This window comes from Vanellus vanellus (genome assembly GCF_965231255.1).
Source record: "Vanellus vanellus genome assembly, chromosome: 7".
Classification (NCBI taxonomy): Eukaryota; Metazoa; Chordata; class Aves; order Charadriiformes; family Charadriidae; genus Vanellus; species Vanellus vanellus.
Window position 1 is genome coordinate 8467754 of NC_138912.1, and position 144179 is coordinate 8611932.

The 144179-nt window shown below is 40.0% G+C and overlaps 2 protein-coding genes across 2 annotated transcripts; one reads left to right on the forward strand and one right to left on the reverse strand.

The window, feature by feature from the left end:
- Window positions 1-18079: 18079 nt before the first annotated feature.
- SHTN1 (shootin 1) lies at window positions 18080-84445 on the forward strand (the record flags this gene model as incomplete). Its single annotated transcript, XM_082486505.1, has 17 exons — window positions 18080-18137; window positions 28040-28092; window positions 35522-35582; window positions 40089-40183; window positions 42311-42479; window positions 45797-45894; window positions 46868-46949; window positions 49609-49703; window positions 61974-62120; window positions 63437-63590; window positions 65709-65814; window positions 67582-67664; window positions 70988-71097; window positions 71756-71809; window positions 74716-74836; window positions 75748-75931; window positions 84235-84445. The coding sequence occupies 17 exons, from the start codon at window positions 18080-18082 to the stop codon at window positions 84443-84445; spliced, it is 1881 nt and encodes a 626-aa protein (XP_082342631.1).
- Window positions 84446-86768: 2323 nt separating this feature from the next.
- On the reverse strand, window positions 86769-109834 carry ENO4 (enolase 4; the record flags this gene model as incomplete). Its single annotated transcript, XM_082486739.1, has 14 exons — window positions 86769-86935; window positions 89371-89488; window positions 90051-90118; window positions 91092-91287; window positions 93628-93753; window positions 95572-95739; window positions 97850-97912; window positions 98587-98652; window positions 100102-100233; window positions 100463-100632; window positions 102736-102875; window positions 104426-104616; window positions 105784-105912; window positions 109667-109834. 14 exons carry the CDS (start codon window positions 109832-109834, stop codon window positions 86769-86771), a joined length of 1902 nt encoding a protein of 633 aa, XP_082342865.1.
- Window positions 109835-144179: the final 34345 nt, after the last annotated feature.

A 144179-nucleotide genomic window follows, 5' to 3' on the forward strand; every position in this document is an offset into this window, starting at 1 on the left:
AAAGGCAGTCTAATGACAGCACTGGTAGCACTTCCTTTCTACCGGTCTCTGTTTGCGTTATCTATTGAAGCTGATTCTCCTTTTTTGGGAGGGTAGGGCTGGAGAGGTTTATCTGGTATACTGTCTCCAGGGGCTTTTATGGCAGCTAGGGTGATGAGCATGGGGTTCAGCTAGAGCTGGTTGGGTGCCATTGCAATGCAAACTGAATACAGCCCTGCGCAGGTGGGGAATCCCTGTCCCAGCCCCAACGGGTGGGTGGTGGGCGTCATTGCCAGAGTGAACCTGGAACCTGAAGGAACCTGGAAAATACCTGTTTCCAATCTGCTGAGCAGGTGAAAGAAATGAAGAGGGCAGAAAGGCAGGGGGAGACAAAGTACACACTAGAGGGCTGATTCTTCCTTTGCTAAATATTGCCCATGTAGTTGAATTCTCATTCCTACTGTGATCTGACCTGGTCTTTTGTTTGTTTGATATTCCACACCCCTTCCCTTCTTCATACACTTCTGTCCAAATACTTCACCATTTGTAGACCTTGAACTTGATGTAGTCCCGCTGAGGCAGTTGGCTTCATCCTAGACACCAGAGAACTGGAAAGCACTGGGTGTTTTGAAGATATTTTCCTCCTGTGTTCTTGACTGGAGAATGATTTTCTGATGTTTGACAAAAGCCAGTTGGTTCTTAACCTGGAACTCAAGGCTAAGACACATTTCAAAAGCATTACTGAGATACTAACTGTCCAGAGCAGAGACAAAAACAGTAAAGCATTAGAAGCAGCAAAGCTAGAAAATTTCATAGAATAGAGTACCGCATTGGAAGGGACCTCGAGCATCATCTGGTCCATAAACTTAAATTTACTGAAAGTGTGGCTGGCTTTTAGTAGCTCTGGATGTGTGGAATGTGTTCTGGTGAGACAGTATAAGAGAAGAGATTGAAATTCTAGCTGTGCCAGCTCAGACTGGGTCAAGATTTATTTGCTGCTGTAAATAGCTTTGAGAAAGAGACAGAAAGGTATTAGCATCTGTCAGCACTGGTAAACTGTATAAATGAGTTGTGGGTGGAACAATTTATAGTGGGTTTTGACTGCAGTCCATTGTTCTTCAGCAAGAAAGAGTAAGAATAGGGACTAAATTGCCATTGGCGCCTGCTGCGGACTTTATCAGACCTGGATGGGCTTGAGAGTCGTTACTAACTGATGCTTACGCCAGAGCCAGAACTGGAGGAGATCTCGTAGACCTGTGGTGCCAACTCTCCCCAGACGGGCAGCGTTTCTCACCTCTGTGAGCCGCCTTCATTTCCAGATTCTTTCTGCCAATGGATTTGGTCAGAGGATCTGCCTTTACTTCCGTAAGATAAAGCTGGTTCCTCTATAAAAGACAAATGCCATTTATGACAGGGCAGAACAGGCTGTTCAGACGGGCTAGACAAGCTGGACTGTGTCCCACGCAATACACAATTGCCTGTGTTTTTTACTAACCACACCAGAATGCCTTCCTTACCCGTTTAATAAGCACATGCTAGTTAAACAGACATAATTCTTGAGGAGCTGTAGGAAGTAAAAATGTAAAAATATTTTTTTGCCAAGCATTTGTTCCAAATAAATCTGCTCTTCAATAAAGACTGCCTGTTCTTGGCTCTTCTGCTGCCTCCAGAACAGCTCAGAGGCGTGCGTATGCGTTCGGTGGTGGGGAGAGCGGTTTCTGCCAAAGCTGGTGTGGCCGTAGGGCAGTTCATTTGGTGTGGGGACCCAGAGCCAGGGTGGAAGTGTTGGTGTGACGTTTTTGCTACAAAGCCATGCCGTACCTATTTCAGCAGCCAGTCTGTAAACATCTTGGAGGTGGTGGCGTTGCACAAACCCCTGCCTCGGTGGTCTCACGTGAGCAGTGCCATAGGCATGGGTGACCTGATTTCAGTGACAGCAGAGAACGAAGTGGCTCCGTATCTTCCCTTCTCTGGAGGGGATGGAGCTGCTCAGACTTGTAGCTGTAATCCTGCCGTGAGACAGGAATGTGTCTTACAGCAGCCTGGGCTAATAGCGGCGTTAATGCCCCCTTTACGGCATTCCCTTTTCCATTCCTTCCTCCTGCACCTGCCGTGGTGAATTCCTGCTCCAGAGGAGAATTGTCAAGATTAGAGCCTTTGTTTAGAGTGCTCAGACCCAAACCTTTTCTTTGCAAAGTTGAGCGCCTAACTTACCATCCTCAAAAGGCTAGTTTTTTGTGTTTGTCTTACAATACCACCTAGAGGCCTTAGCTGACTTTGGGTTGATAAATGCTCAACTTTTTCTGAAAATCACAGTCTTTAAGGCTTTCCTTTAACTGAATGCTCCAGAAATGAAAGCCCCAGAAAGATGAGTCACACGGGAGTTTTGGTGTTTTCTTCCCGGCAGACATCAGAGCCGTATCACCTGTACTACTGTGCAAACTTCTCAGAACAGGGATTACTTTTTCTGCACGGATTGTTTTTTCTGCACTGACAACTTTGCAGATGTTCTGGTCCAGGTGTGAGTTACTTCAAGACAAAGAGGGAACATGGCCGTTGCACTGCTCTGGCTACCCTTCATGTATGGTTCAGAGTCCAAGACTTTGGGAATGCAATCTACCTGAGTATGAAGTTTGAGGGTATCTCATGTAAGTACTGGAAAACCTAAATGGAGAATGAAAATGTGCTGAAGCAGTGGATGAAGATGTACGGAAGGGTTTGGAGCACTCTTCTAGAGGGTGCTCTTGCAGGGTAGGCAGCAGCAGAAAGTGGGACCGTCTCCTACCGTACCCCAGGGGAGTTACCCGCTTAGCTGATGCTGTGGTTTCAGCGCTCAAATGTAGCTCTTTCCCATCAGGGTGTCGTGGTGCCACACTCAGGCTCAAGCTGCTTTTGTAGAAATAAGCTCCCTTTCGGTATTTCTTCTTAACGTGTTAGGAAGTAGGACAGGTCTTCTGTAAGCAGCGAGGAATGGGTGCTCTCTTATTCCACCTGTGGTTTCCTGAGCTGGCATGTTTATTTTTGAAAAGTGTGAGAATAACTGTAACACTTGATTTACTCAAAGGTCTTGTTTTTAATTCACACACACAACTGCTTACCACCAAGAGGAAAGAAGTTTTTACCCTGTGCTATAAACCCAGGCCTAAAATTATATCTTAACTCCCCATATTCCAGGAAAAAAAAATCTAAATTCAATATAGAAAATGGAATTAAATTCTTAACAAACAATATAAAGGCTCTTAGATAATACTTAAAAAAAAATATTACTGTCTAACAGAATGTTTCCTTAACTACCTCTAACAGGCTCTGGCATTTAGTTGTCCATCTTCCAGCTCCTGCAACAAGATGGGCAGCGCTACTATTAATAGTAGCAGTGGAAGGAATAAGATGGGTCCCACAGGGAAAACGATTATGTGATCACATAGCAAAGACCGCATCCTCGAGCATACGGATAAGGTAAGAGAAGCCAGGCTTGCTGTGGGAACAAACTTGCAAGTGCTCCACAGTTGGGTAATGCTTCACATTATATTTCTGGATGCTATTTTCTAAGTTTTAGCATATTAAAACCTAGGGGGAGGAGGGACAGGAGGCAGGTAGGAATAGTCTTGAGCTTTTCCCCAACCCAAACAACCACTGAGGATGAATTTTGCAGAGCTGCTGTCTGGAGCTGTTGGATGCCAGAGGAGGGGGCTCACTGCAGTGTGGACACCCCACTGGAGGTGACAGAGGCTCTCTGCCAGTGGGTTCCAGCATCAGCTGTGGGGTCAGGGAGGAATCTGATGCTTGGAAATAAAGGGATCCACTCCAGCTGGGCAATGGGTCCTGGTATTACAGACCCCACTGACCCTCTTTGATCCCCACGTCACCTGTTTTCCCAGCTGCTCTCCTCTCCTTTTTCCATACTCTCCCCTGTAAGTGACTCTCAATCCCACTCACTCCATCTCCTTCTTCTTATCACAGCCTCAGTGTATGCCATCTCCTCTCACCATGTCCCCCCTCATCCCTCTGAGGCAAAAAGGCTGTCGCTGCCCATCTCCAGGTCTCCCCAGCTCAGCTGGCGCAGGGACCACCCTCTCCAGGATGCCCCTGCCCCCTCTCTCCCAGCCTTCTACTTGGGCAAAACCAAACCGTGTGGCCAAGAGGTCTCCTGGCCACCACAGGGATCCCCGGCTGGGTTTTTAGAGCTGCCACAAGGTGGTGAGGTGCTGCAGCTTCCCAACCAAGTGGCAATAAGTTCTTTTGTTTTGTGGTTTTTTTTTTTTTTGGTTGGTGTTTTTTTTTTTCTTTTCCTTAAGATACCCAAAATCAGTGGGTAACCACTGAAACAATTGCAAAATTTGGCTTTAGCCAGAAACTTGCCACTGCATTCTTTAGTCCGTATCATTATAATTTTGGCAACGCTATTGCTATAAATAAAAGCAAACTGCTATAAACAAAAGCAAACTAGTCCTTATAATGACCTGCGCTTGACACTAGACCTGCTTTAGAGTTGGTCTGAAACCTTTTACAGCAGATACAGAAGTGTTTTGATTCTAATGCATTTGTATATAAATACATAGTGCTGTATCTTTGTAGGGAGTATCCAAAAATTAGTCAATTATATATATATATATATTTTTAAAATTATTCTATGGTCCTCTAATTGACAGTCTCGGAGGACAGCCTTCTTTCAAAACATGTTCACATACACTACCCACCAACCAAACCCTTTTCAGTGCCTGTAGCCTTTGGCATTACACGAGATCATTCACTGTACGGTTTAAAACTGGTTTTGACAATTTTCAGTGGCACTTAGCATCACCACGACCCATTGGTGTCAACACCTTGGGACTGAGGCCTTAAATGAAAACAACCAAGGAAATAAATATTGTCTCTTCAGTTCCTTTATTTGAAGCGTAACGTTTTTAAGATCAAAGCTAACCTATTCTGTGTGAACTCCTCTGCAGAATTTCAGCCCAGGAATGTAAAAGCAGGATAATTATTTTATTTTTTTAAGTATATCAATTGGATTTCTGCACATCTTTAAGTGGCATATACTGCAGAACAGTCTGATCTCCCGCTCTGGTACCTCTTCTCTACCGTTTTGTCGAGCGCTGCGGTACGCAGCCCAGGATGATTCAGAGTTTAATACTTGGCCCTTTGCCTGCGGAGGTGGGGGAGCGGTGGGAAAGGCAGCCTCCACGAACCACGGTGTGAGCGGTGCAGCGGGCAGCGCGGGCAGTGTGGCGTTGCGCTGCCTGCGAGGGCCAGCCGGTCCGGTGGGCTGCGTGACGCCAAATGCACAGTGACGGGCACAAGGGGCGTTGGTTGAACGTCTGATCCCCAGAGTGTGCTCACTCGCTCTTCCCAGAGCTGAAATACGGGCTCGGAAATACTGCTTGGGTCACACTTTGCATATGCATTTTCTCTAAGTGTTTTCATCAGGAGAGGCTTGGTATAGCCAATGCAAATTACATATCCGTCTTCCTCCAGGGAGAGAAGGAGAAAAAAATAATAGAATAAGGGATTGGGTGTTTGCTTTGGCTTCTAGCACAAAGTGTAAGTGGCTACCATAGCAATGGGAAGCAGATTTTGATATTTCCTCTTGTTTAGCAGATAATCAACAATGGCAAATGTTACTGTTTCACGTACAAGACAGTGTGGGGAGCTGATGAAAGTAGGAGGTGGAGACATCTTAGATGATGGCAGTGGAAAGCTCTGCCGTAAACATGGAGCTAGATGCTCAAAGTAGCTTGAGCCCAACTTAGGTAAGAGCCTTTCAGTCCCTGCAGAGCCACAGCTACAAGTCTGAATGAGACAGTGAAGTCAAAAGGATCCAGCACAAATCAGGTCACAAGCATCTCGTTTGGAGTTTCTCAGCTTTTGGGGGGGAATAATACAAGATGGCTATGCTGAAGGCTGCAGTGGCACTGCTACGTTATTCAGATGAGCAGCTTGCAGAATTTCTCGGCTCCTTTCTACCTTTAATCCTTGGGAATAGTGTTCTCGATCAACCTTTTGGTTTATTAATGCTTCTCATTATCTAAATTGCTTTTTGTCTTTCAGTTATCGCTGCCTCTTCTTGTAGGCGGTGTTCATAGGAACTTCTTCCAGGGAGCGAAAAATGATGAGTAACCCTTTGTTTGCCTTTCCATCTTCTCTTGATTTTAATAAGACATGAAAGGCAAAAATCTGAGACATCTGTTGTTTCTTTCAGCCATTTCCACAGAGACATTAGATAGCATTTCAAGCACTCAACTGACAAAACAATTCACCTTGTGAGAACACTCTGATTGATTAGATTGTTGCATTGCACTAGCTTTGTACAATGTAGGGAATATTTTTTTTGTCTGAGACTTCTTCCATTTTTTTGCATTAAAGCAGTATTTTCACATAGTTTTATGGTATTTTATTATATGTGAGTAAACATATACCTGATATTTGGAATGTGAAGGAAGTGAGTTAAAAAGAATGCAAATAATCCTCCAAATAATCTTCTGATCGGACCCAGAGATGTAGTTAACGCATGATTTGCCATCTACTTTAACTAACAAGCCTTAATGTAGAATCGGTATACAAATAAAAAGCACCGGCAGAGTCATACTATGATATATACTACTTCTGGCTATAGAAATTGTATATATTCTTATCCAAGGAATACAGCAAACTTCACTTTGTTAAAATGGGGTGAACCAAGAATAATTTTAAAGTCAAGATGGTTACTAAAACTAAGTTTGGTGTGTCAAGCAGGATTTTTACCCTTAATGTTCACTCTGAGGAGTTCTTGTATGACCAGTTCCGATAGGGGAGACACAGTGGAGTGTCCTGTTGGCCAAAACGCTCTGTGGGGGCAATCACTGGTGGGTGCACTGCCCTGCCAGGTTCTTTTCCATTTTCACTGTCCGTGATTCTCAGTTTCAGACTCCAGTGGGAACTTGCAACATTTTAAAAGGCCACGTAACACTGAGAAGCTACAGGGCAAACGCTGGCTCCAGCCAACCCATGCAGTGAGATCCTTCGGGTGGCCGAGGGCTCGCAGAAATGAGTTGCTCTGCATAGGCTCCAAGAGCAGGGAGTCCTCTGAAATGTTAACAAACACTTTGGGCCAACTTTAGTCCCAGTAAAACTCCCCTGCATGCAATTTTTTCCTCTCCTGAACAGCCCTTTATGAGCTTCTTGGTATTTCTAGTGCAAGATTCATTACACAATTTCTTTATCTCTGTTTATAGCATGGTCACTAACAGTGCTTGAGTGAGCTGTAGGAGCTGCCCCATGGTACTGCAGATCAGCAAATTGAAGAGTGTTGCAAAGGATATATTCCTTTGGTACCCGATGATGAACAGTTGGGCAAGTGGTAGAAAGTGTGTCTGATATTTTTATGGATGTAAATTTGCTTACTCCTTGGTCCCTTTACTTCTGCCTTGTTGACAGTCTTCCAGAAACACCAGTGTCATGGTGAGAATGCCTATGGCAACTTTGAGCCCTGCCTCTGTCCCTAAATTCTTACAAAGAGCCCAATTTTCTGCTAGCATGAACTGATAGAGCTCCACAGCACACAATAATGCCATGGTGATTTTTATCAGCAAAATACCTGGCATAATTATCTTAGCATAGCAAGTGTGGTCAAGTGGTGTAATGTAATCCAACACCATCTAAAGAATGCATGTGAACGCTTTGTTTTGCAAGAAGGCAGTAGAAGGGCTTGTTGGAAGGAGAGCCCAAATGCCCTTTAATTCAAGGAACTAGCATCTGACCCTAATTATGTAGTGAAAACGGAGGTAGTGCAAGCACCAGAAAATGGACAAGTCTGCAACAGGAACAAAAGCATCAACTGCTGTTGAGCTGTATGCAAAGTTCAACTGAGAGAGACAGACAGACAAAGTGGCTCCAGTTGCACATAAATACTTGATGGAAAGTGTGTTGAGGAAGCAGGGCAATGGGTTATTTCTCATAAGCCGCAAAATTGCTTAATATAAGTGAAATGAATTGCCCTTCCCGTAGAAATTAATTATGAAGGCAACTTTACAGAGCAGTGTAATAAAGATGTTGGCAAAATAAGAGTGGCATTGAATTCAAAAGCTATGCATAATGAATAGTCTATTAACATGTCTATGATCAGTACCAAGAGACCTTGACTGTTGTACAGTAACATACTTAAGTTTCTAACTAACTGATTTTATGATTCAGTTTGACATGATGTTAGTTGTTTATCAAAGAACACAGTCTAAAATAGCGCTACGAGCTCTGGCAATAACTTACCAACTTATTGTATTCAGTGACACTTCATTATATTTCAGTGTGTTATTTCACTAAGATTTCCCCCATGATAAACATCTGTCCACACCAAAATCTGATTGTGTCCGTGTTTCATAATGAAATTATGAGTGCAGAGATACTTGATCCTACATGGCTAAGATTTTTTTTTTTTTTTCACCAAATCTGATAGATCATGCCTTCTTCCTAGGAAAAGCAAAAAAAAGGCTTCTTTGCTATTGTCATTTATCATCAGGTAACACATTGTAACTGTTTAATGGTATCGGAATAGGAACTATTGGGAGTAAATACTGTTAAAGTATTTGCAGATGGGCAACATGCAGATCAGATACCTGTTAATAAGTAATTTATGAAATTTCCAGAGTGCTGATAAGACTGTGTGGAGTAACTTCTTTTGTAGTGGGGAACATCAGATTCTCTTTCAAGCAGATGCAGTCTTACCAGCTCATCTCTCCTCTTTGCAGAATACCATAGAAGAGAGAGCATTTAACCAAAGGTATCAGTGGAGGGAGAGTGTCTTTCACAGACTGGTTGAGGTTGGAAGGGGGTCATCTTGTCCAACCTCCCTGCTCAAGCAGGGCCATCTAGAGCCAGTTGACCATGACCATGTCTAGACGGCTTTTGAGTATCTCCAAGGATGGAGACACCACAACCTCTCCAGGCAACCTATGCCAGTGCTTGGTCACCCTCACAGTGAAAAAGTGTTTGCTGATGTTCAGAGGGAACCTCCTGTGTTCCAGTTTGGGTCTGTTTCCTCTTGTCCTGTTGCTGGACAAGACTGGAAGGAGCCTGGCTCCATCCCCTTTGCACCCTCACATCAGATATTCATACACATTGGTGGGATTCCCCCCTGAGCCTTCTCTTCACCAGGCGGAACAGTCCCAGCTCTCCCAGCCTTCCGTCATGCATGAGGTGCTCCAGTCCCTTAATCGCCTCAGAGGCTCTTTGCTGACGTCTCTCCTTTACGTGTAAAAAACCCCAAAATTTAACACTTAGGAATCAATAATTGATTGTTAAATTATGCAACATTTTCCATCTAAACCCAAGAGAATTAATTTGGGAACTGTAAGAGGTACTGCCAGCTCTTGGGCTGCAGAGCTATCACTGGCAGAGCTACCGCAGAGCTACCACAGAGTTTGTGGTTTTGATGACTCAAGCCACCGGTGTAACATCTGCAGAAAAAAAAAGGTGTTACAACTGCTTTAAAGGAGCGATGTGGTACCTCAGTTAGTGGCCTATTCCTTCCCTCAAACTGGACAAAACAACCCTCAGGTTTTCTGAGTGAACACAGTAATGTAGTTTCTAAGAAGAAACAGGACACACAAAAGCATTTATTGCAAGGACATTCCCGTACAAACCCTCCTCTCTGCTCTGGCAGCCCATTTTATCCAAAGAACTATGGAATAAACCAGAGCAGAACCTCAGAGGAGCACATAGGAGCCACTGCAACAACTGGTGAAACGCAGCCCCCCCAGTGTGGTACTGGTGAAATGGGGTCCCCCACCTCAGGAAAGAGGCCTGGAGAGTGACTCAGTTTCTAGCTTTCCAAGAGTGTGGTATTTGTCCCTGCCAGGCTGGAAGCAAAGGAGATCTCATATTTTGCCGGTAAGAACATAGTGAGTCACTTCTGAGCTATTTGTTATCTCTAAATATGTGTCCTTGCACGTGTTGGCAGGTGTTCACATCTCAGCGGGTGAAACCCACCACCTGTCTGTGCTTGCAGACAGAGGAAGCACCTATTTCAACCAAATTACACAAGGTGAGCATCCATAAAGTACGATGTACTGCTATGACGGGCGGGCAGATATAATTTGCCTAGTTATATTTTATAGTTGCAAATTCAATATGCAGGGTTGTTAATTACAGTATAATTAGAACATTTTAAAATGCCATGCTAAATACTTAATCTCCTCCTGATTTATCCTCCAATCAGTTGGTGCCTTTTTTTGTGCAGATAGACATGTTTGCCATCCTAGATGGGGACAACTAGCAAAGATCATGCTAGTGTCTCTAATCAAATGGTTACATTTTTCAAATGAATCTATATTATCTGAGTTTTTTATTTTTAATCATACTTATACTCCAGTTTGAATGTGCGTTGATTAGTTAGTTGTCATCTTAGGGAAACAAGAAGTGCTTATATTTACCCAGATATATTATGCTAGTCATTATGCAGCACTGATTGGTTTGATGAAAAAATATACATTACCTCAGCAGATAAGCTGCTTAGTCTTATTCATCGTGTTAATTATATTCTCAAATAGCTAATGCCATTTCATTTTTTTTTATGGAGTTTATTAACAGTTGTTTATCTGTGCAGTGATTATGTAGTTTATTCTTTCTTGTCCCCCCTTTCCTTCCCCCCCCCTCAAAATATGTCTGTTCTGAAAGTGGTAAACACCTGGCCGTAGTCATGCCTTGAGGGTAACTTCAGCCTGCAGTCACAGTTGTTTCCACAAGGCAGCTCTCCTCAACAGGAGGATGAGGAATCCTCAAGAGTTAATTTAGGCTTTGCAGGGACTGATGGACGCCACTGCTTCAGAAGCGAACACCCTTCTACCCCCAGCCTGAGGAGGTCCACTGCTCCCTTTTTTGCCACTTGTTGCTGGAGATGTTGGGGTTTTATTTACGTATGAGAGGTAAGATTATCTTCGTGTCCATTAAAAGGTCCAAGTAACTTTTAGCCCAAATGAGGAATAGGAATAGGCACACTCTAGCATGGATTACAACTCCACCAAGTTTCTGATTGTAGTATCTATTTGATAAGGTACCACATTCTTTACTTCTGCATGTACAATTATGTGTGGTGTTCAGTTAAATAGCTAATTTATGAGAAAAGGAATAATATTCTTTAAGGCTGAATAGATAAGGTTCACTATTTACAGTCTCTAGATGATTCCAGGCCAAAATCACTCATTCACAAGATAATTGTTTCCAATTCCTAGCTCTTCACTCTAAATTCTTTAAATTTAGGAGTTATGTGAATAATCACTAGCATTTGCTTCACTTTGTCGTTCTGTGATATTTTCAACTTGCAGAGTCCATCTGTGTGAATACTCATCAAAGTCCTGTCCAAGAGGGGAACAAGCATAAAGCATGTTCTTAACAGTGAAAAAAAAATTGCAAAAATTATATGCAAGCTAATTATTAGTAAGATTCTGCACAGGTGCAACAGTCTGAGTTACACATAGGTGTTGGGAGCTGTTCATTTTCATCAGCTTCAAGCATTAGTGAAAACAACAGGAGGTGCCCAACTCACTAAGATCTATCCCAAGGGAAGAAAAAGAAATTTAAACCTCAGCATTTTTCTTTATCTTCCATTTTCCATATAGTTATCCTGTTTTATATGGTTGTTGGCTACTGTGAAATTGAGACTATCAGCCAGATTCTCATCCATTGCAGCTCTGAGTTCTTGTTACTTGTTTTTCTCTTACTTTTTGATATGGCCTCAACTGCACAGTTCCCTTCATGGCGTCTGCTATGAATATCTTTTCTTACTCACCTAAGCATCTATTCCTGTAGGTATTAAAAAGGAATGTCTCCACAGCAGAGGATACAGTGAAAACAATGATTCCTTTAATTTTTGGCTATTTTAGTAGCTCTTAAAACTATGAACGTTATTCTTGTTCCACCCTGTGCAGTGGTTATTTGACTGCAGATATGTTTTGATGCAAACAGATGTGATTTTTATAAAGATCTCTCACAAGACTGAAGTCACTCTAATGCCAAGTATTGATCTTGGGCAAATTCTGAATCCTTTATGTGCTTTTTTTCCCCCTTTAGCTTTTGTTCATCTTTATTATGTTTGTTTGGGAGGATACTGGAAACCTCTGGTCATAAAAAGTGCAGGAATGCTGTACCAGTGTTAACAAGCAATATAAGTGATAGAAGTTTTAACAAGTAAACAAACATTTGTATTGTTTGTCTGCACACAGCTTAGACAGGGGGCAGCCCTGGTGAAAAGACATACATGTATATATATTAAATACTTCATGAGTAGGAACAAGTGAATAAAAAGTTGCAATCAGCAAAATGAAAATTTGGAAAAATTTCAAAAGATGTTGAGGAAATGCCTCCCGAAGTACTATCAAAAACTGATAGTAGCAGTAAGAAATTATGAGCAACGAAGGTCCCAAATGATCTCATGATTAGGAGAGTTTATGTATGGCCATAAAAGAAATTGCCCCTCCGGGAATGGTGTCATCATTTCAAAAGCACCCAGCTCCTTGGCTCTGCCCTCCTATTGCATCTGGGTATGAACGTCAGACTTGCGCTGTTCTTAAACCAGGGCTCAGGCTCAGGGACAGCCTTCTGACCCATCTGTTTGCAAGAGTTTGAGGCTACCTTGCTTAACACCTGCTCTTTCACTTGCATATTGGCACCAACTCCCCTTCTGGACATCCTACAGAAGAAATGGTCAACTGCACCATGCGGGCAACCACCGGCAGATCAGAGGTGGTGCACAGAGGCGGAAAGGCAAATGGATGGACAGCAGCCATGTCTTGTTTTGAAGATAACACCTGGAGCTGCTACTCTCGACTACTGTTGCTCAGGGATGCTGCCCCGGATGATGTCCCTGTGTTGTGACCCTTCATTTATTGGTGACTCTCTCCATTCACTCCAGGAGCTGCGGAGCCCTGGCCATACCCCTTTTCCACCAGTGAGCCTACACAGGCCTGTACATGGCTCAGGGAACAGCAGATGCACAGAATAAATCTGTCCTGCTGCAAGGAGAAGAACAAAAAAGGGGTTTGAACAAATGTATCAGAGTGTTATTTCCAATAAAGCTTATAAACATAATCATCTGTGAACAACAGGGGGGTGGGTGCAGAGATATGGGAAGACTGAATCATCCCTCAAAACACAGGCTCTGCAAACCCTTCCAACTATCTGGTTTGCGTTACTATGCTGAGAGATTCAGCAGGGAAGAGATATTGACATTGAGCTCTAGTTTTCTCTAGAAAAGTCAGAGTCCATCACCAGCTCCTGGGTATACGTGGACCTGTTTGGAGATATGAAATTGCCCGCAAAGAATTGGAAAGGTGGCAGGGGAGGCCCCTTGTGAAGTTAGCCTTGGTGTGGATGATGCAAACTGGAGGCAGAGAGGAGTGGGAGTGGTACATTTGCACTCATTCCTGTCACCTACACAGATTATCAGACGGGCAGACTCTCACAGGCCACCTTGACCTGTCAAAAACTTCTGAACATTTCACCTTCCCTCTTCTTTCTAGCCTATTCCAGTGCTTCCACTAATAAAACCTTTATTAATATCTAACCTGTCTCCCCTTTCTCAGTTTAAACCCTGCACTAATTCTCCAACCTAATGGTTACCGAGGACAGCTTAATCACAACTTTGTAATAGTCCTTAACTGACATCAAGACCTTCATTATTCTTTCCCTGTGTTTTCCCTACAGGAAATGATCCCCCAAGCACACCTTTTTTTCTTCACAGAATCACAGAATGGTCGGGGTTGGAAAGGACCTTCAGAGACCATCTAGTCCAAGCCCCCTGCCAAAGCAGGCTCACCTACAGCAGGCTGGACAGGAACGTATCCAGGTGGGTTTTGAATATCTCCAGAGAAGGAGACTCCACAGCCTCTCTGGGCAGCCTGTTCCGGTGCTCTGCCACCCTCAAAGTAAAGAAGTTTTTCCTCATGTTGAGATGGAATTTTCTGTGTTCCATTTTGTGCCTGTTGTCCCTTGTGCTGTTGCCAGGCACCACTGAAAAGTCTTCTCGTGGGCCCAGGTTACATTTAGAACTGATCTCTCTCGTTGCAGGCTCTCTGCAGACTCTCCCCAACAGGTCTGGGTCCCTGTTTAACGTGTGGTAGCAGGAGCTGGCATGCTTTTCTGTCTGATGTCTCACCAGAGCCAAGCACAGCTGGAAGAGACCACAGTGTGCCTTATGTACTTATTTAGATTCCAGATTTTGTCTTTTTTCATAGCCACATATTACCTTCATTGACTCAAAGTTCCAGAAATGATGCATTTATTGTACTGACACATTTGATTGACACTTTTTACGTGTAGCATAACAGAGCATTCTGTAGAATAACACCCAGCTGAAATCACTGCTCTGCTTGGGCAAGAGCTGAATTCCAGCCCCACTTTCCACAGTGCTTCTAGCCCTCCCCATCATGTCTTTCTTTCTTCCATTTGCCTACCAAGTATAATTTGTGATTCTCAAAACTTTGCACAGTCTGTGGAAAAGCTATTCCTGGTCTTGGAAGAACTGGCACGTATGGACGGAACCTAAAGATATGGTGAATCCATCTGAATTTCCATCTCCAAAAGGACATGGATTATCCATGACATGTCATGTCCAGTAGAAAGTGACTCAGTCCTTGATTTTTTTTTTTCCCCAAGACTAGTACTGACTGTGTACTGGACAAGTTTTCAGATACCTTTAGTCTTAGCTTTCCCATTTAATAGATAAGAAATAAAGGGTGGGTTGAAGGAGGATGGAGCCAGGCTCTTTTCAATGGTCCCAAGTGACAGGACGAGGGGCAATGGGCACAAATTAGAACACAGGAAGTTCCGTTCAAATACACGGAAACAGTTCTTTACGGTGAGGGTGACAGAGCACTGGAACAGGCTGCCCAGGGAGGTTGTGGAGTCCCCTTCCCTGGAGATTTTCAAGACCCGCCTGGATGCAGTCCTGAGTAATGTGCTCCGGGCAATCCTGCTTTAGCAGGGGAGTTGGGCTAGATGATCTCTAGAGGTCCCTTCCAACTCTGATAATTCTGTGATTCTGTGATTCTGATTCTGTGAAATAGTATTTTTGAAATGCTGTCACTAGAAACTGGTCATGTGTGCTCAAAGTACAATGTTGCTTTTCTTTGATAGAAGCGCTGCATGGTCCCTATTTAAACATTGTGAAATCCCATGTTGGATGCTTGTATCGCCTGCTCAGGCCTTCTATGATCTTAATGGTTTACGGCATCAGTTATCAAATCACAAGGTAGACATTATATTACATAGAAATAGGCATTACGGACTAACTCTCATTTAAAATAACCCTGAAACAATGAACTGAATTCATGACCCAGGGAAGCATTTCTGGGGATGTTAAATCCTTAGAGCACAGGGGGATCCATTAGCAAACTTAGTAATGGAGTTCATTTTTGTGTTGTCTGCTAACTCAGAAAAAGAAAACCAACACTTGATTAACAATTGATTAATATCTGTGAGGAATAATGTTGTAGTGGCACCAGTCCTACTATTGCAACCAAAAGGGTCTGCAACAAGGACACCCTTGTTTTAAATGCTTACTTTTCAAGGTATTCTAACTTGATGTAGGTCAAAATTAACAATAACAATAAGAACAATGATGAAGCTGCAATATAGAAATTACGGAAGGGAATTCTTTTGACAGAGCCTTAATACTTTAATTTGAATAAATAAATAAAATAATGGAAGAATCGGCTTACTGTCTCTGCAGATATCAAAGAGATTTTATGCCCTGTTCTGGCTGCGTACAACAGGCAGAACATTGTTGCAAGACGAAGATGTCCGGTGTCTTGGCACAATGCAGGGATAAGCAACCCTACAATGACTCTTTTGCAAATCCCGCTATTGCACTGCATGAAAGAAATTGGTTTGGAAGCAGAGGGGTGTGATATCAGCAATGGGAAGAGGGGCTTGGAATGAGACCTGTGGCTGAAGGGAAGCCAACAGGCAGCCCAAGAAAGGACACTGAAAAGTAAAACACTGGCAAAACCACTGTGATTTAAAGTGGGGGCTACTCGAAACCAAGGTTAGCCCAGAACTCTAAGGACCTAAATAGGACCTCTGTGTTCCTTCAAATGGAGGCATTTACTGATGTGTGACTTTATTTGTAGTTTTTAAGTTCAGACTCTGGTTACAGACACAGAGTCCGGTTGACTTTTTTCCAGTAGGCTGAAAAGCCCTCAAGTATTGAGGATTTTCTCCTGTGAAATTAACATTATCAAATAATTTGTCTCCTTTTTGCTCAGTTAAAAAGATCAAGGGTTTGAGGTCTCATTGCAAAGCACTCTCCTCAAACCTTAGGTCATTTTCTTTCTCTTGTGCTTTCTCCATAAACATCCCTGTACCATCTTTTGAAGAACATGATACAGTAACTTTATTTTAGTCTTGTCAATGTCATAGAAGATTTTTTTTTCCCTGCTGTCAGTGTACATCCCATTCTTTCACTGCAGTACCTTACTGGCAGCACGTATGTAATTACTTGCACTTTGCCTCCCACTTCCTCTACAGAGCCTTCATTTTCCAAGATAATTTCCCATTCTTTGCATATGACTCCACTTCTAGGAGCATGAATTTATAACTTTGCGTTTGATACAGTTAAATGCATTTTGTGCTGACTAGTTCAAAATAAGCTGACTAGATTATGAACTTCCCTGCGTGGCCTCCTTTGCCTTACATAAGCGTACCACACTTATGAGACACCAGTACACCTCACATGGATCTCCTGGCTTCTTTCCAGGATGCTGCACGTGTTGTTAACTACCTCTAGGACAGATCACGCAGTAAAGCATCAATATGGAGTCTTCACGTTTTAGAGGTTTACTAGGCCAAGACGAGAAGATTAGAGGATGCAGTCCAGGAGGCAGGAGGACTGAGCAAACTCTTTGTAGTGAGGTCTTCTTCCTTTCCTTCACGGATATTTCTAGATAATGTTGCCACATCTGTGGCAACGCTATGTTTTCTGACTTGCCTGCCATGGTGAACGACCGGTGCTTGCCAAAGAAAGAGCGGGGGGAGGGAGGAAGGGAGGTGTACGAATTGTACCTTTGCCCATGGAAGTCTGAAGATAGCTGCCGCTCTGCTGGCCACTACTGAAGCTCAGCAAAAAAAACAGAGGCAGAAACAAATTCTGCCACGTGCTCAGTGTCAGCCTTGGGATAAGCTGGGTAAAGTAGCCATTTTAATAGGGTGATCATCACTGGACCCCTCCTTTCTCACACAGGGATCATCAGAGAACAGCAGAGAGAACTGTGTTCTTCTGAGGTGAAGACAGCGGGGTCCCTGCCGCGGCCCCCCGCCCTCACGTTGTTCCAAAGTTGCCATTAAGCACTGGACACTGGAACTGGCACGCAGCTGTTCCTCACAACCAGTAATGCAACCCTCCGGTTCTTTTTTTTTTTTTTTTTCTTTAAAAAAGCTTTTAGCTTTCTTCGTACTGCTGTACTCAAATGGCGGTCTCGTGTCCTCCCACCACTCCCCCGGGCAGCTCAGGGATGCCAAGCGGAATCCTGCCCGAGGCAAACGGTGCCAAAAGGGCTTATGAAAAACAGCCGCAGCGACAGCCATGGGGGGGAGCGGTGTGGGAGGGCTCATGGGGGGACCCCCCTGGGGGGGCAGGGAAGGGCCTTCGCGGCCTTACCGGTGCCGGCGTGAGGGCGGCTGGCGCGCTGGCCACGCCAAGGGGGTGACGAGGACATGTCCCCTCTGCCCGGTGGGCTCTTGGTGGGTTTTTTTTTTCTCCCTCCTACCCTCTCGCTCACATCCCGAGCAGCCCTCCGAGGCCCTGCCCGGCCTGGGGAGCGGGCGGGGGTGAGCGGGGGCGGGTTGGATGGGCAGGAGCCCTGCGCCCGCCCGTGCGCGGGCTGTCCCAGCCCGCCGGCCGGTGCCTGCCCGCCGGCTGAGGTGCCGCCGTGCCCGCACCCTCGCACATGCTCACTGGGGCGCCGCGGGAGTCTGGGCATGTGCAGAGCGGGGCCGGGCCGCTCGCCGCGCCCGCCGCGCCCCGGGGCTCCAGCCGCCGCCGCCCGCCCGCTGCCAGGTGAAGCCGCGCTAGGTGAGGCGGAGCGGGGCAGCCGCGGGCCGGCGGCGGCGGCGGTGACGGTGGTGGTGGCGGGGCAGGATGAACAGCTCCGACGAGGAGAAGCAGCTGGAGCTTCTCGCCAGCCTGAAGGACCGAGGTAAGGGCGGGCGGCGCCGTCGCCGCCTCCGGCGCTGGTAGAGAGCGGCTCCCCCTCCGCCGCCGCGGGCCCGGGCTCGGCCGGCGGGAGCGCGGCCGCCGCGGGGCGGTGTGAGGCGGGAGGCCGTGAGGCGGGGGCCGTGGGGCGGGGGCCGTGGGGCGGGGGCTCCGCGCCCGGCGGCGCTGGGTGACGGGGCGGGCGCGGCCTGCGCCGGGGGAAACGGCGGGCGGCCGCGGCCTGGGCGTCCCCCGGCCCGGGGATTCGGTCCCTTCTCGTTGCCAGGCCCCTTTCTCTGCGCAGGCAGAGAAAAGCAAACAAAAAAATCCTTAAAAAAAAAAAATAAATCGGGGGGAGGGAAACGTTTTGGCTGTTCCCCTTGTTGGTGCCCGTCCTGTCCCGGCTGCCTCACATCCCCACAGGTGCCCTGGGCTGAAGCTGGGTGAGCGTCGCGGCGGGCGATGGTGGGTTGGGGCGAGGGCAGGAGGCCGAGGTGCCACAGCACATGGGTTGTGGCTGCTGTCAACCCAGAGCCTCCCCTCAGCCTAGCCCCTCTGCTGGCAACGGGCACACGGCTAACGACTGGCATTGGTCCACCGGCTGTACTGGTGAGCCCGGGTGTTTGGCTGGCTCCAGGGGGTGAAAGTCCGTCTGCCTCGCTGTCTGTTGGTGGAGCTGAGCTTCACGTGGAGCGCCTGGCTGTGCCTAACCTGCCATCGTGTCCCAGCTCCCGCTCTGCATTGCAGGATCCGATACTAACCCAGCCCGTCAAACGCCCTCTGTCCTGCTCTCCATCAGTCTGCAAACTTCCCTCTGATAGCTCAGGGCTCACCCTGATATGCCGTAAGTTTCTGTAGAGCCTTTGTAGTTCCAGTGTAAATGAAAGGAAGTGCTTGTCCTGGGCTGGTTTGGTTCCCTGTGTGAGTCACTCTCGGTGCTTTTCTATAAAAGTCCAGTGCTTCAGCTTTGTAGATATTCAGCTTTGTGAGTGCATAGTTTGTCTAGGAAATGAAAACATTGGAGTATTTCATCTTCTGCAAGAAGGGGCATGGAAAAGAGCTTGGATGCTCATTTTCTAACTTCCTTGGTCAGTCTATCCCTGAACCAGGTCGGTCAGGCAAAGTTTCTACCTTGGTTAAGCAGGTAGGCAACATTTGAAGAACCAGCATTACCAGCCGTTTGAATTGCGGACATCTGGTTGTGAGCATGCATCAAGAGATTGGTGTGCCTCATGTCTTGCAGCTTCATGCACTGTAGGTACAGAGTACCAACGCTGTAATTCGCAGCTGCATCCTCCTGGTCTCCCGGGAGCCTGCGAGGAGCTGCCTGGAAAGGACCTGTTGGACAAAGTTGTGTAAAAGAGGGAAATTATGGAGGTGTGATCAGTGCCCTTTTTTCTGTCATTTATTCTGACCATAAACGCGCTCAATCACCTTTGCTGCATAGCAGAAGCTTTTCTTAACCAAATTTCAGGTGGATATTTATGAACTATTTATGACCTGCTTTGGCACTTCTTTTTTGATTGTTCCTGTACACCCAGAATTGTAAATTCATGACTACTAGCTGCACTGGGTAGATTCTGACTTACAAGGATTTCAGTGGGTGTAAAATTCACAATAATCTTAACAGCTGTGTGTTTTGATAATACAGGACCAAAAAATAAGGCTAAAAAGCTGGTTGTTTTTTCTGACTGACTGCTTCCCTTCAGTATTGTTGGCTCTAGAGGAGTAGTCTGTGCCAAAAGGACAATTGCTAAAATGACAATAATCAGTTGCAAAAAAGGCAAGTGTGGGTTATTCTTTAGAGAAATCCTAGCCTTTGAAATTGGTGAGATTGGAGCTTCAGTTCTGGTGTCTGAAAGTCTTCTGCTCCAGTAGGCTGAGTAGTCTAATGTAGTCTTAGTAGTCTAATGAAAGTTTACAGGACTGCAGGAATTAGTTCAAGGAAAAGATACTGTAACTTGAGGACCGGCTGTCCCAGATCCACTCAAGCTATTGAAATAGAAACTGTACTTCGCACACTCTGTCCTGTAAGGCACTGTTCATGAGGGATGTTCGTCCCCAAACACAAGAGTTTTAGTATGTTGTTGTGAGGCTAACAAATGTTTTTGTTGTTGTATGGCTGGCAGGAAAGTAGTTTTTTATGGGTGAAAAGTTACCCAGTGGAAGACTTTTGAAAATACTTTTCTATATGTTGTTTTGCATCTAAAACAGTGCAAAAATTATGGTAGCACACCATAGTTAAATTATGTTAACTGACAAGACAAAGAGTCCAAGTGATGAAAAAAAGTTAATTAGATGCATAAAATTATCCTAACAGTAATGACCTAAATATTATTATTGTAGGTAAGTAAATTTGCTTCATCTTTTTAAACTGTAGGTTGGAGTGTATAGTTTGCCCTCCATTCTTATTGACAACAAAACAATACTATTTGAGATACTAACAACTTTCCTTGAGCAATTTTAGGATGCTCTGTTGAAGAGAAGCAGCATGAAAAAATAAGAAGAAAAGACAAATTTTCTCTTATTTTTCCTCTTTACTGCTTCCAGGTGTAGATAAACAGTATTACTTTGGAAGTAAATGCAGTGATGGAAGGTCTCTGAATATTTGGGGTAATGAGTGTACATATGGTTCAGGAGTCCTATCTTTACTGCATTTGAAGTGGCATGTGGCTTTAGATTACTGTAACATTATGGCCCGCAGTCAGATTTCTGAAGAACACCCTGTGATTTGAAGGGGTTTCAGAGAAAATTTGTTCAGTAGCCCTTGTTTGGTTTCTCTTTCAGCATGTGTTTCTCTAGTCTTGAGAAACTTGCCTGACACCAGGTAACCAAACTGGCCAAGAAGTGATGCGGAAGGTAGAGGGGAAGGCAAGCAACAGTGTACATGGCTGATTGCTGTCATGTTTCAACTAGTGCTTATACTTCCCCTGAACAAGGTCAGTAGATTGAACCTGAGGCAGGTGTTTCGTAGATGCCTGCTCAATTCTCAGTGGCAGCTGTGATGCTGACTGGTGTCTGCGCAAATTCACTTGGGTGTTTGGCAGAGCTTTGAACGGCGACAAGGACACTGAAGCTGTCTCTGTGCAAGATATGCTTATCTTTCACCCATACTGAATTTTCCAAGTCCTGTGTGTTATACTCAGATACCTGATACTGATCGTTCTTTGGCTTGCTCCATTACCAAGTTTAAGGTGAGCATCATGAAGAAACATGATCTATGTATTGATGATATTTAGGACTTAAAAGTATTGTTTGAGCTTTAATCCTGTGAATAGCTTTCTGAGATGGCTTGGTTAGATAAAGCAGATCCGCTATAAATATTAGTATTACCTAGCTGTTCTCTAAGTGACGTTTCCAGCACTGCACATTTCTATTCAACTTATAATTTCTATGAGTAAGACTTAAAATTGAAACAAAACAAAATCAAGAGTGAAACCCCTTGTGTTATTAATGGTTGGTTGTAGAACCTGAGGAACCATAGCAAACTGACTAACAGCTGCATCATAACAGCAGTTGGTTACCTGCCTGGAAGATTGCCGTATTTGTCTTTGGTTTTATTGGCACTGCTGGTACTTTGCTGCTAAAGATAGAGTCATCATCCGCTGTGGTACTTCTTTGTTCAGCTGAAAACAGGAGTCAGCAACTAAAACATCTGAACTTGTAAACTAGGTAAAATTACACTTCAGCTGCTGCTGTCACAGTCACATTTCTGGTCACTTTGCTGAATTACTGTGCTTAACAATTACAGTTAACTACGCATATACTAAACATGTTTATATTGCCTGGATTTTCTTCACCGGTTTTAAAGGTCTTATCTTGCTCTGTGTGTGTTGGCTGAATTTGATGAAGTGTGATGGTTTCCAGTCTGTAGTCCCAAGCGCTGTGACTCTCTATGACTTCTTTTTTTTTCTTTTAAGTTCTATTTGATCTCTTAAAAAAAAAAATTAAAAACGCCAGAAACTTTGAATAAGGGAATACCATATATCTTCTAAGGAACAGACTACCAATCTGACAGCAATATCTCAGAGGAGTACCTTTTAAGTATATGCTATTGACAAGTTCTTAATGTGGTTTGACAAATTTATTCTTCTTTGTGTCAGGGGGATAACTTTTATGGCCAGAGGAATTTCTTTGTTTAGGGTAGGATATCTTGTTGGCTGCTGCCTTCCCCTATGTAGTCATCTGCACTGTAGATTTTTTTTTTTCCCCACGTACCTGTGTATTTTGGTGTTCGTACACAGGAGTCATCATTCCCCAGCAGAACCCATCCTGCTTGAATGCTTTCTTCATTTGTTAGACTTTAAAAGTGTTTCCCACTTCACTTTCTTGTGTTGAACCATGTCTGTTTTTCAGGAACTTGTGAAGGCAAATTGTTTGGTGTGAGCTTAATGGTTAGGCTTTATCAGGCTGTGGTGTGTTTAATTTCCCTGTCCAGTTTCCAGGAGCTGTAAGACTGCAGGATGCTAATTTAGGGTCTCGTTAAAATATTTTTTTGTACACACTTTTCCAGATTTGAGTCAAATTGAACCATGTGGGAACACAGATGCCAGGATCTGACTTACATGATTTGTACTTAATGCTTACCTTTATATACTTCCATACATGATTTTTATGTGTTTAAGGTTTTTTTAAAGAACTGTTTGGTAATTGAATCTTGTAGGTATCAGCTAGTGCAATTGATATGTGACCAAAAGCTTGGTTTGGCCATATAAGCTTTAAGCCTCATAACAGGTTTTTATATTCTGACTGACTCAAGATTTGGAGTTGTAAGGTAACAAGTGTAATGCCATCACATACATTCACCTTTACACAAGCCCATAAGGGCTTATTCCTCAGCTCCACCTGACTTTCATGGAGGCCCAGGACACGTTAAAAATGCCACCCAGGCGTTGGTTTGAAGAAGTTTGCCCATGGCTGGTGCTGCTGCGTCCCATTGAAATAGAGATCGCCTGGGTTTAGCGGAAGGGATCTTTGAGCCCAAAATGGGGAAAAAGAGAACAATTAAGTCCTTTTGACTTTTGTTGATATTCTTGACAGCAATTCACAGGTCTTGTGCATGCTTTGCTTGCAGGGAGAGCCTTGCTTTTTGAGAGGTGTATAACAGACTTGGCCTGACTTCCATTCCAGGTGTGCTGGGATGAGGAGGGTGGTGGCAACAGTCCCATTAGAGCTTCTGGTGCAGTGTTGCTGTCAGGGGTAATTCTCTCTCTAATGATATATCTGAACCTGCAAAAAGCCAGGTGTTAATTTACTTCTGCGGACAAAAAATGACTTTATTAGGTTAGCTTGTTTCATCCAGAGTGAAGGACTTCTTGCTCTGTAAGCTCTTTCTCTTGCCTGTACCAGTAAAGACATGCCTGGTTCATGAATAATAAATAGTGGTATGACACTGGCTTTCCTTGACATCTCTGCTTACTTTTTGATTAAATAAGTATGGTTAAAATGCTGAAGTGGTGTTACTCGTTGATTTGGCATGGAAGGGCTCTCAATCTATTTGAAGGCCACCCTGGTTTATAGTATAAATGCTAAAGTATATGCGTGTAGCATTTTAAAGGTTGGGTTTTTTTTTTAATTTGTAGTTTTTAAATACACAGCTTTAGAAAAGAGGTTGATAAATTTTTAAATAAAAAGAGTAGGAAGATTCTTGCCCCCTCACTCTGTGTAAATGAAGGTGTCTTTTCTGTTGTTCACTATGAATTATAGTCATTACATACTTTTGCCCTTATGACCTTGTTTTACTAATAAGTGCTTTTTAGCCATAATAAGTATCTAATATATAAAACATCTAATTTAGATAATACATGACTTCTGTTAGCAAATCCAGGTTCAGGAGACACAGGTTCACAACTAAAAATCAAAAGACTAAGATATAATTAAAGGAGCTTCTGTATACAAAATTACCTGCTTAATTTAATGCAGATAAAGTGCATTGATACATGTTGACAGGACAGTCTCTTCTGTCCAACTTAGCTGAGGAGTGAGTATTTGGTGAATGAGCATGGTCATGTTATGAAGGAGCATGCTGTGTTCACTCATGTTGGCTATTTTGTGGTTTGACTGTTTTACAGTAAGAGTGGGGTGACCTGGGAATATGTTTTGGGTGCATTAAGAGCTATAGCTATATTCTGTTTTTTTCTCCTTCTTCCAACTTTTTTCTTTCCTTAGTCTTGAAATGAAGTTGTAGTGTTGCTCTCGGGCTGTATGAAGGTAGCCTGAAGCAAAGAAATGTGGTTTGGATCCTGATAAATTGTTTATATAATACTGCTGTATATCAGGTATAATTCTATTAGGATAAACTTAAGTTAGTGTCAGACAGTGACAATATCGCAGGAGGTCTCTGATACGTATTTACTACAGTTCTAAAGGATTCACTGGAGGCTGAGTGCAACATAGGCATTTTAATACCGATATATGCTACTATGTTGATTCTTTGAGAAAATAATGTATGATTCTGGAATTTTAGTAGCACCTTTAGTAAAGCATCTTCACTTGTTTGTTTCATTCACCACTAATTTATTGGAAAGAGATATCTTTATTTTAGGGTAATTTATATACAGCATAATCTGTTTGAGTCAAGGTGGGATGTAAGACGTTTTGAGATGCTCAAGTACTGTTGTTGTGTATATTGTGTAGGTTAAGGAGAAAAAATAGTCCTGTCCATCAGAGAAGGTTTAGGGAAGTCCTCATACAACAGGATTTATGACTTGTCAATCTATAAATGAGTGATAATGGTGCTTCCTAATCTACCAAAGAGGTTTTAAGGCCCAATATCTCTATGAGATTTGGAACATGTGAAGTGTTGCCTGGAGCTGCAGGTAGTAATTGTCCTAGGGTAGTTTTAGAGCAAAGAGATCATTGTTACCTTTATGCCATTTAGTGCTTCGGTGGAGGTTATGTAGACTCTTGACTTTTTTTGAGATGGCCTCAAAACTTTGTTGTACATAACACACTTGAAAAACTTTGTGTAAAAACTTCCCAATAACACCCTCCATCTAATGCTCAAAAAAAGAAAAAAATCCACCAACTTCCCAGTTACACTTCATAACTTTTAAGTCATCTTCTGCCTTTGCAGAGAATCTGATATACAGCATTAAATGTGTGTAGTCATTTTAAAGTTATCATTTCTGTTTCCAGGCTTGGTAAAAACTGCGTTTTCTTCATTAGATTTAGCGTTTAATAAATCCATACCCGAAAATCCAAATGATGGGATCGGTGTGGGAGCATAATCTAAAGGTTACCATCCATGAAGAACAATCTTGTTTTAAGATATCAGATCCTTACTATGTATTAGCTGTATTAGAGGGAGAACGAATAGTTTTGCAAGGACAGTAAGGGGGTGGGAACAGTAAAAAGGCACTGAAGAAAGTTGATGTGCGAGTTCAGCGTGGAGTGCCTGATGATTTTGAGCTTGCGTTCCATGGCAAACGTGCCATGGTTTAGCATCTGCAGTAAAAGAGGGAAGGGCTACCCTGAACAGGCAGTTTAATTTCCAGTCTCACACAGGTGGGCCCTTACTGAGGGTTGCAGGAGTATTGTATAAGTTCATATCCTTGTTTTTTGGTAACTTGTTCTTGTATTCATGCCTTAAGGGCTGATGACTCAGAGTTCTTCATTCACAGAGCATGTGAGGAGAGCAGTGAAAGGTGGGGCAAATCTGTATTTACATTTTCCAGTCATTTATAAAGTACTGAATAGAAAGTGCGAGTTTGCCTTAAAGGTGAGCAAACACTAGCAATTTTCAAGTATGAAGAAGCTTGAATTGTCTTTATTGATACAGTTTTCATTCCTTTTCTTGCATCTGGAGGCTAGACATCTCTTCCCCTGTTTTCCTAAAGGGAATGGGGAAATGGCTCAGAAGTGGAACAGTGATTAACTGCTTTTTAATTCCTGTGTAGGAAATATGTTGATTCACTTTAGGTGCCCTTTCTTAGAGCAACTGCATCAGTGCGGTTTATTTCCTGTTCATCTACCTGTTGTTTTTTTCTGCTTCTTGACTATGGGAGGTGAGTAGGGGTCTCAGGAGCAGGTAAGCAAAAGTGGGGACAAAGTAAAGGGATGGATGAGAGACCTTGGTTTTACTGGCGCAGGGATGCTGGTCACGTTTTTAAGAAACCTGCTTTTGATCGTTCCACTCTGTAGATACACCTTTTTACTTGGATGAGTGGCAGTGAGGAATTTTTCCCACCTGTTTAAATTACCCCTGTGAATTTGCATGTTGCCTGTGACTTTGTTTTCAGTTTTATTTAACTTTTTCTTTGAGAGCTTTGGAATTTTTTCAACACTTGCTGGTAACAGCAGACCTGAGATTCTAAGAGATTTGTACTGTTCCTCAGTTTCCTTTTCTATCTAATATAGTCTGCAGGATCTAGCTGTTTCCCCATTGCTGCTCTGGGCATGTGAGGAGCAGAGTCCTGTGTTTTGGTTACTAGCCCAGGAGCTAATACAGCTGTCTGTATCCCACGCTTAAAGTACCTCAGTCCTGCATCTCTAAAATGAAGTGATCTTGGAGAAAAGAGGAATTAGGATAATTTGAGGTTTTTATATCTACGGTACTTCTGTGCTGCTGCTGCGAGTTTTATTCACGCTGAAAGCAAGCAGAACAGTGGACCTAGCTTTCAGGAGTCAGTTGAAATCGTTTTATTTCAACAGATTTTGAAAACGCTGGGGAGGAGGGAGAAGAGGGACATCACAACAGTGTAAAGTAACTTTATTTGTAAGAGCTTTTTATTTGAAAATGTTTAACTATCTAAAGCTTGAAAGGGCTAGTAGGTTTTCAGGTGGCTAATCTACTAGACTCTGTGTTTATGTCTTCAGATGTACAGTAAGACAAGTTTAAGAGGAAGCTCCAATATGTCTGCTCTCATCAGCTGAAAACTTTTTATTCATACCCTTTATACAGTTTTAATTAAGTTGGCTTGAAATAGCACTTGTATGCTAGCATAGCTTCTGTTAGGTACGAGAAAAAAGTTGATGAGATACTGAGGGGCTGGAATAAGGTGTAGAATGATGTCAGCAGCCTTCTCATTTTATTCTTGTAGTATGCATCTTACAGACTGAAAAATGTTCCTTTCTAGCCAGGTTTGTTTCTCTAATGTTTGGAGGTGTATTCAGCTTCTCCCTAGTGACAATCAAATTTTTATGGTCTCAAAGGCCAAACAGCGCAACTGGGACACACTGAAAGACCAACAGAATTGGGAAGTGGGTGTAACTATGGCACATCCCTAAGGTAGTAAAATAAAAAGTTTAAGAAGGGCACACAAAAATACATGGTAAACTGGAAGCTTAATTGGTAACTGATCGACTGTTTCTGCTTGTTATTTACTGGTTTGAAACAACGGACCCCCAGCATTCTGGAGGTTGATCCCTTCCCTGCTGATCCTTACAGCTGAGTTCTTGTGTGATCTTGGGTAAATCATACAATCTTTTCATGTCTCCACTGTGCAGGTTGAAAAAAAAATCTCCATAGGACTCTTGGAAGAAAATGTTAATAAATAAATAAAGGTGCCCAGCTATGGAGGGTACATACGTGTACAGTATTGCATTAGCCAAGCTTTCTAGCATTGATCTGTAACCTGAGCCAGTGTGGGTTTAAAATGGTGACTGCAAGCCGGTACATTCACCTTGTAATTTTTGAACTCAATCAATAAGATTGTTTAACTCTCCATTGATCAAAAATTGATTGTTTTGGGAGCCACCATCTTTTTCAGACACTTCCCAATTACTTCAATTCTAAAAGGATATCCAGTTCATCCATAGGCTATTAAAGAAGTTTATGACCCATGTTATTTAAGAAGTCTGTGTAGATAACCAGAAGAGCTTTAAAATGAATGAAATGGAGAGCTAATTTGGGTAAAGGAGGTGCTGCACTATTAACTTTTCTCTTTTTTGTTTTTTCTTATGTAGCTATTGGTGAATATGAAGAGCTTAGAGCAGAAAATAAGAAAACGAAAGAAGAGGTTTGTATCTATTGATTATTTCTTTAATACTAAAATGCTAAATATCAGAATACCTTATTGGCTATGGCAGGTGGTTGTCTGCTTTTGTGACCTCAGCTGATTACTGACAAGTAATAAGTATTGATTGTACCCGTATGTGTTATGGACCAAAGAATGCAACTCCCAGCAGCTATTCTAGCTGTCCCGCTCCAGAAAAGTTGCTATAAAGATGTATTTTTTTAAATGATTGCTGCTATAGCCAGTTTGCATATGATTACAATGTGAGCATAGACCAACTCCAGTGTCTAGATATTCCTAGGAAAACTTGTTTCTCTTGGATCTAAATCTTGTTTTATTACAACTTGATTTGCACAGTGGGACTTACTGAAAAGAAAATAGAACAACTCCCCTCACCCAGCCCTTCTGAAAATTCAGAATGTAGGAATATGATTTCTGAAGGTATTTGAAGTCTTCCCCCACCCCCTGCTGAAAAAACCCAACCCAATTTTTAATAGGAGAGCAAGATCTCTTATCTCAACTTGCAGCGTGGTACTGCAGTGTAAAACAGATTTGCAGCATTGGATCACACATTATTCTGTGAAATCTGTGTGCCTGTCCAACTTGAAAAGAAGCTTTGAATGTATGGTCTGAACTTCATATGTTGCTGCAGGCTTCACTTTTTAATGTTCAGAGATACTGGAGTAAGAAATAATGACCGGTTTCTAGATTGTTCATTGTAATTATGATGAACTGTCTTTCTAGTGGTAAAATTAAGCACATTTGGTAAGGTACCTCTTCCCACCCTTGTTCATTCAACACTCTTGTTCATTCAACACTCCTGCTTTCTGTGAGGAAGCTGACAGAAACAGAGAACTCGGAGAGATTTGATGGCAGTGTTGTGTTGCATAAATCCATGTCAATGTGCAAAAGGTTTTTAGCAGATACCTGCCAAGAGAAACTGTGGCCAGTAAAAGCCTCTTATCAGTTCTAGATAGTGAAAGGCTGAGGAGTCAGTGCTACACTGTATTGTAAACAGAAAATTCTCCTTTCTCCAGTATTAGTGAGCTGAAGATGCAAGAAACGTTAGAATTCAAATCCCTGTTAGCTGCCAAGGCACACAGGTTTAATTTAGCTTTTCATGAAGTAATTTCTGAAGGATCACTTTTAGTCCATTTGTTATAAATGTTGCAATTCAAGGCTGTATTGGGAAGACCTTGTCCTTAACTGCTTTCTCATTATTAAAGAAAACTTGAATCTTATCTTCATATTATGCTTCAAGAATGTTTATTTGTATTTCCTCTGAGCTCAGCATATTGTTTCACTCTTTCCTACCCACTGACCTTTTTATCTTTTTTACTGTGCTCGTTGCTGCATTCCTGTTCTGTTGTCCTACAGTAGAGCCTCAGATATCCTGGGAAGTCTGTCCTCTATTTTTGCTGTTCAGAAGTCTGTGGCAGTTCATCTCCTAGTGCTCAGAAGAAAAGGAGAATGAAACCGAATTAGACCAAGAAGGGTCCATTAGCCCAGTATCCTGTCTCTGACAACAATAGAGAGGGAGGAGTGTAAGAGCGTGTATAACGCTTCCACAGAGTACTCTTCTGGTCTCCAAACCACTTGCAGCCTGGGGACTTCCTCAGCTGCATGTGGTTTCAGTGTGTTATGTCCTCCCCAGCTCTCTTCCTTGAATTTGTCCTGTCCCCTCCAAGTCCGTGCTGATTCTTAGCTTCTGCCATGTGTGAGGAGTTCCACACCACGACTGCCCACCGCATGAAAAACAGGCTCCCTGGCTTTGCCCTGAATCCGAGTCCTGCTAGCTTTGGTGTTTCTTCAACAAAGCTTTGTTTAGGTTGAGGGGGGGTGGGGGTGGGAATAAGGGGGCTTTTCTTGAAGTGCATTTGTATTTAGAAAATTTTTTCCTTCAAAGGCAATTCCAGTGAAAATTTTGTTGCTAAAATTGAGATGAAACGAGATGTTCTGAGGTTGTTTCTTGCATTCTGCTCCTCTTTCTTTCTTGCTCTTCTGTCTCACGAGACTTCTTTCCTGTAACTGCATATCTCTGGCCACTCCTGTGTGTTTCTTCTGAAGTTTGGTATGATGTTTTTCAGAATACTTGCATAACAACTGAAAATCCTTCAGCCCTAAGTACGTGGGGATTACATCCCCAGTCGGGCAAATTAGTTAGGCACGTGCTCAGGGTTGGAGGATTTTCAGTTGTTATGCAAGTATTCTCCATCCAAGAACCTCCATCCTGCAAATTGGTGTGCTTGTGTAAGTAGTCCTGCTTAATTGTTTAAGTGCTTGGTCTCAAGTGGTTAAGTGTGAGGCCTTAAGTGCATTTCTTCTACAATAAAACGAATCTACTGATACAGAGTTCATGGTTATGTTTGCTTACAGTGCCAATACTGGAAGAAGCTATTCCTCGTTTGATTGCAGGGCTGGGTAATCCTGAAAGCTTGTTAGTGTCTCTCTAACGTTATATCTTAGTTTATGCTTTGCAGGATCAAGCCTAATGCTGGAGGAAGCACAGGCTATCTCTGTCTGTGGGTCTGGGAAGTTGTGGGTGATTTCTGTTCCCTTTTCTGCCACTGTCTGTCAGTATGAGTGTAAGCACGTGGATTCCTCTGTATCAATTGTGGTCACATAATTGCATCGATAGGAGGAAGAGAAGAGAGAATTAATTTATTTAGAAAAAGATTTGGAGATTATTTGTGGAAAGTACCACACAGGAGTTAGATAGCAGCCTGTATGTATGTGCTTTTGATGCACTCAGTGGAAATTTTTTCTGAGTCACCAGTATGCTTGTATAGCTCTGAAAGATAGGCTGTGTCATGGATAAATGATCCTAGTTTATATTGGAACTTGGTGCATAACAGGCAGCTAACTTAAAATAGGATGTAATTGTAATTTTTGGAAATTTAGGTTCTTTGTTCCGTATTTTTTCTTAAGATTAGAAAGTAAATTGACCTTTACATAGGTTACTTTGTTCAAAGCACTGCTGCTTAAAAGGCTGCTAATAACCATGAAAATTCAGGAGCAAAATGTAAAATCTTGATCCACAGTGTCTCTTCGATCCGCAGTGTCTCTTCCTCATTGACTTGCTAAACTGCCAATTTGGAGAACTCTGGTGGGGTCTCTGACAAAATTGGTGCAGGCATATTTTTTATTCGTATTTTTAAATACTTTGAAAAACTGGAGCAAAAATACATTAGCAGATTACTTCTCTTAGGTCATCCTTTTAATTAAAATAGCCGGCTAAACATGCATGCCAGTCCCCAAAAAGTGGATAACTAACATTCAGTTGCACACAAATGTAGATAACTTAATGTGCAGTTCTAACATATTCAGAGTCAGATCATGAATAAATATTTGACTACTTGCTAATCAGACAGAAATGACTCTGAACACTGGTTTTGACAGTGTTTTGTCATGCTGCCAGTAGGGGAAAAAAAAAAGGCAAGACAGCTTTCCAAAACAGTAGGTGTAATACTGTATCTCTGATACATCATTCATGGTGTTTGCTCTGTTAAAGGACATGTATAGAGTGGATTATATGTTTTGTCACCAAATGGGAACAGAGAAGGAATTCTGTCTTGATGACATGCTCATTCTTTCTGTAAGTAGAGTATAGAAAATGTCATAGGATACTTTTGAGCACTCTACCAAACTCATAATTTTAGAACAAGCATTAAATCTGCATAAATTTCACAATCTGTGTAAATGGGAAAGAATGTATCTTGTGTTGCTTAGCAATGGCTTAATTGACTATATGGCTACTACGTGAACTCCTTGCATCTTAATAGCTGGACTGAACAATCTCCTTCTTGTTTTTGCCCTTTGAAGGCCCTTTACTGAAGTCAGTAGGAGCTTATGTGCAAAACAGTTGGCAAAAAAGAAGCCTGTTAGAAGAGAATAGACAAGAAACCCAAGCCTCCCTGGAATTAGTGGCAAAGAGTCATTAGGCTGGTGGGAGCGGCTGTGCGGAGACTGTGTATCCACAGGCTTCCAGGTGGTTGTGTGCATCGACTTCCCAACATCACGTTGTAGTGTCAGGTTCCCGTGCTGCCATGGTACTCTCCTGTATTGTGCTAGCTCCAAGTACAGGCCAAGTTAATGTACTGCTATTCACCTGACTGTACATGCGGTATTTGGTTTGAACACCAATCTTTGACACGGACGTGATTTACTTGTAAGTGGTCAGCATATCGATTCTCTGTGCTAGAAATGCAAGTATTGCCTTGTATCTTGTGTACCTAGAAGGCAAAAATCTGAAATTGAGCGGGATTGGCAAAGCTCCTGAACTTCCTCCTGCAAAGATGAAGAGTTGTAAGGAGTTATTCACAAAATGAATTTTGGAAACCGAACTGTTGATTTGCTTCTAAAAATATGGATGCAATGTCTTTTTATTGCCAAGAAATAATTGTTGATTCCTATAGTTAGTTCAGCCTGGAGTGGGAATATTGTCTGTTACCTTTGGTTTTTTACTGGGATAATGGTGCTATAATTATTAGATCAAAAATATGCTAAATAAAATGGTATAATTGCTTATTTTCCTCTGCAGAGAAGCTGGGACTCTTAACAAAATAAAGCTAAAAACAGAAAATTGACCAACAATCCAGGATTTATTGACTTTTTTTTTTTTTTTCATTCGAGGGTACTCGAGTATGGAGCTATGTATTAAAACTGACAAGGGGAGACTTAATAAATACTTGAAAGCTATTTCTTCTTGACAGTTGCATGCACTTGAATGTGAAAAATGAACAGTAGATTTTATAGTAATGTTATGCTATTTGCCTTTTAACATTTAGGATTAGTGATATTTTTGCCAATTAACAATTCTACTTTATATACTTCAGATTGCTTTTTTGAAAAGTGAGGTGGTTGTGAATGTTAAGGCTTCTCTGCAGGTTTTTGAGAGCAGTTAACATTTTAAAATTTTGATATTTTTAAACTTTCCTGTCTTAAAGGTAAGGTCAATTTATTTTAAGGGGTGACAGTGTTTTTTGTTATGAAACTTAATAGCTTTATATGAATATTTTGTTTGCGTAACTTTCCAGATTGAAACAGTACAAGTGGTTAAAGACAATCTCAACTTTTTCTAATTCTTGGCTAAATTGGAGGTAAACTAGTTGGGTTTTTTGTAGGACTTGTAGCAGCTCTGCTTGCACAGGTTTGATTGCAAGACAAAAGGCAAAGTGCTTTCCATTGATCATTTCAGCAAGGGCAACAACCTCCTGCTCTTCTTTTCTTCCTGCGCTTTCATTCTGAAGCATAGTAGCAGCGAAAGGAAAATGTTCAGAAAGCTGCAACTGGGAGCAGGAATTGCTCTGCAGAGACCCAAACCTGCAGGCCCTGATTGTGGAGAGAAACATGTGTAGCTATCAGAATAGTCAGCTTGCCGTGGTCCAAATGGAGCTCTCTCTGCAAATAGCACTCAAAGTGAAGTGGAATAGGTCATTTAACTTCCCCTTTCGCTGCACAGGCAAAGCTGTTACACCTTACAGCTGGAGGATTTCAAAAGGAGTTTTTCCTACCATTAAGATCGGGAGTGTACATCAAGGTTTCCATCAGTAGCAGAGTCTTGCTGACTGCAACAGGCAACAGATCAGATTCTTAAAATGCTAATTTTCCTGGTTTTTAAACTGAGCATTAAAAGCGCTTGCTCACTTAATGTGCAGTGGGCTGAAAGCTTGCAGCGTGCAGAAAAATCTGTGGGTGAAGTATGCCAGTGTGGTACAGTGTCTCTCTTGTAAAATACGAAGAGGCAGCAGCTCACACTGATCCCCTTTTTGCAGCGGAGCTATGCTCTGCAGGAGCAATCAGAAATACTTTCTTTCTGCATCTTGTACTGCTTTCTGTTCGTAGACTGGACTTCTACTGGTAAGGTAAGGCAATTTTTTGCTGAGGAAACTGAGAGGGAGGGCAGCAAGCAGCAAGATTCATGCACAGATTTCCCTTCCTCGCTTCTCCGGTGCAAGTTTCTCTAAACAGCTTCTTTGTTAACAGGGCCAGATGAAACGGTGCGTCCTTGTCCAGTGCCGCTTGCTCAGCACGTCTTGCTCCTTCTGCAGCTCTTCCTTGTTTCACAGACCCTTACAGCAGCTGGTGACTGATCTGTCCCCCTTCTCAGCCACTGTCCCTTGCCTTATCACCCTGGTGCCACTAGAAGGGAGATTGCGTGTTGAGTCCAGCTCCTTTTGGTCCCACAGATAGCCATCAGCAGTGGTTTCCAAAGTCTGTGTGGAGGCTGCCCCTGAGGGGATGCCAATGGCATCCTCTGCTTGCCTGAGAGCAGATCCTTTTTTGAGCCTCATCCAAGGTGCTCCGGAGCTGATAGAAGGGCTGTCTTGATTTTGTCGGCCTTTGAGTTGGGCTCTCCCCCTTCTTGTTACTTAACAACAGGCTCCTTTCCCAGCTAACTCAGAGTGGGTCCTCATGTGGAAAAACAGAAAATCAAGCAAAATCATGTCGTTTTTTTTTTTTCTTTTCCCCAGTTCTGTTCCAATGACCGGTATCCTTGTAATTGCAGTTACGCTGTAAGGAGCTCAGTCACACAAGTCTCTTCCAGAAGTTAACTCATGGTCTTACGTTGATTTATTACTGTGAACATACACAGCTGCGTGTGAGGAAGGATGTCTGGTACGCCGTGTGTGTAAGACACGTTGTGTGCCAGTCATACTTCCCCCCGGGTCATGTGTTTTTCACAGTGTGGCTAATCACTGACTGTGTCTCTTGTCTCTGTGTCTCTACTCATTTCTTTGAGTTCTTTCATTTTCTTAAGGAAGGGGTTTTCTTAGAGAAGTCTTTTTAATGTCTGTTTTATTCTTTCTCTTTGAAGAAACCTTTCCATCATAAGATCAGTGATTGCAGCCCTGTGTAGTATTAGCATTAACCCCAACATTAATAAAACCATGATGATGGGAAATCCCTAAAGTGTGAAAATGAGTGTCCTCCCCTCTTCAAGGCCAAAGCTTTGCTCATGATGTCATGAAACTGAACAGCATGTCCCTGTTTATTGGCTTTGAGGTTTTCCTTGCATGTCTTAGGTATATAAACATAGGCCTGTTTTCCAAGTCTGTTTGTGTTAAAGATAGACTTAAAGCATATTATTGATTTGCAAAGTACTGCTTTTACTGTTGTGTGGAACATGGATGACTGTTTATATCATTTTTGGGTAATGAGGTCTTCTAAAATGTTTTCAGAGTAGCTCTGAATTGGAGCCTAAAATCAAGGACAACTTGCCAGTTTGGTTAGGAAATACTCTGGGTAATGAATTTTTTATGCATAGTTTTCATCGATCTTACATGGCTGAGAGCAAAGAGAAACGATGCTTTGATAGGCTTCTGTATGTTATTGTGCCGACAGTTATCTTTGTTGATTTTGCATGTTGTGACTGACTGCTAATTAAATAACTGGGATCAGTGTTTCATTTCAATTTTCTCTTGTCCTACAGTGTGACAAAATCAAGCAAGAGCGAGATGAGGCTGTCAAAAAACTGGAGGAGTTTCAGAAGAGTAAGTTGATAATCTTAGTGAGATTTTTTTGATGTAGAGAGTTATGAACTTTGGTCAGCATACTCTGCAGAGTCAAGAATGCTGAGATTCAAGTCCACTTGCTGTTTCTCCTTCAAAGCCTTGTTTTAAGGAACTAATCCAGTGAGACTTTGACCATTGTCAGACTGACTGCTGTCGCAGTATTTATACGCTCTGACACAGGTAGCCATTCTTGAGGTGCAAAGTGGTGAAAGTACAGTGGTACAAATGTGCATCTATCTCACCTGGATTCTGCAGGTGACTTTTGGAATGATATATGCTTGGGTTGAGTGGGATTTGATCCTATTGCTGAGCTTGCTAATAATAATAATAATGATGATAACGGTAATTTTTTCATGAAGAAGGAGTAAAACTACTTTAAGCATAGACACACCAATAAAGGTTTTTAGGATGAACTGCTGTCTCTTGATAATTTTTAGAGCAAGTTTTGTCTTGTCTGGGCTGTGAGAATGTCAATATTCAGTTTTACACTTTTATGGTAATGGTTCTATTGAAACTGTACGGTGTCTGGAAGCAACAAAGCACATCTAATGGGAGTGGAAGTATCCTAGTGGAATAGCTCCTTAGAAGAGACAATTACAATAGGATTGTGGTCTGTTATGTCTGGTTTGTGCCAGTATGGTGAACTGCACGATGAAGCATCAGAAATGTGGATGAAGTTAATGCAGGAGAAGGAAATCACATGGTCTATACTTTTGTGGGACTGTGCTAATAGAGGAATTTGGTCACTTCTATTTTATAATTGTTCATATGATACAATTATGGAGAATAATCTAAAATCAACAGGAATCATCTACTGCCCTAAATGTTCTTAGGTAAGTGTTCTGTGAGGCAAGAACGTTCTCTAAGAAGTCTAATTCCTCTGGGAAAAACTGCAGCCTGTTTTGTTTCTGTTATGATACAAGGAATACCAGAGTGTGGCAGAAAATGTCAAGTAGTTAAGACTTAAAATTTGAAGTAATATTTGATGTTGTAAAATTTTATAGGTTTCTTTTATCTTCCTTTCACGTTTTTAAAGGACATACCTTGTAAACATAGTGATAAAATGCCAGGAATATTAGGATTTTAAGGCAATAATAGAGCCCATTATTTAAACGACAATATAAAAGGCAATTATATTGATGAAGAGCTACATCGGCTTTGTGTCTGTGAATAAACTTGGCCTGTACTCAGCTTCTATTTGTTCTCCTGGCATAAACACATATTGTGTGTGATTCTAGTTTAATGGGGCCCCGTTTGTATGCCAAGCAGCTGCATTTTAGGGCCTATTGCGTGATTTCATAGCTCTCTGAAAATTGGTTCTATTGAGCACAAGAGATAGAAGGTGGTGGTGGGGGGGAAAGCTTCAACACACAATCATTTCTTTTCAATTGGAGCCAGCAAGGTTGATGACAACATGACCATTGTGTTATAATGATAAGACCACTAAGGATCTGTACCTCTCATCAAGGCTTTCACACAACAGCAGATACAATTTAATTCACTGCTCTGTCAGCAGTGCTGATACCATTATGCCGTCTGTCTCCACAGTTATAATCACTGTCCTCCGAGAAATGCAGTTGAAATGATCTTGAGCAGTCAAAGAAACTCTCAATTAAGGCTGCCACTTCCAATGTGTCAGATTGTGTCTTATGCACTTGGTACAATTTTCACTTCCAATCCTGTTTATTTACAATGTCTACCAGTAATTACGCTTAACATGTCATTTAGTGAGGGTGCCCCTGCCAAGGAGATTGTTGGGTGCTGCAGTACCATTGAGTGGGAGTTTCTCGCAGTCAATGCCATCAGCGGCTTTTAGTCCCTGATGGGATGCAGTAGTAATGTTGATAATGCAAGTATCGCGCTCATCAAGTCATAATTAGATGCCACTCAAATGTGCCACTTGTAATAACAGTGTTGATTCATGTTTTCTCGGTGACTGCAACTACTAATTAGTTAAGTGGTTTTTGGTTGGCCTGCATTTGCTGCGGATTATTATTACCCCTGAAAAAAACTGTCAAGGTTAGAGATGTTTCAGGCCACTTAGTGCTGCTTTATGAATTTTAATATTGACATAATAAGAACTTTGGACAGACTTAGGAAATAATATATTTTTGTATTTAATTTGGAAAGATTTTTTTTCCCCTGAGTTAATCATAATTGCAGGTTAATTAAGTTTAAATGAACCAAGAGTAATCCCTAGTTCTACCATGTGAGCCCAATCCTTGTTTCCTAACTTTAGCTTTGCTTGAGGCCATTAGATTCCTGTCTGTAAAATGGGAGCAGCTCTGTATCTCCACTGCTCCCTCATCCTGTGCAAAGCATTTCATTGCTCAAAATTCCCAGAGCTAGGTAAAATAAAAACAGAAGAGATGTGGACATGTACTATCTGAAGCTTTTCCCCTCTCAAATTAAATACAGAAGCTGGTACGGAACACTTGGAGCAGATAATTTCTTCAAAGTCAGAGAAAATGGAAATAAAAAGACAACCAAAGAAAGAGGTGTGGTTGCTCTGCTGTTAAAAGACTTCATGTGAATATAGTTTTTGGACCAAGATTTCCCAATACTCTGCCCTGCTCTTTTTTTTTTTTTTTTGGCTGCTCATATTTTGTAGAACTTGTTTCTTGCATGCAGCTACTGATTTGACAGCGAACTCCAATGTGTTGCTGGTTTTCCATGTTTTTAAGGAAAATGTTAGTTAATATTGACTAGGTATCAATAAAGTCTGCTTTATGTTAACAGCCTGCTTTTTCCTGTCCTGAAGTCCTGTTTTGTAGTCATTGATATGACCTCTGGATATCAAAGAGGACGTAGGTATCTCTCTTCAGTATTTAGGCAAAAGAAGAAGAGGGCAAGTGGGACTTTCTACCCAGTGGTATGAAATCAGTATTTGTTAAAGCTTATCTTCATGAAAATGGAAGGAGATAATAGAAAAAGTTCTCCATATTTACACTATAGTCTTCCAGCCTTGTTCCTGCGCCCAAGTATTGTTCAGCTGCAAACAGTCCTTTCTGCACGTGGAAATCCTGACATTGGGCTGAAAAGGAATCTGTGCCATGAAATGACTTTCAGAGTTAGGGTCCAGGCTGCTGGTTAGGATGAGTAAGGGTGCCAGGAGCCAAGGAGGAGTGGTGTCAATGAGTGAGGTGCTAGCCTGAGAAATGGAAAACTATTGTTGGGTTTCCTGCTTTGCTCCAGATCCCCTGTGTGACTTGAAGCTTGTCACTTAGAAGATGATTTTCAACACTAGTTAAGTACCTGTGTACTGCTGGAAGTTGAGAGGAATTGCAAATCAAAACACATCTGTGCTTCTAAATGTCATCTAACCCACACTGGTGTTCTATGTTACAAAATGTGTTCTGTAACGTTTTGGTCACTCTATGAATATTGCATATCTCACTGCGGTAATAAGGGTCCTGTAGGTCCAAAGGACAGATGTGTCTCTTGCTCTTCCAGCTGTGAGATCAAATACAGTAGCACAGTCATGTGTTTCAGATGTAGTCGGGCAGCTCGTTCCAGCCCTGGTCTCATGGAAGATTGTGTATGTCGGAATCTGTGTAGGACTGTGAAGGCAGGGTGTGAGACCACAGTGCTTATTTTAGGACATGCTCAAGCACAGAGAGACTTCAAATAAGAAAGAGTTTGGACATCACAGCCATAGAGTAATACAGAACTTGGGTTGTTCAGCTGAGGTTGACAAAAAATCGGGCAGTGCAAGCAGTGTTGCGTTTCCATCAGGATTGCATCTATTAGGGTGTATCCCAGCTGCTGCAGCTGGCCTCAGAGCTGATGGGGCAGAACCGGAAGAAGGAACTGTGCTGTGCTAATGATTTGACTTCAGTGGAGCATGTACTGTTGGAGGCACTACAAACATGGAGGTCTTTGGTCCCACAACTCCTTTCTCCATTTCCTAGTAAACTTGCCCCGTGCCTGTGCTATATGTCTCTTCTTGTACAGTGTGTTTAGCAAGTGTGATGGTACTTAAAGTACCATATAAACCTGAAGACTGGAAGGAGAAAATAATCTTTGTAAGACATCTGAGTTAATCTTGCTATTTAAAAATACTGAGGTTCTAATCTTCTGAAAATGGTGTCTGTACCCAATTTTCAAGAGGATTATGATGGCAATCTGAAGGGACAATCCTAGTTGTCTGACTGATTCCTCAAGCGTTAATGAAATAGAGACGGTGAATGGTGATGGTCAGGGAGGCTCCTGCTGGCCTTCTACTTCCATAAGTTTATACTCAGTTCTCCAGTTCCCTCTCTAATGCTGCAGACATGGCTTGAGCGAGTTGCTTAAAGCAATGAACCAGATATTCAGTGTTCAAAACAGTTCCTATCCATGGAGAGAGATTATCTAAGTACATACTTCCCTGTATTTGAAACGCTTACATAGAAAGTTAACAGAAAAAGATGTAATATTTCTGATCATGGGATGCATGTGTCAAATGCAGGAAAATACTGACTAATTTTTAAACTCTTCCCCTAGTTTCTCACATGGTTATTGAGGAAGTAAACTGTATTCAGAACCATCTTGAAATTGAGAAGACGTGCCGTGAAAGTGCTGAGGCTTTGGCTTCTAAGGTGAGAATTGCGGTGATTCTGTTTCATCCAATTTCTTTTTTTTTTTTTTTAAACTTGAGATTGTATACATGTCCCATATATGTTTTTGTATAATCTTGTGGATCTGTGAAATTGTTTTGACGTGGCAAAAACCGTAAACCAAATGTGAGATGCAAAATACAATTCCTGCCCTTAAAGAAAAAAATACCCATTTTAATTTAGTTCTGTTTTGGAACAGTAAGTCATGGACCAGCATCTTGATATCTAGTTTTTATATGCATTTAGGTTAAATGGAAAACAAGTTTTAGAACTGTCCTGTGTGAGATATAAAACAATAATGAGCATTTCAGTGTCTAAATCAAATGGAAAAAGTCAACCACTGCATTACATTTCAGGTGATTGTTTATGAAAGCAAAGCGAGGGCAGGGGAAAGGTGACCTCCGCTGCTCTGTTGATTGCGTCTAGTCTGATGAATTTAGCAAGTGTGTAATTTTCTATATTCCATCTCATCAGAAGTGCATTATTATTAAAGAATGTTTTTATCTCTCTGTTATATATTTTTGGTTGTGTAAAATGCATCTGAGCCACTTCATCAGAAAATGGATTACAGCAATTTTGAACCAAATTTCATTAGCAATGCTGACTGCCTTTTTTTCTTCTTTCATTTTTTTTTCCCTCCGCATCCCCTGCCCAAAGTACATCCTTAGATATGGTAAAAATCACACTAGCAAGAAATCACTTTAATTTAGATGCATTAGCAATGTACTTTCTGGAGGTATTTACTTAATTGTTTGCATAATGACACTATACTAGAATTCATAAGATAGACAATCAGCATATAAGTAAGAAAATGAACATATTTATGCAACTTTTCTTCTTTGCACTTTTCCTGTAGTGCATGTACAGGGGCAGTTCAAAGTCTAGCTTTACCCCATGGGCCTGCTTCGCCAAAGCTGATTTGTTTCTATCAGCTGACTAAATAGGGTTCCTTACACCACCCTTCCCACTTCCTCAGTTTCACTCTTTAGGAATGAGATGAAGAAATCCTCAAGTAAATCTCCAGTAGTTGGGGGGCAGAGGAAAGGGGAGATCAAAAATGATTGCTTAGGTAAAACTTTAGGGTCAGCCTAACTGTTCAGTATATGTTTTACTTCAAGGTAAATATTGGACTTCCGAAGTGCATGTTGACTTCAAGACGTTGTACATCATTAGTAGAAAATTGCGCCTCATTCTTAGACCCGAATGCAGGGAATGTTTAGCTGGTGGGTGGGCAGTCACCCCAATACATGCCTGAACGTTCTCGAGACTCTGATGATCTTGCTGAGAGCTGCTGGCATGGGGTGTCCGGGTGTAGAACCATGAAAGAAATGATGAGAATGAAACATTTGCAGCAGTCTTTGTTGTTCAGTTTTTCCTGGCACCTTGGTCAAGATGAGATGCCTTACAGAACCTCTTCCGTATCATCCACCAACCAGGCATGTGTTTAAGCATCCAGCCCAGAGTGGTTTCTGACTTGTGATCTGACCCATAAAGAATTGGGTTATGCAACTTTCATCTTACATATATTGACTCTACAGTAATAATTGCTGAAAGTTGAAAATAATTCAAAGGAATTATTACATCTGCCATGATTGGGAGTATAGTAGTTGTGGTGTTTGTAGTTTATAAGCAAAATAAGGGCACAGGAGGAGGTAAGAGTTTTTATTTGACCAATTGATACAGCTGGCAAAACTAGATGAGCTTTCAGGAACACAGGCCCTTCTTCAGGTACATGCTTAAGGGTAAGGAGCTGAAGCAGCTATCACAAAGAATGTGTAGCATTAAGTAAGCTTGATAGTTGATTTGATTTGATTTGAACCTACACAGGGTATTTATTAGTCAGAATTACCAGAGAGGAAAGAAGGGCATGGATGAATCATCATGTTGAATTCAAACCTCCTCAGAGGAGAAAGAGGACAAGCTTCCCATCTTCACACCATTTTAATGTTGAATGGAGGAGCATTTAATCTAATGTCACTTTGCCTTCTTTGTTTGATAGATCTTTTAATAAGGGAGAAAAAAAGTATAGTTGACTGTTTGTTTTTTCTTGCACAGCAGCTTAAGGACAGACTAACTAGCTTCTTACTGTTTGTGCTTCTCAACTTTCAGCTGAACAAAGAAAATAAGACCTTGAAAAGAATTAGTATGCTTTATATGGCAAAACTGGGCCCAGAAATTATCACTGAAGAGATTAACATTGATGGGGACGATTCATCCACAGATACAGAAGCTAACTCTGGGTCATGCAATTCTGTGCATTGTCAGCAGCAAATAAAAGGTGAGTGTTTTTGCTGAGCCTACACCGCCATCAAAGACAAAAGTTGTCTAAAGGATGGCAGTATTTGTTTGGACCAGATATCCGTCTGGCTCTGAGTCATGCTTCTGAGAGGGGTCATCAAAGAATTTCCAGAAAAGACTGTAAGAACATGGTAGGCTTGTAGTGATACTGTGTAATGTATATGGTGGATATACAGCCTGCAAAGTAAGTTACAATGCAATAGGAAAATGAGATCTACGCAATGAGAGAGTTCAATGTTACTGAGTCAGTAAAAGAAATATTTCCTCAGATCCTTAACAAAGTAAACATTAAGCAGAAGGACAAGGTCACCTTGGTATTGCTTCAACTGTAATGTCACTATTTCAAAGCTTATAAGACAGGACTCTCCATTTCTATTTCCATTATGTACCTTTGTATGCACAAACTTCATTCATATTCCAGAGCTATTACCAAATAAGCAACTTAAAAAGCGACTGTTGTACTGGGTAAAACAGCAAAGCTTGGGAACATGGAAATACATTGATAGGAGAAAACTGTGCTTTATTAAGAAATTTCTGGTTCTTTTTTGAAAGGCGATTAGTAGTCTGTAATCCAAAATCTGCCTTCCTTTCTCATCTAACTCTGATGAAGTCATTGTGATTCTGTATGTTGTTATATCATAGTATCCAAAAAAGTGAATGCCCACATTATGCATTTGGTGACAGAGAGAGATATTAGGCAGTTCACTTTTAGAAAGAAAGAAAAAAAAAAAGAGCTTTCACTTTTTTTCTGATAGTATGTTACAATAGCAAATGATGTCGAAGTACAGCTTTCCTGAACTGTCAGCCTGACCTTGTTTTCTGTTGGAATGCAGCAGCCTCAATCAAGTGGTACAAGGTATCACTGAGAAAAAAGTATGAGCCTTGTAAAAATGCTTTAAAAAAAATCCCACCCCAGAAATAAGATGTCATAGTATCCATCTATAATGAACAGTTTTCCATCCTATAGATGTAGGAAGAGAGGCAGAGAATGGTGTCACCCACACCATGCAACCCATCTGAATCGGAAATAAGGCTCTGGAGTTCCTCCTGTCTTTTATTAGAGAAAGATGTCAAGGATACATTTAAAGAGAGCAAAGACTCTGGCTGCAGATCAGAGAACGCAGTTAGGAGGGTAGCAGGGTCAAATGAGAGAAATATTTCAAGAAGAGCTCTGATGTATATGCTTTCTGTCTTGATGAAGAATTCATTAAAGAACAAAATGCGGCATGTTGTAAAGGATTTAGAATTCCTGGCTTCTGCTCCTCTCTCTGGCCTTATTATTAAATGTTAATGACCTTACTTTTACAAGTGCTGAGTATTTTTAAAAGCATCGGCATCCCGTTTGCTGTAGGAGAAGATATTCTACGCCTGTGCTTGGAGAGATGCGTGTGTGTGTGTATGGTAGCAGAGTGATCTGACAACATGTGCCAGAAGGCAGTGTTAGAGCTGTGTCCCCAGCCTGAGCTGAGCTGCATGGCATTCGTCTTCAGGGAAAAATCTGAGGTTACATCTTGGATTACCTGCTAAGTGAAAGACCATATGCAATGAAAGATGTGTTTTCAAAATTCCCCTTAATGCTTTCTGGTGTTGTCCAAGGTGAAATCTGCCCTTCTATGCATGTTTGTGATTCCAAGCAGCTGTGGTTTGTGTTGGAAGCTTCGGAAGTCTTTCAGCTTTCTTACCATTCAGCAAAATATGGGATGTTTCTTGGAATAATTCCTTTCCTCCCACCACTTTTCTGTAAGGATGTACAAATAAGGTAGTACAGTCTGAGGCTCTTTGATTAAAGGCCTCTCATTTATTAAAGGAATAAAATTTTGTCCCTCAGATACCTCCTCTATTTTTGCAATCATCTCATACATTAGGGAAAGGTGATGGTAAATCTGTAGTTCCTAACGGAAGTGTAGAGTGGTCTCAGCAGAGTACCTGAAATTAATGTATGGATTTGGGGTTTTCTTTTTCTTTTCAGCTGACCTTTTGGATTTAACAAGAACTGAAAACTGAACTGTGTTGGTCAAGCAGTTTAGTGCATACACTGTATCTGAAAAGGAACATTTCTTGTATGCATTTATAAAGAATTAGTTATATGGATATCTCTGTATGAGATTGATATAAGTATTGTAAGACCTGATTTAATCCAGTTACCATACATTTCAATGAGACTTTTTTTTCCCATTAATTTCACTGGAAGGCACAAATCCATAAAGCAGACGATTTGGTTCAAGAATCTTCTGGGGAAGCAAGTCTTTTTGTTTACTTTAGAATGTGTGTGCCTTTAATTTGGCTGAAAATAAATCTGAGGCTCCTGAATTGGGGGGGCGGGGAAGGCAGGGGGGAGGGATTCTGAAGTAGAACCAACATTTTCAAGTTGTGAGACCAAACAGAATGACATCCATCATGTCATCATCATCTGCAATTGATTAGCAACAATTTTGTCAACTTGTGGCTGGTATTCAGTGAACAGCAGTGCTATGAAATACTGGAAGCATGTGGGGAATGAGAGCACTTACTGAAAGCTAATATATATCAATAAATTTATATTTTTGTGGTGTTTTAATGTTAACCTAAACCTTGATATATTATGTATTCAAACTGATCTCCTGTTAAGAAGTGATTATAATCAAATGTTTTATTCCATTGTGAATTTAATTTATTTCATATTTTGATAATTAAGGAACAAAAATTCTGAGGGGAAAATTACAAGCATTAGCTCTTCCATCAGTAAAGGTTATATTCTGACTCTGTTCACATAATGTTACAAAGACTATAAATTGGCAGCTGTTCAGGACAATTTCTTCAGTGAAAACCTCCCAAGTATTAACTGCCTGTTGTTTTGTTTATTTCCCTTGTGACAAGAACTCATGATCCAAAAAGAATTGAAGTGCATTAATTTGTTTTAAAGGATGCCTGTTAAAAATTGCTTTCTGCTACCTCCGTACCAGAGTCTCTGTGATGTGACAATCTCCTGAGTAGAACTGAGGATACTCTGCGGTGGCAGGATTGGCTCTGTTATAGCGGGGAATGAATCATTCAGAATGCAAATAAAGACGGCAGATACTGAACAAGGCAGCTTACCTCAATAGAGTAAATCTGAAACTGTGGCTCAGTTATAGATCTGTTACGTGACACTTAAAGCGAAGTTCCTAAATTATTGAGGATGTACCTTGAATACAACTGATGCTTTGTATGCAGTTGAGGTGTTTCGTACTTGATTGTACTTGCATTGCTATGACATTCCCTTTGTTGTTTTCTTCCAAGAATAAAATATATTTTTTCATTTCCTTCCTCAAACTGTAGAGCTGCGAGATCAAATCATATCTGTTCATGAGGAAAAGAAGACCTTAGCCATTGAACTGGAAAACCTGAGGTGCAAACTTGTAGAAGTAATTGAAGAAGTATGTATTGTGCCATGGAAGGCGAGACCACGTTAGCGTGTAGTCAGTACTTTTTGTACCTAATTTTGCTAAAAACGCTCAGTTGTGAAGTTAATTGAATACTATCTAATCGCATGTCCTGCCAGCCTGATGATGGACCATTTAGAGTGTACACCTAGAAGGGGTCTTCTGCATCAGAGTCTAGTCTGCTGCTATTGTTGGCACATGACTTCTCATGATCTGTTCTAATGCCCATATTATAACTCTCATCTCCACTTCCTGACAGCCCCTCACCCATCAGAGCCTGCAGGGTTTTGGTTTTTTTTTTATTTCCTTAAACCTGTAGATCTGCAAGAAATAGTTCTGGAGGATGTCCAGTTTAATCACTGGTGCTACTTCATTGAGCATATCCTTGAGTTTAGCCATTGGCAGTGCCCTGTCATGGTAATTAGACCAGCAAATTGGCTTTTTGAGCCAGCACAGTTTCAATGCTGCTTGAAAACTGGATAAGCCATGTACTGATGCAAATCAGGACTTAGTGGTTCTTCCTGTCTATGCAACACTTGGATTCAGAAAGACACAGCTGACAGCTCTTGGACAATAAACAGAGCCCAGGAAAAAAACTAAAACAGCAGCCTGACTATATTAAAATGCAAACAGTCAAGGGCAAGCTAGTAACTTTTCAACCAGGTGCTATGGTGCCTCATCGTGAAAGGTTCCAAAGATGTTATATTTGCAGCTGTGACTGGTACGTGCCATGAGACTGGGCCATGGGAGCCCCACGTGAAGGATAAGTTCATAACCCTTTAATGCCATCTGTTATGGAGTCTGTAAGTTGGGGTAAAAGTGCTTTCCACCCCACTGGAAACCCTAAGATCAAACCAAACCTAAGAAACAGAATTACTGAATGCAAAATACTGCTTGCATTATGTCTTGCTATATGCCTTATGCCACTAACTAAAATATTCTATTTTTGATCTCCACACTTTTCTAGGTGAATAAAGTGAAAGAAGAAAAGGCTGTTTTGACAACAGAAGTTAATAAGCAGCAAAAACTGTTGGAGAAATGTAACAGAGGTGTGTGGTCGCAGCAGGTTCTCTGTTTGCTACAACCTTTGCAGAAGTTTCAGAGCTTTTGTGTTGTAGTACAAAGAGTAGGTTACAGAACAGTGACTGTGGTCCAGATCTGATACTTGGCCTTATTGCTGCAGGCACTGCATAAACTCATGGGCTATTCTAGACTGTCTCTGCTCCAGGAAAAATGTGACAATGCAAATAGCGGGTTGAATGTGAGAATAAGAAAACTTTTTGCTCTGTGGCATAAGCGACAAGCTAGGACAGGAAGGCAGTCCGTCACAGAGATGGAATTCAAACCTTGATCTCCAGTTTTCCCAAATGATTACATTGCCTTCCTTTTATTTGGGACACAGCTAATAATTTTGAATATTTAAAGACTTGAAAGCAACTTATATATTCAGAGGATGATGAGAAAAAGCCAAGAGTGCTGGGAATGAGATAAATAGGATTTCCAAGTTATGGAAGGAAAGCAGGAACTTTCCTTTCCTGGAAAGAGATGAGAGGTAAAACCAGGGCAGGGAAAGTCTAAAAAGACACAGGGCTCAGAAGAGGAAAGGTTTTGCTTAATGAAAGTGAGTGCTTCCACATGAGATGACCCAAAAGCAGGTCAGAGGAGAGGGTAGAGGTTTCAGTGCCTTGAATTACTGTGCCCTTTTCTCTTGTTGCTGATTTAGTCTCGTAAAATTAAAAATTATTTGGTTAAAAGTCTCCTTGGCTGTTTCACATTTTCCTGAAGTGGAAGACAATGGGTCTGACCTCTAATGCCTGCCTGTCTTGATACATCATTTGTTCTACCTTCCAGAGGCATTTAGTTACTTGTTCAACAGCACCTTAACAATACATCCTGGAGGTCTTCAGCTGCATTCCCAGTTACTCTGATTTATCTTCAAGTTGTTCCTCTGCAGTTGTGTTTTACTTGCTTACCTGGGGAGAATAAATAAAAAGCTCTTAAGACATCTCCCAGGAATTCTGAAACATTTCTCAGGCAGTGGAGAGAACAGCCAGGGCTGCTGCCTTTGCACGGAATGACCTGTGGAAATACCCACAGCTAAATAGTGAAAATACAGAAGATAAGTGCAATATTTGGAGTAGTGGAGACTCCAATCATGCCATGGCTTTCTGCCAATAATATTCTCTTTTTCTTCGGAAAAAGTAATCAGCGTAGTCCATGTTTTCAAGGAAACAACCTAGTTTTCAATTACAGAGAAATGTATGAACTTTTAGTGGGAGGTTATTTTCTCTTTTTCCTTTAATGTTCAGTGGGACAGTGTCTTCCATGAATGCTGCAGCTGTCCCTCAGGATAGGGAGAGGAGGTTTGCGTAGCAGTGTATATTCTGTAAGCTTCCACAAAGTGTTCGTCTCTTACCTCTTTCATGTGTCTGCATTGCATGAGTCTGACAGGCAGTACTTGAAGACTCTTAAAACACCAAACTTTGGATATGTTGATTAGACAAACCGGCTTGAAGAAGCTTTTGATGGGATAGTGTGACAGATCAAATGTTTCTGGAATGTTTTCTTTTTTCTAAGCACAATTGAAAAAAGAGCAACCCTTTGTTTAACATTTGCATGTTTTCCAGGAGGGAGGAGTTATATCAGGTTAGGTCGTAGTGCACAGGCATGGGGTTTTTGTATGCTTGAAATGACCTACCAAAGTGTCTATTCAATACCTACTGTATCTTGTGTCTATGTGGCACTGTCTTGGAGCTCCGTAATCAACACATTTCAGTCCCGTAATCAACACATTTCAGTCACAGTTGGGGAATTTATCTTGAATCTTTGCAAGTTTGTTTGTTTGCTTGTTTTTTTATTGTGGTATGTTTTTTTAAGTTAACATCATTTTGAGAGTCAGGTGGTCTGGGATGTATATCCCGCACTCTGAAGTACCACTTACTGTACGGAGCTTTAAAAACTGTTATGCTCGTCTCCAAAGAAGCAAGGAACTTATGTAGGACAGTGTTAGAAATATAGTGTCATCATCTTGCAAACTACTCTTCAGCCAGTAAGAGCTAAAGCTTACGCAAGTAGTCACTGAGACACGTTAAGCGTAAATGATACTTGAGTACTTACAAATGGTGCTCGCTGTCCTGGATTGAGGCCTGTTCAGAATGGTTTGGGGAAGCATGCCCCGTGGTTAGCTTTAGCCACCCATACAAGCCTCGCTTTTGTGAGCACAGTTTAAATACGGGCAGCACAAATTGCACTGCTTTCTTCTTGAGGCTCTTTTAAATCTCTGTTGTAAAGGCACCCGTCAAAACTCACTCAAATGAGGCAAGCAAATACAGGTGCCTCCAAAATAACACAGACATCTTTGGTAAGTTCAGCAAGGCTCTCCTGAGGCTTTGATTTCTTACACCCAAAGAGGTGAAATATTGTCTTTGCTACATGTGCTACTGGAGTTTTGAGTCTAGGTGGAAGGAGTATTACTCTATTCAGAAGATCAGTAATTGTGCTTCTCTATACAGTGAGGTTTAGAGCAAACAGGACAAATATTGCAAAGGGGACTGTATATGGAAATGTAAAGCTAAGTTATACCTTCGTTTGAGGATTCATGGTGCTGGGGAATAACAGCTTATCTGGGTAAATCAAGAAGTACTTATTTTGATGTTATTTTGACCTATTCCACTTTTACTTCTGATATTGCTTTATTCTTATAAACAGTGTCTGTGCTGGCAGTAGAGGAATATGAAGAGCTTCATGTAAACTTTGAACTGGAAAAGAACCTGCGGAAGAAAGCAGAGTCATTTGCACAAGAGGTAAATAGTCAATAAAAAGGGATCTTGTAAAATGAAGCCATTGCAGCTGGGCAGAAACCTACCAGCTTAAATGACGATTTCAATTCCCAGCTCTCGTTCAAAAGATGTCTTTGAATGTCCACATACTACTTCACTAACATCCGTAAAATGGGTTTACTATTTCAACAGCATTTATAAAGCACTTCAGAATTATCCATGCAGTCTTACCTCTTTCTCCTTTTAAAGTGAGGCTTTAAATTTGTAATGGGCTTAGTCAGCCACATTTCATTGTGGTATATGCAGTGGCTGGGTCTGGGAAAGTTTAGCTGCCTTTCTAGTGATATAATTTGAAGCAGTGTTTTCCCTGAAAAGTATGTGAACTCGCAAAAAACGTGTTGCAAAATACAATATTGAGATTTGTGCAAGTTTAGCTGTTATTTAACATATGCCTTTTGAATAACCTAGTGCAGGGAGCATTCAAGCTGAAAAAAAAATGTTTCCACATTCTAGAAAAGGTATAAACTCCCAAAGAGGAAAATGAGTTACTGGGTAACGTTATGGAATGGCTGGTCATTGCTCCGATGGCTTGTGACTGGAAGTGATTGCCTTACAAAATACTGACAAAGTCTTTCATTTTGTTGATAGACTGAAGCCCTATAAAATCATGAGGTTTTGTTTGGGTTTTTTTTTCTTTGCTCATGTTCTTTTTCTGTTTGCGCTCTGGATTTTGAGAGCTCTGCACTTGGGTTATGTTTTCAAGCTTTTCTATCCCAAGCCATGCATCAATATTTTCTTTCATAAAACTTGGGCTTCCTAAGCAATCATTTTTCAGGGAGCTCAGGTTTAAAGAAAGCTGTTATATATCAAAATTACATGATTCATCAGTACTGAAAGATTGTAAATAAGGGAAACATCTGATATGAAGTGGATTTTATATTTTGAAACCATGGCTGCCAGCAAGCAGGTATTTAGCATTCAGGAAGTCAGCTTTGTCCAAGTAGAGAGCTCTTTTGCTTTTTGTTTTTGCTGCTGCTGTTTCTCTCTCAAAAAATTAAAAAATATATTTGATAACTCCTGCATCTAACTGCATTCAGTCAGTGATTGTAAGCAAGGGCATATATGCATTTTGAACCTGTATAGAAAACAGTGAGTAGGGTTACTGTATTCTGTTAATCTTGCAGGTTTTTGCTGGGTATTTGAGTGGTTTGGAGATTAACAGAATCATATAGCAACATTTTAAATGAAATGAATTTGGGGGTTTGAGATTCAACTGTAAACAAATCTGGAAATCTGGAAGCTAGGGGTGAGAAAGTCGACCCCGATGTTGCTTGCACTCGCTCTCTCATGCCTGAGAGCTCTTTCTGTGCCATGTACAAAGGCTGGAGAACTGCAGGGCACATGGGCCAAGGGTGCTGGTTCTCTTTCTCCTCATTCCACCTTGTGCCACTCCTTCCTGTTCTTTCCTTTGCAAGGTCACCCCATTGACCCTTTGGGAAACCCACTGAAGGAACTAACTTGGCAGAAACCTATTAACTTCTGAGTACAGATCAATTTCTCTTTCTGTTGATAGGAGAATTTGCAGGGTTGGGTGGTCAGGCTAAGGGAGAAAGGAATTTGCAGATTCCAGTGTATTAAGCTTTGACAGATTCTCTTTCATTCGTACAGGTATATGGTATAACCTAGCTTTAGATAAATTACTGCTTTATCAATTCCACTACTGAAGCTTCAATCATTCATCAAGTCAACTTATGATTGAAGTAAATTTAAATTTATGTAACTTGCATATATGCCCTTACCTGCAGTCTCCTGCCCATTGTTGTCAGTATCTCTTGCCACATGTTGAAAACGTAACTGTGCTTCAGGCAAAGCTAAAGCAGCTGACATATTTCCCCCATCAGGGGAACAAGAAATGATAGTAATGAAAATTATTTACTGATTATCAAAATGTCCTGTTAACTGCCAAATTTTGGGTAAAGAGATGGACTTTTTAGGATGTTGTTAGAGCCAAGAGATCTGGGAGAGAAATCACTCAAGAGGAGTGATTTCTGAAATCAAAAAGACTGCACATGTAGCCTCTTCCGAAGTCCACTCTTACAGAGCTTTGTGGGGTGCGGACCAGAACTGGACACCTCCCTTTGCCATGGCTTCATTGCCATTGGGCCATTTACATTTTGATCAAAGGCTCACTGTGGTTTTTCAGAAATAAAAATGAGATCTGCAAATTCCATTCATATTTATTAAAGATAGGGGGATTTATTAGTGACCAAAAGTTGTTAAATAAAATATTGCCTATGCTTATTAAGTATTTGTTTGAATTTTTTCAAGACTGTTACCAGTCTGTGCTACAAAATATTACCTTCTTGCAACTATTTTTAAATTTTAGGAAACCTGCATTTGTTTATTACCTGTGTTTTTATGATAACTATTTTTATAACGCAACTTTTTTAAACCTCCTGAGATTGTGCAGGCGTTACTGTTTTATTAGCAGTGTTTGTTGACTGTGATATCTTCAGATTTTAAGAAAACAAATTTGTGGGAATGTTAAACATGTTCATTTACGATGCGTTATTACAGTGTCTGTCTTGCATCTCCTACTGTTGCTTTGCTTTATTTTCTGAAGTACGGAACAATTATGTGCTTCTGTTCATTAACTTACAACAGAATGTTGTTTGTAAAGGTCTTACATCTCGCAGAAATGAGTAATTTATAAATGTGTAGTTAAGCTGGTTTTCAGATCATAAAAGAGTATAATCTGATACTCTGGGCCCAGAGTGTTGCTTCTGTTTAGATTCATAACTGTAATATTCAAACACATACAGTTTGAAAGATGATATTGAAGTACTTCTTGTATTTGAATAACAAGCTGACAGGCAAGCTGTTAAGTACAATGCCAAAGAAATGCTGATTATTTGCAAACAAGTGCTTCTTGGTTTTTGTCATTACTTAGTTATTGTCTTTTCCGAAAATATGGGCCCCTGTTGTTGCAGATTGACAACGTAGCTGTTCAGTTGAGGCTTTTCATTTCATGAAGTTCCCCTGTCCAAAATGGAGTGATTACAACAGTGAGCTTCAGGCCTGTGTTAAACTTCGCTTTGTGGACCTACTTCTCTTCCTTCGGTATCATGGTATTCAGAAAGATTTTAGGAAAGTTTTTTTTTTTAATACAGGAGCATGTGACAGCAAAGGCATTGCTCAATTGTGTTTGGGGAACTAGTAGCATTTCAAATTACTTAAAAATTCCATTATCTTTGGCCTGGTTTCATAGAATCATAGAATGGTTTATGTTGGAAAGGTCCTTAAAGATCACCTCATTCCAACCACCCTGCCATGGGTAGGGACACCTCCCACCAGACCAGGTTGCTCAAAGCCCCATCCAACCTGGCTTTGAACACCTCCAGGGATGGGGCAGCCACAACTTCTCTGGGCAATTTGTTCCAGTGCCTCACCACCCTCATAGTGAATTTTTTTTTCCTAATATCTATTCTAAATCTCTGCTCTTCCAGTTTGAAGCCATTATCCCTCTTCTGATCACTACTTGCCCTTTTAAAAAGTCCCTCTCCTGCCTTCTTGTAGGCCCCTTTCAGATACTGGAAGGCTGCCATAAGGTCTCCCCGGAACCTTCTCTTCTCCAGGCTAAACAGCCCCAACTCTCTCGGCCTGTCTTCATAGGAGAGGTGCTCCAGCCCTCTGATCATCTTTGTGGCCCTCCTCTGGACCCGCTCCATCAGGTCCATGTCCTTCTTATGTTGGGGGCTCCAGAGCTGGATGCAATATTTCAGGTGTGGTCTCACAAGAGTGGACTAGAGGGGTGGAATCCCCTCCCTCACCCTGCTGGCCACGCTTCTTTTGATGCAGCCTAGGATACGGTTGCCTTCTGGGCTGTGAGCACACATTGCCAGCTCATGTCCAACTTTTCTCATCAACCAACACCCCAAGTCCTTCTCAGGGCTGTTTTCAATCCATTCTCCACCCAGCCTGTATTTGTGCATGGGATTGATGGTATTCACATTGATGGTATCCCTTTAGTGACCTGAGACATTAGAGAGACAGGCTCTGGCCCACAACAGCATCCACAACAGCAAAGCTTTATGCTTGGGTGAGGTTGTATGAGTGGATCATGCCACAAGGTCACAGCTGTGTTTTGAGAGCTGAGGTTTTCAGGATGTGCTTACAGGAGCTGTTTGGATTACACGAAGGATGTACAGGAATTTTCTGCTTTCTTTCATCAGCCACACGTTTTCTCTGTCCCTAAATAATGTTTCTTGAAAAAACAAAAAGCCTTGCTGGATTTTTGCTTGAATTTTGCAGAAGCCATAAAGGTTGGTTTTGATAAGCTGTGCACTGTTGAGAGAAGGAATAGCTTTGAGTAAAGGCAACAATGCACATTCAGTGCTTTGTGCTTGACTTGTCTGGAGCACTTTGAGAAAGGAAATAGGCTCCAAGTAACACGGGAGTCCCCACAGCACCACGGCGTAGACTTCAGAACAGCACATTTTCGTATTTCGTATTACTGTTTGTGGCATCTCAAACAGCCTAGATGTGTGTTTTAGCTCACTGAAATATGAACTTAATGCCTGTGGAGGGGCTTGTTTGGTGGTGGGCCTGTTGTATTTCTAAGGGGCTGAGGTATCTGAAGCTTGCCTTGATGGAGAGGTTGGCCCATGTATTCAGATGAACTCCTTTCTCCATAGCATGGCTTCATCTTTTAGCTTTTCCCTCCTGGGGTTGTATTGTGTCTGTGATAGGAGATCAGATGAATGGCTGGTGAGAGCTGCTTTTCGAAGTGATGCCCTTTGCATCCTGCCCTTCTGACAAGCGAGGAGGATTTGCCACAGAACGTGAGCAATTGGGAGTGCAGGTGTGAGAGATAATGGGTGGGTGAGCGTGTGTGCAGAAGCGAACACAGATGGGTGGGAAAGTAAAGACAAGGAGTGAGAGAAGGAGGGAGCAAGCACATATAGGAGTGAGCGAACACTTGAAAATCAGAGCTTTTGATTAAAAAAAAAATCCAATACAGCTTTAATTATAGTCATGCTGCTGGCACCACCATAATATATATTTAATTAATCAAAAATGATCCAACTTCAAACATTAGAATTCGTGCTCTTTAGAGGTTCTAAAGAAACTGAGTAAATATTGTCAGCCGTGGTGTGGAGAGGGGGAAGGAAAAAGAAAGAGGATTTGAAATGAGTCACAATCCATTGTGAAAGGTACAGGAATCTGCATAAAAGAACTAAATAAATAGAGTGTGTAAGGGGCGGGGGCATGGAAGAATCTGTACCTACCTGAATAAAACAGGGTTGTTAACACAGGAATCTTGGCAAGCTTAACCAGAATTCTAGTGTCATGTTTTAAGAGACACTTTAAGATCTCTCAGCTCTTTGTGGAGCCGTTTATAAGAAAACAAAGGAATGCAGAGAGTATCTTGAAGGCCATCGCAAGCATATAGAGGCTAGCCCTCAAAAGCACTCTTCCACAAAGATGAGCAAAATAAAATACATACAGCCAAAGCAAGCCAAAAGAGGAGGAACACAGTGAGAGAAGTAAATTGAAAGTCTTAGCAATGTAAAAATCCCAGGAGTTTAACAAAATAACCTGGCATAAATGGTTTATTAAGCATACATCCTGCCTTGCAATAATATTTTGTAAAGTTAACAGTTTATTACTGTCATGTGTGCTGGCATGGAGACAACCCCTGCACCTAAAGTTACGCTGGAAACCTCCTGGAGGAGAGGCAGTGTGATCTCAAAGTTAGCACTGAGCTGTTGTTTTCTGTTCTCTGTACTTTGGCTAAATAGAAATGAGGTGTCAAACTGCTAAGCAGGTTTGTTGGGGTTTCTCTTCCTTTGGAAGCTAGCATAGGCTTTTTCTCAAAACACGCAACTGGAAAAAAATGAAGGGTTTCCCAAGTGCTTATGTAAGTCCCAAGTGCTTTATCTGTAAAATAGTTTTGTGGTTTGAGAGGTTGAAAGGCTGTGTTTAAAGGAACTGTGATCCGGATGGATTAAAACAATAACGTGGACCTGTAATGTATGTTGTTCATCTTTTCCTTGACTTTCCTTCCAATTTTCAATACTTACAGATGCATTAAAACAGCATATTATACCTATGTCTGTGTTTGTAAGTAACTCCTACGCAACATGTTTGCGTTTAACTTGTTAACCTCAAAATGCCTTGATCCTGTACCTGGGCCAGTGCACAGTTGGCATTACTTAATCTGGGACCGAATTTTCCCTTATTTGAAGGATACAAGGTGGCTATCATTTTATAAGACTTAGGAAAAAGTATTGTCGTTCTTAACAGATGTCTGCACTACTCATGAGGTTGCGTGCAATGGATTTGGTTATCTCGATGACACGAGCTCCCAAAGAACTCTTCCTGAGATGCATTTGTGACCTTCTGGGTTAATTTGTGAGGACTTTTGCATTAACGTGCTACATCTGTGAGTGGATTGTGCAAAACCAGCACTCATGGAGCAGCTCTATGCTTACAAGTACCATGCTCTGTGTATTACCAAGGAGCGTTCAACAGCAACTGGTATCTGAAGAGAATTAATTTGCAGTCCAGCTGACTGAACTGGAAATAATAATTAAAGAGACATGATAAGTGGTTAGTACTTGAATTCTCCTGAGCTTGAATGTTACCACTTTTGAAGCATGATGTAACACTAATATGTTTCATCAAGCTTTTTCCCAAGAACAGGCTTGTGAAACGGTAACAGATGTATGCTCTAGGAAACCATCTCTTTGGTCTCAATCTCTTCCCCCCTCCTTCTCTTTTTTGTTCAGGCAATTAATCTATTGGGGAAAAAAAAGTGAAGAGGTTTCCTCCTTTTTCATGTGGTATATGATCTATTTCTGAATATATTAGATGGTGTCTAAAGGCAATAAAACTGTGAGCATTATAGAATGTATCACTATACTTCTACCATGGCAAAAAGAAAACCGTTAACTGCAGGAAATGAAGAAGTCGGTGACAATAGAGATTGTTTTTTTGCCTTTATTTTGGGCCTTGGGCAGTTATGCCTCATAAGTGAAGAATGAGGGCTGTAATTTGACAAACGCTTTTGTACAGAAGAGACTGGTAAAATAAATACTACTGTGTTTTTAAGGAAGTCGGAATGCTGATGGGGATTCTGTTTTCTCACACTCAAAATACATGCTCCAAGCACCTCTGTGGTGAGAAGCAAATGATGGGCAAGAAATAGGGTTAACTCATCTATTCCAGTTTCCCCATTCTGAGTAAATTAGACCTCTTCATTTGAGGCACAAAACGTACTAATGCTACATCTTGTAGCTCTAGAAATAGTCCCTTCAGAAGTTGTCTGGCAGTTAGCCAAATAACTAAAGAAACTGTGTCATATCTTTATTAGTCTAAAATTGATACAAGTCTTAAAAACTATTAACCGTAAAATATTATGAATCATCTAGAGAGAGAGGAGTGACTGTTGTCTGCCCATTACTATGCATATGTCCTTTTTCGCAGTATGTTGCTCAGTTTTCTGTGGCAGTTTGAAAATCCAACTAGGGTTAGTCTTTGGCTTCTCTGAAGGAGGAAGTCGATGAATGTCACAGCACATTGCCAGATGTGCATTGCTCTGGTTTTCCATACTTCACGTTGTTTGGGTTTTTTTGTTAGAGTCTTGTCCTGTGCCCTCCATGCCCTTGATATTAGCCCTTTGGGTAATCTTCTCTTTCTGCCTAACATCATGTGATGGTTACTTTCCATAGAAGCAGTTCCCAGGTGGAGAAGAATATATGCACCGGATACAAAATTTTCAGATCAGAGTAATGCCACATGCACTTAACTTACTTCAGCACATACTTATTTTTTTCTGGATTGTGTCCTAACTGCAGAACCCATTTATTTGTTGTTGCTTTTTTCCTGAGCAGCACTTCAGACACCTGTGAACCCACTAAACCTCAAGGGATTTGTAACTCATCTGAGGGTGATATTATTGCTTGATGTGCTGCATTGAGCCTGAGTGTAGAGAGAACATTTCTAGGTCCATGTCCAAACTATGAGTGTGTTTCTTAATGTGTTTTAATAAGATACATCTGTTTCTCAACTCTTGTGTCGAAAACACCCACTAGCTATTGTTTCCTGCTGTAATATTTATATGCAGTGAAGCTCACAAGCCCAGGTGTCCTTGATAATACAGTACAGTTAAGCAGCTACAAAGTTAAGAGTATATATATATTTTTTTCTTGATTAGCCATTGAACTAAAATCCACACCTGGATTTATATTTTAAACTAAGTACCTCCTGAATTTGGAGCCACTTAGTGCCCTGTCAAGCCATAATCAGACAAAATCACTTTGTTCCCCCTTCACATAAAGTCCTTGTAACAGCCTGCTCTTTTGAGGAAATACAAGTACCTGGACCCTACCTCTATTGGAACTTATTTCAAGTCTGAACACAAGACTGTAAGGCTTCAGGGTACACATAGTGCAAAGGACATCAGCTCCTGTAAGCTGTGACAAATGTAAATGGGTGGGTTCCCACTCCATGAGGATGACTTACTGATTTCTCACTAGGATGTGCAGAGGATGGAGCAGTGCTGACAAGGATTGAAATCAGGGCCAACTGCTCATCTGACTGATCTTCTCTTTTCTGTTTGAGACTTCCAAAGTTTGACTCTGCCTTCCTATGTACCTTTTGTTATTCTATTCATAGCGGGTAGTGTTTGCCACTGATTTTTATTTACTTTATGCAACCAATTATTACCTTATTGTAACAGTGCTGCTGTATTGAGACATTCTTTTCCCTTCAAACTGTAGCTAAGACAAAAAAGTTATTCCACAGAGTGACTACCCAAATGATATGTAGATGGAAATGTAGCAACATATGGATATTAAAGCATTTCCTTTGGCCTTATTTTGCTACTGGGAGAGGAGTTAGTTGGAAAGCATCCAGTTATACCCTGAATGCTACTTGAACGAGGATCGAAATTCCCAGGGACTTGACACTAACAGAGTTGCTTTCTAACTTTTTTAATGAGGAAGAATTCCTTTTTCGGCTCTGGTGTAAACAAAAAACAGCTGCAGCGAACACTCTGTAGGGTAATGGTTAGAGCAGGGGTCTGAGAATGAGGCGTGGCCCCATTACGGTCAAGGGAGAAACTTCTGTTATTTTCAAGATTTTACTCCCTTCTCTTTCCCCCTCCCCAAATCCTGTGCAAACTCTGCTGATAGAAAGTGGCCAACTCCCAGTTTTCCTGCACTTTGGAGCTTCTGTTTGTAAAATCATGGAGGAAATGTAGGTAGCTGGTTTGCACAACACTTGGAGATTTTGTAAATGAAAATGGTAGATGTAAGCAAACTATTGTCCTTTGTGGTCTGCCTTTAGCTGCAGTCGTGGTTTCAGTAGATTCCTCCAGCGTAGACTTAAGTTTCTAGCATTGATTGGGATACTCTGCAGATAATTGTCTAGCAGGTGGCAAAGTCGGAACTAATCCATCAATTGGTTAAATTCCACCTAGTCCAAATAATCCTGTTAGTAGCTGTTTTGCCCTTTCAGCAGTCACTTTAATTAATATTCAGGCTTGTGCAGGCAGTCGGGTTTCTGCCGTGCTGAAGAAGGATTTAATTGTTTTAATTTTAAATTAGAATTAATTTCTAAGGGTCTTTTTTGTCTTGTGACAAACACACAGAGCAACCTCTCAAAAACTTGCAATCAGTTCATCACCAGCTCTCTTTCTGCTTTATCTGCCATGACCGTCTTGTCTAGTTTTGTCCCTTCCATTTAGAATATGCTGGTACTTCAAGGGCATGTGCGTAAGTAACTTCTGAAATGGATCCCATGAGAAATTGATTCCCATGTATCTGATTGCAGCATTAAGTTATGAGCAACAATTTTTTTTTGTGGCGGCAAAAATGTTCTCACATACATTGTAAGCAGGAATGTATTTGCAATGTTACGAAAGCAGTTTATGCAGTTAATTGAAAATGCAGGACTTCATGTGAAGACTTCTCAATGAAAAGTTTTTCACCCAGTTCTTCAAGAGGATTTTTTTTTTCATTTTGTTGCAGAAGAGCATCAAACAAAGTGAATATGAATTTTCTACGTTTGGTGAAGTATCTGCTCAAGTTGAAGAAATCAAGTTGCTGTACTTGATTTCTTCTTGTTTTGGCAGCTTTCTGCTCCCTCAGGCTGGAACAACTCTGTTCTGTTGGTTTTAGTGGCAGAAACTCATCGAACAATAATCTGGATTATCACCTCGAACTATTTTCCAGATTCCAAAAAAAAATGAAACCCAAGTTGTAACTTTGCTTTGAAAGTTCACAGTAGGTAAACTGTGATGTTTGCTAAAGGTGGCTTCTAGAGAGATGTTGTTTCTGTTAGGGTTAAATAACTTTTCACTGACTTAACTGGAAAGCAGGAGGTTTTGCGACAGTATTGAGTTCTTTAGCAGGGGTTTAGAGGCCTTTTTAAAGTGTGATGTTTCAAAGATGCTGTTTCTTTGAAGAAGATAAAATGTTAATCAAATAGATTAGTTGTGATACTGAGGCAATCCTTTACGGGTTGGCTTTGATTCTGAGCTTCCCTTGCATTTGAATCATTTTTGCCACAGCCCTACTAGTGTAAGGTAATGCAAGCATAATAGGGTTGACTGGCAGAATTTTGGGGCAGGGAGCTGATGTCCAGTGCGCATTTGCACCATGCCACAGTGGCCTGTGTATTGTCATAAATTTGTTTTTGTTTGTTTTATAACAAAGTATACCACTAGAGCCGGTATTCATTGTTTCCTCTTCATCGAATACTTCCAGTCCTTTATTGCCTACCCCCATGGCTCAGCTTTGCCCAATGAAGTGTTCATTGTAGGTTTTATTAGTATTAAGGCCGCATCAATTGACTCTTCTTGGCACGCAGGGTCAAGCAGGCTGCGTTGTGAGTTAAAAGTTCAGCACGGTCAGCAGGCTTCGCGCTCTGTGCGTACAGCTAGAGAGAGAGTTGCTTGCTAAGACAACTCAGTTGAAGTGTCGATGCAAAGCTCTGGACAGAATGCTTGCCACAAATCTGCATCAGCTGCTGTTTCTTTAAAATTCAATTATATTAAAAAAAAATAATAAGTCATGTAGCATTGCACTAGCACTGGATGGGAAGAATCCATATGTTGTATCTTTAATTTTGGTTTGTGACTAAGTATTATGGGAACCTGAAAAGATCTCATGGAACTTTTGTATTTCTAGTACATTGGTCTTAAAATATCTTCTTGGTTTTGCTGTGCTATACAACAGTGTTTTTACAGTCTGAAGGGAGTGTCTGCGTTCTCAGGCTGCTCTCTGTTCTCCTGCCATAAGTGGCACGCTTTGCTGACCTGTGCACACTCATCTGAAACCTCAGGGTGACCCAATCCCTATTTCTGCTGTAAGAACAGGCAGAGCCGAGTTTCTCAAGAGTGGAAACCCTTGTTGCCTGGGGAGCAACCTTCTACCTAAAAGAGATGTCAAGATGCAGAATAAATTCACTAGGATTTTTTTTTTGGCAGGAAGCAATTTTTTTTTTCCGAGTTCCTAAACAGTTTGGAAGTAGCAGATCTCTTACGGAAACTGCATGTGCTCACAGCCTCTGCACCCCTTAGGTGAAGCCTAGAGAAATGTGTATATTTTTATCAATGTCATGTCCCTAGATCATTTGATTCCCCCCTGCACCCCTCCCAATGTATCCATTCCCCACATCAAAAATATAACTGGGGAAGAAAAAAAAAAGGCAAGGATCAGGAGTGGAAGGCTAAAATTGCCCTGAAATGCCTTTTCCCGGGGCAAGTGCATACGCTGGTTACACAAACATGGACTGAAATTCATTTCCCAAAGACACTCCATCATTCTCAGATCCAGGTAACACTCAAATAAGTGGGCTTTATGTCAAGGCTTGCAGATGTGTTTGAGGAGAGAGCTTGTGAATTCATAGATGTTTTTTCCTCCACCCAGAGCTCTTTCAACCTCTCCAGAGCTCTGAGAATAGGGATCGGATTGTTCCTGTTTCCAGGGAACAAAATTCAGAGATGCATTTAAATTCTGAATGCTGCCAACATGTGGGAATTGAGGTGCAGCAGTGGGTGTTTCTCTCAGCAAACACCTGGTTCCTTTCAGTGTGGACTCACCTCTTGCAAATCTTGCTCTCAAACTTACTTTCCCCTTCCTTCTCACCTTCTTCCCCTCTAGGTCTACCATATTAACACAATGTCAATTTTTTTTTTTGTTTTCTTTCCAATTGCCATATTTCCCAGGATAGCATTAGACTGTGCTTAACTATTGTTTTTGTTGGGGGTGGGTTTTGTTTTGGCAGATGTTCATTGAACAAAACAAGATGAAAAGGCAGAGTCAGTTGCTTCTGCAGAATTCTGCTCCTGATCAACAGCTTTTGAAGGCTTTGGATGACAATGCTAAGCTAACCCACACATTAGAAGAAGAGAGACTTCAACACCAACAAAAGGTAAAACAAGTTTACTTTTCATCTCATGCAGAAGTCTTTGAAAGCCTCCTGAATTTAAGGAGTGTCATGTATTTGTTATGTTCAGAATTATTTGACATCTTGTCCCCCATAAGGGTTCACAGTCTAAAAACTGTACTTCAGAGAAGATTGTGATTCCCTTCTTCTGGGTCACTGGTAAGACAGAAGTACAAAACTTGAAGGTTTTTCAGCCTGAAGGCTCTGGTTTAGTTATGTATTTTATTCTGGATGCCATAAAGTGCAATTACAAGCATTAAGTCAAGTTACATTAAGTAAAGAAGAGATGACAGGAGAATATTTTGGATGTTGAGTAATACAAAGGGTATTTTGGGGGGATAAGCTGAGAAGACCAGGAGGTGAGAGGTAGGCAGTTCACATTAGTAGTCTGGTCGCTTGCTAAAGAAATACATGGGGAGGAGCGAGACATAGTGGAGCAGGGAAGTGTTAGGTAAATGCTGCAAAGTGGTGTGATAGGATCTAAAGTGCTAGGATTGAAACAAATACATTATTTGAAACTGTACTAGATCCATCTCTGACTGGGAGAAATCACCATTGCTTCACTCGAAAGCCTGAAAACGAGTTTTGCCTTAGCTGTGGGGCCTGTTCTTAAAACTCTGGTAATAGAGTGATGCTAGGAACAGGTAGGCAGTTCACATGCTTTCATCAGTGCAGCAATACTGAGGCTGTATGTAATCTTAAATGCTTCTGAATGAGTATTTTGGAAGAATAATTCCCAGTTCATAGGAAACCTCTGCATCTTTGGCTCCTAGAAGTCTTGAGCAAAACGTATCTAAATCTATATAGTTGGAGTTGGGAAGTCATTGCTGCTTTGCACCTGAATGCTGCCTCTAAACCTGGTATTCCATAATTCACCCACTGGCATCTGCATGAGTTGAGACAAGGGAGTTTAAATAACCAACCTGTCAGCGGAAGCAGGCAGTAAGAGAACAAAAATGTCGATGTTCTCGTGCTTCAAATAAAGAAATGTTCTGAAATTAAATTCTAATTATGTGATAAAAACTCTACAAAAAGAAAAAGGGGACGTCTTATAGCTTAAGTACTTTGTAGCTAAAGACATATTCTAAAAAAGAGATAAAACAAGTTAGGATCGTAATAGAAAATTCTGACATCTCAGAAAAATCTGTCCAGCTCGCATTCAAAAATCCTCCTCTTTCTGGGACTTGTAGTCCTATACTGTAACATCCTGTTTTCAGGAATAACTGTGCTTCATGGGTTGTCAAAAAGAAGGACAGAAAATACCTTTTATTGTAATGAATGCTACTGTTTGCCAACTGCAGATCAAAGAATTGGAAGAGCAGCTAGAGAATCAAGCACTGCATAAGGAGATTAGTCGTCTTAAACAGCAACTAGAACTTTTGGAAGAAGATAAAAAGGAACTAGAGCTTAAGTGTCAGAACTCAGAAGAAAAAGCTAGAGACCTAAAGCATTCAGGTAAAATCATGTAATAATTTTCATTTTAGAGGTACAAGTGGAGGAGGGGAGGGGGAGCGAGTGGTGCACGTCTAATAGAATTATGCATGTTACATTTGAGACCCCAAAAGCAACAACTTTTTGTGTAGCCGAGATCCAGACCTGTGCTTTACAAGATGAAGTACAGGAGCTGCCTTCAACCACAGAACAGTCATGTCCAGAATGTGTGTGAAAGAATAACCTTGTAAAACTTCTGTAAGGTATAAAAATACTGGTGTTAGCTTGCCCTGAGTCTTGAGGATGGATATATACATGCGAATGGGTTTCTATGTGAAAGACACAATCCGTCATATTCAGTCAAAATGTATCTCCTTATCTAGTTTTAAAAATAAATAAAATGGGATAATGCTTCTCTTTTTTTTTTTTGTTTGTTTGTTTTTGGAGGGGAGGTTGTTTTGTTTGTTTGTTTGTTTTCAAAGTGCACAGTGATTTATCAGACTATGGAGTCTGCATTGTATGAATTGTACAAAAACATCTCATAATTAACAAGCTACCCGGCTATTTAATAGTCTTGCGCTAGAAGACACCAGTGAAAATAAAGACATGATTTCGCCCTTCATATGGACATGGGAGAAAATAGTTTCTGCTGTTATGAGAAGGTCTGGGGGTTGTTCGTTTTTTGTTTTTTGGTTTTTGTTTTTGTTTTTTTTTTTAAACATATTGAAAAGGTAAGTACTGCCTCCGGAGCCCTATGAAGGGAGTTAGCCAAACAAATCCAGTGGACTTTTGTGATTCGTATCCATGAGAATTATGCATCTAAATCTCTGTACTTTAGTCAAATATTTTGTTTCATATCAAGTGACCGAGAGGAAGAAAACAGTCTGGCTAGCTACTGTGTCTGTCTTTCTCTTAAGATTTAAACTAACGCCTGAAGAATAGAGGTAGGAAAGATTCACAGAACACTTAGGAGGGAGCAACTGTTGCAGTGGTGTTCATACAGTTATCGCTATCAGGATGGTGCCTAGCTTGTCTGCAGCATCCTGTCTGTTGAATGAGGAAATTTCTGACCTAATGCTCTTTATTTAAAATTGCTTTCAAAAAGGGCCTCTGGTGTGTGTGGCCTTGCTATAGGGTATGTGGGGCTATTGCTGGTGAAGTATTTGCATGAGCCTTTGCTTTCAGTCCTTGTTCAGCTCGTGGCCTAAGCAGGTGCTAGTTCTAAGTATGATACCGCGTCAGGGAAGCATTTGAGCACCCATCAGAGGAGGCCAAATTTCCTATCGTTAGTTAAGACTCCATGTATAGCCATGCTTTTCTGAAGCGTGACCTGGATATGTGCTTCAGAAGGAATGTATCAGCCTAAAGATTGTACCTGGAATTTAAAGTCACTCAATTGATTTTTTTTTTTTTTTTTTTTTTTTCATTTTTAAACTTAAATGTTAAAGATTGTAATTTTAATTTGAATCCATCATTATGAGAACAAAGAACCACATCCACTTTGGAAATCATATTCTGTACTTCTGCCATAATTCCTACTGTATTCAGAACAATTGCTAAGAATTTTTGTAACTGAAAGAGATTTAAGACTTTTTTTATTCTGTTGCTGCCCTTCCACAGTTAATTGCATTTGACAACATTTCAAGTGCAGAAAAGTACTTTCTACATTTTAGATCTGACATGAAAACAGGGGAGGAAGAAGCCATTCTGCCCACTGCCCAGTTTTGACCGTTTTTATAGGGAAAACTCACACCATCAGCAAGACAGAGATTAAGTCTGGAAACTGAAACTGTTAATTTCTTTCATCTCTTGTTAGTTCATTCTCAAATGCAACCTCAAATAGACCATCACAGGAACGTGATAAACTTTTCCCTGCTCTATCATTTTAAATGAAGGAACCTGTATGAAGGAGAGTGACATTTTAATTTCAAAAGTAACTCAGGTTGGAGGTAACTGGTTTAATGAGAATCCTGTGCATCTAGGACATTGTTTTTGCTATAAAAAGTTGCCAAAAATAGGACTTCCTAGCAGTTGTGTTTTAGTTAGTTAGTAGCATTTTTGCTTAAACAATCAGGGTTGGTTTTTAGAGCAGATATGAGAAACCGAGAACTCACTGTAGTTTGTTTTATTGCTCTTGCGCAGTTGATGAACTTCAAAAACGAATACAGCAGTCTGAAAATCCTCCACCGCCTCCTCCACCGCCACCTCCTCCTCCTCTTCCTCCTCCCCCTCCTCCTAACCCTATACGGTGAGTGATTAAATCAGGGGTTGCAGCATTAATACTTTGCTCAAGCAGAATACATTACGTGAGTTTGCAGCCAAGCAGGAAGAGTGTCTTTAAAGAAAAAAAGGCTTTCTCCATCTGTCTTGGGCTTCTTACCAGCAGGACATGCTCTGTGCCCCACCTGCCAACAGACTAACACCCTGACCAATTTTGTACAGTTTCTGCCTTGCCGAACCTAATGAATTGTCTAAACTGTGACTTTGGAGGAGGAGGGATACCTGTCTCCTCTAAATTTAGGAGAGTATTTTTTTTCTATTCACCTGATAGCTGTAATTACAGACTTGTGAAGTTCTTGTCTGAATCTACTGCTAAGAAAACCCCTTTGAACCAAAGGATACGTTGGATTATTGTGTGTCCCTTCCTGTCAGATACTGATGATGAAAATGTAGGCTCCGTTGGGTTCCCACAATTGCTTTCATAAGTTAAAAAGAAAAAAAAAAAAAAGAAAAAAAAAAAAAACACAACAGAAAATCACCACCCCATCATCAAGCAGTTTGGGGTGAAATCATCAAGTTTAAGCCTGATTTTTGCAAAGGACTGTAAAAGAGGCTGACCAATATATGACATATTGGGCATTAGACCCAAATTAACTAACTAAGCCCTAAAGTGTGCTTAGTTAATTTTAGGAACTTGGCTAATCTTCATGTTGTCTGCTTGGTTTTAAAAATAAATGGACTTCGACACTTCCAAACCTTCTGTAATAGAAATTACATACAGGAGTATTGTTAACTGCTGTGTAAAATATATGAATAGAGATGATTAGTAGAGAGCGTTCATCCCTTTGTGCATCTTGCTTTCTTTTTAGAAATCTAAACTAAATGTTTTCTGAACAATTGTGTTTGGTCTTTTGCTCCTTTTACATCGTTAACTTATTTGGCTTGCTTGCTTCTTTCTCACTAACGTGTACCATGAATTAACTATGCCGGGGTGTTGTGGGTTTGTTTGTTTGTTTCTTTGTTTTATTTTGTTTAAGTGTGTGCCCTTTATTATTTGGAATATATAACACTATTCATGTTAAGCCCTGTAGTAGCTAAATCAGAGTATTTCCTTCAGGCACTGGGAAGTTCATGTGTGTAGAGGTGGTTTCAGAGCCTAGGCACTGGATGCTGCTTTTTTCTGGGACAGAGTTTTGACCCGTTATGTCAAGGAGGTCACTCCTCTCCGTAAGGACCCATGTTCAGCAGGGAGTGATAGGCCTCATGGACACATCAGGTGCACATAGGAGCTTATACTTGGGTTTTAAGATGAATCATTTCCTTGCCTGGACTTTTACGTTTTGACTGTAGTGAAGGGATAATTATTTGACAGTGTAAGAAGATTACAAACTTGGAGTTGGTGAGGAGATACTGATCACCGTATTTAAGCGTCCTCTGGAGAATAATACTTCACTTCAAGATCTACAGCTCTTCTTTCCTTTTATTATGCTGGAGCAGCTTCAATTTGTCATGTGTCACAATGAGACACTGTCTTTTAATATTCAAATGTTGGAGTGTTTTGATTTGTGCCTAATGTCTGTTAAAAAGAAATAAATTTCTCTGGTGCATTTTGATGGGAGGCATTGTGGGGGGTAATTCAGTACATACATCTGCATTCAAGAACCATTAAATGAGTCTTTTGTAAGTAGCTGTATAATCAGGTATAAGCAAGCTGTTTGTGTGTCATGTTCAAGTTCATTCTACCAGTGTGCAATACAGGACAGAATGACAATCTGCAGTTTCATTTTCTCCAAAGGTCTCTCATGTCAATGATTCGCAAGAGATCTCACTCCAACACCAACGTGAGTAAGAAGGAGAAACCTCCTCAGCAGGAGTCAGGTATGGCTCATCCTTTCTGAAGTCATGTGGATTATTCACTCGGTACTGCAGATAAAGCTGGTGAAAATGAACTGTGGGAACAGGTAGTGATGCAAACACTTGTAACAGGCAACATTAACAACTGCTATCCATATTCACCCACCTTGCAGTCCAGAAATGTGATTGCAGCCCAGTCATATGTGCTCTGAGATAGGAAGAGGTGTCTTTGGCATTGTAGCTTTGGTACAGCAAGCTTCCTTGAGATCCCAAGCAAATTTGTGTGGCCCTCATAGCCTTCTATGCCCCCACAACTGAGCTGGTGATCAGCATCCGATTTATTTTTCGCCAAATTGATTTTAATACCAACAGTCTTTGAGGCTGCAGATCACAGACCTTAAGGGAAGACCTAGCACTTGCTGTAACTGCAAAAAAGTTCTTATCTTTCTACTTCTGGCTCTCATGTTTATCAGATATGTCACTGAGCTGGAAGAAAAATTTGTCTGTCTCTTTTTTTTCCCACTGGGGAGAGGGTAGTCATGTTTATTATAGGTTAACAGAAAGACCTGACAAGATAAGGTCTTAGCTGAGTATGGTGATGCGCTGGGGGAGATGAATGGGGAGAGCAGGATAGTTTAATTTAGGCCCCGTGCTGTTACACTGACTCCGTGCAGCTTGTCGAGTTACACGCTGGCAGTTGGGAACTGCCTGTAGTAGCTGCACTATGGCAGCACTGAGAGGCTCAACCTGTGCCTCTACACTGGAAACAATAGAGCATGTGGCTGCAGCTGGGATATGTCCAGGGCTTTGCACTTCCTCAGGTTATCTGGAAGAGGCAGAAAAACAAACCCGATGATTGTTAAGCAGAGAGCAGGTTATATACAGGATAATACAGGGAAGTGTCCAACTTCCAAATGGCTTCTGGTTTGTGATTTCTTCCGTCCAGAGCCTCTCCACAGAGCTAGTTTGTTAAATGCTTTGGTTTTCATCCCTCAGTTCATATGTTATGAAATTACCGCTCAGAGTTGACTGTAATGCTAATCCTTTAATAATACTGAAAACCTAAAACAAAACAGAATCTTGTGCTAAGGTGGCTCTGCATGCAAAGTAACAGCTGAAATAGCATTTTATTGTCGTTAATGGAAGCTGGAAACTTAGTAGGTTGAGAACAGGATTTAAGTACAGATTTACAAATGATCACGAGTGCCTGAAGAGTCAGAGCTAGTTAGACAAGCATTGCCAGTTAAATAACCAAGGTTTTTCTCGCTGTTTCTCTCTTCTTTCTGAAACAGCAGGAGTTTGTTTGTAATGAATTGCTTAACTCATTTGCTGACACTTAAACAAAGAAGGAGGCTGCAGAAGGGAACCTGGCTGAAATTATAGGTGTAGGATATAACTGTTAAAGAAAAAATTGCTCTTAGCAGACGGTAATGGTATGTAAGCATAGCTGGATTGTTGGATGGGACCGACAGGCAGAAAGTCGGGGAAAGGAAGTATTACCCGTCCCATTTTTCAAGTGAGGGACTGAGGAATGGGGCGACTTGGGCAGGTCCCTGGGGGAATCTTTGGGAACTGGTTACCAGTCTGAGAGAAATAAGGTTATTGGTCTGGGTAAAATAATTAGAGAAGTGACTTTGTACCGAGATCTCTGATGAAGAGTCAGTCTTATCTTTCAGTAAAAGTTCAATTATGTTGCCTTCATTTATCAAGTTTCCTTATCTTGAAGAATCCTAGATGCTTTGATTACAGCTTTTTCTTGAGACTTACAAACAGTGATTGCAGGAAATACTATGAAATTCAGTATAAGTTCTCTGCACCCTGTTCTTTCATTACTTATTAGCAAACTTTAACAGTTCTGACCTTTCTTCAATCACATATAAACTGCTTCTTCTCTTAATAGTTGAGCTGTTCTTAAAATAAAAATAAAAAAGGGGGAAAGTTCTTTCTTCATCAAGTTATTATATCCAACTTGAGGCTTGTTTTGACCCTTTTTAAGGACTTAGAATGAGTGGTTTCTATCCCATACCACCAATTAAGCTTTTATATTTGAAAGAGCCTGTTTGTGAAATTAAAGCCTGACATTAAATCGGCTTACAATACAGAAACTGCATTTCTATGAATCATCAATAGTACCCTGACAAGTGAGAGAGCGAAAGTCTATTTAAAATTCCTATTATATAAGGTACAACGTTGCAGCTTTGAATAGCATCAACTTTATTTCTCCATGTATTTGCTTTAAGTACTCTCTTTTTTTTTTTTTTTTTTTTTTTCCCTTTTTGGTATGGCATGTTAAGTGTCTTTTGTTCCATTATCCAGAACACTGATAAGTTAGCAGGTATTGTTTAGGTTCATCACACAGCTTCCCATTTCATCTGAATATTTTGCAGTCCTGATACTGAATCTCTTGAAAAGGCAACTGTTTCCTTTCATGGTATTGAAGTTTTGCACTTCAAGTCGATGCAGCGTTCTTTAAATGTGTGGTTTTAGATGAGATGTTGGTATCTCGTTCCAGCAAGATTCCTAAACCCATGTGAAATACGAGACATGTTTAGTTGTCCTGTAATGGGCTGCATATAGGCCTCACCATGGGGCATTATCAACTAGTCCTGTGACAATGAAGCTGTGGAAATTGCTGCTGAGCCACAGTGAAGACATACAGCGGAAGCGGGGCTGTATTTTTCAGTCCTTGGTGCTTCAGCCAATAGCACTGAGGTTTTGCAATTCCTAAACGGTTATAGGAGCTTTGCGTTTTTCAGTATCTGGACCCTGCTTCTGTCCAAACTTCTGTAGACACCGTGTATTGGTATTTGCAAAGTCCACAGCTGGATCCTCAGTGTGTGTAGATTGGCATTTTATCTTTGAAGAGCTTGTTACAGTTTAGCTGATAGCAAAGATCACTAATAGTCCTGTATCCAGAAACTAGAATTCCTGTTAGCTGGAGCTGAGGTGGCTGGTTTCTGCTACCACATACATATATGCAATGTAAGGTAAAGTGCCTCTTTGTGGTGGGGAAAATTAAGGGTCAGATAGCGGTCCTGTAAGAAGACCCTGTGAACAGCCCACTTATGGGCAGAAAAATAAGCCTATATATTTTATGCTTGTCATTTATGTTTTTAATAAAACAGAAAGAGCATGGGTTTGGATAGTACACAAGCAATATGCATCACAGATACAGGCAGGAAGACTCTGCAGGGAGTATAACAGTACATCGTATATGTAAATGCTGTTTAATCATTAAAACTAATTTGTGATTATGGTAACTGGCTATATATAGGAGGCTGTTCAACATGGTTTTTTCTTTGTAGTTCATATCTGGAATGTGATATGCTCTTTGATTTTCGGAACAGGTGAAGAAGTTACGGATCTGAAGAGACAAGCTGTTGAAGAAATGATGGACAGAATTAAAAAAGGAGTTCATCTGAGACCAGTCAACCAGTCAAGCAGACCTAAAACAAAGGTTTGGAATAAGTAACAGAGCAATAATATTAGCTAAGTACAGTAATTTACTCTGAAAATAGATCAGGCTTTCCGTAAAACATCCCAAAGAATACACTTGCCTCACCTCGTTTGCTTTGCTTGATTCTGAATAAAATTAATTAGAGTAGCATATATCTGAAGAACAGAAAAAGAAGTGAAGCCAACAGTAAGTAAATAGAAGCCCAGTTTCTTTGATGCAGAAAGGAACTGAAAGCAAATATCTTGTAAACAAACAGCTAATGAGAAACTAAAAGGACAGAGGGAATAACCGAATTGGGTAAAGGGGGGTGATCAAGAAATATGCTGTTTAGCAGTATTTCTTCCTTCTATGCAACACTTAGCATGAATACATGAATGTGGCTACTATAAAATGATGGTTACCATCTTCACAAAAGCGTAAACTTTCTTTATGCGTAGGCTGTGATTCATGCTGTTACGAGCTAAGACTCTTCCATTCATCTATATAAGAAAGTAGATTGAATGTTAGCCATGTGCCCATGAGAGGAGAGAGCAGAGGAGCATAATACAACTGCACGCCTGTGCAGGAGACCCTTGTGCGATGTCTGTCTTCAAGTACAAAGTCTGCCATGGTCCATTTCACATGTTTTTTAACTTTTGTGTGTTGTGTTTGTTTACAGCCAGAAACACCAAAGCCCTCTGAAAGTGCAATGAAGGAATTAAAAGGGATTCTGGTAAGAAAACTTGTAGTTTATATTTCAGTTTTTTCTTCTCATCGACCTGACAGAGCCTTTTGTGCAAAATAGCCGAGTATTTGAAAATTCTGCATTAGTGTTTTCGTTTGAAGCTGAAGAGTAATTTTTGAGTGAATCCCCTGATTCTGCTTTTGATTTTGGTCTGACTGAAAGATTGGTTTTGGTCTTGCTAATAGAATTTATTTTGGAGAAAACTAGCCTGTTAACTCTGCTCGGGATTTGTATGTTCCTGCCACTAGAGGGGATGTTGCTGTCTGCACCTGCCATAGATCCTTGGGAGACTTTCCAAGTACTCACAGTGGGGAGGCTTAGGGAGGGAGACGCAGCTGAATAAATCTAGTCCAAAGTAAAGCCCCTGAAGTGCACGTATAGTAGATGTAGGGTTCTCCTCATCAATGGCTCTGAACTCCTGCTCTCTCCTGAGGCGCCACATCTCTTGTTAGCGTAGACGTAGCCTAAATAGAGCAAGAGTTCTCTAGTCTGTCTGCATTTATATGTAGAAAAAACTGATTCTGAATAGCTGTCCACATACCCAGTTATCACTAAATAAAAACATTAGGTGTATATTTGGTCCTGCTCAGAGCAATGTGCTATGTTTGCTCCTGTTCTGTCCGTTATCATACATTGCATTGCTGGTTCCTTCTTTTGCACAAGTGCTAAAATTGTATCAAAGAGTTAGAAGGAGCTGTGGTTCTTGCTCCCTGACTTCTGGGACCCTGAAGCTTTTAAAGCTGAAGTGCAAATTTGGCACATCAGGTGAAATTTTGCCTTTGGAAGGTGAAATACGGTGAAATTCTGCCCATTTCGAAGCAAAATGCTTCACATCCACTCCACAGCAGGTAAGGCTGTTTTTCTAATCATCCATGATAGCACCTAAACAGCCCTTATAAAAATAACTTCAGTAGGGTCTTGGGTGATGCAAGACAGTACAGCAAAGAGTGTAGCCACTGCGGAGGTAATAGACTGTGCTGTGATTTAAAATCATGAGTGTGGCACCAATGACATATTAAACTTACTGTTCTGCAGTCATATGAAAGCAGGGGAAGAAGAGAAGAAATTATTTACAGACCCACCAGACCTTAATGCTGAGCTCTAATTAGAAGGACACATAATTAAATGTGAACGTAAATAGAAAAGGAATAAAATGCAACACAGAGATTATGTTTTAAATGGAACCCTGTAAGTATAGGAACAGTTTGGTATGGTGTGCTGTTCGGACCGGTGAGGGTTGGACTGAACAATCCTGCGGAAGGTCCTTTCATTTTCTAATAGCCGTTTTATTTCTTTGACACTGTATCACTGACATCAGGGGAGGCTTGATTATGTACTTCAGAGGGAGCAGAAAGAAACCTACAGTCACTGTACTTCTATATCTAGCTTGTTGCTTTTGAGCCCTTCAGGATATTTGCAGTATAAGACAAACTATATAAAATCCAATTCCAGTCTATTCTTGAGACCAATCATTATGCACAGTCAGACAACAAACATGGGGGTGGGATGTGATGGAGTAAACATTTGTTGTTACTATGCTAATTATGCATTCCATGTAGACCTCCGTATAATTGTTCCAAACAAAGCCTATTTATGTTCTGTAAATTGCAGTTTGAGTGACTCTGTTGCGCAAGTTGCTGTCGTACGTGTGTGTTTGTACAGATCTGGAGCATACTACCCATTAATAACATACCTGCTCACTCATTTCAAATAGTTGCCAAAGAAAATATTTTAACTTTTGGGCGGGGGTGAAGAAAGTAGCTGAAAGTAGTACGGCTTTTGCAACATGCGATGCCATTTCTTTTTGTCATTTGCTATTTCTGCTCAGAAGTTATGTGCTTGTCAACAAAAGATGTTAAGAATTTTATGTTACTTACACTCTGGATGGATGCTATGTGACGCGTTTTGGGATGCTGAATAAATGGGATTCCTGGGGATTCCTAAAGATGGCAAGACTCAGAGGAAGAATGAAATAGTACGTGGGTCCCAAAATTTCAGTTGCATTATGAACATTCTGGGAAAATTTTACAGTCAAGCGGGTGCTGATCTAGTAACCGACTCTTGTCGGTTGGGAAATGCATGAACTATGCACTGTGTGCATGTTAAAATGTGGGCAATTTGGGGGGGTTTCAGGTTTTGATCAAAGCCTTTTTTTTTTTTTGTTTTATTTCCATAAGAAAAGTGCTGCTGGATTTGCAGCTTAGCTGATACAAAATACTAACCTTGGCATAAGGCAGTAATAGCATGGATTTCTATTTTGTATGATAAAAAAAAAAAAAACATTTCTACTTGAGGTCTAACCTTGTGCGTAAAAGAAACCATGAAGTATGTGGACATAGGCTCAGGCTTATGCCAGATCAGCTAGATTGTAGGATATAATAGCATGCAGCACTGGCAGGTAGTACATACTGACTTCCGCAGATACATGCCCACACCAGGATGCAGCAACACGGGACCATGCTACAATATAAAATATGCTGGAGTAGTAAAATACGGATCTTCGGCTTTTTGCTAATAGAGGTTAATTATGGGCATGATAACGCTTTAGCAGGTTTTTAAGATCCTTTAAATATTAAGATGGAGGAAGTTGGCAGTTCCCTGCAAACATCAGTTTGTTCATTAGGGATCCACAGCATCTTTCTTAAGCCTGGTATCAACCGTCTAAGGTGTAGGTAAGTATGGTTAATCCCTGCGTGGGGGAAAGCAAGTAAGGGGAGGAGTGGTGAGCCAAGACCCAGATGCTCTCTGTTGTAGTGAAGAGTGAGCTTCGCACACTGGTCTACAACTGCAGCTGCTATTCTGTAATTTAAAAGGTTCTTACGTTGTGCATATGGGGTGTTTGGCAAGGCATAATATACCCTCAGAGAGCTTTTCATGCTTGTTTCTTGCTGTAGGAAACATTGAACAAATCCACTAGTTCCCGAAGCTTGAAGTCCCTTGAAACAGACAGCAGTGAAACAGAGCTGGAACGAGTTCTGCGACGCAGGAAAGTAACCACTGACCAGGACAGTGGCAGTAAGTGGCTGGACCCTTTGTAGTCCTCTTCCTCTCCCTGCTTTAAGTGACTCTTGAAGCTCTACTTTCTCTTCCAGACCATTGCCATTTCAGCCATTATGGAGAACTCTGCTTACTTCTACGGTGGCTCACTTCCCCGTCGCACTTATCGCTTTTCATCCCCATTTTCTCCAAGAGATGCCTCTGTCAGGATTTTCTGCGCACACAGCCGTATATACACAGGTTCCTCTGTCCTGCCTGGAACTCAGACATTGTTATTGGACTTAATAGTCTGAGCCTACTGTGAAAATACTCTTGAAAGTAATGGTAATCAGACATGGGGGTTTAGGACTAACATTTTGAATTAACCTCTTCTGCGGAGCAAGGGTCTGCAGTTTTTAAGCTATGTTTTATTGTCGTGATCTGTAAGAAACTGTTGATGTTCTGGCTGGTTAGAAACATGGTCTGTGCAAGTGTAAGTCCATGCCATAGTCGATGCAGATGTGGCTGGTTTTAATGTCACTGTATGGTTTTAGCTTGGATTTTGTAGATAGTCACTTCCCAGGCTACTTACTAGTATGAGAACAGGCCTTTTTGTCGTTGGGCTGGCTCTCGCTGCGCGTCAGGCTGGGAGAGCACTGGCAAGTTGTGATTTGGTGGTGCTGGGTGGGTAGCAGGACTTGCCATCCCAGAAGGCAAAAGGATTGAGAACACAACCGTGTCAAAATAGCAAGTTCTGCTTGTGGTGCAAGAAAGGGTTAATCCTGGCAGGGAAAGCAGAAGCTGCAAATATGGTATTCTGATATTCTCCATGCACTGGATGCTGCGCGTTAAAATTTCATTTTGATTTCTGCAGTTCTGCTGTGCTTATGTGTCGTTTCTAGACCAGTTAATCCAGATAACAGAAGCATTAAACTTTCTTTGGGTTTTAGGTCCCACTGGAATCTTGGCCACATCAGAATCAAAATCTCTGCCTGTGCTAGGTTCGGGAGCCAGTGCCGCACAAACAGCGTTGGACAAGAAAGACCTGGAGGCAGAATTCAATTCCAAAGTACCTGACTCAGGTCCCATCTCTAACCAGCTTAAGGGTGTCACGGGCTCCAAGCCTACATCACAGTAAGTAGAATATGGATTTCTAGATGCATTTTAGTACCAGATCTGTTTAGCTGGTGCATTTTGAAAGTGATTTAATATCAGTTTTGGTTAACAGGGTAAATGTACAGCCTGCAGCTGTTTACCACTGACTCCTCTAATAAATGGCAGTCTGACATGGAAATAGGAATGAAATCAAATTCTCTGTAATAATGTTCTTTTCCTGTAAAATCTGTGAACATTCTTCAAAAAAAAAGTTCATCTTCTCTGCCAAAAAAAAAAAGAACTTGAGTTTTTGAGGAATAGCAAGGTTGAGGTTTTTTTCCATATCCTGAAGAGGGATGATAGTTACATAGTTAACTCTTGATTTCAAAAAAGGTAGTTCTACCACAATATTTTTAAAAATAGAACCATGTAAGTCATATTGGTCTGTATTCAGGTATGCAGGGCAGCTTCTGTTGGACCAAAACAGGTCCTGACTATTACTCTGGTAAAAATTCTGAGTTCCCTTGAAATCTCAAGATTAAGATTCTTAAAAAAAAAACCAAAAAACAAAACAACAAAAAACCAACATTTAGTGCTGCATTTGCACAGACGGACAGAAGAATCTTTTGTGACAACGGATTGAAGACCCAAGGTGCCAGTTAAGCTTCAAAGAGTTAAACCTGCGTCAGAAATACTTATTTCAGACAGATCCTGTGGAGGATCGGTTTGTTTTACAACAATACCAAGCTCCTTTTGAAATGAGGCTGTGCACTTGCTTCAGTTCCCTTGCCAGGTTGTTTGTCAGTTTGTCACTTCAAGAAAAGGAAATAGATGAGACAAATCAGATCGGCAGAATATTGTAATCATGGCTAATTAAACCTCTGATTTCCTGCTCTATCAGTTAAAAAATACCACCAGTACCAATTCTAGCAAGTCTCCATTGCTTGGTTCAAAGGAGTAAGTCACGACAAATGAGCTGGAAATTCATTTCACATCTGTTTTTCTGAATTGATATTTACTCTACTGTCCTGCAGGCGCTTTTGTCATTTATTTTTGAATGGATAAAGCGCCCAATTTCCTTTGGTGCCCTACAGTTTTATTTAATTCACACCGAGTTTTAGAAGTAGAATGCCTTTTCCAATCATATGTATTTTCCCCTTTTATTTCATTCAAGTGTCCTTAGAAGAAAGGTGATCTTCATTTTAATTTAATCAGAAAGATGAAGATTTGTTTAACAGTTAATTTGACACGAATAATGCCATTGCATTTTCTTGAACTGCTACCCTGACACAAAGGTGAGGTTGTTCCTGAAAAATAGTGTGTTTGTAGTTTGTGGATTTCTATAATTTTGAACAGCTAACCTTAATCAGAAAATACAGCAACTCCTACCACCTTTTGTCTACCTTTATTCCACCAAACTAAGTGGAAATTGCATTTACAAGAAAGGAAATGAAATAATTGCAGGCCCCAAGGTCTCGCAGAATGCGTGGTGAATTGACAGTGAAAAGGATCTTGTGTTGACAGTCACAGTTGTTATGTGTTATAAAAGCATATGTGAAGCTCAATTTATTTCTCAGCTTGCCTATTCAGTGACATCCTAAAAGACACATTTCACTTTAATTTATCTGTTTAAAGCATTAAAACAAATGCGGTGGGCCAGATTCCTTAGTGCTGCAGGGCTTCTTTGCTCCGATTTGCTGGTGTAAACGTTCTTAATTGGAAAGGCTCATAGTTGAGGAGGGTTTTCCAGCGAGAGAGAAGGTGCTGGTGCTCTCATACTCTTCTGCCGCGGGGCTGGCGGGGAGGAGCAGAAATAACCCAGATGTTTCATACCACGTTGAAGTGCAGTTACTTCTCTTTTTTTCTCCTGGGTGCTGTTTGCGGCAAAGGTTAGCAGGAGCAGACTCCAGGGTGTGTAAGCAGTGGTTTTGAAACAGGGCTCATTTGAAGCACACGTGAGAAGGAAGTTCATTTCTCTAACACGTCTGACAACTTGGCTCTAATTAGGCAGTTTTCTGGGCTTCCCTGGGTACATCTGTGTTAGCAGTTTCGTTTGGATCAGCAGAGCGCTTCGGAAGCAAATCTCCCGATTGTCCCCATTTGCGATGCTTCAGTTTGTATCCTGAAGCGGTCTTTGTGCACAAACTGGATCCCTGGATTCATTGAGTGGGTGAAACTAAACCAGAAGACGTGATGCAGCCTTTAATGGCGGCGCATGCCACACGACAGCCAGTTCAGTGAATAACATCCCCCCTCCCTCCCCAAAACGTGTGTTCTGAGGACATGGGTGTGAAGCACAGGCTCTTTCCCTCTACACATCTCTCCTGTTGCACCACACCGTTGCCTAAAGTAGACTGTGTTAACTAAACAAACAGTGTGCTGCTTTGACCACATATTCTAGGTAACAAAGGCATACAAAAGCTGTACTGTGGCTCTTCTTCTCCTTATTCAGACCTGAGGTAAAAGGAGGCAGCTGTCTCATCATTTGCAATTCCTTGAAATCTGACAAAGGTGTGACCTGCTTCGGGGGTTTGCAGCAGCCGAGCAAACCTTTTATAGCACAGTAGAGGATCGCATGTCTCATAATTGCCAGGTGTCTCTTGCGGCGCGGTGTTTATTCGTTTTTCTTCACCTAGATTTTAATGTACAGCTTCCTATAGAAAACCTTAGGAATAGTTGTGCATGAGCTGCTTCTCTTTGCCGCACCATCCATTTACTAAGGCTCGTAATTGGAAGGAGGAGGAAATACTTACAGACGGGTAAACGCGAACAGCCCTATTCATCATTCGTCAGTTGCGTTGAGTAACAGTCGAGCACACCCATTCTCGTGGAGAAAGAAGGTCGCGCCTTTGAAAAAGACCCAGTCTTGAAAATGCACCTGTGAACAAAACCTTGACGGAAGTCAGCTCATTGAGGAAAATCCGGGATGCTCCCAAAATAGTGTCAATCTAGCGTAAATGCTAACGGGGTAAGGAATTTCAGCCTTTGGTTGAAGTAGGACTCATAACGCGGTTACTCCGGTGGTTGAGTGTTGCCAAAGCACTGGCGTCCAGCTGAACGGCTGAGTTGCCGAGGGAGGGATTGTGGAAAAGGGCTGTAACATCAGCAAACACAGGTTGATTCTGAAATTTCCCTGTCACCAAACTAAGTGATGATAGCTCGGAGAAATTAATTCAGAAGAAAAATTTGAGTTTCGAACCACTAGGTGAGGTGTTATTTCAGTGCAGGAGGTTGTTAGAAGAAGGGCCTGAAGCCGTTAAGCGGCTGATTTGGAATGTGTGAAGTTTCGCTGAGGTGGTGCTGAGGGGGAAGACGCCAATAATGTGTGTCCTAGAGCGAAATTGAGGCCTTACCTCAGTATTCAGGTAACTTCCTCTGCAAATCCCTTCCCAGATGTTTAACCCAGTGTGAGTGTAATTCTGTGACAATTGCTTAGGAGAGAATAGGTGACAATTTAGTTCCCTCGGGAGGAAAGAGGGTTCCCGTGACTCCCTGCGGTGTGCAGACACAGAAGGGAAAGGTGTGTCTGGCTCTGCCCCTGCGTTTGGGGGGGGATTTGGGTTTTTTTCCTGCACTTTGTAAACATTTTGTTTCTGGGCAGCAGAGTTCTCCGCTAACAGAGCGAACCGCAGAGAGGGTTAGTCTTAATCTGATGATTTTATACAATTAAAGGATTTGTCCTCCTTCTCCTGGCTGTAATCTTGGTACCCCTGAATCATCCGCCAGCTCTGCGGGAAGCAGCTCAGCCTCAGCTAGACAGAACTGCAAAGGTTTTCCTGTGCAGCTCGAACGTGGGCAATTTCGCTTGAACAACGAATGAAGAAAACAATGGGATGTTCGGGAAGTTGGAAGTCCCCTCAATTTTAACTGTTTTAAAAGCTACTGTCACACATTTTTCTTAGACTATACTTTTTCTGCAGTCTCTCAGTGCAGGTAGAAGCTCTCCAGGATTCCACACTTAATTTGCCAATCTTTCTGAGCATTTTCAAGAAAGCACCTAAAAATGGACACAATTTCCATACTAAAGATTGTCTGAAGTTCTGATCTGCTCGCTGCCGTGTTGACCACCTTTCTGCTCAGCTCGGCTTAGCAGAGGCGTTCCTGAAATGGAGGTGGTCTCTTGCACTCTTCACAGATGTCTGGCGTTATAGGTAGTCCTGGTGCGCTCTCAGAGGAGGGAACCAACAGACTAATTCACGAACATCGCTGTTTGCGTTCCCTGTAATTTCCTTTTGACGAATACTAAAGAGTGGTGGAATTTTTTGTTCATTGAAGACTTTCAAGACTTCGAATTGGTGTATTTTTTACTATTGTTCAGTATTAGCCTTTGGTCCTGTGTGTTATATTCCCCTGCCTTGTTAAAAATTCTGAAAACACTGAAATAATTAATAACACCTGTGGCTTTTAGTCTCAATAAAAGTTTTTGACTGAGGATAAAATTGGTGTTATTTGGCAAACTCTCCTAGCATGGCAGTTTGGAAAGGACATAGTGATTGGAGCAAGAGCTTTGGTGCATGAGTGGTGTTTGTCCTCAGTTATGGGGATCTTGTAGGAAAACGGGAATGCTGGGGTGAGGGTGGGCGGTAGTCAGGCAAATAGCAAGCGAGAATTGACCTGCAGGTGTGGTTTTAAAGCATTATAAAGGAGTAACTGGTGGTGAGAAACTATCAAATTAACTGAATGCTTCAAATCTCATCTTTTGGGGAGTAAGGAACAGCACCAGTTGAGTTTTACTTGGGTTTTGAAAATAATTTTGCTTTGAAGAAAGATGACGGCTATTTCAGTGTCCTAGGTTAGGGAGCTCGCTGAAAGACAAAGTATACTAATTTGATGCCATGTTAGTGTCAGCTCTTGTAGCAGAAATTACTCCATTCATACCAGCTCTGATTCCAGGCAGAGTATCCACATGGAGTCTCCCATGCTTATACTGCGTACTTGCAAAACCAGTCTTTGGAATAGGTTTTTGCCAATCTTTTCTAAATATACTGAAAAAATGTGGTTTTTCCTACACTGTTTTCCTTGAATGCTTTCCTTTTGCTCTTACGTATTGTTAGGAAATTGGATGGGACTTCATCCAATAAAATTTTCCATGATATTTACATAAAATTCTGGTTTCTAATGGAAACATATTACAATGATTTCATGAATAGAGCACGGAGCAAAGTTAAATAATACCAAGGTTATAATGTTAACCAGAGGAAACAAAGGAAATCCAAAGCTCAGTTGAGAATCCGATCCTTAGTTTGTCCTTTTGTACTCCTACTGTAAATTATTTACAAAGGGCAAAGCAGTACTAGTTCACAGAGGGCCTGTCACGCGTAACCCTTTATTTTTACACCTTCTGTAGCTTCTGTAACTGCATAAATGGAATAGATTGCTTTTGAGACTCTTGGATCACAAGCAGTCCTCAGTACTGCATGGGACTTTGCGTATCCCTTACGATTACTCTAAAATGCATTTGTCATCTAAATCTGGATTTCACGGTACAGATTTTATGTGTTTAGTCATAAAAATATATGCAGACTTATGAACAATTATGTATGAATGAGTATAATAGAACTAGCTTCTCAGTTTCTGGCTTAAATATGTAGTTGGACAAGTAGCAAGAATACTGATAACGACATTAACAATCTTAACGAAGGAAGAGCTTTGCATAGACCTAAATGCAAATACCTTGGCTGGACAAATTTGTAATTGTTCAAAACCGTGGCTAACTATATCTGTACTAATTGCTTTTCCCAGCTTTATTTGTAGCAGCAAAACCTGTTTTATGAAAGGGAGCACCAAAATTGTGTTCATTCTGGCACTGAAACTTTATTACACCTGCATTCTGTTCGTGACAAACTATTGAAAATGAGCTATGAATACCTGATTAATAGGGTTAATAATTCTTTACAATACCTCAGCTGTAACAGCAGCACTGTCAGGCTGGTGCTGCAGCAGTGTAAAGGATTTGAAGGAGGGAATGCTAGTACAACCAAGTCTGAATAGTAATTCTTATTTTTATGCTTGAAACGCTGATTTAATCACTGGTTTTCTCCATTAAACTACTTTATATCGACATCTTTCATTTTTCTGTCCTTTGACGGTAGTAAATATGATTGCCGTTTTATCCATTTTTGTTATAAATGAAACAGACTTCAGAGCGTTTGGCTGTGCATCAGTTGTTGGAATGCTGCCATGCACTAATGCAGACTCCCCACTGTGAGCCCAGTGAAGAATTATACTTTGATTCACCAGATTGTATTAAATAGTCCAGCTGTTGGGATTTGAAAGATAGTTACCTCCAAAGTGAAATAAAAATGAACTTGGCATTTATGGCTTTGACCATTTTTATAGTGTTGGGCAATCAGCTTTTCAGAGGTAGCACTTTTTAAAATAACCGTCTTCTGGTTATGCTGCTTTAAAAAGTTTAATTTGCTGTAACATTCAAAATACCCCACCTTATATTTTCTGGAATGATTGGCAACTTTTGCATAAAATAAGCATTATTTTCCTTATGAAATCACTAGCTTCCGATGATAATCAAATGAGTCTGAAACTGTAGCTATTAGAGCCAATTTCTGCATTAATTAACTTATACCAAAGTTCTAATGTTAGAGACAATTCTTGTAATTAAAGCTTGAACATGGAATTTCATTCGCTATACCCAGTGCTTCTCTAGTGAGCTGAGTAAATTCTTTCTGAAATGGAAAGTGCAGCAACTGTTGTTCTTTCTGTGATTATTTATTTGTTTTTAACCTGTATATTTACTCTCTCCAGGTCAGGTGGGAGCCAGTACATTCCCCGCCCCGTGCTCTAATTGTTGAGTGGGGTGACCTCTTTTTTCTTTGTCATTTTCTCTAGGACAAAGACTGTCACAATAAAGGGCAGTTCATAGCAGATGGATCCGGTAGCTGAATTTCTTTCTCTGGCCTCCAGTTGATTCTACTTTTTCCTTGTAAGAGTGTTACCTTAGCAGTATGGAAGGCTGTTCCTTATGAGTAAGCATGAAAAATTTGAAGAAAATAAAAAAAAAATTAAAAAAAAGAGGAAAAAAACCCCACCACCACCAACAAAAAGGCTCTGGACTGGGAGTTGCGTTCAGCACCTCTCCAGTTAGGCTTCCTGGGAGAGCAGAGCCACACACCCACTGGTGCATGTGGGGCCATCCTGCGCTAGGAGTTTCTGCACCTGCCCCATTTGGTGGTTGCAGTGGTACTGGTGTGGACATCTGTATGGTGTTCATACCGCTGTGCGCGGCCCTGCCCAAAGCCAGGCCGAGCGCGCCTGTGTGACTGTCCTCTGTAAGCGCGCCTGGTCACAGCCCCGCGGGCGCCCGGGGCCAAGCGGCGGTGGAAAGCAGGTGGAGGAGGTAGGAGCCCATGCGTGTCAGCCGCCTGGCTGCCCCTGCGGCAGCGTTGAGACACGGGCATAGGAAATACCCCGATCTGCGATGTGTTCAGGTCGTGCTTTCCCGGGGCTTGCCTTGTCCTCTGCTGGTTCATTCTAGCTAATCTAAGGATTTGCCTGCACGTTTTCAACGCTAGTACAAAGCTTTTGAATATGGACAAGTGCTTTTAGTGTTTATAGCCTGATGCCAGCCTCGACAAATAACCCCGGTGTCTCTGACCTTGCCTTCCTCTCTCCCCGCTCAGAGGGCTTATTATCTGCAAGGATCCCTGCACTGCGAACGATCGAGACGCAACTCCGTTTCTGCAGTGCAGAATGTAGCTCTAATGCCCACTGTATTTCAGCAAATCCGGCAGGTGAATTTTCAGAGATCGTTTGCGCTTGCTTCTGGTGAGACCACGTGCAGCAGCAGAGTTGGTGCCGAGCCGCGGCGGAAAATCTGGTTGCACTGCCTCTACCTCCCTGTCACAGGGTAGAGCGCAGTACAGTGAGGGCCCTGCGCTGGAGGTGTGGAGAAGAAGCCACGTTCTCCTTTCAGGCTGCAGAGCTCAGCCTACAGACTGCAGGGCCGGTAGCATTTTCTCTGCATCCGACTGCTCTGTTGGACATGGGGGAACCTAAATCCAGCTCCAAGATGAGCAGAGAGAAATAAATTCTTAAGACAATAAACGGATTCTTTCACAGTCTAAAGATTTTTTTCAATGCTTTGCAAACTCAGTTTTCCTGTTAAATATCCACCGTGGTTCAGGAGGGGTCATGTGACTGTTGCATTTTGTGCACCACTCTCAATATAACAGCTGTTAAATCTATAAATCTATATAGTAATTTAGTAGACCTGTCTTGGTCATATGTGCTACTAATAATAGAAATGCTTTTCTGTTTCTTTATATTCTTTCTCCTAAATACGTGAACCGTTATCTGTTTTCATATATTTATTCTTTTTCCTTTAGATCAACTAGTCATACAGAATTGACAAGAAAAGCTTCTAGCAGTGAAAAAGAGACAGAATCCGTTGTAGTTTTAGATCCTGTTTCCACCAGCGGGGATCAGACATCTGAAAACACGCTGAATCAGAACAAAGTGAAAGAAGAAAAAAGCAAGCCGCTGCATAAAGAAACTAACGCCGAGAAAATGAAAGAAACAGACAGTTCTAACTGTTAGTTGTTATTCTGAAAGGCTGTAACTTTTGGGAGTCGTTATCTGGACATGTAAATTGCTTAGGTGTGTTACTAGGGGCTATGGTCTGTACTCCAAACCGTTTTCAATAACTGCTCTTTTGTATGCCATTTTATTACATGCGTTAAAGTGTTAAATAACTATGTATCACTCAAAATCCCTTTCCCATTTTAATTTCGCAAGGATGGTTAATACTTTCTTAGATATTGTCAGTTACCTTTTCTTTAAAACTGTATTCGAAAAGGCTTTTTTAATTATTCTTTTTTGAGAGGATGCCTCGTTAAAGGTCCATTCTAAAGCTTGCCAGAAGCCCCTTGCATCCCTCTTGAATGGGACAGGTTTGGGTTAGAACCCATGAAAGTGATTACACACGTATCAGCTTTAGTATGGGGGGTATTACTAGTAATTAAAAATTCAGGTTTTAGACACATTGCTTTACAAATATTTTGATACCTACTTAAACCAAGATCTTGTAGGTTTCCTTGTTGCTGTCTCCGCACAGGCTCTTTTGAGGAAATGAAAAGCACAAGCACAGCACTTCTGTTTCCAGTTCCCGAGTGGAGAGCTTGCCCAAAGGCTGAAAAGCAGAGGCAGTGCAGCGGGTCGTTTTGGTACTAAGGCTTTTGGCAATGATAGCCAAAGTCCGAAGTTTGTGGGTTGGGACTGGTGCTCTCCTTTGGATAAAAAGCTTTTCAAAGGAGGACTCATCTCCTGGTCTTTGTTTCAGTGTTACACAGCAAAGTTTGGAACTGCTGCAACTGCAGTCTGCATTTCCTGCTGCAAATAACTAACTCATCCCAGGCTGCCGTGAGCACAGCCTACAGCCGGGACCCAGTCAGGCTAGGATTGCAAGGGATGTGGAATCAGCATTTTGAGAACTCCCAGCTGAAAGCTCGCAGCACTAACAAGTAAGCCTTTGCATTGAACCTGGCACACGCTGGTGGCATTAATTTCTTTATTAGGTAACACTTTAGATGTCTGTATTTGATAACGCAAATCCCAGTTCCCCTCAGCCCTTATATCCTGTGAAGACGGTGAGATAGGTACATAATTGATTTGCTCCACTGCCAATTCACATTCCATTGTAGTTTCTTTTTAAATTCAACACAGTGTCTCATTCTTTTATAATGAACGAACAAATGTAATCAGGGATTTACCTAAAGATCGGTGTAACTGAAATTGGCTGGTCAAGTACTTGAATGCACTTGGATTATATTTTATTTAATGATTTGAAACAGTGATAGTATTGAAGGATGAATGTTCTGAGTTTGTTGGTTTGGCTCTGCATGCAACTGTCTGGTGCTTTTCCTGAAAATAAAATGATAGCAATGAGTGTGGTAGTTTCACATCTTTTTTGGCGTTTTTGCATGTTTGCTAAGAAAATCTTGGACTTGATCTAACTACTGAACTACATATAATTCCTAAACCTGGGGAAATTTGTCTCTCATCGGTATCTTCATTTCTGGGGGGGTGGTTGGTTCAGGTGGTTGATTTTTCACTTAAGTATCTGTTACACTGGCTTTAAAACACATTTTATATATGTCTTTTTCCTCAAATTATTGCTGCTGTATTATATGTTCAAACTTTCAAATTATACAAAACCCAGAAGTTTTTTAAGAAGTATTTCTTTTACTTGAACTGTTTGTTACCTGGGTCATAAATTATTTATTTATCTTTTCACTGTTGCTTTATTAAAAAGACTCCTGACAAGTTTCCCAGACCTTGTGAAATTGACTTGTTATTCCCTGCCTCCGACTGAAGCGAGCTTCCGAGCGATGCCAATTACAGCTTTGTGCCCTACATTTGGGGTTTGCACTGGTGCACTTGTATTGATAGCTACAACGGGAGCAAAATTTCCCTTGTAGGCCAGATCTAAGAGCAGCATTGAGGGTGTGTGGGGGGATGGAGCAGCATAACAGTCAAGGCCTTTGTTTTTTGTAAAATGTGGGGTTTTTTTCTTTTTACTGTTTGTCAATAGCATGCTCTTTGTATGGAGAGAGACTTCGACTTTCCCAAAACAAACATTTAGTTTTGGACTTAACACAGAGGTATTTGTTTTGTCAGTTTGTAAACACAGCACAGAATTTTGTGGCATTTTCAAACTATAGCCACTGCTCAGTTAAGTAGGTTTCAGCTGAAAGCAATGGTCTCCTGGGAAAAGAGAAGCTAGTATCTGAATGCTTTTAAAAAGGTTTAGCTAAAGGGCTTGAAAGTAAATGGATTAAGGAATAGTTAATATTTGCGTTTCTCACTAGAAATGTTTGGGTTTTTTTTTTTAGAAATGTATCCAAAAGTTAATGTTGACAACCTAGGTCAGGGTGCTGTTCTCTGGGAGCTGAAGGCTGCCAACCTGCAGGGCTGACTGAGAGAGCTGTGGAGGCAACGCATCCTGCTTTGGGGGAGGAAGTACATCAGAAGGTTTTTTTTCTGGCTGTGACTCTTCAGCAAAAGCAATAAATTCAAGACTTGCTTCACCTGAAATGAAAGAGAAAAAAGAAACTTATTCATGTGTTTGCTGTAATTTGGTTTCTTGTAATGTTCTCTGGTGCACTCAGATTTTTTTTTTAAAATGTGACATGGTCATAGAATGGTTTGGGTTGGAAGGAACCTTAAAGACCATCTAGTTCCAGCCCCCCTGCCATAGGCAGGGACACCTCCCCCCAGCCCAGGTTGCTCCAAGTCCCATCCAGCCTGGCCTTGAACACCTCCAGGGATGGGGCAGCCACAACTTCTCTGGGCAACCTGGGCCAGTGTCTCAGCACCCTCAGAGTAAAGAATTTCTTCCTAATATCTAATCTAAATCTACCCTCTTTCAGTTTAAAACCGTTACTCCTTGTCCTATCACTACACTCCCTGATAAAGAGTCGTTCTCCACCTTTCCTATGGCCCCCTTTAAGGCCCCCTTATGCTTACAAGAGCGTCTAAACACCTTTAAAAGTCTGGTCCTTAGAAACAAAGGAGCGACAGTCCTGCACTTTGATTACAGAATTTGGGCATGGTGCACAGCAGCTTGAGCTGGGATATTTATTGCGTTCCCTTCTTCCCCAATCCTCTCGCCTCGCTGCCCTTTTCTGAACGCCCATCCTCCTCTGCCCTGGTGCTCTCACAAAAGTTCCCATCAGCTGCCTGTGCCTCTCTTCCGCCCCGGCCTTTAACAACTTTACATAAGCCCAGGTTCACCAGGTTCAGCTGTTGCTTCTGTAATTAACGCTTCACCTCTCTTCTCACTGCTAGTTTTCCCAATTCTGTGACACTCCTTCCTCCCTGTCCCCACCACCTAATTCCCTGGTTTGCCCCACGCACAATGCTCACCCCATCGCTGAGTATGTCTCAGCTCTATGTTACTTTTTAGTCAAGGGATGGCCAGTCTGGGATTCAGCCTGCAAGCGCTTTGCACGCGCCTTCCATCTGGAGGCTGAAACAGCATCGGCATCAGGGCTGCGCTCAGGCCAAGCCTTCTCCACAACCCAAATGACGGCTCCGGAGAGGGGGCAAGGCAGCGGGAGAGCTGAGGGCGCCGGGTGTCACGGTGCTCCTGGGCCCAGCTGCGTGCCCCGCTCAGGGGCTCCTGGGGGGACTCCTGATGGGTCAGCGTCACCTCCCATCTATCAGCCACTGACGGAGTCCTCTGCTCCGCAGCTCTCCAGTGTATTCCGTAGCTCGCCGCCCAGCCAAATGAAGAGTTTGGTATGCAGCTCAGACGTGCTATCTCAATATTTCCCTGCTGATGATTTAGTTACTGGATTTTATTTCTGCCAAATGATTAACAGCTTCGGGAATTGTTGCTATTTCATTTCACGAGATACAGGTTTAAATATTTGTCAAACTCAAGCTCTTTTGTTTAGACTATACCATTTGAACAGGGAATATATTAATACTGCTGAGGCAGTTCAAATTCATAGTTCTATAATTATCTGTCTTGTTTTTGAAAAGTGCATTCTGTGAAACTACTTTCTCAGCAAAAAAGAATTTCTGCCTATGTTTCTATTTTTTGCGACAATTACATATGAGCAAGGGGGAGATATCGAAAACTTAGAATTTCAATAAGAAAATTTTAAATAAAAACTTTGTTCTATAGTGTGCATGTCAAGTGCTGCTATCCTGTGTATAGAACACTAAAAATGATTAGAAACAAGAGGGTAAAATGACTTAATTCCCCTTCATTTTTCTTTTTCTTAGGCATAATATATTCTTGCAAACCCTTTCCTTCCTTTCTTCCTCTCCTTGTCTCTCTGCCTCCCCTTCAGACTGTATGCCTTTATTCTGTCTTGATTGATACCTGAGCGAGTGAGAAGTGGCTCTAATGAACTGTTACGCATTTAACAGCGCAGAGCAGAGTGTAAAAAGAAGATGCAGATCCTGCAATGCAGGCAGATGCATACAAGTGGCTAAGGCTGAATGTGCATCGTCAACTTCGGGTTTTCTTGGGTTTTATTTAGTGCTTCCCCATGCAATTGTAGCTTTCCAAACACATTTTGCTGGAAACGTAACACACAAAAGCGGGTTGTGAAAAGAAGTTTTGTTAGCAATATATGTTTAGGGGCTTGAGGGAGGTGGGGTATTTGGCCTAAAATTCCATTTTGGCAGCTTTTCGGTGTGTTATATGCATGGGTTTTGTTTTGTTCCTTTTGCACTGTGGGCTTCAAGACTCCAACCAATTAATTCTGGAAAAAAGCTTAATGTAGGCTACGCCTCAAGAAGGGGTCTATTTTAACATTCAGTAAACAGATAATCCATTAGGACAACAATATACATTGTGGCAAGTGCTATCCTAGGTTTTTTTTGTCAGCGCTTATTTATAGTCTTTTGATTTCCCTTCCCTCCTGTGGTGCAGTTTCAATCATTCTCCCTCCAATCTTTGTTCTCGTATTCATTGCAAGCTGAAAACAAAGTAAGAAAGAAGCTCATACGTAGCGTTCTATTCTTGGCCAGTTCTTCCTCTATAGCAAGAAGGCGGTTGTATTTGGTCACCCTTTCTCCGCGGGAAAGACCTCCCAACTTGATAAACCTGGCACCCAGTCCAACAGCCTTAAACAAGAAAGTGCATATTTTAAAACTACACAGTTCGGGAACTGAAGACATTCCTAATTATTAAACACAATATCTTACTTCTAATTTAACACCCTCATCTTTCTACAGATAAACCCCCTCCTTTAAATAGAAATAAAATCTCTTAGTGAAAGATTTGTCGCATGCAAACAATAATTTTCACTGGCGTATGAAATGAAATTTTATTTGCAAATGTAGCTTTGATACAAAAAGGCTAAATATATTAGTGTTAAAATTTTTGCCTAAAATATTATTACTGCTCAGAAATGTTTTAAGTAACTCGCATTTTTTATAAAGTAATGCAACCACATAGATCATACACACTTTTGAATATATTCCCTGCTTTGGCAAATTTCCTGTGTGTTCTCTTTAAACTTGAAGATTAACTCTCTGTGGGGAAAAAAAGCAACTCTCTAGAAAAAGCCCATTTTGTAAAACGTTGTTTCTGTCTCGAGCAGAAACAGGCTTTCTCCCTAAAAAATAGTTCCTGTTAAAAGCACTGTTCTGGCAATTCTGCAATTGAACAGCTTTCAATACTTACCAGATCCACAAGGCTGTCATCAGAAGATTCTCCATCTGGACTTCCTAATATGGTAATATGTCTTTGACCTATATATAACGGGAGTGTAAAACCTTCATTAGTGTATATAATATATGTTCGACACGCAAATTGTTTGGCCTTTTCATTCTTTTTTAACTTTGGGATGTCTAAACTTAAATACAAACAGGATTAAAACCAGTGAAACCCATCGCATAAAGATGTAAACTACATCAGTTTGCTACAGTAATATTACATTTTATTTTCAGCACGGTTAAGGGGATATCGAACATCCTACCCGAATTTCTGTCTGTAGCTGATCTGTCTGGTAATGTATTCTCCAGGCTAGGAGGCTGTTCTATTTATTTTAAATGGGCTCCTTACTATAGTAATGATTTTTCTTCACTATAAAAAAAGGATTTACCATCATGACTGAGTGAAATCTTTAAGTTGCTATTTACTCGCTTTGATATAGTGATTCTGGGCTTTTTTAAGGAATAAGGAAGGAACTTAGATATATTAAATCTGTGAATCTGTTCCTTGGGCATAAAAATGAATAAAGAAAAATTGATACAAAGAGAAATCTTACATATGAAACTGCACAAGTACTGTTACCACAAAGGCTCAGTAATACATAGTCAATAATCTATGTAAAATGCAATTTTAAACAATTTGGACTTGTTTGGATTTCTTAATTCTTAATACTAGAAGTAGCCAAAATTCAGATTACTCAACTACATCTTTTTTTATTTTGTTTAATTCTGATACCTAACTGTATGGCACTTAGCTGCGGTGTCAAAGGGCACCCGCATCACAAAACATCCGCAGTGTATTAATTTACTACAGTTGAAGCCTTGAATGCTGTTTTAAGCTCCTGAACAGAGATCTGTGAATCAAAATGCAAATTTTAGTTTCTTCTGACAAGCACTTTCTAAATTAGAAGTGGCAATAATTAAATAAAAAGATGTAATATATACAGGTGTAGCAACACTATTTATTGACTTGTTGGGTTTGAAAATCAGTCTTTCCCCCCCCTCTACTCACCGTCTAGAAGTCCAGTAAGTTCTATGAGGTCTGATACCTTGGTTTGATTAATATATTTTAGGACAACACCGCTGCACATTGGTATGTTTATGTTTTGGTCAATTTTAAGTTTGGAAATATGTGTGGCAGCATCTTCAGCAATCAGGTAACATTTGGAACCAAGAGCACAACACATGTTATTCCATTGCTGTCTGTCCTGCATAAACAAACAAGTAAATAACCGGAGTTTAAAAAAACTAAACTGAATGAAAACCCTAATTGATAAAATAAAATAAAATAAAATAAAATAAAATAAAATAAAATAAAATAAAATAAAATAAAATAATTTTTTTTTATTTAATCCTAGAGATATCTTTCATATAAACATATTTTATACTGTATTTTAAATCTGTCTACCTAAGAAAAACATACCACTGGAATTTTGCTTGGATTTTAAGATTTTGCTAGAAAACATAAATTCTAATCTGGAATTAATCAAAGCTACTTGCATGCAAATATAGTTTAAAATATTTCAAATTAAATTAACTGTAGGAGTTTGCTATTTTGATTTCCTTCCTGAAATTTATTTAATTTTAATGGAATATAAAATAATTTTCTATTGTTTCATTCAGAGGACTCATTCCTGTGTTAACATTTTAAGTGTCATAATATTTGTTTGAATATAAAATAATGAAACAGGAGGCAGTCATAGAATCAATGACATGTAGCAAGACAGGATGATGAGAGCTGTAAGACTGACCCATAGGGAACTGCAGAATACAACGCGCTCTTTCCAGCAAAGCTCTATTTTTTTAGGGTCTTTGTTTCTTGATTTTAATGCATTGTCCACATGGTACTGAGATTTAGGGATAAAGGAAAGACAAGGATATATAAATTTGAAAGAAGAAATTTACAAATTAATTTGCTTTCTTTGTGCCACAGAATACGAAGTTGTCACTAAAAGATTACTTTTCTAGTTAATAATTCTGCCAGTAATAATTCTTGGTGTGTGGACCAGACAGAATTTTGTAACTGTATAGATGCAATCTGTATAAGGGTCCATTCCTACAAAGATTTCAAGCCCGCATGTGAGTGAAAATGAAGTTTTTGACACCTGAAGAAATGTTGAAACTTAAGCACTACAGTGGTGTGCTGTCTAGCAATGAATTGTTGAATTGGTACCAGAGCTAATCCTCAAGGACCTAATTATCTGTGGCAAAGAGGTGGCATGGGTAAACTTCGTAGATTTGTGAGGGGGGAGGAGGAGGAGAGGCATTTCCCTTAACGGTATCCTATGTCAAGCTGTACTTCACCATCTGTTGTAATTCACCTACGGATTTTCATATTGCAAATATGTTTCTTCACGAAAATTCTCAAGGAAGTTTGCAGCCGGCAAGAGTGGGGAATAATCTGGTGGATTTGAACATGGGTAATTCAGAGAGTCAGACTGCAACAGTGCAGGGAGGCAAGGCTGGCTAGAGTGAGGTAACAGTAAACACAGATACTGGAAAAATGAACTTTTAAAGTTCCAGTTAGGAACAAAATCGGATGGATTTTGCAGTTCATCTGTTTTAGAATTATTGATTCAGGCACTGGGCAGATTCATAAAGACAACATCACTTTGCTTCTCCCTTCAATCACTGACTTCATGTTTTGTTCATGAAAACAAACCCTGTATATTTATTTTAAAGAAGATAAAGTGTGCAATTCAACAGCAAGAGCAAATTTTTATTAAGTTGTGCATCTGCAGGATCTAGGTCTACAATTGTAGGTTCTGCTACAATTAAATCTTTATCTTTTTTGTAATACATTGAAACTTAATCGTGTGCATAAATGCTAATATTTAAGGTTAAACAATCTGTTTCTTTTATTTATCTATAACTTGATAAAATGCTTAACAGTATTCTACTTTAGTGTTGTAATCTATTTGCCACACTAAATTAACTCCTCTAACTTTGATCACAGTAGTAAACACATGGTATCTTACTACCACTTTAAAAATTCTGCCGAGCAATGCTGCCAGTGACAGGTTTGTTCTGGCTTTGGGTATAAATCTCCATCATAAAGTGTAGCAGCAATAATTTTTTTGAGTGATTCTAAGAAATATACAACTTTGTCCATATTTCAGCTTCACCCATATAATACGATATAGTATCTTTTATATATCACTTGAATTTTATATTTTTATTTTATCATTTGAATTGTTTACATAAGAAGGAAAATGTAATAAAAATGACAGTGGTTTAGCAAGTAGAGTCAGGAAAAAAAAAAGCATTTTCTTGTAATTCTTAAAAGCATTTGTACTGACCTTATTCTATTCATGCCAGGATTATTTTCTGTCAGGAATTATGTCAAAAGTATAGAAAAATTTAGAGTCATTGCCAATTACAGATATGCAAATAAATTGTTAGATACATTTTTATAGTGATATTTTTGTGCATAAAGACTCCAAAACCAGAAGCTTCATATTTTATGTTTTGCAAAAATGTGAAAAGTTCGGTGATATGCCACTTAACAGTATGATCCATTTTTCAAGGACTGTGCTGTGGTATCTTACCTCTTTTCTTAAGGGATCTATTAATGCAATAATAAAAGGAAATTTATTAATCAGTTCCACATACATGTCAACCATTTCATCAGGACTTTTGAACGTTCCAGTGAGTATTTCATATTTTCCTTTGACCTGGAAAGTAAGGTAAAAAGCATAAAAGATAAGGAAGGTAACACTTTAAAACCCAGAGTACTAATGCAAACATACAGAACTTGTGACACTAGTATCTGTATTAAGGCAGTGGATTGTATGTTCTTCATTACGCATACATTCACTTGTCTACGTTACGTCTAAGTGGTCAGCACATTGTTATAGAAAACTCTGCCTAAAGTAACAGTGGGTTCCCAGTGGGCTCATGCCAAAGTCTCTGAAAGATGGCACTCCCAAAAGAAGGGAGATCAATTTCAGCACTTTCTAGGCAACACTGCCGGTTTTATACTACTTTTATCATAAAGTTAGCAATATTTGACATTTTTATTAAATCTTGCATGAAAAATCTCACTTTTCACTTCCAAAAAAAGTGTGGGTTTTTGTCCTCATTTTCATAAAGAAAATATTGCTAAGGGAAAGGAGTGCACCCTCAGTGCTCAAAAACAAGATATCACCTTTCCTCGCGTCTTTCCGCTGTCAAAAAGACTAGTTTAAAACTAGTCTTATCATTATGGAAGCAGAAACAGCAGCGTACGAGGATTATTAAAGGCACACTGTCAAACTGTGCCAGAATACCCAATGCTTTAGTGACTTTAACAGTTCAGTAACAGAAAGTTACAGAATTACTGATAATACATTGGTTAAGATTTTGCTCATTCTGGTATAAGATACAGATATCACAAATTGTCAGGAAAGCAACTGCTTTCACAAAAGATACTAATAATGGAAGGTTTGTCACTATAGTACACCCAAATACACAAAGTCTCGTTAGATGTTCAATGGAACAGGAGGTTTCTTTTTCTCCTTAGAGAAACCTAATCGGTCTTGGAACAAGGGGCAAGAACTTTAAGACTTCAGCTGGAGATAAATAAACCTTGTCCAAAAAAATCTTGAAAAATAAGATTTAAAGAATGAATGTTGATATACAATGAGATGAATGTCAGTGGGTATACACACATACCATAGCAAAAATACATAGAAAGGTCAAGGTAGTTTGAAGGAAACAACAGATGTGGTGTAATAAAATGGAGAAAGAAGCATCTAGCGGTGTGAAGGAATTACAGAAGTATACTTGTGTAAATAGTTTATTCTTCTTCATCCTTGAAAGCAAGGTGGATAGAAGATAATTATTTCATTTGTACCTTGTGGTGAAATGAAAAAAAAAACACCAGGATTTGCCACTTAATACTTTAATTCAAAATTGTCTGAGATGTAATGTGAAATGAAGCTGGTTTGTTAAATAGAGCTTGTTGTAGGTGTTTGCCCATTAAAACAGTTTGCTATATTTGACACAGGCTAATCTGAAAAATCTTATTAAATAAATAAATAGAGAAAAGGAACAAACCTGGCTGATGCAGGCAAGTTTGTACCATTTGAATGATTGAAGTTAAATCATGAAATTAACAGAGGTTCCTGTAAGGCAGGACACAAGCTGTAACGGGGGCCTGCCTTGGTCCAGTAAGCCTTACTCTACGCAAGGTGCACCACCGGTATGTTGGTAGAGCTGTGGAGGAGGAATACACGCACTCTCACCGCTCCCACTGCATCAAGCTACCAGAAGAATGTCTGCATGTCTCGTCCCCTTGCACTCACAATCCAATAACATGTCTGCTCCACTTGTAGAACTGATTCAATGATAATTTATAAATACAGAGACAATTCTTTTGGTTTGCTTTATTGCTACCTTAAAAAAATGAGTTAGAAGCTTCTAGGTGAGTTTGCAATGTAATAATAAATAATGTTTACAAATAGGTACCTTCCTTTTAAAAACCAACAAAATTGATATTGAAAATAACTTACGTAATCCATTAATTCATGAGCAGCACAATTTATTGCTAAGAACATGTCTGTTCCTAGCTCCAGACCTATATTGTTGCAAGCTGTTTGCATTAGGAGTAGCGGTTGTTCTAGACTATCGCATCCCGTTATTAGGCAACCTAAGTGTGATATTCTTTTTAAGGCTTGTGGCTGAAAGTAAAACAAAAATAATCACTTTATTTGCACACATGTATATACATAATACGTATATATATATTTTCACTGTCATTTCAGTCTGCATTCAGTCATCAAAATATATATCTGTTCTCAGAAATCACATGAGCAATTTTAAGGACAATTCTCCGTGAATGATGAGTAACCAAGTGCTAATGAGTAGAGAAGTAACAGTCCTTGGAAATATGTCTAGTCATGTAGTTCTCGCTCTTATATGACCAGTACTGGTTTACAAAAGGATTTTAAGGGCACTCTTAACAACTGAGTTGTCATGGATGCTATGTAAATGTTTCTGGTGCTGTGGACCATCTATTTGTCACAAAAACACTTTTAAACAGCGTTTACTCATTTATCCTCAACTACAACTTTGATATTGCCTCCATGGAGTGTTCAAGAAACGCTAGAATCTTCCAAGACTTCTATAAGGAACAAATTTCATAGAGGGTAAATACCTCTAGCACAGCTGCATGGAGTTGTCTGCCTCAGGAACAGTGTTCCCAGACACAAGCCACAAGCAGAGTTGCACTGAGCCAATATTTCACGTGTCCTTCTGTTGTTGGTTTTTTTTTGTAGATTTTCAAACATTGATTTTAAACTTTAAAGTCTGTGAATTTTGGATTACAAAGAATGTCACTAAGTTGCCCAGAAAGCAGCATAATATAATCCTGGGTTAGATTGCAGAAGTCAATTGGAAGGTATCACTTTTGACAAGATAACTCTCTAAGGAGTACTAACTACAGCGGACAGAACAAAGGCCTAGCTACAGAGGATATATGAATGTTCCTTCACATAAAAAATTAGGAAGAAAATGCAGGACAAATTGTTATGAGATTATTTTGTAGCAATCTGCAAGGAGAGACAATCTATTTGATTTGTTGCTTTTGGAGCACTAGACAGCAGCTGCAGCAAGATAGCATGAAATGCTGCAGTCTTCCTTCATTTAACATGAGACAGAGGTTAAGTCTGCATTGTCCTGTGATTTTCAAGGCACTTATATGGTGTGCCTTGTTACATTCTACTAAAAGCATTGCTTACCTTCATAAAAACATTTTTTCTCTCTAGTCTTGACTTCTATAACCAAAACAAGTTCTTCTTCACTGCCTACTTTGTCATTTTTCCTGTTTTTTGTCCCCCCAAAAAGTTCAAACTAACATGGTGCTTTTATCAGTTTAAAATTCAGTCTCACTACTATCTCCCTTAGTTTTCTCCTACTGAAATAAATGGAATTTTTTCAGAGAATCTAATGCATTGTTTACTTGTGCATATCTTAAGGAATTATTTTAACTTGCGACTGCAGTACATACTGTGATAAGAATATGGAAATTACCCACCAGAAAAACACTGGCCAGCTGCTTAGTGATGATGAACTTCACGTTGTTTAAGCAACAAAAAAACAGGAAAACTTTCGTTCCTCCTCTCTTTTGTATACTCCACAACAGCAACAATTCTCACCTGATAATATTTTAATTGTCTCAGAATGGAGAGCAAAAAGGGCACAGCCTTTCCATCCTGCTATTTGGAAAACTCATCTATAAACTACAGGTTTTGAAGTGATAAAAAAAGATCATTTGAGTCATATAAAATAACGTCCTGTGCACTATTCTGAGTGCTGTCCTTTAGCCACTGGTTCGTATCTGCTATTATCTATAACCTCAAACAGGAACTAGGAAGTCAATGCAGTGTGAGTAAGAAGGGAGTTATACTCCCAGAATTTGGAAACAGCACAATATGCAAGTCTTACAGGTAATAGTTCTATGGACTACAAGATCAAAAGGGCGTGCTCTCTCCTGGTGCTACAGGCCTGCAAAATCCTCATTTGGACAATTTACCAAGATTTCTATATGCGAAAAATGACCAGAGCCCAGAAGAATTTCCCCTTTCTGTTATTCTTCCACAGGAAGGGAAGGTATAGTCAGAAGAATCTGAATTATTATGTAAAATATAAGCATTTGGAATATTTAAAAGTCTTGCCTTGTCCTTTCCAAAATGGTAATATAGATTAATGTTTAATTTCTGAAGAACGTTTTGGTTCCCTGCTGTTGTTAATACCTTGCTGAAGGCTCAAAATGAAAATCTCTTCTCTTACCGGAGCTTTCTTCCCTGCATTATGTGCTTTGCCTTTCTTACTGTCTGCTAGTTGAGGACCAGGTTGCTGGGAGCAAAAGAAGAAAGAAATCAATTCCATGGAAAAGTCAAAAAATGACAGAGACTTCAGAATAGAATAATAATAATAAAAAAGGACTGAATTTTGGTCTAAGGAGAGCGAATATTTAAGTTAGGAAATACCTTCTGTTTTGTCTTGAATACTGTCAGCAACTATCCAGTTTTATTTTGTGGTGGTAATGCATTTCAAATGTTTATTTCTATGAGGGCATCACCCCAACCATCATTTGTTTTTCAAAAGATTCCCACCTAGCCTACCAAAAATACAGGGGATCTCAGAAATGAGAATCTAGACTCTGTCCTTGGAGACACCCAACAACCGTATTAGTACCTTGAATAATACATGCTGTGTGTGCGTCAGACTCAGCAAGATCAGAACCATATATTGTATATTCACTGTGATACCATTCACTCCCAGTATACTTCTTCAGGCAAACAGAAAGTCTTACTATGCTTAGAACAATGCGTTATTCTATCTTCATTAATTTAATATCACCAAATGGCCAATGTTTTATTCATCTGTCAGAGAAACACCTCTTCTGTGTCATAATACTAAGCCTGATAGCAGGCTAAATGTTCCATGTTTAACATTAAAAAGACAATAGTAGTAGAAAGACCAAATGAAGTACATCACATTATTATTACACATTTTTATTGTACCGCTTTGCCTGGAGGCTCCAACAGTTTCATCATTTCTTTCTGAATATCCAGAACTCTTTCTATGCCCTGAAATTAAACAACATTAATCTTCAAAGGAAAGATAAATTATTTCATTTTAGCAGCTTAAATCAGGAGAGAACGCTTATTCTAAATGCAAATCTTATTGCAATGTCTTTTAAAAAAAACTATTACAGACTTCCATAACACAATCCCCTCACCCACAAAATGCAGTCAAGTGTCCAATGATAAAGGGTTAGTAGCAGTGGAATTAACTGGAATATTTGATTATGCTGCTGAATGGGATGGCAAGAAAAGTAGTCTCTTCTTCCTCAAAAGGAATCCTTCACAAATCTAACAAGGAAGCAATATCCAGGTTTATGATTCTGAGAGATGTCAATCACTGTTCACAGTTGTGACACTATCTAAGACTTCCTAACTGGAAACTCTGACAAAATTGAAGGTATCTACCTTGAGAACATTTTCAGGAAGCAGGGAAAAATTCGCTGTCTTCATTTTAAATATTGGGGAATGGAGGAACAATCCAATTAAATTAATCCATCGCTTTTAACTCAATGCTTTTTCATCTGAGTTAGTAAAAGTTTAATGCTAACTTTGTAAATCACATTTCAGATTTTCTTAAACTGTGCCAGTAAAGGAGTACTGAAGGGGGCAGAAGTCAGTCACAGCTGAAAACACAACACAGGATGAACGGCTACATTTTTCGCACTGCAGCAAACAGCTTGCTACTCTCCCAAGAGCAGTAGGAGGCATTGTCTTTGAAAGGTACAGAATTAGCAACCTTATTAAGGGCTTTTGGTGACAATTCTTAAAAGTTTAAAGAAAAGGAAAAAGAACGAGAATCAAGTTCAGCTATTTGTTCAGGTTACCAGCATACGAAGTAGAAATCACAGCCCTAATGTAGGCAACTTGTGCAGATACATTCTTTAATGCAACACATGGCTAAACAAAAAGAGAGGGTTGATCCAGTCTGTCTCATCCATCCTTCCTGCCCCTTGAATAGATTTTGTTCTGCTTTGTATTCCCTTCTATCTTCTAACTTCATTTTTAAAGCACTTTAATCCCAAAAATTTTATGCTTTCCAGTGAACTTGTTTCAAGCTCTGTTGTTTTGTATGCTCTATCAATCAACTGATACTATTTATAATCTACTAAAGTAAAATCACATTCTAAACAACATTAAAATCTCTTATTGTTGTGTAACACAATTCCACTACATCTTCTTCAATGCACTGATTTTTATCTCTATACTAACACATACATTTTTAACTTGAAATCTTCATGTATCTTCTTCTAAATCTTCATCTATTTAGTTCCTTTAATGTTGCTTGTGTTAGAATTCTGCACTATTTGTTAAAAGTTTGGCCTTGCAAGCAAACAAATAAATGAAAAATACAGTTTGCAAAGACTATTTTGAAAAGATCTATATACTCATGTACATATATAGTTTATATGAAGTCTATAGAATAAATTAATAAAAACAAAAATGAAACACTACCTGTTTGAGTGATAACTGAACTGGTGGTATAAGCATAACTTCTTTCACTAATTTCAGTTTTGCGGGTGAAATTTTTTCACAGTTCAACAGAGTAACCATTGGGAGTGGTAAAGTCATTTCTTTAGGTGAATCCTGTAATTGGGAGTACCATGTGAAAATAAAAATATTAAAAATCAGGGGTTATTTCTTATATATTTTATTTATGGCTCAGGGTTCAAAGATTGCTACAGGCAATGGTCTTAAGGGTGTATTCTATGAGGGACATTTAATATCCCTGTCACAAGGGACTGCTGGCTTCAGAATTCTAGAATAATTGTGACAACTCGGCTAAAATAAACAAAATTACAAAAGTCACATATACCTGATCATGTTTCAGCCATGCAATATGTAAGTACAATGGCATACGGCTAATGGTGGCACCAGCCTTAGCTATTGCAAGTGATGTTCCCCCAATGGCTAAGCTGCCACAAAGCACTGATTCAACAGGTTCTGCAGGTGGGATCGCTCTCTCTGCAACTGTCAGCTTCTTTCCTACAAGACAGAGAGTAGTAGCTAAATATCTTCTTGGTTTAAAACAGGTGCTTATGTATCAGAACTATATGACTCATTTCAGTATGCACTCAATGTATTACAAAAGATTCAGTTCTTTTTTAAAACTTAATCTTGTCAGTTGTTTTATACAAAATGACATTAAAAGTAAGCAAAGTATCTGTCTTCACTCTGGTGTCAAATGTATTTCAAATCCATTTCTTTTGGAGGTCTTTCAGCCACTGAAATCTGTATTTTTATTTATCTGTGTTTATAACCAGTAATGTTATATTACTTTTCAAGTTCCTTTTGTAAGCATGATTTCAGTATTCTTTATCATCTACCTTATATGCTCAGCTTTTGCATAAACAACTTGGAAGATTACATTATAACCTGATTTGGAGTACACATACTTGATTTCTTCTAATAATGACCGTGAAAAAAATTTAGGTCTATTACAGTTGAATTTTTCAAAGACAAAACAGGTCTTCTAAATATTCCACATGCCGGAGTCGTGTTAAATTTTCAAAAGAACTTATTTCTATTTCAGATGGAGTAACTTTTGTCAAAATGCTTGAAACCTAGTAGTTCCCACTATCATATTTATTGCCTACAGTGCTTACATGAACACATAGATTAAGTGCCTATGCGAAACCAAAATAAGCAATCTGATTCTCAAGAATCGTATGCATTGGCTACTTTTTTGTAAATCTGACCAGCTACGTTGGTTCCTAACAGCAGTGCCATACAAGTTTTGATTTCAATGAAATATAAATACTACAGGATACAACTGAAATTTTATGATAAAATGTTCTTAATAGCACCTTAATTGGATATGCAGATTAGATTATACATCATTTGCATTCTAGACACAGATTCTATACCTCTTACATTGAGGATGAAGAGCTACACACATAGACACTACTAATCAAGTACTGAGCAACTCTGACAACCTGCAGTGTTTTCCAGAGATCCTTTCCACTACACTACTCTGTAACTTGCATAAATTACAACATAGATGCTACCTCTGAAAGCACCTGCTACTGGAAGTCACGATCTGTTAGTGGTCTCCTGTAGCAACAAGTAGCTTTATAATCATTGGCTCCTAATAGTCAGGTATTGATTCTAACAATAATATTACAGTCAATATCACAATTAAATATAAAGAAAACACAAGTAGTGAAAACAAGTAATATATGTATCTGCAGAAGCTTGACTAAAAGTATAATATACAACATCATGGTATCTGGATGGACCTCACAACTGCACATTACATTTCAGGTCAAAGATGAATTTACTGTGCACACATCTAACATTAATTGGGAGGTTTTACTGATAGTATATGACGAAACTGAACTGATTAGAAATAATAATTTGCCAAAATTTTCTGACCGTCCAATAAATGATAACAAACCTTTTTTTTTTTTTTTTTCTGAGGGTAATGTGTATATGGAGGCAACATATGGTGCTTTTTTTACTTTGGGGTTTTTTTTTGGCCATGTATACCTACCCTGTTTCTCTACTATCACACCATTTTTTCGTTTAGTAGCATTGTTTGCTTACTTCTTTTTACTCTGTACTGCCCATCATTCCCATCTCATCCCCCTCCTTCTTTCTCTTCTGCTTTTCACCTTATTTTCTCCTTTTCCCAGTGTTAACAAGAAACTTCCCTTCCTCCCTCTTTCCATTCTTTTCAACTTCTATCTTAATTCTATTTCCATTTTCCTGTTCAGTTCTGTGATTCCCTTTTCTTTCCTTATCATTTTCATTTTTATTCGTCATTTGCATCCTCCTCCATTCTTATTCCTCACTCTGAAGAGTAATAACCTCCTGTCTGATCCAACTGTAAAACAAAGGCAGAAAATCTGTTCAACCAATGCATGTGAATGACGAGAAAACTCTGTATTTTCCCCTCTCTCCTTTCTGCAGTAGAAACTGCTGTGATCAGAAAGAAGATTTAGGAGAGAGTAATCAAACCCTTTGGACATGAGACACTGTGTCATATGTTTGGAAGCCTTCAGTGGCCACGAAATACTTCAGAAAGTATTTTAGCACCTTTATCAATATCTGTATTGCAGAAAATATTAAAATCAAATAAACTAAAACCTGGTTTTGCTGCTTTTTTTCCCCCAGGTAGTACTGTTGCTGATGGAGTATATGAAGTAAGGGCAAGAGTGGCTTCTGCTTCTTCTTCTTCTTGCTTTTGAATTTCTTTTATTTGTTCTGCCTGTTTTGTAAAGTATTCACTGAGGGAAGAGTCAGAGAGGCATAAAGATTACTGGCTCAAAATATTTAGACATGTGACAAGTAGACACAGGATACAGGCTAAAGAACATGCTAAGAGGTGGATTAAGGGCATCTATTTGACCTTCCACCATAGACTCATTGTGTTAAGCTGGAGAAGTCAGCAAATGACATTATTATTTTGTAGTCATGTGCAATGTTGGTTAAACGAAAAGAACCACAAGCATTATAAACTTTAACACATGATCCTCAAATCACACTGGTTTGAAAGTCATCCCTGTGCAGACAATCTTAGTGTGTAGGATGTATTTGCTTTCATGGGTAGTAATGGCTCCTGTCATAACTTCAGGACGTACAACCTTGGCTTAAGTTGCTAACCCAATAAGTCAGTTGTACGCTGGTTATCTAAGTGGCTGCAAGCTCAGAAGTGGCTGAATTTCAACTACATGCATGAATTGGAAACTGCACACATGGGTCACAGTCACCAAATTCAGACAAACTGACTATATAAGCTATATAAAGTAGTTTAAACAATGTATTAAAATCATATTTAGACTTGCTTCAGTTCATAGAATTTCTATCCAATTGAGTCCTTATTTCCTTCATCAAGGTCTCCCCAAAGCTAATCCACGTGGAAGGCAATTAAGTCTGCTTGCTACAGTTAAGTGTGGCAGTCCAACTGCTACCCTTACAGCAAAGTGTCATTTGCAGGTGATGGAGTCGAAAGAAACACTTCCAACTAGGGAAGAGGATGACAGACCATATTACTGCTTCCAGGGTATAAAAAGCGATAATGTTGCCAGGTAGCTCCTCTAATGTTACCATCAAAATACATTCAGAGACATCTGTGATGCTTTTACCTTATGCCTTTTTTTTTCTTATAAAAACCAGACATATATCTTTGAATGGAAAAATATAGCCCTTTTTTTTACTTTGGTATGCTCCCAAGAAGAAATATTTGTATGAAAAAAGAAACATGGATGTTTATTAAAGAAACTATGTTTCCAAAGAAACTAACTGCACCAAGTAAGAAGCCTTTTGGAGTAGCCTGCTCAGAAAGAAGACTCTGCCAGAACTTGAAAACTCTATGTATATAAGTTTTCTGTATATACATTCTGTATATACGTTTTCTGTATATACGTTTTCTGCTCAATGCAGAAGACACACACACAGAGGCCTTTCGTACCACTTTTGTTCTGCAGTGCAATGAACAGAAGAAGTGGAGTCGGAGTCGCTGAATTACACTGGCACTGAATGAGTTTCTTAAATGGAGCTTTCGACTCATGAATGTGTGCAGGCATTTTTTTCTTAGACACTCTTATTTTTGTATACCAGGTATGAAACCTTGTAAAAAAGAGCATGATTTTCATATCATAATTACAAAAAAAGCAGGAAATAATATAGTGCAATGTATCTGAGACAGACATCACATCCTAAAAGTATATAAAAAATAAACTAGAAAACATTGAATATTCTATATGTTTTGCATTTACAATATAAATTAACAGTATATATTTCAAATGCAATAATTTGCATTATATGTAAGACCTACCCAAGCATCTTATCAACTTTACACTGGTCAGTGGGCTTCAAGTCTCTTAACATTGTGTTCAGTGATTCATTGACCCATTCCACAGCAGTGTTAACAGAGTCATTTCTTTCTTTCTCATCATCTTCAGCTGTTTCAGGTAAAGCATTTTCAGGTATTTGAGAATGAGAAGACATTACAGTCGAACAAATCCTCTGAAAAAAACGTAAAAAGGCTTAAAACACTATCTAACTTGCAAAAGTCATTTGAAAGACTAATAAGTATATGTCCTTACCAACTCTACAAGTACCTATGTCCAAATCTACTGTTTGCTCCACTCACCTAACATTTTTCATCCAGCACCTTCTTCCTAGTCCCTTATACTTTGGTATCCACAGATGTTATTCAAGTTTCTTGACCTAAATTATAACTACTTAGGCTAAAACCTCCTGACAGATCTGCTTTACACACATATTCTGTTATCAGAATAGAACGGAGTTATTTTAAAGACCATACAATCATTCGGACATCTTTTATTTCAGCTGTTGTACCATGACTCATCAGCATTCATGCTTAACACCATCCCCCATGATCAGTTACATTTTGTCTTACTTAGGTAATTTAAACTTATCTTTCTGTATTGCTGAAGAATAAACTATACTTAATAAAATTCACTTAATGAAGACATAATTTACAAATATCACAGTTGCCTGCATTAAGAGTATTAACTTTACATACTGTGAATATCTATGAAATGATATTTAATTCAAGAATGAAGTGAAACATAGTTTAACTGAGGGAAAATATAAATAATTACTCAACAGCTAGAGTTGCAAAGACAGTATCTTGAATATTTCAAGTTGGGGGAGAGATGGCAATGTAAGATCAATTTTGCATTGCAGGTGCTAGATGGATATGTTTGACTTAACTATCCCCCACATCAGCCTATTAGCTCAGTGTAAAAAAGTGCCTTCGCCTATACTGTGTTTTCACCTGTGCTACATTGTTCTGAAATGCTGTCATAGAAATAGAAATATAAGGATCTGAAAATAAAATATAAAAAAAAATTAAAGGAAAAGCTACATGATCATTAGGACACACAAAAAATTAATATACAAAGATACATTGTCACATTCCACTCATAAAATAAAGATAAGTATTGTCTAATTGATGGAAAACAAAGTTTTTATAGTTGCTGCGACTGTTTAACTTTCCATGACAGTTTTTTTTCTAAGTTATAACACTCAGCTGTTGAGTCACAGAGATTCATATCCTTTGATTAAAGATAGAAAATTAAGTGTTCCTTAGAACACGAGTAGAATAGTACCTCTTCTTGATATTGTCTTATTAAAATAAATAAACCAAAAAGTAGCAGCTCATACCTTCTCATAGTTTTTAACTGTACAGTATATTTCTACTTCTAATGTTGGCTGACCAACTCCATCAAGAACTTTTCTTCCAACTAATTTGCATATTACTGGAGCTTTTGAGAATTTAGAAAAGTAGTTAGCCTTAAATGAAAGAGAAAGAACTTTATTAAAAATCAATTTATATGCAAAGAGGTTTTTAATTTCCATTAAATATATTTCAATCAAATCCATCATTGAGCAAATCCATTTATACATTCCAGTATTAAAAATACTTGTTACACTGCACATTTACTTCTATATTATCTGCTTAAGAATGAGATCCCAAGGAACAAATCCAACTCATATCTAAGCATGGAAGTCCAAAGCCGTATCCAAGTTAGATGAACATGTGTTTTATCTTTATTGGAAGTGGTCAACATGGATTTACCAAGGGTAAATCATGCTTGACCAATCTGATAGCTTTCTATGATGTTATAACTGGTTGGCTGGATGAGGGGAAAGTCGTGGATGTCATCTACCTTGACTTTAGCAAGGCTTTTGACACTGTCTCCCATGACATCCTCATTAGGAAGCTGAGGAAGTATGGGCTAGATGAGATGACAGTGAGGTGGCTTGAGAGTTGGCTGCGGGACAGGACTCAGAGGGTTGTGATCAGCGGCACAGAGTCTAGTTGGAGGCCTGTAACCAGTGGTGTCCCCCAGGGGTCAATACTTGGTCCAATTTTGTTCAATATATTCATTAATGATCTGGATGAGGGGACAGAGTGTATCCTCAGCAAGTTTGCTGATGATACCAAACTGGGTGGGGTGGCTGACACCCCAGAGGGCCGTGCTGCCATCCAGCGTGACCTGGACAGTCTGGAGAGCTGGGCAGAGAAGAACCTAATGAGGTTCAACAAAAGCAAGTGCAAGGTCCTGCACCTGGGGAGGAAGAATGCTAGGCACCAGTATAGGTTAGGGGCGGACCTGCTGGGAAGTAGCTTGGAGGAGAAGGATCTGGGGGTTGTGGTAGACAGTAAATTATCCATGGCCCAGCAATGTGCCCTTGTCGCCAAAAAGGCCAATGGAATCCTGGGCTGCATAGGGAAGAGTGTGGCCAGTAGGTCGAGGGAGGTCATTCTCCCTTTCTACTCTGCACTGGTGAGGCCACAACTGGAATACTGTGTCCAATTTTGGGCTCCCCAGTTCAAGAGGGACAGGGAACTGCTGGAGCGAGTCCAGCGAAGGGCAACTAAGATGATTAAGGGCTTGGAGCATCTGCCTTATGAGGAAAGGCTGAGAGAGCTGGGACACTCTAGCCTGGAGAAGAGAAGGCTGAGGGGAGACCTTATTATGGCGTACAAGTATCTAAAGGGTGGGTTGAAGGAGGATGGAGCCAGGCTCTTTTCAATGGTTCCAAGTGACAGGACGAGGGGCAATGGGCACAAGTTAGAACACAGGAAGTTCCGTTCAAATACACGGAAACACTTCTTTACGGTGAGGGTGACAGAGCACTGGCACAGGCTGCCCAGGGAGGTTGTGGAGTCCCCTTCCCTGGAGATTTTCAAGACCCGCCTGGATGCAGTCCTGAGTAATGTGCTCTGGGCAATCCTGCTTTGGCAGGGGAGTTGGGCTAGATGATCTCTAGAGGTCCCTTCCAACTCTGATAATTCTGTGATTCTGTGATCTGGCAAAGTTCGTGATGAGTATCAAAGTCTCCTTAACTTTCCTAGAAAATAGGCATTTGTCCAAAACTTCCTTAGCTTTACAGTGAATAACAAAAGTAGTCATCGTGGTACTTGTGCTACTCAGGAAACTCATTTCTATCAGAATTCACATAGTGTCCACCCACCCTGTGCAATGAGCTGCTTTAAATAATGATTTTGTCTTTTGGGTAAGATCTAGAAAAAATACATGTCTCTTCTGTCTCCTAAGAAGAGAAGAAAGATCCTGGAGAAGAAAAACTCTTAGAAATCCATACAGAATTCTATTAAATCCTAATGTTACATTAAAATTCCTGTAGCATGCTTTCATTCATTTATCTATTAATAAGTAGTTATTAAGCTTTAAAGTAATATTGTAATTTTTTTCCCTAACAAAAATAATAGAAATCTTTAAAGAATATCCTCTTACTCAGAAAAAGTTCTCATGTGAAATGCTACATATAAAATTTCCTATGTGCTGCAGACAGGGAGAAATGAGAAGTATTTTCAGAACATACTTCTTGCTTATAGAAAGTATTTAATGTCCCTGACATCTAATAATGTTTCTAGTTTGCTTCATCAAATACATATATTTGATATATAGTTATAGATATATGAGCCACTATAGTGGCTCATGTGTCTCAACACTCAGCAACCAATAAGATATTAAAGAACTTCATAGCAAAAGGTTTAATCTGGAACGAAGAGAAGCTTGTCAGCAAGCTCCTGGATAACAATGATAACCACTCCTTTTGTAGACTCCTCTCTTACAGAACATACTTAGTGTAAGGTTATTTATCACCAAACACTCCTAATTAGAAACGGGTTTTTGGTTGGACAGAACTGAGCTAACAAGGCTGGCAAAATTTTAAGGAGATACGGGTATTCCACACAGGACACAAGAAAACTGGTATAGCCAGGGGTCACTAATCCATGGGAAATCTAGGATTTTAGGTTAGCAAGTTTTAAGCCCTGCAAGAAAGGTGAAAACCTAGACTTCTGGCAGGCAGAGTTCTCTTACTTCTTCCAATATGGTCTTTAATGGGCCTGTTGAACTGCCGTCATGCAACGGAGAATATATTTGGGGCTCTGTGCATATTTAATAAACACCAATGTTGCTTTAAAAAAAGGATTAAGTTGCTACCTGAGGTTTACCACATACTTCCTTACTAGTTTCATTCTTTAGTCTGGCATCGGAAACAGTCGCCAAACCATGACTTACCAAAAGGGGAAACTAGGAAACACTTATAGCTACATAGAAGAGGAACAGGCGAAACACCAAGCAACACTAGAACAGGTGTTACCAGTTCTAGTCCCTTCCACTAGTGATGGCAAAACACTTGGAGATGGCAAACGGTATAAGATGGAATGAAATATTTCCACAGCTGCTTTCACATCAAAGAACATACTAGAATTTTTTTTTTTTTTCCACGAGTTGCTCACTATTGTAGTGTTGGCAATTCCAGTATCACCACTAACAGAGGTTTCATCAGGACCACTGTATACAGTATTTTGCCAATTGGGAACAGAGAAAATTGGTCTGATTCTTGACACTTCCACTGAGGCCCATTTGCTTTTCAGGGACAGCTGCAGTGTGAGTAGCACCCAGTCTCTTGTTGCCTCTGGCCTGAGACATCACCGTGCTGAGCAGCAGTTTTATTAGGCACATCCATCTGTGCCCTCCCAAGGCAACACTTTGGGTTTGTGTCCAGACAATAAACCAGCACAGGACGACCAGCCCCACTGCCACGGAAATATATTTGGCCCAGCGTCAAAGCGCCACTGCTCAGACACCAAACCACCGCAAGGCCTTGCCCGAGTCAGCGGGAAATAAATATTTAAGCTCAATTGTAATGACAGAGTTGTCGAGCTCCTCGCATCAATCTGTTGGTCTATCAACCCGTCGGGGCGGGCGGGCAACACCCCTCTCTTGCCTGAGGGCAAGCAGGGTGCCCGGCGCCTATGCCGGGTAGCTGGGAGGGGGCTACGGGAAGAGCCAGTACGGCGGGCACCTACGGCCGCCTCCCCCTCCACGCCGTTCCTCGACCCTCAAGCGGGGCCAGGAAGGCCCCTGCTGGCCGACGAGAGCCCCCTCCGGCCCCGCTCAGCCTCGCCCAGGTGGGTCCGGCTCCTCAGCCCCCCGCCGCGCTGTGCGGTCTCCCTCAAGAGGAGCCGGGGCGGGCGCCTGCGCGCTGCTTCCCCTCCCCGCGCTACCAGCTCCCCGTAGAGATCCGCGGGGCGCCGGGGGAAGAGGGCGTTGAGCGCTTCCTCCATCCTCTGCGGCACTCGGTGGCCTCGGTAATACTCCACCGCCTCCTGCCGCGGCCCCTGGAGCCTCTGCCGTTGCGGCTGCTGCTGCTGCCGCCGCCCGCCGGACTCCATGGCGGGGCTGTGGAGGCGGCAGGCCGGACCGGCTGCTAGGCGACGGCGGCGGCCGCGCGAGCTCTCGCGGGAACCGCCCGCCCTCCGCCGCCCGCCCCGCCGGTACCGCTGGGCGGGAGAGGCGTCGCCTCAGGGTGCCGCGGCTCCGGCCCGGCCGGCGCGCCCCTCGGTAAACGGCGCTTTGCTTCCCCCGGAGCCGCTAACGAAGGCTCTGCCCCTGCCGCGTTGCTGGGCCGGGCGTGGTTGGAGAGCCGCGGGGTGGTTTGGTTTGGTTTTGTTAATGCCCGTGTGGTGTTGGCGCTTCCCTCAGAGGCTGGTTACGGTCCTCCGAGTCAGAATGCCTCGAGCAGGTACTCGTTAGTTTTAAAAGTCTCTGAACAACAAAATTGTGTAAGATTATCGTCCTGAAAGAGAGAGAGAGATTATGGTTTGTGAAATGTCTAGTGAGGATAACGCTGCAAAATGCCCCAGTAACTCTACTTCTGTGTTTAAAAGCCCTTTACTTTCAATGAAAAGAAACGTTTCACAACCTAAATGATCATTTTTAGTCTGCAATTTCCTACAGAAACTTTCACTTTGTTACACTGTTCATTGGTAATTTTGTTGAAGTAACTGAAAATGGAGATACTTAAAAAGCTGTTAGCTGCACACTTCCTCAGCTCTAAAATCAATATGTGTAGACCTTTGCTCATTGTGTGTTCACTTCTCTAGGTTGGGTGATAATGAAGAAAAATCCCTACTGAATCATTTTCTTTTCCTTTCACATCCTTCAGAAATAATATGGTACCTCTCCAGAGAGTTAAACACTTTTTTTTTTAAGCTCTTTCCTTGGAAGAAGTTTCTAAACTGACACTACCCATTCGTTGAGGAGAGCAGGCAGCGAATACCTCGTTAGGCTGTCCTCGTTCAGAACAGGTTAGTGCTGTGGGCAGCTGCTCCTGTGGGTGCATTACGGCTCAGGAGGGGCTTGTGTGGACGGTGGGCCGGGTGGCAGTTGTGGAGTAGCACCAGATATGAGTTGAATGCACATGCTTGGTCCAGAAAGCTCTGTTTTAATTAAATATTCCTGGAAGAACAGACTTCTGGAGGTAATGGCACTGGTGTGGTGCTGCGAGAGCGTCATCACATGCTAGATAGTACAACTCGATGCAAGGGCTGTACCTTCTGATACATTTCAAGTGCCTCTAGATCAGTTTCCCACCTTCTGCCTTTTAAAGGGCTCTAACTAAGAGGCATGGTAGAGAAACAGCTTCATGTATTGCATTATGGGTATTGGTCAACCATCTGGGAGAAGAAGCTTGTCAGCTTTGCCTTTAGGAAGGCAATGAGCTGAAGCAGATTGATACTTTGTTTATTTAACAACCTTGTACTCTTTTTTTAATAAACCGTTTGAAATACTAGTAAGGATTCCCCTCAAGTATTTATTATTTTTAGTTCATGATCAACTGAACATTACATGAATTATCTGCGTGGCCATGTAATTTCCATTAACAGTAATAGGAATTGTAAGCATGTAGAAAGAGGATGGCTTATCCTATGATCCTACCTATTATGAAGTAGTTAGCTGATTAAGGTTAGGATACTGCAAGCCACTTCATACCATTGGTGAACTCTCTGCAACCCCATTATCTTCATTAGGCTTGTGTGGGTGTAATTAATTGGTGTTTAGTTAACAGTTGTGTTGAATGAAAAGAATTTAGTTCTATTTCTCTTAGTTTTATTGGCCCCATGGTGCTAACAGGCTAAAGTGTAATTAAAAACTCTCTAATCAAAGTATATGTAGCAAGCCTCAAGGAACAAACCCAGTGAGGAAAAGCCTGTGATTGGTGTGATCCAGGCCTTTGAGAAATGACACCCTATTGTAGTTCTTTTTTTTTGTTTTTAAACAATGAAGATGCTTCACTTACATCAACATGTACATTTAAAATATACAAAACCAGCTGTATAAGCTTGCAATCATCACTCTCCTAGGGGTGTCCAGTAACATAAAAAACAGTATTTTGATGTCTTCTCAACAGGTTTTCTCCCAAAATATTTTAGATAATGTAGTGTTTTTGGTGGATAGAGAAATGGGTTTTGTGTTTCTTTTGAGAGCAGTTGTACATAATTTTTTATCACCTCTTGCCTTTACTACAGCTGTTGTGCCAGGAAATAAATTATGGTCAGCTAGTCCTCATTTATGATATTGTATTGCGTGTGTTCCTTTTTTCGCAAGATGCTTTGTATCTCACTTGAGTATTTATATATGGTGCTAATCTGGGGCACTCTAAAACCAAGTATAATATGGCATGCTTAAGTGTCACATAAAGGATTTGCTTTTTGCTGTTCTAAAATGTTGCTTTAAAGAAATAAACTTGCCCCTTAAATCAATTAAGATCATGGTCTCACTGCCATCTGTGTTCTTGTAGGATTTCACAAAAGAGTAATGTGTGCTTATTCCACTGACAGGGTCTTCTCTGAAGTCAAGTTTGAGTACATAAAAACTGCATGACATTTCCAATAAAATCAGGATTGCCTTTTTAGCTTGGCAATACAAATACTCTCGTACAAGTACATTACTGTTTTTGAAGCATTTTAATGTCTTAAATAAAAAACACTTTTTAATTTTTTTCTTTTTACACCTGTAATGCTTCTGTAGTGTTTCTTTTAATTCTTAATAGCCTGTATTCTGTAAAGAATAAACTCCAGTAACACAGCTGAATATAACTTTATGTACAAGAGTAAACAAAAGCTTTGGTCCTAGGACACAGGTGAACATAACATTTAGATTGGGCTTTGAGTCTAGATAAAAAAACTTCCAAGCACTTGAGTAATATATATACTGGATATTTGGAAATTTCTAATAAGTATTTAAGACTTTTTTTTTTTCCCCTCTAGCATTATTATTTTAATTTCCAGAGTACTCGTATAAGAGTTCATTTGCTTTGAGTAATCATTCTCTGCTTCAATGGTTACTTCAAGTTGAGTGGTTTTTAGTACTAATTTATTTCTAAAGTTTGAGGATTCTTCCTGTGGGTCTGTTCAGCTCCTGCTGTGCGAGGGTGAGCCTAGCTTTCTCCAAAGAAGCCTGCTAAACCAAAATGTGAGAGCTGATAGGCTTTGATTTGTCATTCAAACTTGAAATGTGATTTGGAACACACAGTATTTAAAGGCAAGTTTTTGAGCTGATTTTTGAGTTTACAGAAGATTGTCTTCAAATTTCTGCGATGTGACTGGGTTTTGCAGTAGATTTTTTTTAATGTAATGCACAGGTTATTGATGACTGCTAGGTCTAGTCTCGGATATCAGGAGTTTACTACGTGATTTCTTTGTGTGTGCATTTTGAAGTAACTGTTATGAGCTTTAAGGCGTTAGTGAAGCCTACCTAGTTCAGGGACCCTGACATGATGGATTACAGGGATTACAGTCAATATCATACTCTGAAATGTTAATACACTTACAAATACATACAGAGTCTGAGTGTTGTCAGGCTTTGTGAAATTCATGTTAACTATTTTCTATGACATTAAAATAAAATTGTGTGCTTGTACATCAATTACTGCATATGAGGTATTGACATAATTTCAAAGATGATGTGGCAATGTGGCCATAATAGATTTGCAATTTATACAAACCTACAATCAAACTCAGAGTTGAACAGAGAGTTAGAAAAGTAGGAGCATGTACGTAAGTCTTCTAGTTCTGAGGCTGGGTAATTTCTGCTAAAGAAAAACTTACTTTTACATAAGTCAAAGGAATTTATTCTTGTTCATCATCTCTTATGATCAGAATGCTTTTCTTGATGTTCTAGTTTGAACCTGCAGTTCAAACAGCAGAAAAATTAATGTATTAGAAGGGAATTACTCTTTTCTGACCTGTTTGTTGAAATGAGGTACCCTTCTGAAAAGAATGATTTGATACATTTTTAAAGGTTCTGAGCACTAAAGCACCTTTATTTTTGGTAGATCTTTCCATTCATTGCTCTCACTATAAAGAATTTTGCAGAATATTTTTTTTTAATCTGAATTTTTTTAGCTTCACCCTTCAGGCTCTGCATCTTCCTCTTTCCATTTATGTTGGATTAGAAACCCCCTAAATTTGCTCAACTGTTTTTGAAGCAGTACTTGCAGTTCCAAATACAGAAACTTTTAGGGAGGTTGGAAGCAATCTGCGTTATCTGTTGCTGGTTAGCAGACCAAAGGCTTACATGACTGAGAAGTGAAACCTAACTAGTGCAGATGAACTGGTGATCTGTGGGATACATGAAAAATAAATTTTGAAATCAGTTGCTTACCAGTATGTGGTAGTTGAAGTGAATATCACAATGAGCAAGAAATAGCGTTAACTCGGTTCTCAAGTCCTGTAACTTGCTGACAGATTTTAAGAGAAGCCTTTCTGTTTCTTTCCAGGAAAAGCGAAGCTGGTAACAAAGGGGTTTAAGGAGTTAAAATAAAAAGGTAATTTTTGCATTACTATTGAGAATTGGGGCTTTCCTACATCCTGTGATTTTTTTGCTTAAACAGATTTTTTGGGACAAACTGAGTATGGAAGAAAAGGAAGAATGGCATTTTTTTTTTTTTTTTTTTCCCCATGGTATATCTCCTGATTTTTACAACCTTAATCACTTGGGGCATGTCTTGAACTTTTAACCTTCTTTCCCCAGCACTGATGCTGTGAATAATGGACTCTCCTGCTTGACACATAACTAGATTGCAGTTCAAAGTGGATGTCACAAACACTATTGCACCATCTGGAGCAAAAGCTTGACTATCATTTCGATATAAGCCCATAAGATCGTATGAATTTATAACTGACTTCATTTTTTCCATTGCACTAATTTAGGTTTCTTTAATTCAAAAATGTTATTTTTTCAAAAAACTTGCCTCCTGTTGCCGATATTTTTGGCACAAACCCCAAAATTTTCAGATCTTGTATGAAAGTTGTATTACTTTTATAACCATTTTGATCCTACTTTTTGCTATATACAAGATCTAAATAGTTCCCCTGAGGCTAGGGAAATGCTGTGTGAATTGTGGAAATAAAATTCTCAATTTTTCCCTACTTCCATTGTTATCTTTAATAGTTTTCTTCAGTTCAAGACTCATTTGTTTAAAAAAAAAAAAAAAAGAAAAAAAAGGAAATATTGCTTCTACATAGTAAAAAAAAATGCACATTTTTGAAGCAAGATGGGATTGTAAACTGAAAAGCTTTTCAGAGTATGACTTCTGAAGAACACATAATGTTCACAGTTCCATTTAAGATATTTGGCCATTTTGAATGTTATTTGAATAACATCCAGCTGATGCAATGAAATATACTTTATTTTGAAGGAAAAGTATCTATTGACTGGCATTACTGCTTGGGGCTGTATTCATCTACAAAATACTGTTTTTATAAATTCTGTGTACTGATAGAACTTTATTAAGAGCTAGTTGATTGTCTTGTCGGAAAGCACCAGATTTTGAGTGAGCTCTGACACCTTTGACTTCCACTGAAAGTTGATGAGACTTGTAAATCCATAGCATTTCTTACAGAGTGGCTTAAAATTAAAGAGATCTACAAAGATGAGGACAGACTGGTGGGTTTGCTGTGTTTTGGAAAAGTTGTGACTATTGGAAAAATAGTCAGGCATGGTACATTTGCATGGAGGGGATTAGTTCAGGTTTGAAATATCCCTGTTTTCTAAAATGAAGCAGTGGCTGATACAGACATAGAGATAGTGAGTGTTTCTAATACAAAACATCCTGTCATTTTCTTCTTTAAACATAGATAAACACGTTTCAAGAATGTGGAATTATTGTGCCTCTGGCTTGGTTTTGGAAAATATTTTTGGTTCTGCATAATGATTGAAAACTATACCAAACAGGTAAGGTAATTAACATGATGTTGTTTACAGAATCACAGAATTTTCAGGGTTGGAAGGGACCTCTGGAGATCATCTAGCCCAACTCCCCTGCCAAAGCAGGATTGCCCAGAGCACATTACTCAGGACTGCATCCAGGCGGGTCTTGAAAATCTCCAGGGAAGGGGACTCCCCCCCCTCCCTGGGCAGCCTGTGCCAGTGCTCTGTCACCCTCACCGTAAAGAAGTGTTTCCGTGTATTTGAACGGAACTTCCTGTGTTCTAACTTGTGCCCATTGCCCCTCGTCCTGTCACTTGGAACCATTGAAAAGAGCCTGGCTCCATCCTCCTTCAACCCACCCTTTAGATACTTGTCCGCCATAATAAGGTCTCCCCTCAGCCTTCTCTTCTCCAGGCTAAAGAGTCCCAGCTCTCTCAGCCTTTCCTCATAAGGCAGATGCTCCAAGCCCTAAATCATCTTAGTTGCTCTAACTTTTACAAGAAAATGCTGTTTAATATTAACCCAATATTTCAGATTCCAGAGCACAAGGGTAGGGCTCTCAAACAAGCTTTCACAAAACTTAATCTTTCTTTCTTGAAGCTATGCTGTGATGTAAATTAGAGAATCACGCACAATCATTTAGGTTGGAAGGGACCTCCTGAGATCATCTACTCCATCTCCCATGCTCGAGCAGGGTGAGCTCAAGCAGGTTGCCCAGGACCCATGTCCGGTCAGGTTTTGAGTATCTCCCCAGAGGGAGACTCCATAAGCTCTTTGGCCATGTGCTCCAGTGGTGGACCTCACAGCAAAAAGCATATTCTTGTCTTACATTGAATGTGCCATTTTTTAATGCATGTCCATTGCCTATTGTTTTGCCAGTGGGCACTACTGAGAGGAGTCTGGCTTCCTCCTCTTCATTCCCTCTCATTAGGTATTTATATATACTGATGAGAGCCCCTTGAGCCTTCTCCTCTCCAGGCTGAAGATTTCCAGCTGTCTCATCTTCTCCTGTTATGAAATGTCCTCCAGTCCTGTAATCATATTTGTGCCCTGTGCTGGACTCACTCTAGTAAGTCCATCTCTTTCTTGCATTAATTGCCCTAATGGACATTGCATAACTGTGTGTGGTTATGGTGTATTGATATGGTGTATTTGGTGATATTAGTATAAGAAAGGTTATGGTTTGATGGAGCATAACTGGAACTGTGCTTGAGAATAGGATTCAGTGTCAGATTTGAAATTTCTGTCCGGATTTGTATATTCATGAAAAAAAAAGCATGTTATCCACTGAAAATATTGCCTACTCACTATATATTGCACTGATAGGAATGTACCTTTAACTGTGATACAGGAGTGATGCTTTCTAGTCTCTGTTTCTTACAAATAGCTAATGAAAGCGACATGAGGGGAGGAACTGATAGAATTTTTTGACAGAAAACCCTTTAGAACTGGAGGAAGACAGTACCTCTGCAATTGTATGTTCTGTGAAATGCACCTAAATTAACAAGGATGGTGTGTAAAACTCATCAGGCTTCAACCAGAAAGCAATCAGTACACCTAATGTGTCCAAACATCCATCATAAAAATCACCACTTTCCACAGCAAAGAAGGAGGATGTATTTATTGTCAACTGCTTACGTCTAGTGATTAAGCCAAGAGTAGTACCAAATGTGCACAACTGTATTTGTCAGTGTGTAAAACCTTTATGTTTTTTGACTGTGCCAGTTTATTAATTCTCAGTTACCTGCTCCGTTCCCGAGGATGGAAGCAGTCCATCACACACAACCTAGAACATTCTGGCAGTGCAAGCTGCGTACAAGTAAATAACACAATGAAATTACTTTGAGAAGTGCTCACTATTGCTCAATTTTAAAGTTAAATGGTATCCTGGCACTTACAAGCTCAAATCCACAAAAAATTGGATCATCTGCTCTTGACCTCCTGTGTATGCCAAGCACTGCATTGTTTTTTGCATATGATCTATAAGTTGAAAGGGTTTTAGGCTTTTATTTGAGATTAATTGCTGCCTGCTTGCAGCAAAATATCTTAATAAACAGAATAGCTCTTAATTAGCAATTTTGTGTTTTAATTCTACCCATATTCTGTGAGCATTGACTATAACAAGCAAGAAAAAGAGCATAGGAACATCTTAAATTCCCTGGCTACTTGTCAGAAGATAGTAGAACTTTTCTTTTGTGTTTCCTACTTATAACCGGTCATTTCTTCAGGACTGCCATGAAGTGTTTGTGAAGCTACTGCACTAGTCTGCCCTGTAACGGGAGTTCATTCAAAGGCCATGTTGTTTCAGGACAAGCATCAGTAGCAATTACCACTCCCAGCTTTTCTCTAGAAGTGTGAGGTTTTGTCAAGGGCTCCAGAGTCAGACTGCTAGCCTAAGATTCAGACACAAAGAGAGATCAGTTATTCTCAGTTTCCTGTGTCACAGTTCTTGATGTTGAAGGTTTAGATAGAATTTCCACTGTTTTTGACAAACAAGTTGTGGGACTGTCTATTTGAAAAAAATGAGCCTATTGCAATTATTGAGTTTTCTAACTATACTTGTGGAAAGAGTATACTTGTGAAATGGTATTTCACACTTCTGCTGAATTCTTTTACTTCACTATTGTAAAACATCGTACCATCTAGCAAAAGCTTTAAAGTAGTTCTGAACACAGTATATAATGGACTTTAGAAATCACTGCTTAGTTTAAGTTTATACCTATACTATAATTCATTCAGCTTATCAGCAAGCCCTACTGCATGTAGCTCTACGTAACAAAATGTAACCATGAAATTAGTTCTAAAATGGTAGTTTAGTTTCTGAAATAAAAACAAGTTGCGTATCTGGTTCTCTACCTGATGTAGTTAAAATAGTGTTTGTCTGGTTCAATTATATTGCAAGATTGGGGCCCGAATCTCTCCAGATATCAGTCACACCGATATGGGCGCTTGTAATCTTGTAATACTGCATAAACTAGCCATGATGTTGTTGGCTATGTTGGAGTTCCTTACTAAAGAATAAGGAATTTCCCTATGGTGGTTCCTCAGCAACTCAGCATATGAATAGCCTGTCGTGATCCAGCTCTCCATCCATTTTGCAAAATTCTAAGAAGCTTCCAAAAGCTATTTGTTCTTTATGGAATTTATAGTAAAAAGATTTGACGGTTATGACTTTGTGATGATGCATTATTGGTAATGGTGCATACTTGATACAGTAAAAATGTTATTTGGAAAATGATAAAGGATGAGGTTTTGTGCAGCTCTGATTTTGCTCTGAGTAAATTTTTACAAGTGTGGAATTTTTCTTGCTTATTTCTACTGTCAGTTAAATACGTGGAGATCTTGATTTCATACAAAATCTCTAGAGCCTACATACTTTAGTGATAAAAAGCATGATGTCTTTGGGTGCACTCTTGAATTGTTCATCAGTGCATAACATCACGTGTTTGTTAGAAGTGACAGCATGTGTTTCAAATGAAGAAATGAATTAAATATTGGCCTGAACTATTTCTGTTGTTTTAATTTTACTTAGGTTCAGAGTGTGATATTTACATGAGCTTTTCATGGTATAGCATTTTTCTGTCAGCTATTACTTCATAAAGCTACAGAGCAGAGCTACACAAAACATGGTCTTGTTTGAATATTTGGCGAGTCACTGTTGCTAGCAAGTGACTAAATCAGAAGGGCGTTAAACTCACACCGCTATTCAATAACTCCACCCACTCCTTCAAGCCATTCCAGGCATTCCCTCAGCATCTTCTGCATACAGAAAATATTTTAAGATTGAAAAGTTAATGCATTAGTTTGGTTTCTAAGAAGTGGGGAGAATGCAAAAGAGGCGATTATACAATACTGTCTTCCAAAGCTGAAGTAAATGACATAGAAATCCAAAGTAAATGAGAGAAATAACTTCCTTATGTGAATTGGTGTGTATACTTATGTTGTTTAGCTTCTTTAAAAAGTCATGATAGTATAAAATATGCTGAAAGTGATGCTTATAAAGCAAGATCATCCGGGAGTGCTGTCCACTGCAAACTTATATATATACACATATACATCTATATATAGGAGCTGCTTCTTTTTTGCCTCCTTGTTCTTGAACTTCACTAAGAGCTTTCAATTGCTCTGACATTTTCAGCCAAGGAAGTAATAGTTGTTGCTGAGCAGTATTCTACAGGCAATTATCTTATCTGATCGTTGGAGCAATCCCCACTAGAAAGGAACCAATACGATCAAGTTAAATCATTACAGAAAGGCAAGAGAAACAGAGGGAGGAACAAATAGCGGAAAAAAAGGGCTCATCTCATTAACGGGTGCCTGTGCTGCAGGGTTCAGAACAGCAGACAATGAAGTTAGCCTGTAAGACAAAGCTGTGGAGTTGCCTCCTGTAGCTGTTGACAGGCCTGAATCCTCTCTTCCAGAGCCTATTGTGGCTATAGTGCGAGGCACCTGCAGAAAATGTGCCAAAACTAGGCAGGGAGCACAAGCTTTTCAAAAAGCTGTCACCTCTCTCTCCCTTCGCCCACCCCTCTAGTTCCCAGCGGGAGAGGAGAAGCCATAGTGAAGAACTAGACTGGGAAATAGTCATGTGATGGGAAAAGGGGTCAGATATAGACACCTTATGCTTACTGACTTTCTGAGCCTTGTACAATTCAGCTTTTTGGGCAATTCCTACAGAGCATTTATTCTTTTTGCTAATACTGCTTTTAAGCTAATGACCTCTAAAAAACTGTAATCATCCTATGATTATTGTCAGCAAATATGTTTTTTTTAATGTTTATCTCTTCCTATGCCTGCCCTAGAAAGAAAGATATGGATTTTGTTTTCGTTAATTCACTGCTAAACAATGACTTAATACTGCCAAAATTAGCTACTCACTTGCTTTCACAGGTGAGTCGAAAGATCAAGCCAGGCTTCCTATATAGATAGACTTGGACTTGTGCTTTAAAAAAATCTATGTTTAGACGTCCATGTTGATTTAATGTTTCTAGAGTGTCCTTGAAGGCTGCACATACTTGTTTAAAAAGAGAATGAAAGCATTTGTTTGTCTATACATACAGACAGACAAAGAGACTAAGAGCTTAGATGACATAATCTATAGATCACAAAACATTTACAAAGGAGAGGGTTTTACCCATCCTGTGAACAGGCAGTCCTTGTGTATGTGAGCATATTCATGTGTACTGTGTACGTGTATATAACATTATTTTTGTTTTCTCTGCACGTACAAATCTTGTTATTGTGTATGCATATTATTATTAGTGCAGAGGTCCTGGAGTCCCAATCAGACCTTTCTATACGAGGCATAGCACAAACACAAGATAGATGTTACCTGAAAAGAAACTAAACAAGGTAACAATGGTTGTATCTCCACTGTAGGGTGGAAATATGTCCTGTGTAGCCTTATTCTGGATTTTAGGATACAAACTTTGCTCTGTGTCGGTCACACAATGGGGGATTTGTGAGGCATCTGATGTAGTCTGAAGGTATGGTCTTCTGGTTTTCCCTGTCAGGTGAAGAAGTGCAGTGCTTCTCCCTTTGTACGGAGTTCAGGTTTGAGGGGGAACATTGGCTTATTTAACAAACTGAACAAACAGGGATAAGGTACATAACCAAGTTTTGTTTTGGTTTGGTTTGGTTTTTTGTTTTTTTTTTTTTTCCCTGATATGGCATTTACATGGCTCGGAAACATTCAGGGACCAGAACCTCTGGGTATGCCAATGTGTGAGAAAATGACAATACTGTTACTTCAGTTTCTAATACGTGGATCTGAGAAAGACGGTAACCTTCCGTTGGCTGCAGAGCAAGTCTGATGAGTTGGGTTTTGAAGCAACATCTTCAGCACCTTCATCCCAAGTATCTTATGTGGAAGATATATTTTAATCTTGTATTACTTCTGTAGTTTATTTTAGAAGGCATAAGTGATAGTGCATACAGCTACAATGTAGTGGAATGATTTCCTAACAAATGAAAAAAATCTTTGGTGAAACAAAAGTGTTACTGGTAACATATGACTGTTATAGATTGGAGGAGCAAATTCCAAAATGTAAAGTAATATAGTCTTTATCTAGCCTAAGGAAACAGCCCCAATGCAATATTTTGTAGCTTCCATTGGAGGAAGAAGGAGCTAATGGGTTCAAAGGAAATAAAAGGAGCATGGAGTGGGGCATTTTCGTGGGAAGTAGACATAAAATATCTGAGAACTGGACAGCCTTCCAAGTCCTATCTGGTTCTTTATTAAAATGTATGCTTGCAGTTACTTTGTTTTCTTGTGTCTCTTATCTTCAGAAAACTGTGCTAGGATTTTGATCAAGTATTGATAAATTACGAAAACTCTTCAGTTAAAGAACCTGCAGAAAAAATTGACTACTAATAAACTGTCTTAAGGCTGCATACTCTTCTGTATGAATAAATAACTTTTCACACATAAATTGCTGCCAGTGGAGACTTAATTAAGGTAGGGTGTTAATATGCCTCAGTGGTATTTTTTGATAATCTTCTGTGAAAGGTAATGTGCAACGATTAAAGAAATTATAAGGAAAGAGGAGGGCAGTATATTCTTAGATGTTCATCCCTTTACACTACTGTAGCATTTGATAGCTCTGGCAAAGGGTTGCAGGCTTACTGGATTAGGTACCTATTCTTGGGTGTAACAGAAAAGAACAGAAATACAATGAATACACATAGAACAATCAGATGAATATATGATTGTGTCTATCTCTCTTCCAGCGTGGGTTATGCATATTTTCCCTTTCAGATGTCCCCTTAAATGTCCTCTGCTTACCATGTTGCAGGTAAGATTGCATTTAGTTGTTTGTTCACTCACCAACACACTCCCCAAAAGGCAAGAGTTTGTGTCTGATTGTTTAAGACCTTGCTTCTGCTTTGAACATGTCTAGTTCCCTTGGAAAAACATTCTCTACATCCCCATCCCCCTTTAAAGAAAACAAGTGAACTATTCATGCAAAAAAGTGTGTGTGTGGTTGGGAGAGTGGGGGGGCGTGCAATGCCACCGACAAACCCTATTGAAATGCATTGGCTGTTCATTTACATTCACACTTTTTTTAATAAAAATGTTAACTAATGATGTTAAATGCTTTGCCAAAGGTCCTGGCGGGTCAGTTGCCGAAGTGCCATTTCTGCCTAATTAGGGCTCTTGTGGCAGCCCAGGGGCCTCCTGATGCAGTGGGTGACAAGCCGGGAGCTGACAGCTTCAATCGGCTCCAACAGGAAGGTTGGGCTGGTCATGTTTTCTAACTCAGCCAGGTGTTAGCTGAATGTAGGGGGGGTCTTGGCCAGACCTGAGCATTCGTTTGATCTTCCTTTCTTTCACTTGCTCTATTTTGAGCTCTTCCCTTTGCTTGTCCCGTCTTGTGTCAAGGTCAAGAATGAGCTTGACTAAATCAGCAATTTCATTTATCTCTGGGAGATCATTAGCAGTCCTTCTCCCTCCCCTCCCCAAATAAACTTTAGGCACTGGTGCAGAAACAGCACTGGTTCCAGAAACCAGGCACTGGGCAGTCCAGATATGAAAAGGAGAAGGAATAAATGCAGATCCTTCCATAAATAAAATCTTTTCTACTTCTCTGTTGCAAACTTGTTCCTTATTATTAATGTGTATTGAATATCTCCATCAAAACATCCTGAATAACTCTCTGAAACATGAAATGCTTCCACAATAACAAAGAAAGTGCCCAGAACATGTTTAAAATTTTATTTCATCCTACTGTAGTAAAAGTATTTTCTTAAAAACAACAAGAAGAACAGAATAAATAAAGGTTTCCTTTTATCTCACCTGTTTCTTAGTAGTACACTGACCGTATTTGTATGTGGTCACATGCTTTTGATAGTTGGCCTGGTTTAGGTGTCTTGACAGATGATGACTGTGAAATCGGATCATCAGTGTTTTGGGGAACTGTCCTTTTTGAGTGGATATCTTCACTTTGACTTCAGCTAAGTTATGCTAGTTTATGTTAACTGAGAAAACAGCACTTAAAACATAAACCTATTGCTGACCATTGTATAAATAACTTAGGATTTCAAAATGCTTTATTTTACTAAGAAATGGCACAAAGCATTAGACTGATGAAGGTTGAAGTAATTGACTAGATTTCTTTAACTAAGATGAATCTAATTTTCAGAAGATGTTCTGGTTTTCAGATCTTACAACTAGATCTCAGACTTCTCAGTTTAAGCTGATTAATTTAACTTTTCCCTGTTTACATAAAAGTCACTATGTGCAGGAATTGCTTTGGCCTCTATGGAGTGAAACCACAGCTGAAGTAAAAGGAAGCAGTTAGATAATAACAGAAAACTGGTTAATAATGCTCAATAATATTAAGGACAGGAAACAATAAAGGAAATAATATCACTTGATAGCTGTAGTCAAAATGTGATGATAGGGTGTGGTTTTGTTTTTGTGTTTTGTGTTTTTTTTTTTAAACAGGAAGACTATAATAGGAAAGACTTGCATCCTTTCTTATTAATGTTAAATACTTTTCTTTTTCTTTGCCTTTATCTCTGATCCAAAATACAACTCAAAAGAAATTCAGCTCTGGAGAAAACAAATACCCTTGTGTTGTATTTAGCAAAATTGCAGCTGTGAAACAATAGAAAATTGCAACTGACAGCTGAGAAGCAGGTATACTTTATGAGAGCAACAACAATTGAATTCCAATATTTTAATAACAATCAGTTTTCATTGAGGACAACTATTACAGCAGCAAGACATTCTGAATAGGGAGACCTAAAAGTTGTGTTACAAAGTTTATTAAGACAATATTCATATCTTTCAAAATAAATTAAAATAGGATGGTAATGGTGGGACATGAATTTCTTTCAGGAGAAAATTTAACTAGAAAATATAATGAATCACACTAGTCAATATCTTGTCTGATCTACTTTCTGGATCTGTAGGGTACATCTGATTTTCATTGCATTGTCATAAAAAGAACTTGGCGTGCAGGACAGTTGCTGGCTAGGTGGCAAGCCCACAGGGTAATTTCCAGAGGGGATGTTTTTTTCCTTTGATATGATTTTTTTGAAAACGTAGTTTTCCTTGTATTATGAACATAGAGCTATTTCGTTGATACGTGGAGTCAAAGAGGATGAAGCAGAATGCTTGCTGTTTCTGTATTACTAATTTCCTGCAGTCTAAAAGAATTTTAGCCTTCATTTAGTAATGTTGACTGTTTTTGGAAAGATGATGACAATGACAATACACAGACTTTTTGCTAGATAGTACAAATGGGAACATTATGATTGTTCAAATGTGCACTGGTAATACCAAAAATACCAATTACCAATATGATAATATCAAATCATAATTTTCTGCATTCTGTCTTGTATCTTTGTAGTTTGACTTGGTGTCTTCTGTTGCAAAATATGCAGATCCTCAGCAGGTTTCAGAAATGCATGTATATCTGAAAGAGTAGGTAATTGGTCTTTGTTGCACGCTGAAAAATTTTATTTGCTGTTCATGTGGTAGCATACAAATCAGTTATTGAAAAAGTGTACACATCAAACGTACATTTTTAACATCTTAAAATGCAGTTCCTGGAAACGTGAAGCTGAGAAGTTATTCAAATGATGAAAACAGTTATAAAATGCAGAACACCGTGAAGGTAATGCTGTTTTTTTTCAAGGCAGTTACTGAAATCTGTCTTTGTCTCCCTATTTTATTATATTCACATATTGCAGCATATCAAATAGCCTAAAATGTATAATTCACAAATCTTAAGATGGGCGTGTGAGGAGGACAAGGCTGCTCTGCAAGCACATTTCCTCTGCTCTGTACTGTTCTGGGAATATGCCCAGAAACTCCTGCTGCTGTAGCCTACTCCAAACTATGTAGGGTTATATTAACCTGCAGCATACATCAATCCAAGCATCCTGCCTTGCAGTGTATTTTCATAAAGCAGACAAAGTGAATTGAACCAAGGACAGAGAATCAGGTTTTGCTCTGAATTTCCTCTCCGTTTGTAAGACTCAGAAACGTTTCTTCACCAGTTTACTCCTTAAGCATAAAATGCATGTCTGAGCTGAATATTCCTGTTACAAATTTTAGTTGCTTCCTTTCTTTGTGACTAGTTAGTTCATGTGTGTATTGTTCTGAGAAGTTCTTTCAGTATTTCTTATTGTTTGTTGTAATTTTTCCAGGTGTGGCGTTGTTTTTTTTTTGTTTGTTTGTTTGTTTAGGTTTTTTTGTGAAGGAAGAATAAACCTCTTTACTGAAGTGTTTTGTAATATGAATCTGCAAGAAAGTTATGGTTGATTTACTCAGTCTGACCAATAACAGGAAGAAAAGATGCACAGATAGGAAGAATTCTGCTTTTCTGCAGAAATCCTCACTGCTCAGAGCAATTGCTCTTGCGCCCACAAGGTACATCTGAGTGTTGGTCAGAACTAGTACTTTATTTTAGACTATAGCTGTCTGTCAGGAGTAGTCATGACCTTGGAGATACAGTGTGTGTTAGCAGTCCTTCCTGCTCTCACTGACTTGGGCATTAGAGGAAGGTAGTGCCAGTCACCTTCTTAATAGAGTCTTTTTAATTCTTTTGCAGTTTAGGGCAGGAATAAACTGTGAGGCCTGATCAATGACCCATGAATCCAGTGAAGGTTCACCCACTGACCTGCAGTTAGCAATGATTCAAGGCTTTAATGATTCTATATTTTTCCACTCTTTTCATGTTTTCAATCTTTTATTTCTATCTTCATATCAGATCAGTAGAATCCATCTGTTAAAGCTAAATACGGTGACATGAAGTCCAAAAAGACCAGGAGCAGAACAGATTTCTTTCCTCCAGATGGAAGCTTTAAAACAACAGGGAATAATTACATATAAATGCAAGAATGCTCAGGTAACTGATCGGATTTTATCTGCCTGATCCTTGCATGATGCGAATAGAAGATCGACCTGTCCCTGAACTCTCTTGGCAGCTTCACGGAATGACTTAAACGAGATCAGCTAAAACGATTATACTAGATGGGTTTTAATGATTAGTCAAACCAATTTACCAGCTTGTTTTTCATTGGTACTTTCATTCCACCACAATACACAGGCTGACTTTACAGACTGGCTGCATCTTGTTGACAAAACAGTTCAGAATTCTGGAGGTATAGCTTTTGAGTTTCATTGATGAGTTGCTTCATAAAATACCTATGCGCGTGACATGCACGTTGTGATATATCAGCGGTAGCAGTCATTGAGTTAAGCTGCTGGAATTCTTGACTACTTAAGAATGATTTTTTGGCAATATTAGGTTAAAATGTTAGAACACTAACACTGAAAGAGGCTCAAGCTTTCCAAGCTCATGGAAACATGCATTGTAGTAAAGGTAGAGTTAAATGGGAAAAATCTGTAATAAAATCTAAATATTCCCACCCTGGTCTTGAGTATCTGGAAAGATGAGAATGAAAAACCCAGAGTGCTTTATTGTGTTCATCTAAACTTTAGGGGGTCTGTTGAAGAAAGAGGATATTCCAGCTGAACATAATAGAGCAAATTCCAGAATGATTAGAGACTGTGATGTCTAATTAATTAGCTTTTGTGGTAGTTAATTAAGTGGTCAAGAGTAGTATATGAAGCGATAAAGTCTGCTTCTAGCATTTAGCAGAGCCAAAGGTTATTTATAGGGTACTGATAGTTATGTAATTCTATTATACTGCAAAACTTGCATAGAAACACGTTCATTAATACAGTTTAAAATTTGTAACATTTTTGAACATGAGAATAACAGTTAAGCCCATGGAAGAATCTTGCAGTCAGTATTTGGGCAAAATTACTATCAGTATACCCGTGTTCTAAATTACTCTCACAGGTATCCATCCCTGGGATTTAAAATTCTACTCCCCATCAGTAAAATGAGCAGGACTTAGCCCAGGGGCAGGAAAAACTTTTGCATCATAAGGAACAAAGATGGGAATTTTCTGCTATTTTTAGTAGTTTTCATGTTTTATATAAAAATAATAATAAAAAAAGTCAAAAGGATTATCTCTAGGATTGCTTCTTACATGTCTGAATCTAAACTTTTTTTTTTTTTTTGGTGATTCCATGATGTTTACAGTTGCAAAGGCAATAAGACTTGTGAATATAAGCCAACATAGTATCTCCAGGACTTTTGTAAGATCGCTTGGGATATCCCTGTAAAATCCTTAACATGTTTTGCATTTCTTGCATGTACTGAGTAAGTTGAAAACACTGAATATTACTAACAGCAATTTAGATGCCACTGTTGACTATTCACTGTTGATTAGCTATCTTCCAGTTTTTATTTTTTTGAGATGATATCATGAAGACTGTATAACTTCCTGTGAGTGCCATCTTATTTGGCAGCAGGATTGTGTGCAAGTAAACAGTCCTGGCATCTAATTTCAGTCTCCTTATGAATGAATGGAAAGAGGAAGAGTCTGACTTAGGTGGCCTTTGTCCTTAATCTTCCTGAGGACAGCCAGGTCAGATACCTAAGGCCCCTCCTCTATCCAGAAGGGTCTCTTGCTGTAGAACAACAGATTGCACCCATGTTTAGTGTCTTCATGTTTGAACCTGTATGAAGTGTGCACCCATCATGTTGCTAGGACCCAATCGTGAGTGGGCTGAGTAAGCACGCTTTGCCAGCCCCCATATGATGCTATAATGCTAGCTTACTTAATAGGGTTGCACATCAGATGGCACACTTGGGTCCTGCAGGGACAGAAGGCAGAGATCCGCAGGTAGAAAAAACAGGAAGAAATGAAGTGGGTGGAAAGAGCAAATCAGGTGTCCGTCACCCTACAATGACTTGTATGGAATGGGTAAGTGCTAATAGGTGATACCAGTCCTGTACCTTTTCCATACAAAGACTTTCCCAAATATGTGTGGTTTTTCCATTTCTCCATCCAATACAGAAACTGCACAATGTTCCCTTTTCACTTATCTGTCTTTTTATTGAGATCTTCTGTAGCTTGTGGTAATACATTTCTGTTCTTTCTTCTTTTTCTATTATTCACAGTTAAAGACTTGTACTGTATCTCCAAACCTTTCTGATAGATTCCATAGAGAAGAAAATGATTCAGGGGAAAAATCTTTGAATGCATTTTTTGAAAAATATTAGGACTAAAGCTACCTTAAAACTCCCTGCAGGTTTAATGAGAGTGCCTGTTAAATTTTCTGGGTATAGAAGAATAATTTGCTAAACAAAATCCCTGCAATTGTACCTTGGTTGCCTATCTTTTTTTTCTTTTAAACTTCAGAATAAATGAAAAATTGATCTGTATGGTCACTGAAACATTAAATTGTCTTATCTGTCACTTTTTCAACGTTGGCTTCTTAAAAGGGAAAACAACAATCACAATCAGCAGTTTCTCAGTGCCTAGAAGAAAATAGAAGCTATAAATGGACAGATGAATTATGTGCTTCCAGTGGTTTTCAAGGGAAGCATTTACTGAGGGAGAAAATTGTTTTAATCTTATAACAACTAAGGAGTGTAGAGTTTGTAAAAACATGGAACACCTACACATAAACTTAATTTTTGTTGCATAGGAACATATACAAAGTAGCTTTCAACAAAAATGGTTGGGGAAACAAGCTCTTTCATTGTTTGGTATGCTATTTTATATCTTTAACAAATCTCTGTGAAGCACTCAGGGAAACCTAAACACAGTGGGTTAGTTGAGTGTTCAGCCTTTACAGGATTAAAAAAAAGAGTGAATCTTCTTTTAAAATGGAAATAAGTATAAATTTGGGTCATGTGGTGTGTATCTTTTCTTTCCTTATTTTGAAAGAGCGGAGGAAAGGAATAGGAGGAAGCTAGACTCAAACCCAAACAAAGAGCAGCCTCCGCATTGTTGTTTTTCATTTCCCTGTCCTGTGTCTATTTCTAGATCTTGCTGAGGAACTATTAATGCAAAATACACAGTTGCAAACCTGCCAGTAGGAGGCATCGGTATCCCCTTTCTTTGATTAATTAATCCTGGACATTATAGCACTCTCTGCGTCCTTTTCTGCTCTTGTCCAGCTGTTTTACATTCAATAGCAGAATGAAACCACAGAAATTCTGGGGAGGGAAAAAATCAGACACCTTTCAAGAATGGAATTTTTCATTCTCTGTTGGGGAAACTTGGTAAAGAAAGTACTGGACATCCAAAATAACATAAATTATCAGTTAATGAAGACAGAAAAGTAATATCTGAATCTTTTGTTATGATGGTAAGGTAATAAGAATCATAATATGATCCTTAATTAAACTGGTTTTTGACTGCAAATCTAGAAGATGGGTAAGGCTAAATAGAGTTACCCCTTTTATCACCATTGTGATAATGTACTGCCCAGTGCAATAATGAGATTTTATTTTGGCTGTCCTCTGTGCTGGTGTGGGAGAACTGCTTAACCTACTAGAAATACTGGGGGAAAAGGGCAGGAAGAAGAGGGAAGATTGTTGAGGACTGGGAAGTGATGGTCTTCCTATGTGTTTAGTTCCAATGTGCGCAGAGCGGGGGACACAAAGGCAATGTGATCTATAAAACATTCATTTTTGCACAAGATGGCTTATCTGCCAAACATTTCCAATAACATTTTCCCTTCTAAGTGGAAGCATGTGGAGGCATTACTCAAAAGGGAACTGGAAATGTAGATCCTATTCCTTCTTCCACTGATGTTAAAGTAGATGTGTAAGATCAACTATTGGTAGAGCTGTGAGCAAAATTTAGAAAGGAGAAGTTAACTGGTGGGAACGTTTTTAGAAGGGGAGTTTTGTTCTGGAGAACTCACTAAGGCTTTCTAAGTCCTTCTTGCATGTAGGGAACAACTTTACATGCAGCCAAAATGCCAAATTAGTTCCCATCTGTTTTGGTTTGGTGAAGCCACACTGTGGGAGCTACGTACAACCTGAGACTCCACTAGTACAGTCACTTTGAAGACCAAGTTTAGTTCCTTAGGGGTTAGTGAAATAACTGCAGCAAGTAGCTGGTGGTTGCACGTGTGAATGTATTTGCATTGTTCCAAAGGCAGTGAGTGGAATATTATTGGTGAAATGTGGCAAATAAAATCAAAGAGTTGTGGGAACAGGAAAGCTCGAGTTCTCGGATGGAAACTGATAACTAGGGATTCGGACCTCGTGTGGAATTTTGACAGCTGTTATTACTCATGAACGCCTGGGTTCATTTGACCATAGGAAAAAAGAAAGAGTGAACAATATCTGCAGGGGATAATTTTTATTTCACTTCAATCAGAAATAGCAGTCAACAACAGTAGTTGAAAATGCTGTAACTAGAGAGAAAAATACTTAGAGAAAGCAGATACACGTTCTGTTCTGCAGAACAGTATTGCCGATAGACTGCCATAGAAGCTTAAGCATGGGGTTAATTCATGACTTCTCTGAATACTCGTACAGTTTTCTCACACAATGGGGGGGGATATTGATACCTGTCTTCTAAACATACTTTGAATTCTTAAAGTATTTGATTCTTCATGTTCCTATCTTTTCTATGACACATTGCCACTGCTTACTACATATATGATGGACAGCAAAACTTACATATTCCATTTAAAATGTTTTAGCATGAATTAGTACTTTGAGTTTTAAACAGAATGTCTGCTTGGGATTTATCCAGTCACATACATAGTAACATTATTATTTTAATTGTATTTGATTACTTGGGACAGGGTGGACTGTATATTGTTTCTTATGGTGGTTTTTTTTTGGTTTTTTTTTTTTTTTGTGTTTGCACCTCTAGATGTAGTGAAATAAAAAAAAATGAATGAAGAAGATTTTCCAGCCTAGCAGATGTTTAGGGTTCAGTACATAAAGAATAAATGCAATTGCACATTACTAATAGAGAGCCAAGCAATGTAATAGAATGACCAATCTTTTAAGATCAGAAGTCCTCCTTAGATGTAAGGACTGTGGTTTTCATGTGTAGTGAAAGATTTAATGCCTTGAAGAACAGATGTCTGTGTTCTGACAAATATGATACTCTAAACAAATTGTAGTTGTCAGTGGAGATTCTGCCAAAGGGAGTTCTTCTGTCAAATAAACCATAAGATCCTAATTATTGTAAAGGCACAGCCTACCTAATTTTTTCCTCAGCCTTCTTTTACTGGATTTTTTTGGCTATATTTGTGAGGAAAATTGTTAAAATGTGCTAATTTATTATGCCTCTGTTTATGCAGTGCTGTTTCTGGTTTTATGGGAATCCCACAGAGGATCATGTGCATCGGTGGAAGCCTGCTGCATCCATCATTGTGGAACAAATGGTACACAAGACCATATGGAAGCTCTCTGCATAGAGGTATTTTTCAGTTCTTGCTCTTCCTTGGCATAGTTCTAAAGGTGATGAAAAATGAGGCCAGAGAATGAGATGTGAGGAATAACCAAAATTGTTGTTAACACGCCTGTCAATGAAATGCAGTGGGAAGGTTGAAGATGAAGAAGGGAATTAAACATGTGGAAGAATCTAGAAAATCAGAGTTTATAAATAACTGCAGCCTTAGGGCTTTTAATATGTCAGTCACTGGCTTTCTCCACTGAGAGCGGCTAAAATGTTTACAGTGCTTTTTTTGGGTGGATGACATTTAAAACCTCAGCAATGAAATACTCGCCTTTTCCATTTTAAGTGACTGCATACAAACATGTATTTATGAAATGTAATTTTTGATTGCCGCAAAGAGAGACTCATAAGCAGGCATAAACCAGTTCACAAGTGTTACCTTCACCATCAGTACTTCCTTATTGCCTTTATATTCTGTAAATCAAGAAAAAAAAAAAAATCAGAATTCATGTGGTTGTTTCTGTCTTCAAGATCTGACCAATAATAGCATAATGGAAGAGGTAGGATCAACAAAAAGTTTCTTGATGAAATATCAGCCAGATCTCTGAGTTCTCATTGTATCTCTTTCTCTTGCAGAAATTAAATGAGAAAGCTAACCCTATAAATACAGACGTCTTAAGTTTCTGGTCTTCAGACATGTGAGATTCTGTGTGCTGGGGCACACATTTCTGTGCAAGGTTAGGTGATAAGCATACGTCCTGTCATTGAAGAGCTGAATCCTGCAGCACACAGCCTTAAGAGGGGAGCTTGCCTTCTAGCAGTGCTGCTGTCAGCACTGGGACCCGCTAAACAGCACATTCCCCAGCTGCAATGGCAGTACCATGACCTTTCTTTTGCTCCTTGACCCACACATCAGGCGCAGCTGGTCAGATAATCACAGATCAGACTGACCACCTGCATCTGATGTGTGGGATCCAGAAGTGGGAGAGGAGCCATGGTACTGCCATATAAAAATGTGCAATGCCGGCAGTGACAGAGTGTGATACAAAAGAATGAGTCAGTGCATGAGACTTGACAGGTCTGCTTTATAGCACAGCTGGGGATTCACCAGATCCCACAGCACGGGGAGTGGGAAGGGAAGTGCTCTGTGTGCTGCCAATTCCCGCTCTTTGCAGAACAATCCTTAGAAGTTTGTTTCTGCATGCTTAACTTACCAGCCTACCTAATGAGATTTGCACCACAAATGCCACAGCTAAATTTGTCTTACAGATAGTATGGAAAGCACTTCAGCCTAAGAAAACATGATTTTTAGCCTCTTCGCCATTTATTTCATAGAGAGCTCTTGTTAAGTGTTCAGGTTTTGAGTCAATGTTATCAAAGTTACATGTTTTGACAGGTTCTCTCCTGTGTGTGTGTATATGGAAAGGTTCTTCATGTAACTCCTAAGTTGAGAGATATAATTTGAACAGAGAAAATTATGGTTCATAAAGTGCTCTTGTTAGGTGACATGACTATGCTTAGTCCACTGCAGGACAGCCTACACAGAGAAATGCATATTTCCATACAAATTACAGTATACTGCAGCCAAGAGATCAATTAGAATGTCTGCGACCAAGAACTCTCAAGTGTCTCCATTCAGTCTGCCATTCAAACGAGACGAGAAATGCGTTCAATTGGTGTAAAGAATTTGAACTCTTTCAGGGAATGTGTAGAGACTGCCGGAAAGTGGCATTCCCTGCAGGGTGGGACTTGCGGATTCTGTGAGATCCAGCAGGGAATTTTAAGGGTTCTGTAACCTAACATTTTGTCTCCCGTTGAGAGAAAAATTGCGGAACCTGCTGAATATTGTGGAAAGAATGAGGATTTTTCATTGGTCAAATATAACTGACTGTGCCAGCTCTATCATATGTTACATCGGTCAACTTGATCATCTTAAATCTATGCGATATTTCACTTGAAAGGAACTCAAAGCACTTTGCAAGCTATGTTGCAGATACAGCACCAGCAACTCTGGGGTTGAAATGCAGGTCTTCTGGAATGAAACGTCACAGGAATGAAACGTCACAGGAATGAAACGTCAGAACTGTTAAACTATGTACAGTAAAAGTTCAGAGATCAAGACAGGAAATTCAGGTTTAAAAAACCTTGAAAAGGTAGAAGTGTATATTTTCAGGGGAGCAGAGTATGATATTGTCTGCTTTTTTGATAACTTCCTTGAGATATTAATTTGACTAGAAGTTGTCAAAAACTGTGTTTAGCAATTCAAAATGCTTACCTTTCATCAAAATGGTCTAAGATCCCTCCCTTTGACTAGAGCTGGAAAGTTCAATTCTTACTCAAGTCAATGAAAAAGCTCTCATTGACTTTAATACAGCAGCAGAATGCAGTAGAAGACATGAAAGCTATCCCAGCTTTCACTCAATAAAAATCCTTACCAAATGAAGTTATTAAAATTTACTAGAATTTAAATTTTAAAAATACCGTTAATAGTTATTTCTATGTAATATAGTTATATGGCAGTTAATGACATTATAAACATTTAATACTTAAAATAGTGTGACATCTATATACATTATAATTCTCTTCAAATATACCATTCTTATAGCATTTTTTTATTTTCATCAGAGTGATTTGAAATATTGGTATATTTGAAATATTTGAAATATTTTTTCTGTTTTAAGCAAACATGCTCCTCCTACCAGTTAGTGAAGCATGTTTTTCATGGCTAGCTTTTCCCCTTTAAAAGTATTCTTTGACTGTAGGAAAGATATTAAACTTAATAGAAAATGTTCTTGTTATAAAGGTACTGATTAAAAGAGAACTTTTATTTAGAGGCAGGATTTCTTTCATTTGTGATTTATTATGGGTTCCTCCAGGCACAGGATTAGTAAAGTAAGTCTCAGATTGATGAAAAGGGGCAGAGTTTGCAGTTGGTTTTTTTGGAACTCAGAGATCCAAATTCTTTGATAAGCTTTTTATGTTGGTTGCTGTCCCAAAAGTTTGATAATATTTTAGGATGCCTCTTCTTGCTCATTTTGGTATCAGTTTACAAAAGAGCTGTTTTTAGTGATGGCATGATCTGCTGGATATCCAATTCTGAACAATCTTTTTTTCACAAGGGATATAGGAGCTCTTTTCTGGTAGGAACTGGCTCAGATTAAATATTGAATATGGATTTGCAGTGAGTTTGGCTTAAAGTTCTCGGAAGCAATTGGTGTTTAGCAGCTCAGACAATTGACTGGGGTCAAAATCTTCACCTTTCATGCTGCAAAAAACTCCCGAAATCTTAGAAGAGCTATGGGATGATTTTCTTGGATAAGTCAGGGGAAGAGTGAGTGAAAGATGGCCGAGTGCAGTCTGTGGAGTGCTGGAGCAGGCTGCAGGCAGAGCTAGAGAGCACCCAGGTCCCAGGGAGCTCAGGGGAGTTGAGGCAGATTTACCCAGGAGGTGGTGGATGCAGGGTGTCTTAGCTTAGTGTACGCACTGCCTCCTGTTACATGTATGTGGCAGATGATACACTGATGATTTTACCCTGTTGTACTGTGCCCTGGTTCTTTGCCGTCCCCTCCCTACGGCTCTGGGCCCGGCTTCAGGAGACTGGGTCATTATAGAAAGCAGTAGGACGCCCTCCTCTGGACTGCTGTGTCCAGCTGCACGTACTGCATACAAAAAGGGATACAGAAGGAGAAACATCAAAATAAGGGAGATGGGAAGGAGGAGGGTCTTTGAAAGACTTCTTTATGAATTGTATTTTATGGAGCATAATAGAAAGTGATGTGATACAGTATATAGCATAACGTATTGAACAACCTATGGGATATTCCAGTGTATCTATCCTTCCAGTATGACAGCTAAGGGCTACACTATAAAAAAAGGAAATGGAATATATAAAAGTAATGTAAATTTTTATGTTTATATAAATTTATCCATATAAATGAGTTTTAAAAGTTTAGATATAGGTGTATATATAAGTGCCATAAGGAAAGCAGATTTGATTTTTTATTAACATTAGATCAGAAAAGTATTTATTATTACATTCCAGCACTTAATGTAACTGCACTAATGACTGGGTCATGAAGACCTTTCTCCGTGAACACACAATAACAAATACCCGGTGTGAGCTTTGAATGCTATCTTCTCCAAGCAAGTTGCTTATTTGGAAGTAACAACTTGAGTACCCCTTGGAGATGCCGCTGCAATCCTTGTGAATAAAAACAAAGACAGCCTTTTAAAGCAAGCTGTTGCTTGTTCACTGTGCAGTAACAGCTATGAGTCTGCACCTGTGACAGCCTGCCACATCAGAGTCAAATTCTTAAAAAGTACCACACCAGCGTGACACAAAACACCAGTAGTGCTCCTCAGGGCTCAGTTCTGGGGCCAGTTCTGTTCAATATATTTATCAGCGATCTGGATGTAGGAGTTGGATGCACCATTAGCGAGTTTGCTGATGATACCAAACTTGGAGGCGCTGTTGACTCTCTTGAGGGACAAGGTGCGTTGCAGAGGAATGTAGATAGATTGGAGCACTGGGCGATGATCAATTGAATGAAATTTAACAAGTCCAAATGCTGGATTCTGCACCTAAGATGTAGTAATGCTGGGAATAAGTATAAATTGGGAGAGGAGTGGCTGGAGAGCAGCCTTGCAGACAGGGATCTGGGGGTGCTGGTTGACAGCAGGCTCAATTTGAGTCAGCGATGTGCCCTGGCAGCCAAGAGGGCAAACAGCATCCTGGGCTGCATCAGATACAGTATAACTAGCCGGTCAAGAGAGGTGATTATCCCACTGTATTCAGCATTGGTGCAGCCTCACCTTGAATACTGTGTGCAGTTCAGGGCCCCATAATTTAAGAAGGATGTTTAAGGTCCTTGAATGTGTCCAGAAGAGGGCAAGAAAGCTGGTGAAAAGGCTGGAAGGAATGTTCTGTAAGGAGCAGCTAAGGACTTTGAGCTTGTCTAGTTGGGAGAAAAGGAGGCTGAGGGGCCACCTCATTGCTCTCTTCAGCTTCCAGAGGCGGGGAAGCAGGGAGGACAATGCTGATCTCTTCTTCCTGGGATTCAGTGATAGAACATGTGGGAATAGCTTGGAGAAGAGAAGACTGAGAGGGGATCTCATCAATGCTTATAAATAACTAAAGGGCAGGTGTCAAGAGCGTGGGGCCAGACTGTTTTCAGTGGCGTCCAGTGACAGCACAAGGGGCAATGGGCATGAACTGGAACACAGGAAATTCTGTCTGAATGTAAGGAAAAACTTCTCTACATCGAGGGTGACAGAGCACCGGAACAGGCTGCCCAGAGAGGTTGTGGAGTCTCCTCTGGAGATATTCAAAACCTGCCTCAATGTGTTCCTGTCCAACCTGCTGTAGGTGAGCCTGCTTTGGCAGGGGGCTTGGACTAGATGGTCTCCAAAGGTCCCTTCCAAACTCTACCATTCTGTGATTCTGTGATTTGGTGAATGGTTTAGACTCGATACTAAGAAGCATTTCTTTACCAAGAGGGTGGTCAAACACCGGAACAGGCTTCCTAGAGAGGTGGTCGATGGCCCAAGCCAGTCAGTGTTCAAGAGGCATTTGAACAATGCCCTTAACAACATGCTTTAGCTTCTGGTTGGCCCTGAAGTGGTCAGGGAGTTGGACTATATGATCACTGTAGGACCCTTCCAACTGAAATATTCTATTCTGTTCTGTTCTATTCTACCATCCTAGATAAAGTGCTACCTACAACTCTTGACTTTGCTGGCCAGCATTGACTTCCTAGCACTATGAAGCCAGATGGATTTTTTTAAAAGCAGATTTAGCTATTAGAAACAAGATTCCAGGGAAGAAAAAGAAACAGTGAGTTTCTTCTGCCAACTGTTAATCGTTGGATTAGCCAACACCTTTCATGAGTGTTTCAAAGAGAGGAAATGACTTCCCCCCTTTCGACGTTGTGCTCATGGTAATCATACTGCTTTTTTTTTTTTTTTTCCTGTAGTAGAGTAGAGAAGACAAGGCATGGTCTCACTGTTCTATATGTTGAAAGATCAGTCAGTAGATGCACTAAGAAGTGTTTCCTTTGCACTACTTCCCCCTTAAATTAAGATTCTGAAGAGCTTATGTTTTCTAATGCAGCTCTGTCTAAGACCAGAGTTCTGAGCAAAGCAACAGAAGTTCATGAGAGGCTTTCAGTGGTTTGGCCCATTGGGATCCATAGTTGAATACTTAGGGTTAAGACAGCAAGGTATTGTTAGAAGAGAAAGGATTGAGGGAATGACTAGAAAGCCATTTGCTCTTTCTTGAGTCAGAGAAGCAACTGAACATGAGATCAATAAAGTTATGTGCATAAACACACATATATATAATAATATAGTTATTCCGAGAACTTGTGCCTTTTGGATTAATTAAAGAAAATGGAATGATGACAGTGGTCTGCATTAGAAACAGTCTAACAAAGCAAACAAAACACAGTTCATTTTGAATAATGTTATTGAACATTTTTTAACTCTTTTAATTGTAAAGGGGAATCACATTTTTTAAAAAAATTCAATAAATACCCCGAAAGCATAAAGCTGGTACATGATTAGCATAATACAAATCAAAGCTATGAAAGCTCTGTGAAAACATCCTACCAGTGTTGCATCAGTGCATCTTAATAAACGTTGTCGTTGATATACTGAACCACACGATGGCAGTGTACTGTTGGATAAAGACAAGGAGTCTGCTAAACCAGTCTGAAAACCAACTTCACAGATTATACTTTTACCTAGTGTTACAGAAACTTTTGTCTTTTAGGATCATCGAATCCTAATTTTAGCACAGGAAGGCTTTTCCCAGGGATCTGGTTAAATATATCCACAAAGAAGCTCTTTGAAAAACAACACAAGCTTCTTTCCAAGAAACCCTAGAGCAAGAGAGTAACTTGTACAAGTTACAGCTTCTTGTCGATTCCAGACTCCATGACCTTGTGAAGGGTAGATCATCTCTGGATGCCAAATATAACTCCATGTTTGCACTCCTGCTGAAGCCAATATTAAAACCTTTGTTGTGTTTAGTGAGAATTGGATTAGCCTTATAATTAGGGATCACAATTCTAATGTATTTTATAAGAAGCACCACAGAATGGCCTTTGAAAGGTCACTTGGAAAAGTCTGGGTCAATGCATGTGACTCTTTCAAAAGTTGACACTCTGGTTTCATCAGTGGCCGTGCCTCTCTTGAGGTGGAGAAAGAGGCAGCAATTAACTCACAGACAGATAAGGAGAAATGCAGTGTCTGAGTGCTTGGAGTCTGATCTTTCCTCAGTGTCAATTAGTGATAACTGCTAAACTGAGTGTTTCTTGGAAGCTAAGTTTTTGTACGTGACCTTTTGCCTTGGTCATTAACTGCCAAGTCAAGCACCCTCTGCATTTTTCCTGGCTGTTCCTATGAAGTGAAAAGAAAAGGGGGGGAGGGGGGAGAATGATACTGCAAAATTGCTCTGTCCCATTTATTTATTTGTTCTAAAATATCCCTAACCATAATCCACAGCATAGTTTTAACAATTGCAAACAAAGTAAGCAGAAAGTGTTACAGGGTTTTAAATGGGAGACAGCCCATTCCTCCCAGCTCACATTTGTTGAAATTTAACTTTCTTCCAGTGTGTAAGGAAGGAGTGTCACAGTGTGGTTTGATAGTCAGTTGAGTTCTGGTAGATTAGGGGCAAAACAAATTCCAGAATAAGGACTCCTTCCCTTCCCCCTTCCAAACGGCGAACTGTTAGCTTAAGGCCTGCTGAGTCTTAGCTGTTACACAGCTAGGTGAGAGGGGCTGTTTCTGAGGAAACCAAGCTTGTTATTTTGGCTGAGATTTTCAAAGGTGAGTAAAATGTTTGAGTTTTATAATGTCTTGGGTTTTGGAGCCAAGCTCAGGGTCTTCCAGAAAAAAATGGTTTCAGGAGCAGGCTGCCACACTGGAACAATTTTTGTGTGCGGCAGGTTAATTCTGTGGCTGGAGCCTGAGGGATATTTAAGAAACTGAACAGCCAGAAACAGGTTGTGTGAAGCGCTCAGGGAATGCCACCAGTGCCCTGCTACTGTCTGTCCCAAACTCTGCAAATACAGACATGGAGCAGCTTCAGGCAGGCTCAGTTCCCATGGATGATTATAGACCTATGCAGGTGCAATGAAACCAGAACTTTGTAGAAGCGTGGACATGCTTCATGATTAGTTACAATGTGCCAGGAGAAAGGTCACAGCACGTGGCATTCTCCTGCCATGTGATACAGGCAAAAGGTGTGTGATAGATTCAGATGGAAAGACTGGACATTTTAAGCCAGCAGAAGAGGTTGCCATGAAGCTGTTCTGTAAGCCCAGAAAGTTATTTCGTGCCTATCTGTTATGTCTCTTGGTGCTTGTCCACTATTTTAGGACCTTTTACAAACATATCAAGCAGAGATTTATCCTTAAAATTTAACAGTAAATTTCCTTTGATTTTCCGAACATCGTCATTTGTCCTCAACCTTTAGGATTTATCTGCCAAGAAGTGGTTTTGGTGGGTGGAGTTAAGCATCAAAAAACTGTAATGTGATTGCATTTGGTATCAATGAGGCTGGGGCTCCTTCTTCCATCTAGTAATAAGAACACTGAATTTTTACCTTCCCTCATACCACTCCCAAAGGACTTTTTTTCAAGTTTTCAACGTGTGTGGTGCGTGTAAAGTCATCTTCTCCAAAGGACTCACTTCCTTGTCTGCACACCACAACAGCTGACCGAACTTTGTGAAAAGATTAATGTTCCAGCTGTAGAACCCTCTGGACACTGTTGCCTATTTTCTTAGTGAAAACTAGCTTAGGATATGGAACATGATTAGGAAACTTCCATAAAAGTCAAAGTATGATTGTTTTGTGTCCTGAAAAACAGAATTTCATTTAGAACCTTGTAGATAAATAGGTTTAGGACTATATCTAAACAGCTCCTGTCCTGATCGCTTTCTCCTTTTTGTAAGAATGATTCACAGGTTCATGAGAATTGGCTTACACTGACACAAAAAAAGAGAATAGACTGATAAAATTCTAGAAAAGCACACAAAAGCAGTAGTTCACGAGGTAATTTCCTTCCCTATGCCAATATCATATAATCCTTTACAGAATATTTTTGCTCTTTTGCCCTAGATTTTCCCATCTGATGTGTTCAGAATTTCAGATTTACAGTTTTAAAATACTTTCTGACATTTAGTATAAGCATTTCTTTTCATCCTTTCATTCTGTTACAGTTTTTAAACAGTAAAAACTTATCTCCCACTACTGTGGGTCTGACCCCATATTCCTCAGGTTCTTGTCAAAGATTAGGTAACACTGGTTACACCCATGTTAGTTAGCCACTGCCTTCTGAAGGTAATTAAATACATACTACTCAAGCACCTTAATCATTTTCAGTCTTCTCTGAATTCCCTCCAATTTCCCATTAGGCTTTGTTACAGTCATAAAGATTAATAACAAGGACTTAATCCTGTTTTTCAATTTCCAAGTCATCTTAATGTAGCTTAAGACATGACACAGTAACATGAAGAGAACAGCAGGTTCAGCAAGAGATTAAAAGAGCAGCATGATTCTCAATAAACTGTAAACTTTTAAAAAAAATAAACAAAAAGGCAGCTAAGAAACCATTAGAGGAACCATCCAGAAAAAACACCAGTGCTAAGATATTTCGTAGTAAAAAAAGTACGTTAAAAGTTTTCAACAGACTAAATCTATGGGATAGTTAATAAAAAATGCAAAACAAATTTGTCATAAAAGTAAGGACAAGGTATATTTAACTCTGGATTCCAGTGATGATACTTCAACAGAGATGTTCCAAAAGAAGGTGAGAATTTGGGGCTTATCTGTCCCTGTGCTTCTGAAAATCTTTTCTATACAAAAAGGCAACAAGGAGCTGTTGACGCAGGTTTTAACTGATGGGTTTTTTTTATGCGTGTATTTATATAGCAGACACAGGGGATCTTCCGGGTTGGTTTAGGAAAGGTCAGACTTTTCCCACTGATTTGGAGCTGGAGACTATTCATTCCCTACTGGTTTTTGAGAACTCTTTGCTCGTTTTCTCTGACTGGCAAAAGTTCGCAGGTGGCAAAAGCAGTGGACATTTCCGTGGTGCGTTCAAGAGCTGGCATTAGTGTTTTGAGTGGTTGAATAGTTTCAGTAGCATGATGCAGCTGTGTACTGGAGTATGTAATTAAGGCATCAGTGTGGATTATTATCAGAACCAAAGGAAACAATTACAATATAGCATAAGAAAGAATATACAAGATTAAATATTGACTGTAATAAAAGTATGTCACAAGGTAGCAATTCTATATTTTGTGGTAGCACTTCAACTTAACTTTGAACAATAATGTGCCTTCTGTGACATGTTTTCTATGTCTGTCTTTGATGTGTTTGTACTGCTAATCCTAAATCCAGTCTCCTGACACAGTTGCAACACATAGCTGTTGTACAGGCTAATATCGAAAATAAAAAAAAGAAAAATGCTAGTAAAAGCTAAGTAATTTAAAATTAAAACTTTGAGCTAGTCAATAAAATCCAGAAATTAAGATGTCAGAGTAGATGCATGTCTGTGAGATTGCTACCCCTGAATCCCAGACATTTTTGTTTCACGTGCTTTTTGTTCTCAAAGCTTTCTGCAAGAGTTGTTCAGCTGCCGCAATGGACCTGTTAGTTGGACTGTGGGAATTCACTGTTATTTGCTTGGGTCTAAGTAAAGATGTCTCTTGCATCGACAAAAGTGCTTCCAGAAATATCTAGGACATCCTCAAGAAACAGGGAAGTTACTAGTATCATCCCTGATTTTGTTTACACACCTGAGCCTCTTCTTGTGCTGACTTGTTACTGGCTGCAAAGTGTGACTCTGGTATGTATGCTAGCATGGTAGGGCGGATGATTATTTTGGCAGTTTACTAGTCATCTTTTGGGTAATGTTCTCTCACCATTGATGTTCTTGCAGCATGTCTCCTAGTTTCTTGGCTTACATGGCTTGTTCATAACTATTCTTTCTGATTAAAGACATGTGGTAGTTGTTGGAATTAAGGTTCTCTCTTCTGCCCTTGAACACTACCCCATGAGTCTAATTAGGCAGAGTTGTGTGTCAAGAGACCTTTGTCTGTCCTCTGTGTCCAATCCCAATCTTAACAATTTCTTGTTACATGGAAAAATGTCTCTAAATCACTCTTATAGTGTACTTTGAACCCTACTTGGTTCTTATACACCTTACATGACGGTATGAACTGAACACCGTATTCCAGGTGAGAGCATCATGTTTAGCATAGCTTTGTATCTGAGATACAATTTTCTAATTCTGTTCTTCTGTACATCTTGAACTTGTCCATATTTCTTGGTAGCTGCTGAATGATGTGTGGTTCACCAATGACAGCAAGTTTTTTTGTTGCAATTACTTTAGAATTTAGTGGTGTTCACGGGATATTCAAATTATTCCTCCTGAAGCTGCCTTGCATTTGTCTTCCTTGTGCGATATTACGACATTGTTGCTAATCTAAGATGTAATCTTTCTGTGTTACTAGTGTCTGATTTTAGATATGCATCACATTTCACAGTGCTGTTGGTCTGAAATACTGTCTTTGTGTTTCTGTAACATTGGGAATAGAACAATGAACTTGCTTCAGATTTAGAGTATTGGAATTGTAAACAAAACTTGATTGATTTCCTCCAGAGTTAAGATTGCATATTAGCTTGGCTGAAGAAAAAGGTTGCGTCAAAGGGCACAAGTTAATCAGGTGGGACATGACCTTAGCTGTGCAGTAAGCGCTGGCTGTGTGTTTCTAGAGCTCCTGTCATAACATTTTTTTGGAACATTGTATGCCATGCATGGGGATGCTCAAAAACCATGTACAGTGAGAAAAATGCTGAAAAGGTATGACTATTTTGTCAGTGACTGAGCGCTTAAAGCTTTTGTAGAGAGCACTGAATGACTGAATGAAGCCTCCAGGCTACTTCATTTATGCCTAAGAAAAAAAGGTAAGCTAAGGATACAAATTTATTGTAAAATTCAGGCCTTGGGACAAACGGGGTTTGGTCTGAGCAGTGCAACATCTTTTGTTGCTTTTGTGAAATGTAGGGGCATGATCACAGACTTACGTTCTCTTGGATTGGTTTAGCTTTTATTTTACATTTTTCCAAATCTTGCATTTGGGTTCGTGTGTGTTTTTATTCCTGTTTTTTAAGATGTGTCTAGTGCATCATCAACATGTTGGCAATTGTGGTTTGGGTTCCTCATTGGATCTATGGTATGTGTTTGGGCCTGAAGGGGCAAATCCAAG